Source organism: Capricornis sumatraensis, chromosome 9 (assembly GCF_032405125.1).
Source record: "Capricornis sumatraensis isolate serow.1 chromosome 9, serow.2, whole genome shotgun sequence".
NCBI classification, from domain to species: Eukaryota; Metazoa; Chordata; class Mammalia; order Artiodactyla; family Bovidae; genus Capricornis; species Capricornis sumatraensis.
In genome coordinates this window covers 43832352-43973252 of record NC_091077.1, presented here as the reverse complement: position 1 = coordinate 43973252, position 140901 = coordinate 43832352, and the positions used below count along the sequence as shown (strand labels likewise).

The following is a 140901-nucleotide window of genomic DNA, read 5'->3' as shown; positions in this document are numbered from 1 at the left end:
CCTAGGTCTCCCCAAGTGCAGCCTTGTTAAGAATATCAGAGTGCTTTCTCTCTGTTAGAGCATAAAGGGTTTTCTCACTGACATTTAATGTGAGGATCTGGTTGAGCTCCTCAGGGTAAACCCCATAATCTCGTGGGTGTCCCCCCCCATCATTAGGTCCTTCTGGAGTTTTTAACACAGGTTGTCTCCACTGAGGCTCTGGCAATTCATAAATTACAGTTAAGGCTTTCCTACCCCAGAACTGGCTCCTGGTAATTTCCACTTGTGTGTCTCCACTCCAGATGTTTCGTTCTCCCATGTGGGATTCAGGAGCGGAACAGAGGTGGATAGTTCCTGGCCCCGGGGCAACTAGGCAGTGAGGAAACCTGAGTAGGTTAGCCTCTGAAAAGTGGTTTCTCTTGAGGACAGGTCTGGCGAAGGCCTGGAGCATTGGGAAAAAATTGATACTCAAACATAAAAGTGTCATGAAGAAGTCCTTGGACCTTATAAGCAAAAGCAACGTTCCTTAGTGCCAATAAAAAGTGCACATTCGGTTTTGACTTGATTTACTGATCATCAATCCTTGAGTTGAGACGATCCCTTGGAAAAAGGAATGGCTACCCACTCCAGTATTCTTGCCTGGAGAATTCCATGGACAGAGGAGCCTGGGGGGCCAGAGTCCATGTGGTCACAAAGAGTCGGACACAACTGAAGTGACTGACACACTTTTGCTTCTTATCCAGTGACATGTTTTCAATGAAGTTTATATGATAACATTTAAAGCTTTGAAAATGCAGTTTTGTTAGTTTGACTTCATCTCTATACTCAGAAACTGGACATGGTAAGTACAAGCTGGGAGGACAGCTGTGCAAGTAATTCAGGGAAACTTGAGAACGTGACTGTGTCGGCAGGATGAGATGAACTCCGTGGCAGACCAGTGTGTGTGAGTGACTGGTTTTCTTGGAGATGAGATATTCAAGGCCACATAGGAAGACAGTTCAGACACTGTCTTGACCAAGGCCTTCCCAACAGCGTAATTCCTAAATGACAGACTCTGAAGAATAAGTAGTCTGTTCCTGGGAACCACGCGAATGTCTCCTCATCAGATATTTGTTTACATAACGAATCATTCTCCAAGATACTGAGCCACCCTGAATCCTTGACACGCTATTTTTGTGCAATATAGAAACTCACAAATGTTATCTTACGTGACTCTACAAACCACCTAAAATATTTTAGCAGATTCAAGGCCACGTCTGCTTTCACCTGCCTCATTCTTTTTAGAGAGAGAAATCTGTTTTTAAGGTAGGGTTCAAATGGTACATGAGACCAGAATCTCTTTTTCCCTTTTTTTTTTAAAAAAAATTATTGGAGTACAATTGCCTTATAGCATTCTGTTCATTTCTACTGTACAGCAGTAGAATCAGCTGTATGTATAACTATATAGTTATAGTAAAGTGAATCAGCTGTATGTATAACTATAGTTATAGTAAAGTGAATCAGCTGTATGTATAACTATAGTTATAGTAAAGTGAATCAGCTGTATGTATAACTATAGTTATAGTAAAGTGAATCAGCTGTATGTATAACTATAGTTATAGTAAAGTGAATCAGCTGTATGGATAACTATATCCCCTCTTCTTTTAGGTTTCCTCCTAATTTAGGTCACCAAGGGGGACAGAAGGGTTGGATGATTTGGGAGATTGGGATTGACATATAGACACTATTGATACTATAAATAAAATAGATAATTAATGAGAACCTACTGTATGGCACAGAATCTTCTTTAAAAATTTTATTTATTTGTTTATGGTTTTGCTGGGTCTTCATTGCTGGGCGGGTTTCTTTCTAGGTGTGGTGCGTGGTGGCTTCTCCTGTAGCTCCTGGACTCTAGCGCACAGGCTCAATAGCCATGGCACAGGCTTAGTTGCTCTGCAGCATGTGGGATCTTCCCATACCAGGGGTCGAACTCATGTCTCCTGCATTGGCAGCTGGATTCTTTACCACTGAGCCACCAGAGAAGCCCCCAGAATCTTTTTAGAATACTCTTCTCTCAGCCATTAACATACTCTGGCAATCAGATTGATACACTTTTTAAATAAGTGTAAGTTTCTTTTTCTTTGAGTAGGGCAAGTTAATAGTGCTTCAAATATTTTCTAAAGTTAGATTTTAAATTTCACATTTGCGTGTCCCAGGAGGTAGGCGGGACTTTCCAATATGACAGTAAGGGTCAATCGCACAAATTCCTCTTTAATCATAACATGCTTACCTTGTGGAAATGTGCATAAATTATTAATTACAGCTCATTAAATTTTTACAAATGGCAACTCACACCAGTATTCTTGCCTGGAGAATCCCATGGACAGATGAGCCTGGCAGGCTACATTCCATGGGGTTGCAAGGAGTCAAACATGACTGAGTGACGAACACTTTCACTTTCAACTTTTCTCAAGCCAAAAAAATCTAGGTATCTTTTGTCTGTACTCTCATAAATTAAGACTGTCTTGTTAAGATCTGTTGGAACTGTACCTTGGTCTTCATAGTCCGAATTTCTGCGGCTTCTTCTCAAAATGCCTTCAGTTGTCACCAGAGCTACTCCTGTTCTTTACTCAAAACTTGCCCCCCCCCCACCAATTTTTAGCAGGAGTGAGCATATGTCTTTAAGTTCAAGGGTCCAGAGATCTCAACCCAGGCTCCTCAAGAAGTTTATAGTCAGTTTTTCAGGGGCCGTAAACCTAATCCCAGAACACCGACCAAGATGACGCCTCATCCAGGAGACAGCTTCTCCAGAAGACCTGGGAAGCGAGCTCCCAATGTCAGAGGCGGGTGGTCCTCTTTCCATCTGCTCTCCTGTGTTCTCTGCTTGCGTCCTCAAGAATCTAGATTATTAACAGATACTCAAACCTCTTATCTACAATGTGTATATGTTTCCCATCTTTAATTTTTCTTTTCATGCTTTGAGTCACTCCTCATGTGTCTTTTCATTAAGATGCATGTTGAGTATAATTATTGTTTTTTACTTGTGTTCCTTTGAATGACAACCAGCTTCCTCTGATGCTAGTTCATTGCAATAAGAAAGGTTATTTTCTGTGTAATTGGAATCAACCAGTAAGTGCTTTGTAAATGACAAAACAATGGGTCAAGTGTCCAGAAAAATAAAACTCCCATCAAACCTAGACATGAAGATATCTGCCTGAACAATAACAACACTTGGCAACTTTGTAGCCCATGTTTCACAGAAATAGAGCTTGGACACCCTTAGCTCCCGCTGAATACAGAACTGCAAACCCTGAGACATGTCTTTCTTAGTACTATTCCATGTTGCTTTGCTCAAATGTGTCATCACCAAAATCCTAAATACTGAGAAATGGACTTTGTCCCTTCAAGTGGTCCAACAAGTGATCTTTGAGAAAAAAGAAATAGAAAATCTGACAGTAATAATTCTGAAAAACTGCCACCACAGCTTTATCGTATATCCACAGCTCACCAAAAAGCAGTGAAGATGGAAATCGCTTCTGTTTGCAGACAACCGTGTTATAATATCCATCTTGAGCTGACATGGATGTCAAGGGGGAGGGGCTGAGAGCTTAAACCCATGTGGTTTTGGTTTTCCCTGTAATTAGAAACTATACATCCCCAAGATACATTCCTGTCACTCCGTGAAGGCTGCGAAAAATTAAAGACAGGGTAAATCTGGCTCTGGGAAATAGCGCAGACTATCAACTATAAATCAGCAAAAACACCTGAATTATCAAGGTCAGTTCAGTTCAGTTCAGTTGCTCAGTCGTGTCCGACTCTTTGCAACCCCATGAATCGCAGCACGCCAGGCCTCCCTGTCCATCACCAACTCCCAAAGTTTATTCAAACTCATGTCCATCGAGTCGGTGATGCCATCCAGCCATCTCATCCTCTGTCATCCCCTTCTCCTCCTGCCCCCAATCCCTCCCAGCATCAGAGTCTTTTCCAATGAGTCAGCTCTTCACATGAGGTGGCCAAAGTACTGGAGTTTCAGCTTCTTCAGCATCAGACCTTCTAATGAATACCCAGGACTGATCTCTTTTAGGATGGACTGGTTGCATCTCCTTGCAGTCCAAGGGACTCTCAAGAGTCTTCTCCAACACCACAGTTCAAAAGCATCAATTCTTCAGCACTCAGCTTTCTTCACAGTCCAACTCTCACATCCATACATGACCACTGGAAAAACCATAGCCTTGACTAGACGGACCTTTGTTGGTAAAGTAATGTCTCTGCTTTTCAATATTCTATCTAGGTTGGTCATAACTTTCCTTTCAAGGAGTAAGTGTCTTTTAATTTCATGGCTGCAATCACCATCTGCAGTGATTTTGGAGCCCCCCAAAATAAAGTCTGACACTGTTTCCACTGTTTCCCCATCTATTTCCCATGAAGTGATGGGACCAGATGCCATGATCTTAGTTTTCTGAATGTTGAGCTTTTAAGCCAGCTTTTTCACTCTCCTCTTTCACTTTCATCAAGAGGCTTTTTAGTTCCTCTTCACTTGCTGCCATAAGGGTGGTGTCATCTGCATATCTGAGGTTATTGATATTTTATTGATATTTCTCCCAGCAATCTTGATTCCAGCTTGCACTTCTTCCAGCCCAGTGTTTCTCCTTAGGTGAGAGCAAAGCCAGGGAGTGGAGGTTGGCCCCATCTGAGCAACCAGTGCGCTTCCTCCTTCATCAGAGAAGGAGGGTTCATCTCCTCCAAGTGTGTCTCACTGGAAATAAAGCTGAGATGACCATCAGTCTACTTACTCCTGAGAAACAGTTATCAGAAACATTAGTCTAATTTTTATTGATGCAAACACACTGTTTTTCAAACCACTTTAGGCACTGGAATGTTTCTGTCATCCTCCATGCTTGAGGAGAACAAGTTTTCCTTTGTTTTGTATTAGATTAGTAGTCATGAGTAAACAAGTGTAATCTTTTTTTTTTCTTGACACACCTGGGTAAATAATTCAAATGTAACCTTTTCTTATAAGTCATAAGAAATTATAAATTGTCTAATATCTGCTCAACTGACTTTGTGCTTAAGAGCCAGACGTGACTGAACTGCTAAGCGCAGCACAGTGCATTATTGTTTATATGCCAATTACAGGCTCAGTGGGTAAAAAATACACCTGCAGTGCTGGAGCCACAGGAGACGCAGGCTTGATCCTGCGTGGGGAAGATCCCCTGGAGGAGAACATGGCAACCCACTCCAGAATTCTCCCCTGGAGAATTCCATGGACAGAGGAGCCTGTCCACGGGATCACAGAGAGTAGGACATGACTAAAGCAGGCAGCCAGGCATATGACAATGACACTTCAGTACATCAGTGAAACAGTTTAAGAAACAGTAACTACCTAGCAACAGTATCCAGTAATCTAGATATTTCCATTGTACTTCTATTAAAGTAACATGCAATATTTTTTTTAATTGGGTCTTACACTCGCTTTGTTGTTGTTCAGTTGCTAAGTTGTGTCCAGCTCTTTGCAATCCCAGGGACTGCAGCCTTTTCATACTGTTCATGGAGTCTTCCAGGCAAGAATATTGAAGTGGGTTGCCATTTTCTTCTCCAGTGGACCACATTTTGTCAGAACTCTTCACTATGACCTGTCTGTCTTGGGTGGCCCTACACGGCATGGCTCATAGCTTCACTGAGTTATGCAAGCCCCTTTGCCAGGGCAAGGCTGTGATGTATAAAATAGATAACTAATGAGAACCTACTATATAACTCAGGAAACTCTATTCAGTGCTCTGTGGTGACTGAAATGGGAAGGAAATCCGAAAAAGAGGAGATATGTGTATACATGTGGCTGATTCATTTTGTTGTACAGGAGAAATTAACACAACCATGTAAAGTAACTATATACTCCAATAAAATAAAAGTAAAGAAAACTAATAAGACTGTTACAATTCTGTTTAAAGGCATTAGAATGAGCACAGCTCAGCTAGAGATACATGAATCTTCTAAAGCCTTATGAAGTACTCAGAGCATAATTCGTGAGATAAGAAAATGATGAATGACAAGATGGATGTTAGCTGAGCCTACAGTAGTAATCATTTCTCAATACGTATCAGTCAAAACTGTCATGCTGTATGCCTTAAACTTATACAGTGATGTATGTCAATTATTTCTCAATAAAGCTGGAAAAGTCATAAAAATCCATTTTAAAATTAAAAAACAAAAATTTAGGTCTTATTGAGGCCATTTAGATCAGCCCCATGAGAAGACTTCTGTCTTCAGGGTGCCTTCCTTCAAACACCAAGATAAAAAATTTCCATGTTTCCTCAGTTCCTTTGTGAAAAATTGAAAGCCTCTGAAATGGTATACAGAAGTGCTCCTAACCTGAACCTTGTAAATTACCTACTCTTATACCCAAAGACTTCTTCGTCTTAGGTATGCAGAGTCATTTGTGATTACTTCTGTTCATCACCTCTGCACACGTTGGTCTTTCCTGACTGCCTGGAAAACTCCCAGGATCCCGTAAGAGGTAACCTGAGGGTTAAGTTCTCTAAACTGAATCCTATTCAGGGAGTGCACTTGAGCACCTCCCCAAAAGGCTTTCTTCTGTTTCCTGGACCTGCTTTCGCTGCCCCGGAGCCTGGCCCAGCCTGGCGACCCACTACGCTGAAGCCCCACGGTGAGCCCCACAGTGAGTACGTGCGGTGAATAATTTGTATCCTAACAAACGTGAGCCAATGAACAAGGACTCGCAAGCAAAACTTTTACCGTTGCTATTGCAGGGAATGCCACACGGTGGCAGGCTTTTCTCAAGACCAATTGTGATTACCTGGGAAATGAAAGCTTTTGAGAGTTTTGACTCATAAGAAAAGACCCTGATGCTGGAAAAGATTGAAGGCAGGAGGAGAAGGGGACGACAGAGGATGAGATGGCTGGATGGCATCACCGACTCAATGGACATGAGATTGAATAAACTCCGGGAGTTGGTGATGGACAGGGAGGCCTGGAGTGCTGTAGTCCATGGATGGGGTCGCAAAGAGTTGGACACGACTGAGCGACTGAACTGAACTGATTGAATTCAAGGCTGTAAATTAACGTGAAATGTACCTGAATGAACACCCAAAAGCTTTTGCTTTTTTCCTGAGTATTATTTTTAAAATTAACCTTTTCCCCATATTATAGTAACATTGATACATATGTTGTCAATGGTGGCAGGTGAACTGAATGTATTTTCTATTTTGCTGTTCTGTTATTTCTGCTTTCTCATCATTGTACCCTGATTAAATTCTAGAGACATAACTTATGTTTCTTTTTAATTTACCATCTAAGCCACTGGGGAAGCCCCTCATCTGCATTAGCAGAACAAAAATAATACCAATGTTCAGTCCATCAGTGTTAGAAATCTGATTATGAAATCAGTCAGTTCAGTTCAGTCCAGTCCCTCATTCGTGTCTGACTCTTTGCGACCCCATGAATCGCAGCACACCAGGCCTCCCTGTCCATCACCAACTCCCGGAGTTCACTCAAACTCAAGTCCATCGAGTCAGTGATGACATCCAGCCATCTCGTCCTCTGTCGTCCCCTTCTCCTCCTGCCCCCAATCCCTCCCAGCATCAGAGTCCTTTCTAATGAGTCAGCTCTTCACATGATGTGGCCAAAGTACTGGAGTTTCAGCTTTAGCATCATTCCTTCCAAAGAACACCCAGGCCTGATCTCCTTTAGAATGGACTGGTTGGATCTCCTTGCAGTCCAAGGGACTCTCAAGAGTCTTCTCCAACACCACAGTTCAAAAGCACCAATTCTTCGGTGCTCAGCTTTCTTCACAGTCCAACTCTCACATCCATACATGACCACAGGAAAAACCATAGCCTTGACTAGACGGACCTTTGTTGGTAAAGTAATGTCTCTGCTTTTCAATATTCTATCTAGGTTGGTCATAACTTTTCTTCCAAGGAGTAAACGTCTTTTAATTTCATGGCTGCAGTCACCATCTGCAGTGATTTTGGGGCCCAAAAAATAAAGTCAGCCACTGTTTCCACTGTTTCCCCATCTATTTCCCATGAAGTGATGGGACCAGATGCCATGATCTTCGTTTTCTGAATGTTGAGCTTTAAGCCAGCTTTTTCACTCTCCTCTTTCATTTTCATCAAGAGGCTCTTTAGTTCCTCTTCACTTGCTGCCATAAGGGTGGTGTCATCTGCATATCTGAGGTTATTGATATTTCTCCCAGCAATCTTGATTCCAGCTTGTGCTTCTTCCAGCCCAGCATTTCTCATGATGTACTCTGCATATGAGTTAAATAAGCAGGGTGACAATATACAGCCTTGACGTACTCCTTTTCCTATTTGAAACCAGTCTGTTGTTCCATGTCCAGTTCTAACTGTTGCTTCCTGACCTGCATATAGGTTTCTCAAGAGGCAGGTCAGATGGTCTGATATTCCCATCTCTTTCAGAATTTTCCACAGTTTATTGTGATCCGCACAGTCAAGGGCTTTGGCATAGTCAATAAAGCAGAAATAGATGTTTTTCTGGAACTCTCTTGCTTTTTCCATGATCCAGCAGATGTTGGCAATTCGATCTCTAGTTCCTCTGCCTTTTCTAAAACCAGATTGAACATCTGGAAGTTCACAGTTCACATACTAAACTAAAATGGACTGGAATGGGTGAATTTAAGTCAGATGACCATTATATCTACTACTGCAGGCAGGATCCCTTAGAAGAAATGGAGTAGCCATCATGGTCAACAAAAGAGTCTGAAATGCAGTACTTGGATGCAAATCTAAAAAATGACAGAATGATCTCTGTTCGTTTCCAAGGCAAACCGTTCAATATCACAGTAATCCAAGTCTATGCCCCATCCAGTAACGCTGAAGAAGCTGAAGTTGAACAGTTCTATGAAGACTTACAAGACCTTTTAGAACTAACACCCAAAAAAGATGTCCTTTTCATTATAGGGGACTGGAATGCAAAAGTAGGAAGTCAGGAAACACCTGGAGTAACAGGCAAATTTGGCCTTGGAATATGGAATGAAGCAGGGCAAAGGCTAATAGAATTTTGCTAAGAGAACGCACTGGTCATAGCAAACACCCTCTTCCAACAACACAAGAGAAGACTCTACACATGGACATCACCAGATGGTCAACACCGAAATCAGATTGATTATATTCTTTGCAGCCAAAGATGAAGAAGCTCTATACAGTCAGCAAAAACAAGACCAGGAGCTGACTGTGGCTCAGATCATGAACTGCCAAATTCAGACAGAAATTGAAGAAAGTAGGGAAAACCACTAGACCATTCAGGTATGACCTAAATCAAATCCCTTATGATTATACAGTGGAAGTGAGAAATTGATTTAAGGGACTAGATCTTGTAGATTGAATGCCTGATGAACTATGGACTGAGGTTCGTGACATTGTACAGGAGACAGGGATCAAGACCATCCCCATGGAAAACAAATGGAAAAGATTATGAAATAATATGTTCCAAATTATTTGGAAGTAGTTAGGTCTTTCTTTTTGAAAGGAATGGTTTTGAAATAACCCAAACTTTGGTCCATCTTGCATTTCTGTGTTAAAATAGCAGAGGTATTGGAAACATTCTTTCCATTTACTTTGAACTTTTCTCTGAGAAACTAAACCACACAGTGCTTTTGCCCATCAGGCTCAAGCAGTTTGATAAAAAAGAATGAAAAAAACAAGACACCTCAGATGTCTTAAGACAGTCTGGAAAGTGATTTGTCTCACAAGAAAATTTAAGGCTTGAGTTCACTGCTGCTGATGCATGATACACCTCATAAGCATGGAAGGGTCACTGATATACATACAGGTCATTGAGCATAATCTATCAACCAGAGACCAAGGGTTTCAGGAGCTGTGACAGGAAGCTCTCACTTCCCACTGACTCTGAATCTCTGTGACTTCCTGAACTCCTTGAAAGTGAAAGTCTCTCAGTCGTGTCCGGCTCTTTGCGACCTCATGGACTATACAGTCCATGGAATTCTCCAGGGCACAATACTGAAGTGGGTAGCTGTTCCCTTTTCCAGAGAATCTTCCTGACCCAGGAATCGAACTGGGGTCTCCTGTATTTACAGATTCTGAGCTCCTTACTTTAACGAATTATGTCCCCTTCCTCTCTGTTGACTGATGGGACAACAGCCCACAGAGCAGAAAGTCTGGTCCAATAACTGACAATGGGTGCTTCTCTTCCCTTTCCAGTCCTGCCTTTTCACCTCTTTCTCTTTTCTCTGCTCGTTGCTCACCTTTGCCATTATCATTGGGAGGTGGTGGACAGGCATTATTCTTCATCCAAAAAAGAACAAGTAAAAATGCATTGCTATCCCAGTAGAAACATTTTAATTTAGACATAAGAGCAGTTCACAATGAATACGGATTCGTACAGTTTTCCATAGGTTTGTTGTTGTTCAGTTGCTTGGTTGTGTCTGACTGTTTGCAGCAGCATGGACTGCAGTGCACCACGCTTCCCTATCCTTCATCATCTCCAGGAGTTTGCTGAAGTTCATGTCCATTGAGCTGGTGATGCAGTTCAACCATCTCACCTTTTGTCGCCCTCCTCACCTCCTGCCATCAGTCTTTCCCAGCATCAGGGTCTTTTCCAATGAGTTGGGTCTTCACATCAGGTGGCCAAAGTATCAGAGCTTCAGCTTCAACATCAGTCCTTCCAATGAATATTCAGGACTGATTTCCTTCAGGATGAACTGGTTGGATCTCCTTGCAGTCCAAGGGACTCTCAAAACTCTTCTCCAATACCACAGTTCAAAAACATCCATTCTTCGGCACCCAGCTGTCTTTATGGTCCCACTCTCACATCCATATATGACTACTGGAAAAACCATAGCTTTGACTAACAGACCTCTGTCGGCAAAGTAGTATCTCTGCTTTTTAATATGCTGTATAGGATGGTCATAGGTTTTCTTCCAAGGAGCAAGCATCTTTTAATTTCATGGCTACAGTCACCATCTGCAGTGATTTTGGAGTCCAAGAAAATAAAGTCTGTCACTGTTCCTATTATTTCTCCATCTATTTGCCATGAAGTGATGGGACTGGATGTCATAATCTTTATTTTTTGAATGCTGAGTTTTAATCCCGCTTTTTCACTCCCCTGTTTCACCCTTATCAAGAGGCTCTTTAGTTCCTCTTCAATTTCTGCCATTAGGGTGGTGTCATCTGCATATCTGAGGTTATTGATATTTCTCTCGGCAATCTTGATTCCAGCCTGTGCTTCCTCCAGCCCAGCATTTCGCTGATGTACTCTGCATATAAGTTAAATAAGCATGGTAATAGTATACAGCCTTGACGTACTCTTTTCCTGATATGGAACCGGTCGCTTCCCCTTGGGGCCTTTGTTGGCTGGGGGGAAGTGGCTGCCACATGAGCAGAGACACAGCAGCTCTGGAAAGGCACAGGTGACCCAGAAGTGGGGCCTTCCGCCTGCCCTCACCTGTGTGGCTGGACCACACAGAGGTGGATGCCTCAGCTCCGTCCGGCCAAGCCTTCCAATGCCAGCAGGGCCCATGACATTCTGCCTACATCCTCCAGACACCGAGCTCCCAGATAACCTGCCCCATTAAGAGAGGGAGTGAGAAAACTCTTTCCTAAGCTTATAAATTCTGTCAGGAAGCAGACGGTGATGATGGTAGCATCCTCACAACTGAGCTTCTATCCTCAGCCGCTCATCTCTGAAGTCTGGTCCGGCCACCTCCACCCCTGTGGCCTTCTCTTTACCCCACGTGTTTCCCGAAACTCCCACTCTCTTGGAACTTTTAAAAGCCCCCTCATGTGATACAAGGAAATCAGCTCTTTCAGAAATGTATTAACTCATACAGATTTCAAATGTATTATTCTTCCAAACAGCTGAAAACTTTCACCTTTTAAAATTATTTATTTATTTATTATTGTTTATTTGGCCACCTCAGATCTTAGCTGGTGCCCATGGAATCTTTGCTGTGTTACGCAGGATCTTTTGAGTCGCTGTGCAAACTCTAGTGGCTCTGCGGCCCAGTAGCCGCGGCGTGGAAGGTCAGTTGCCCCTTGGTATGTGGGATTTTAGTTCTCCGATCAGCAATCGAACCCAAGTCACCCCTCGTGAACTTGGGGCACAGAGTTTCTGGCCAGAAATGGGAACTTCTCCCTATTTTGGCCCAGGAACTTGGGATGCAGAGTATCCAGTCTGAAATAGGAACTTTTCCATATTTCAGGCAGGGAATTTGGGGCCCAGGGTTTCCAGAGTTCTGTCCAGAATCTTGGGATGCGGATAAAAATATGGGAAATACATCTTCAGAGTTAACACCTTTTGAATTGTTTTTGAAAACATCATCAAAATTTTTATGTATCTTATGATGGTGTTCATTATCAGAGTGTGGGCTTGGTAAAATGTGACTTTCCCATGGCTTTCTTGTCCTTAATTATCTTGCTGATAGATTCTTTGGCCTCTTTGACTAGTTAGTTCTTTTTGAAGCAAAGATTGAAATGGTCCTTCTAGTTTGTATGATTTTTAACAATCTCATCCAAAGTAATTTCTCAATTGTTTTTTCTGTTGTATAACATTTCCCATTTTCATTTTGTTCCTTTTTTCTTGTTTTCTTTTGTGTTTATAGCTATACATCCCATCCGTATTTTTTTGTGAGAAGTACAGTTGATTAACATAACTATTTTTGTGTTGTGATACAGCATAAGGATGCAATATTTTTATGGAATCCACTTAATTGGAATATTACCAAATTGTGAGTTTTTTGTTGGTTTTGGAGATGAATTGCTTGTGAGTATCTTGGTTTGCAAATATTTCTTTGCATTCTCGGTTGCCTTCTTCATTCTTGAAGGTTTTCTTTTTTGGGACACCTGCTTTGAAATTGAAATATGTCGCATTTTCCTGGTTTCGGTTTCATTGCTCTAGGGGATGGATTCCAAAAGAAGTCATCCGAACCCAAAAAAGATAGTTTACATCCTCATGTGTCCTGCCTATGTTTTCCTTAAGACTTTCATAGAATCCCTCCTGACCTTTAGATATTTATGATTTGGAGTTCATTTCGTGTATGAGGTTAGAGAGTGTTCTAACCTCATTCTTTTTTTCTTTCTTTTAATAAGCCTCGCACAATCCTTCATAGTGTCTCTTATCAACACATATTGCCAGCATCAGGGGAGGAATATTCCCTTTTCTCCACGCCTTCTCCATCAGTTAGTGTTTGTCAAGTTTCTGACTATGGCCAATCTGAGTCCTGTGAGGGGATTCCTTCCTGTGGTTTCGATTTGTATTTCTCATATTTAGTAAAATTGACCTCTTTTCATGTGATTTCTTTTCAAGGGTGAGTTCATGTTACCTCTAGATGTAGCTTCCTGTAACTCGGCCCTGTTTTAAATTCTTTTGTGATGATCACCCTTGGCCTATAGTTGAGATCAGCTGTTTTTGCCTTACCCTTTGACCCTGAGAATACTCAATGCCCATCAGCACAGCTTTTCAAGCTGTTGTTACAGAAAATGGCCACAAGTCAGCAGCATTACTCAGCCCCATGCATTTCCCACACCCCTGTCATTTGTGTGGTTTTATGTTGGAATAGAAGTGATTTCTGATTTTATGTGTGTTTCAGGTGTACAGGAACTTGATAAATTCATGGATGAACATTTATCTATTCTCTTTCAAGTTCTTGTTCCCAACTAGGTGATTACAGCGTGTTCAATAAACTTCCACCTGCTATTCAGTAGGTTGTTTTTGATCATCTACTGGATACATATATGAGTGTCTATGTTAATTCAAATCTCTTAATTTACTTCGCCTGTACCTAGAGATTGAGGGCTCCTGCTGAGGGCAAGAGGCACTCCAGGAACGTCGTGGGGTCACATTGCCTGCCACATCCTCCCAGGACCCTGAGCCCAAAAACAATCCAGTTTTGGGACCCAAGCCTGCCCGGTCTCTAGAGATATGATACCAGCCAATGTGACCATGGGATGAGGGAAATAGAGTCAGCATATGTTTCTATATTTATTGTGTTTATCCAGTTATTTGAACCTGCGTATATAGGTGAATTACAAGGCAGTGGGTGGGTGGTTTTTTTTTTTAATTCATACTCACTTGATTTACTCACACATTGATGTGTATATGCTATATTTCAGGGACTGTTCCTGTACAGATTATGACCAAAAGTGGAGTATCATTCCTAGTGTTACCCAGTAGGTCTTTGTGGCTTATTTTCTACATAGTAATGTGCACATATTAGTCAAGTAGCTTATTTCTATGTGCCCAACACCCTTCTTCTCTGCTAAGAGTAAGCGAGATGAGTTTTTTCTAATTCTTTGAACTTTTTGTCTTGACTCAAAAAGCTCCTATGTATCCATTTTTAGATTCCACCTGGAAGTGACATCATACTCTATCTGTCGCTCCCTGTCTCTCTTACTTCACTTGCTATGATCATCTCTACCTTCTTGCCTATGCCTGAACGTGGGGTTGTTTCATTCTTCCTTATGGTTGATTCATATACCATTGTATATATAGAACCCATTTTCTTTATTCATTTCTGTGTCCTTGTACACTTAGGCTGCAGCAGTGTCTTTCCTTTGGAAATCGGTCTGGCAGGGATGGCATGGGTACCCTTGTCTTCTAAAATGTTTCTTTTCCCTGACTGTATGCCCAGGCACGTGATTGCTGTTTCCTCAGGCATCTCCATGTTTCGTTTTCTAAAGATCCTCCATATTGTTCTTTCTAGTGGATGAACCAATGGAGATTTTTAGTAATCTCATCCAAATTAATTTCTTGATGGGAGTTTCTAGTCCTCAACTTTTCCCATTTTTGTTTTGCTAACCTTCATTCTTAATTATTTTTTCTTGTGTTTGTAGCCATCTATCCACTCTTTCTTTTTCAGTTGAGGTACAGTTGATTCACATTACTCTATTTGCTTTGGGATACAACAGAGTGATTCAGTATTCACATGGAATGAAGTGAAGTGACAGTTGCTCAGTCATGTCCGACTCTTTGTGACCCCATGGACTATACAGTCCATGGAATTCTCCAGGCCAGAATATTGGAGTGAGTAGCCTTTCCCTTCTCCAGGGGATCTTCCCAACCCAGGGATTGAACCCAGGTCTCCCGCATTGTGGGTGGATTCTTTACCAGCTGAGCTCATGGAATATATACCATTTAAAGATATTTGAAAATCATGGCTCTATTTCTCTGTGCTGCATAATATGTCCTATTATTTTTCTTACACTATACATAGTGATTTTTATTTCTTAATTTCTTCTTCAATCTGGCAACACCCACAACCAAATCCCCACAGGTATCCGTTAGTTTCTGGATTTGTGAGCCTCTTTCTGTTTCATAGATAAGTCCATTTGTGTCTTATCTGAGATGGAAATTAAATGTGATTTCCTATGGCAGTTTTCTCTGTATTTCTGACAACCTTACCTTAGATGAGAATATGTAAATAAATTCTCATGAAAGGAGTATAATTTTCAGGAATACTATAATGTCAAACGGACTTTTTCCACCTTTCAGCCCGCAGAGTTTCTGGCCTGAAATATGAACTTTTCCATATTTCAGCCTGGGAACTTGGGGCGCAGGGAGCTTAACCAAGGTATAGTTTACTTACAGTTACCTGCACAGATCCTAAGTATGATTTGAGGAGTTTAGGCAAATGTGAAAACCCATGTCACCTACACCCCATCAGGACCTGGACTATTTCAGGGACTTCGCTGGTGTTCCAAGGGCTAAGACTCCACACTCCCAACACAAGAGATCTGGGTTCAATCCCTGGTCAGGGAGCTAGAACCCACATGCTGCTAATAAGAGTTCATGCGTTGCAACAAAGATGGAAGATCCTGCGTGCCGCAACTAAGACCTGGCACAACCAAATAAATAAATACGTGTATTTTAAGAAGACCTAGAACATTCCAGCATCCTAAATAGTTCCCTCCACTCCCCAGACAACTGTTTTCCTGATTTCTAGCACTCTAGAAATCACACCTTTTCTGAAACTTCATTGAGTTGGTCATACATGAGGTGTCTTCAGGGTCTGGCTAAAGAGCTGTGACTTTACAGATGTACAGTGTAAGGTAAGAAAGTTTGTGTTCAGTGAAATTTAAAACTTTTTGTTTTAATTGAAACATTAACACCTTTATGGATAGATGTATTGGTCTCTTCCCTGGCAGACATGGAAGGGTGAGATGTTTAAAAACTAAAGATCTTGTACTTTATTTCTCAAAAGTAATTTGACCACCTTGACCACCTATGGGTCCTAAAAATGGTGATTTGAAATAGCATCACTGGGACTTATCTGGTGGTCCAGAGGTTAAGGCTTATGCCTCCACTGCAGGGAGTATGGGTTCCATTTGGGGAACTAAGATGCCACAGGCTGCATGAAAGTGTTAGTCACTCAGTCATGTCCAACTCTTTGCGACCCCATGGACTGTAGCCCACCAGGCTCCTCTGTCCATGGGATTCTCCAAGCAAGAATACTGAAGTGTGTTGCCATTTCCTCCTCCAGGGAATCTTCCTGACCCAGGGATTGAACCCACGTCTCTTATGTCTCCTGAATTGGCAGGCCCGTCTCTTACCACTGGCTCCACCTGGTCACATCTAGAGGCTTTTATAAAAGGATTTCAGCTTAAAATAAAATGAATAAGATATACTAAAACTGATATTTGTTTCTCACATTTCAGAATATTTTCTTATGTGTTGCTAAAAGAAATGTCTCAGGATTTTAGGTTTTGAGTCATCCTTTTAGCAACAGGGTATTTGTTACTAGATGCAACCTTGGGGACAAGCATCACCTATTTCACTTCCTACAAATACTTGTGTTTTCACATCCATGTTGAAATGGCTAAAGTTTTCTGAATTCTCTACATTTCCTTTAATAAAAACCCTACCGGTAGGTAAACTACTATTCTAAAAAATGTGAAATAAAATGTGACTATGGCTTTATACCAGAATTTGTTATGATCGAACATAGTGATATCTTTTGAAGCATCATTTGTGAAAACCTTTTTATTGTGAATTTTCTGTCTGGTTTCTTTCTCTCTCTTCCAGAATATTTATTTATTTAGCTGCACCAGGTCTTAGTTGCAACACTAGGGCTCTTCAGTCTTCTCACTGTGGTATGCAGGATCTAGTTCCATGGCCAAGGATCAGACCCTGGTGCCCTGTGCTGGGAGCACAGGGTCTTAGCCTCTGGACCACCAGGGAATACCATATGTTTGCTGAGTTTTGACAGATGCACACATCTGTAAAAGAGATCCGGAACATGCTTGCCGTGGCCCTGGTTCAGTCCCTGGTTGGGGAACTGGGATGCCTCAAGCCTCTGGGCAGCCAAGAAGCAAAACAAAACAAAATATTGTATCAGGTATTATAACTAATCTAGAAATAAAATATGTATCATTTGTGTATGTTATAGGCCATACTACAACTTGTAATACTATGCCATTTTATATAAGAGACTTGAGCATACTCGGATTTCAGTGTGTGCAAGGGTCCTTGAACCAGTCCCCTGCATTATAGGATGACCATGAAAAATCACAGCGTGTCAGGGATTATTAAAATAGGTGGAAGAACAAAGTCACATCCATGTCCCTCATTACTAACAGGTGGCCACCAGGGCCAATTGCACCAGTTACCCACCTGTAGCCATGGGTAACAGAGAAGATGACTCTGCTTGCTTAATTCCACAAACACATTTATTAGTTTACAGAACAAATAGCCGCAAGCTAGGACAGTCTCCAGGCTCACCCAGCAGACGTTTCCCCTCTTCTCCTTGGCCAGAACTAGTCATGTATGTGCCTGGTCCCTGAACCAATCAGTGGGCGAGTCACTCCCACTCATGCAGATAGCTTCTGTGATCTTGGATCTTAATTTCCAATTAGCAGTTATTTTATAAACTCTTGATCTTATTTTCATTCCCTGGATTTATAGTTTATGTTGACAGATAAAACAAGGCAGAAATTACATAAATTATAATAGGATCTTCAGAGACTTACGGTTCATCAAATGATGAGTAAAATTATACTTTAGGTAGGGCATTTACAAAGCAGGATTCTGCAAATATTTTCTGTAAAGGGCCAGAGAGTAAATATTTTTTGTCTTTGCTGCGCATAACATCACTGTAGCAACTACTCAAATCTGCCCTGGAAGCTGGATAGCAGCCATTTGCACCCTGCACCCTGTAATTGAGTGTGTGTAGCTGTGTACCAATAAAGCTTTATTTACAACCATGGGTGATGAGCAGGTTCTGGTCGGCAGGGAGGCTGAAGTTGCTGAGGACAGCCATTATGCAGTTGTGTTAGAACTAATTTAGAAATAACGACACAAACTCCCAATCTTTGAAATTTATTATTTCCACCTGACAACTGAAGTAGCCTTTAATGTTTTCCACCACAGATTTACGTGCAAATAGGGAAGAGTCTCAATATTGGCTCAGTGGTAAAGAAACTGACTGCCAACTAACCCAGGTTGGATCCCTGGGTTAGGAAAATCCCCTGGAGGAGGGCATGGTAACCCACTCCAGTATTCTTGCCTGGAGAATTCCATGGACAGAGGAGGCTGGTGGGCTACAGTCCATGGGATCGCAGAAGAGTTGGACATGACTGAGCAATTAAATAACAACAGCTTAATATCCAAATGCAGCCTTCAGACTTTTCCCCACCCTGAGGAATAAGGGCTCTTTGGAGACTAGCTGGTTTTATGTTTCAGGGCAGGGCAGGTACATTGTGGGCCTGGGCTATCTCATTGCCAGAAAGAAGGGGTGCTTCTCCAAGTTCTGGGGTGCTGAAGGCACACAGGAGCCCACTTACTGGTATTTCTCATCAATACTGATGAGTTAATGACCAATTTAACTACTCAAATCTGAATGCCATGAATTCATAATTATCCTCAAAGACAAGAATCAAGATTTTTGTTCTTTTTGAAAAAAAGAGATATTTATTTTATTAGGATTTTTGTTCTTTATGAAGCTGCTAGTTCAGTATTCACAGCCTGATTTTATTCTGATGAACCATTTTTAGCATCCCTACATAAAAAGGCTGACATCCCTGTACCATATGATCTATATTCATGATCCAGCTGTATCTAAAGATTTTCTCTATGAGCATGCTCAGTCGCTCAGTTATGTCTAACTCTCAGTTATGTGTGACTGCATGGACTGTAGCCCACCAGCCCCCTCTATCCATGGAATTTTCCAGGCAAGAATACTGGAGTTGGTTACCATTTCCTACTCCTGGGGATCTTGTTGAACCAGGAATCAAACCCATGTCTTCTGGGTCTCCTGCATTAGTAGCTGGATTCCTTACCACTGAGCCACCTGGGAAACTCATAAAAAGATTCTACTCTTTGTAAAAAACAAACACTAGAACAGATAGTAGATACAGTATTAATATTGGTTACTCTGGGATTTAATATAATGGATGAAGCACACATTCTTTTCTTGAAATTTTCTGGCATTTCCAAGTTCTCTCGTTTATTTATTTATATATTATGTTTAGAATAAAAAATAAATCTTTGCAAAAATCTTATCTACAGGTTCAAGATGCCTTTGTCTATGGTTATAACATTGTTTGCTTGACCTTCAGGAAATTTCTCACCCCAAAGAGCAGAGGATGGTACATCCTCTGAAAAGCCACTGGTAAAATCTGTAGTGCTGGGTCCTCAGCCCCTAAGGGTAGAGGTTGTCCTCAGGTAAGGGGGACTGACTTTCAATTGTGGGAAAGATATGGAGGGCTTTAATCGTTGCCTACCAGACACCTGGCTTAAGTTGGGAGGAGTCTATATTCTAAAAAGAGTAAGGAAGGTTAGGTGGTTGGGGCTGAGGGTAAGGGTTGTCTTGGAGGGGGCTGGGCAGTTTCAGGCCACCTTGGAGGAGGAGGGACTGGACTACAGTGCAAACTTGGGGCCCCTTGTTAAAAAATTATTATGAATTTTAAGATGGTGACAGCAAGTGCAGGGGCTGCCCATGAAGCTGGCCCCTGTGGAGACCCAGGGTTCAAAGTCTACTTTGGAGGTAAGAACTGGCTGAGATTCTGGCAGAGATTGGATGCTGAGGCGGAATTTCTTGCCTATGGCTTTCCTGGGTGTCCAAGGGCTATGACCCACAGGCAGAAGTCCCTTCTCCATGGGGGAGACCAGGCTCTAGACCCCCGGGGGTCTCCCAGTCACTTTTTAGATGCTAAATTGTCACAGCTGTTACTGAAGTCCTGTGTTCAGGTAGGGTCTGGCGAAAACACCCTTATGTCTCCCTCTCTACTCAGCCCCTGCCTTCTGGGATATTAAACAGGGTACCCACCCCCCACTCCCTGTTCATCTTCCTGACTCCTGAGTCACTGGTCAGCCTCCCTTCCTTTAGGAAGGCCTCCAGGCTGCCCCTGCACCCTTGAAGTCATACCTTCTGTTACATTCCTCAGGCTGCATCTCCAGGTTGTGACCCCCAGGTTACTCAAGAGACCCTGTTTTATGGTCTTCTAGCTGCCTGTGCCTCTTCTTCAAGGCATTAGGGGACTCTGACATTGTGGGTGCAGTTAGCTGTTTGTGGGTTGCAGCTCTGTGGACACCGGGCAACTGACACCTGGCTCAGAGGAGGGACCTGTATCTCTGTTGATTCTGGGATGCACAGCCCTCCCCTGCATTCAGCGCTCCCCCCACTGTGGGGTCCCCTCAGCTGACCACCTGGGGTTGGGGCTAAAGTCCAGGGTCCCAGCTATGGGGTTTGGACTCTGGAGTTGGGTCTGCATTTGTGTTTGGGGGTCATGGGTCAGAGATTGGGATCTGGGGTTTAGGGAATGGAGTTGGGGTCTTAGTTCTGGCGTCCCGGGTCTGGAATCTGAGGTCTGGAGTTGGGATCCAGAGCGTGGGTTCTGAGGCCCAGGATGTAGGAGTGGGATTATGGGGACTGAGGTCTGAGGCCTGCAGCCCCTGCGGTTGAGGGTCTATGATCTAGGCTGGTCATTCCAAATCTGAGGTCAGGGTTTTGAGGTTTGAGGTCTGGGCTCACAATTTCTGGATCTGGGACACAGAGTCTGAAGTAAGGGGTCTGGGTTTAGTACCCGGGTTCTGAGGTCCAGGATCTGGGATCTGGGGTCTGAGGTAGAGATTCTAGAATCCGGGGTCCGGGATCTGAGGTTAAGAACCTGGAATCTGGAGGTCCAGTGTCTAACAGATCTAGAACCCGGGGTTAGGGGTCTGAGGTGCAGGATTTAGAACCCGGGGTTGGGGATCTGAGATAACAGATCTAGAACCCGGGGTTGTGGGTCTGAGGTACAGGATTTAGAATCTGGGGTCGGGGTCCCAGGTCTGAAGTACGAGATCTAGCACGTGAGGGGTCCCATGTCTGAGGTCGGGGCTCTGGGGTCTAGGCCCGGGGTCTGAGGTACGGTCTCCATCGGCCTCTGCTTGCCCCCGCCCCTCCCTCTCCCCTCCCGCTCCCCTCCTCTCCCCTCCCGCTCCCCTCCTCTCCCCTCCCGCTCCCCTCCTCTCCCCTCCGTCCCCCGTCTCCTCGCTCCTCCCCTCTCCTCCCGCCCCTCCCCCGCCCGGCCCGCCCCGCCGGGCGCCGCACCGACAAGATGGCGGCGGGTGGGAGCGGCGGGCGCGCGTCGTGCCCGCCGGGGGTCGGCCCGGGCGCGGGGGGCGGCCCCGGGCCCAGCGCCAACGCCGCCCCGGCCCCCGGCAACGCGGCCGCCGCCGCCGCCGCCCCGGCCCCCGCTGTCCCCGGGCCGCCCCCGCCAGTGTCGGTGTCGGGGCCGGGCGCGCAGGCCGCGGCGGGCGGGGAGCGGGCGGCCGAGGAGCCGGGGGCGGCCGCGCTGCTCCGCGAGCCCGTCTACAACTGGCAGGCCACCAAGCCCACGGTGAAGGAGCGCTTCGCCTTCCTCTTCAACAACGAGGTGCTCTGCGACGTGCACTTCCTGGTGGGCAAGGGGCTCGGCGCGCAGCGCATCCCGGCGCACAGGTGGGCCGCCGTCCGGGACCGCCGCCCGACCTGGGACCGGGTTAGCACCGAGGCCCGCCCCCCGGGACTCCGTCATCCCCCAAGACGCTGCCGCTTCCCGGGACCCGGTCATCCCCGGGGACCGGACCCCTACCCCCACCCCCCTCCCCGGGATTCAGTCATTCCTGGGATCCCGCTCCCCGCCTCCCCTCAGGAAAACCGCCAGCCCCGGGGACCCAGCACCAGCCATTCCTGGGACCCCTGCTGTCCTGGGGACCTGCCCTCCCCCACCGCCCCCGGGTCCCAGCACCCTTAAGGGCCTGTGACCCTGCCAGGCCTCCGTCCAGCCGGGATTTCCAGATACCAGCCATGGTCCGCTCCTGCGACCCCTGCCCCTCCACCCTCATTGGAGTCTCCTGGCTCTATGATCCCTGACCCTGCGCTCATGCCCGAAATCTCCCAGGTCCGCTGACCTCTTTCACTCGCTGCGTCTCTGTGACCCTTCAACCCCTGCCAGGCTTTCCAGGCCTTGCAGACCCCAGCCTGGACAGCCGGAGGACCTGCAGAGACCCCATCTCCTTCCGCCTCCTCCACTGGGCCCTAGTGACCTCCTCTCCCGAGTGCCCCCTCCTGGGGCTGGGACCCCCCCAGAGCCCCGCTCAACTCCCACCTCGTGAACCCCAGACCCTGACACCATACATCCCAGGTCTTCTCTTGAATGGGGTTTTCCTTGGTGCAGGCCCACATCTCTGCCAGTCTCAGGGGTGCAGCCTCCAGACTCCTGGGTGGGACGGGGCTGGTATCAGAGACCACCCTGCCAACTGCTTGCTGGGGGATGCTGGGAGGGTTCTGTTGGGGGAGGGGGCTGGGGGTTCTTGCAACTCTGCCTGGAGAGTCCCCAACCAGCTGTGAGGGTTGTCTTCACCATGCTGGCGTGTGGCTTTTACTTGGCCTGTGTCTTCGAGATTCTTCTCTCTGGCCCTTTCTTGGTTATTTATGTGCAACTGGGACTAGATTCCTGTCCGAGGAAGGTTCCAGGCCTGTGAGGGCGTCCTCAGGACCTCCTGGGGCTTGTCCCTGCCCTAACCCTTTCCCCTCCCCTGCGAATTTTCCTGTAGGGGGCTGGTTGCCTTGTGACCCAGGAGCCCCAGCCTCCGTCATGCCTTTCTTGTTTGATATTCCTGCTGTGTGGATCCTTTTGATGGAAGGTTCTAGTTCCTTTTCTTTTCAGCCTTTGGGTTGTTATTTCATTTGCATTGTGAAATGTTACCTGCCGCGATCAGGTGCGTGAGTGACCCTGGGCTCTCCTGAGCCTCAGTTTCCCTCCACCTCTATGACCTGGGACCGACCATTAGACACTTCCTTCCTGGAGCCACTGGGAGGGTGGACCCTGTGACCAACCAACCCTGGGACTAACCAGGTCCTAATCACAGTGCCTGGGCTCATCCTCCACAGGCTGGCCCCACAGGCTGGTGGGGATGTAACCCGGTGCTCCAGGAAACACTCTGGAGCATTGCTGCTGGAGCAGACAGGAGTGGGGAGAATTCCTCACAGCATGCGGCCAGCTCCAGGCTGGACCTCACCCCCGCCTCCCTCCCGGATGGGCTGCATTAAGGGAGTGGCTTGTAAGGAGCAGATTGGAACCCCACCTTGGGGAAACCCGGCAGATGCCCCTTAACCAAGTGGCTAAGTTGATGGTCCTGGGGGTGTCAGCACCCCCAGCAGGAAAGACTCCTCCCCCCAGTGTGCTCCACCCCCAGCCCTGAGTCCCAGTGTCGTGGGTCGATGGTGGCCCCCAGGTTGTGTCCAAGTCCCAATGCCCAGAACCCATGAACGGGACCTTATTGGGAAAAGGGTCTTTGCAGATGTGATTAAGAGGTTCAAGAAGAGATCATCCTGGATAATCTGAACGGCACTAAATCCAACAAGTGTCAAGTGCCCATGTGAGAGACATGGAGAAGAGGGACCGGGCAGAGACTGGAGGGATGTGGCCACAAGCCACAGTCTGCCTGGGGCCCCCAGAAGCTGAGAAGAGCAGAGCCTTGCAGGGAGCATGTCCCTGATCTTGGACCTGCAGCCTCCAGAACGTGAGATTCTCTCAAGTCACCCAATTTGCGGTAATTTGTTAGAGGAGTCCCAGGAAACCAGTCCACCTGGAGAAAATAACCAGATAAACCCAGTGGGGCATGCCTCAGGGCCAAGACACCAGCGGGTCCCCAGGACGGTCCTGGGAGGAGCCCGAGGACACAAGTTAAACGCCACGTGGGATTCAGAAACAGGGCCTGGGGCGGGAAGGGCATTAGTGCAGAGCTGGTGACTGCTGAACTGGACCTGAGCTTACTTCACAAAGCAGACTGAGGGCAGGGCTCGTGCCAGCTTCCAGAAAGGCTGTTGGGTCTGCAGCCACCATTTCCCAGGATCCAGGCTTGTGGTGATCTGGGGCTGGGGTGCAGAATGGCGTGGACTCTGGGTGAAGGGCGACCTGGTGCATGGGGCGCAGGAGGGCCTGGCATACATAACGGCAGAGGGGCCGGCTCTGGTCAGGGCAAGCTCAGGCCTCGTTCAGAGTCTGCCTCCCACCCCCATCCCGTCTCCACTGTACTGCTTTTTCATAGCTCTTTTTCCTTCTAACTTCCTCTGTGATGGCTGTCCTTGGCTTGCTGTGAGCAACGTCTTGCTGCTCTCCCTCCTGCCAAGCCCAGGAAAATGCCTGGCACACTGGGTGCTCAGGAAATGCATCAGTCCAGTGTCTATACTCACAGGGCTCCCTCTGAGGAAGTGCTGAGCATCTTCGGGGTAGCACTGTACAGTTTGATGGCCCCACGTTGATATCTAAAATACCTTTATTCACATATCACTGGAGACTTAGCAACACAGAGATGTCCCCAAAGTACAGCAATCTCTGTGTGTGCTTAGCTAAATAGCATGTTTTTTGGTAACTGTGGCTTTATGGTGGATTTTGACAACTGCTGTGGCTGTTCTTCCCAGTTTTGTTCAAGACTTTTTGTGAAGGCTTTTTCAGCTCGTCTCACACATTTAGCTGTTTCAGGATCAGTTACCCATCTGTCCATTCCTTCCTCCTGTCCATCCCTTGCTCAATCCAGCAATCTCTGAAATGGTGCTAATAAAAGATATCTCTTTCCCCATGGAATTTACCTTCCAGGACAGTACCAGCAAATTTTTGTAAAGAGCCAGACAATAAGTAGTCAGTAGGCCACATGGTCTGTGTCCCAACTGCTTAATTCTTCTATAGCAGTGTGAACACAACAAGACAGAAATGAATGTGCATGGCTGTGTGCCAATAAAACTTTATTTACAAAAACAACTGGTGGTCTGGATTGGGCCCAAGGGCTGTATTTGACCAGTCCCTGGGTCAGTGGTTCCCTATAATCTTTAGAATCAGTTTGTCAAATGCTAAAGAAATAACTGGAGGGGTTTGTCTTGGCAAAGATACCAGGTTGGGAGAGCTGACAGTTTAGTATACAAAGTATGGGCACATGTTGTCCCCATTTATGCATGGTGCTTTTGTGTTTCCGTAGGGAAGTTTTGTAGTTTTCTGTTTTGTTTTGTTTTTTTTGGCCACGCTGCCGGATTTTGGGATTTAGTTTCCTCTCTGGGGATTGAACCCAGTCCCCCTCGACAGTGAGCGTATGGAGTCCTAACTAGTGGACCACCAGGGAACTCGCAGTTTTATAGTACCCCACTCCAGTACTCTTGCCTGGAAAATCCCATGGATGGAGGAGCCTGGTAGGCTGCAGTCCATGGGATCGCTAAGAGTCAGACACGACTGAGCGACTTTACTTTCACTATTCACTTTCATGCATTGGAGAAGGAAATGGCAACCCACTCCAGTGTTCTTGCCTGGAGAATCCCAGGGACAGGCGGGCCTGGTGGGCTGCCGTCTCTGGGGTCGCACAGAGTCGGACACGACTGAAGCGACTTAGCAGCATGTAGCTCATGCACATTTATTGCTAGGTGTTGGGTTTTTTGTTTTTTGTTTTTTTTAGTTTTTGTTATTTCTGTTGCAAATAGTTTCTCCATTACATATTTCTTAGCTGGTTCTTGCTGCGAAGCTGTGGGGCCTTGCACATTTACTTTTATCCACTGGAATGATTTCTTTCTGAATCCTTTATGGTGTTAATAGCTGTTCCACTGATTCCATGGTCCAGTGCTGTCCAGTAGACTTTTCTGTGACAATGGGAATGTTCTAGATCTGTCCTCTCCAGTCTTAGCCTCTAGTCACACATGGCTACTGAGCACTTGAAATGTGGCCCTCACAACTGAAGAACCAAATCTTGTTTTCTCAGCTACACCACATGGCTCAAAGCATCTTAGTTCCCTAACCAGTGATTGAACCTTCGACCTCAGCAGTGAAAGCGTAGAATCCTAACCACTGGACTGCCAGGGAATTCCCAAACTGAGTCTTTCTCTTTTTTTCAAATCTATTTCTTTTCGGCTGCCCTGGGTCTGCATTGCTGTGTGGGCTTTCCTCTAGTTGCATCGAGCGGGGTCCACACTCTAGTTGCAGTGTGCGGGCTTCTCATTGCAGTGGCTTCTCTTGTTGTGGAGCACAGGCTCTAGTTTTGCCATTTGTAGAAATCTCATATAATTAGAATGACAGAATGTGTAGGTTTTGATCTGGCTTCTTTCATTCAGTGTCTTATTTGTGAGATCCATCCACATCCTTGAATCGACAGCTCATTTCTTTTTATTGCCAAAGTAATTCATCTTACTGCTGAATCCCATTGCATGGATGGACCACACTTTGTCCATTCACCAGTCATATGGGTTATACGGGCATACAGGTTAAACAGGTTATTTCTAGCTTTTTATTATAAGGAATAATACTGCCATGAACATTCAACATCTGTGCAGAAATCTGCGTATGGAAGTACTGTTCCTTTTGGGTAAATACCTTGAGGGTCAAATGTTGGAACCACAAGGTAACACTTACATGTGACATATTAAGAAACCGCCAAACTGGTTTCCAAAGTGGCTTCCCCATTCCCCACCCCCCATGATGCCCGAGGACTCAGTAATGTCTTTGGCCTCATAGGTGAATTGGGAAATGTTCCCTCCTCCTCTGCTTTCTAGAAGAATATGCAGAGGGTTGGTGTTAATTTCTTCTGGGAATGGGCTTTTCCTTGTGGGGAGATTTTTTCTTTTTTCTTTTTTTTTTTGCTGCACTGTGGGGCTTATGGGATCTTAGTTCCCTAGCCAGGGATCGAACCTGTGCCCCCTACAGTGGAAGCTCAGTCTTAACCACTGGACCACCAGGGACTTCCCTGTAGGGAGATATTGTCTTTTAATTGGTTGTGCTGGGTCTTCGTTGCTGCACGAGGGCTTTCTCTAGTTGTGGTGAGCAGGGGCCGTTCTTCATTGCAGTATGTGGGCCTCTCATTACGTGGCTTCTCATTGCAGAGCACAGGCTCCAGGCACGTGGGCTCAGGAGTTGCAGTGTGTGGTCTTTCGTTGCCCCACGGCATGTGGGATCTTTCTAGATCAGAGATTGAACCCGTGTCCCCTGCACTGACAGGCAGATTCTTACCCGCTGTACTACCAAGGAAGTCCCAGAAGATTTTTAGTGACTAGTTCACTTGTTATTTGTTTGTTTAGATTTCTCTGTCTTCAGTGAGTGTTGGCAGTTTGTCTTTACAGGAAGTCATCCATTTCCTCTAAGTTGTCTTTGTTGACGTAAAGTTGTTTCAAAAATCTTTTACCATCGGTCATAGTGATATTCTGTTTTCATTTCTGATTTTGGTAACTTGTGTCTTATTTCTTGATCCAGTCTAGCTAAAGTTCTAGCAGAGATTTTCCCCCTCAAAGAGTGACCTTTTGGTTTCATTGATTTATCTCTATTTTCCAATTCCCAGTTTCATTACTTCCTGCTCCCACTTTTACTATCTTCTTTGTTCTTTGGGCTTGATTTGCTCTTTCTTTTCTAGATTCCTGAGATAGAAGATTACCTTGCTGATTTTATTTTTTATTAATTTTTGGTCACTCTGTGCATGTCTTGTGAGATCGTCATTCCCTGACCAGGGATAGAACCTGGACCCCAGCAGTGCAAGTGCCAAGTCCTAACCACTGGATCGCCAGTTAATTCCCAGAAGCTTAGGTTGCTGATTTTAGATCTTTATTTAATGGATACATAATGTTTACCCCAAGCAGTGTTTCAGCTGCATTTCTTACACTCTGATGTGCCGTGTGCATTTTTGACCCAGTCAAGATCTTTTCTAATTCCCCTTGTGTTCCTTCCCTGACCCATGGGTTACTTAGAAGTGTTGTTTCATTTCCAAATATTTGGGAATTTCTCAGAGATCTTTCTGTTATTGGTGTATAATTTAATTCCTCTGTTTGGAGAATAAGCTTTGACTTGTTTTAGTGCCTGTAAGTATATTTGTTTCACCTTGTACCTGGTCTGTCCTGGAGAATATTCCTGGAGTGTGCATTCTGCCATCACCGGGCTGAGGGTTCTGTTTGGGGAGCTTAAGGAATCTTTATTTATTTGGCTGTGGCAGGTCTTGTTTGCAGCACGCGGGACCTCTAGTTGTGGCGTGCAAGCTCTGCAGTTGTAACATGGGGGCTCAGTTTCCCCATGGCCCGTGGGATCCTAGTTCCCTGACCAGGGATCCAAGCTGAGTCCCCTACACTGGAAGGTGGATTCTTAACCCCTGGACCACTGGGGAAGCCCCTGGGCTGACGGTTCTGTAAAGGTATGTTGGTGGCATTGTTCAGTCTGGCTGTTGGTCAGTTGTGAAGAGTGAGGTGTTGAAACCTCCAGTGGAAACTGTTGGATTGTCTCTTCTGCCTCTTTATGCTTGGTTTCTCTTTGTGTGGTTTGGGACTCAGCGGTGTGTTTGCGCTGTTACCCATTCCTGTGTACTGACCCTCTGTTCGTAGGAAACGTCCACTTTCCAGTAACATTCCCTGTCTTCACATCTGTCTTGTCTGGTATCAGGGCAACCACTCCAGCTCACTGGTGCTTTCTGTCTGCAGGGTGTATCTTTCCTCATCTTTCTCCTCTCACCCCCTTCGTGTGTTTAATGTAAAACTTCCGAGCCTGTGCTGTCCATTTGTCCGGTGAGCCTTGGCCACAGGGCAGGTTTCTCCACTGGGGTGTCCCTGCCGTCCGCTCGTCATCACCCTTCCCTCCTGAGGGGTGCTCTGTGTAGACATCCCCTTTCCCCTCCTCCTTTGCCCGCTGTTGGAGTATCTGTGGATGGTGGTTCTAGCTGGAAAGAGTTGTTTACTCTGGCATCTGCCATATGGTGATTTCCTATTTCCATAACTCCTTCTCCATTTGTTAACTGGGATTCTGAAAGGAAAAGCTGTCCCTTCCCTGTTGCTCACACACCTCCTGCGTTACATATTTATTTCATCATGGACTCACAGTTGTTTATCCTGTGGGTCATTGTCTGGTATGAGCATTACTGTCCCAGATTTGGCCTTTGGAAGTCCTTACAGTTGGCTCAATTCCTTTTAACATTGACCTGTCATGTTGGGAGAATGACTTTACTTTTTGGCCCCACAGGATACCCCAACTTCATCTCATCCTTCTCCCTCAGCCCAGGAATCAACCATTTCTCCTTTTAGTGGAAAATGGTATTTAGAAACCAAGATACAGGTGCTAGGTGTGCTCACTGCTGCTGGGGTATTGTTGTTTAGAGACCTTCTTAGCAGATAGAGCGAGGAAATATACCAGCACACACACAACCTCTATTTCTGTGTCTCTGTCTCCATCCATCCATCCATTCACCCACCTAAAAGCCACGAGATCAACTTGAGTCCCTCTGGCTCTGGCTCAGCCTTGGAGAGTTCGTCCCAGCCTCCCTTCCCCTCACCTGTAACTCTCTTCTCCAGTTCTGAGAACCTGGCTCTCATTCTGCACATGTCTGCTTAGTGGCACCATATGTGTAGTTTCAGAGCTGCTTTCCCTCTCCTGTGAAAAATGCTTTTTCTGCATGAAGCACAGTATTTATATGCAGTTCTTTTGGCCTTTAACCTGTTTCCCAAAGCTGCTTAGCTGGTCTTTCTTCCCTGTCCCTTCAGGGTACTATGTCATTCTTTCTTTCTTTTTAATTTTTAAGTTGTAAAATACACATACCATAAAATTCACCCTTTTAACCATTTTTAAGTATACAGCTTGGTGGCACTAAGCATATCCATGTTGTTTGCAACCATCCCCACCAAAACTCTGTCCCCATGGAACACTGACTCCCCATCCCCATCCCCTTCCCCAGCCCCTGGCCCCACCATCTTCTCCCTGTCTCTGTGGATCTGACTCCTTTAGGGACCTGTGAGTTGAACCAAACTGTGTTATTCTGTGTCTGGCTTCTCTCACTGAGCATCACGTTCTCAACGTCTATTCGTGTTGTAACATGAGTCCAAATCTCCTTCTTAAGGTAACTAACACCCCTTGTATGGACGGACCACTTTGTATGGATGATGTGCTCGTTGCTCGTCTGTCATCTGTTGATGGATGTTGGGTCGCCTGCATCTTCAGGAGTCTGTGGATCATGACACGCTGAATACTCTTGCACAGGTTTTGTGCAGACGTGTGTGTTCACTTCTCTCAGGCACATAACCTGGGAGTGGCACTGCCGGGTCGACGGGAACTTCATGTTTCGCCCCCTGGTAACCCACTGGCCTATCCACCACAGCTACACACCTCATGACCCCTGCCCCTGTCATCCTGCTTGAGGACTCTGATTTCTCCACATCCTCAGCAGCTCTCGTCATTGTCTAGGTTTTTTATTCTAGCTGGTGGTCCAAGGGATAAGGTCATGTCTCATGGTGGGTTTTTTTTTAACTGATGCTTTTGCTTTGATACTGCATTTCCATCATACTTTCTCATTAATTTTTATCTTGCAGAGGCTTTTGACTCTTATCACTGTTAAGTGCGTGCGTGCTCAGTTGTGTCCGACTCTTTGCGACTCTGGACTGTAATGCACCAGGCTCCTCTGTCCATGGAATTTTCCAGGCAAGAATACTGGAGTGGCTCGTGGTGGTTTTTTTTCTTTTTTTTTTTTTAATTTATTTGGCTACATCATATCTTAGTTGCAGCACTCAGTATCTTCATTGCCTCATGTGGAATCTTTGCTTGTGTTGCATGGAATTCTCGTTATGGTGCATGGGCTCACTAGTTGTGGCGCGTGGGCTTAGTTGCCCTGAGGCGTGTCAGTTCAGTTCAGTTGCTCAGTCGGGTCTGACTCTTTGCCACCCCATGAACTGTACACACCAGGCTTCCCTGTCCATCACCAACTCCCCGAGCTTGCTCAGATTCGTGTCTATCGAGTCACTGATGCCATCCAACCATCTCATCCTTTGTTGTCCCCTTCTCCTGCCTTCAACCTTTCCCAGCATCAGGATCTTTTCAGATGAGTCCTTTCTTCGCATCAGGTGGCCAAAGTATTGGAGCTTCAGCTTCAGCATCAGTCCTTCCAATGAATATTCAAACTGATTTCCTTTAGAATTGACTGGTTTGATCACCTTGTTGTCCAAGGGACTCTCAAGAGTCTTCTCTACTACCACAGTTCAGAAGCATCAGTTCTTAAGCACTAAGCTTTCTTAATGGTGGAACTCTCACATCCATACATGACTGCTGGAAAAAAACCATAGTTTTGACTAGATGGACCTTTGTTGGCAAACTAATGTCTCTGCTTTTCAATATCCTATCTAGGTTTGTCATAGGTTTTCTTCCAGGGAGCTGCAGTCACCGTCATCTGCAGTGATTGTGGAGCCCCCCCAAAATAAAACGTGTCACTCTTTCTATTGTTTCCCCATCTATTTGCCATAAAGTGATGGGACTAGATGCCATGATCTTTGTTTTTTGACTATTGAGTTTTAAAGCCAGCTTTTTCACTGTGTTCTTTCACCTTTATCAAGAGGCTCTTTTTAGTTTCTCTTCACTTTCTGCCATAAGGGTGGTGTAATCTGCATATCCAAGGTTATTGTTGTTTCTTCTGGCAACCTTGGTTCCAGCTTGTGCTTCATCTAGCCTGGCATTTCACATGATGTACTCTGTGTATAAGTTAAATAAGCAAGGTGACAATATACAACCTTGACATACTCCTTTCAATTTGGAACCAGTCTGTTGTTCCATGTCCGGTTTGAAGTGTTGCTTCTTGGCCTGCATACAGATTTCTCAGGAGGCAGGTATGGTGGTCTGCTATTCCCATCTCTTTAAGAATTTTCCAGCTTGTTGTAATTCACACAGTCAAAGGCTTTAGTATAGTCAATGAAGCAGATGTTTTTCTGTAATTCTCTTGCTTTTTCTATGATCCAAAGGATGTTGGCAATTTGAGCCCTGGTTCCTCTGCCTTTTCTAAATCCAGCTTCAACATCTGGAAGTTCTTGGCTCACATAGTGTTGAAGCCTTGCTTGGAGAATTTGAGCATTACTTTGCTAGCGTGTGAGATGAGTGCAGTTGTGTGGTAAACATTCTTTGGCATTGCCTTTCTTTGGGATTGGAATGAAAACACATTTTACAGTCCTGTGGCCACTGCTGAGGTTTCCAAAGTTGCTCGCCCATTGAGTGCAGCACTTTCACAGTATCATTTAGGATTTGAAATAGCTCAGCTGGAATTCCATCACCTCCACTAGCTTTGTTCATAGTGATGCTTCCTAAGGCCCACTTGACTTCACACTCCAGGATGTCTGGCTCTAGGTGAGCGATCACACCATTGTGGTTATCCAGGTCATTAAGATCTTTTTTGTACAATTCTGTGTATTCTTGCCACCTCTTCTTAATATCTTCTGCTTCTGTTAGGTCCATACTGTTTCTGTCCATTTTTGTGCCCGTCTTTGCATGAAATGTTCCCTTGAGTTCAGTTCAGTCGCTCAGTCGTGTCTGACTCTTTGCGACCCCATGAATTGCAGCACGCCAGGCCTCCCTGTCCATCACCAACTCCCAGAGTTCACTCAGACTCGCGTTCGTTGAGTCAGTGATGCCATCCAGCCATCTCATCCTTGGTCGTCCCCTTCTTCTCCTCCCCCCAATCCCTCCCAGCATCAGAGTCTTTTCCAGTGAGTCAACTCTTCGCATGAGGTGGCCAAAGTACTGGAGTTTCAGCTTTAGCATCATTCCCTCCAGAGAACACCCAGGGCTGATCTCCTTCAGAATGGACTGGTTGGATCTCCTTGCAGTCCAAGGGACTCTCAAGAGTCTTCTCCAACACCACAGTTCAAAAGCATCATTCCCTTGGTATCTCTAATTTTCTTGAGGAGACCTCTGGCCTTTCCCATTCTGATGTTTTCCTCTATTTCTTCTCATTGATCACTGAGGAAGGGTTTCTTATCTCCTTGCTATTCTTTGGAACTCTGCATTCGGATGGATATATCTTTTCTTCTTTGTCTTTCATTTCTCTTCTTTTCTCAGCTATTTGTAAGGCCTCCTCAGGTAACCATTTTGCCTTTTTGCATTTCTTCTTCTTGGGGATGGTTTTGATCACCACCCTCCTGTACAATGTCATGAACCTCCATCCATAGTTCTTTAGACACTCTGTCAGATCTAATCCCTTGAATCTATTTGTCACTTCCACTGTATAATCGTAAGGGATTTGATTTAGGTTATACCTGAATGGTCTGTGGTTTTCCCTACTTTCTTCACTTTAAGTCTGAATTTTCCAGTAAGGAGTTCAGGATCTGAGCCACAGTCAGCTCCTGGCCTTGTTTTTGCTGACTGTATAGAGCTGTTCCATGTGGGATGAATCACACCTGCGTCCCCTGCATTGGTGGGTGGATCCTTAGCCACTGGCCTGCCAGGGAAGTCTCCTCATGGTGGTTTTGATTTGCCATATTCATCATCATGGTTTTGAGGGTGGACGGAGAAGTGGGGATAGGAGACTCCTGGCAGGAGGCCAGTGAGGGGCCTGGTGGGCAGGGCTGCAGGTGGAGATGATCAGACTCCCCTAGACCCAGTTGCTCTTCCAGGCCTGAAGTTTGTCACCTTGTCCACTGGGAACACTGAGGACATGTATAGCCCACCATCCTGGGCCCTGCACAGACACACCAGGCCCGGTTGGTCTGCCCCTTATGTCCTCCCAATGAATCGTCAGGGAAGGTTTTCCCTATAGGAGATCAAGATGCTCTGTTGTATCTAGGAGAAAGGAGGAGCAGGAAGGCATTGCAAATATGGATTGTGTGTGGGGCTGGAGACACAGATGTTGCGGCGAATGAGTGGGGCTCTGAGGACACAACACGGCTGGCAGCTGAACAGGGCATGGGCATCCTGGGGTGGCCAGATAGTGGAGCAAGCCGCATCAGTCATCCTCTCTTGGAACCCAGAGTCTACTATGGGGTATCCAAGGCTGTGCTCCCTCCAGAGGCTCCGCCAGCTTCCGGGGCCCCAGGCAGCCTGCTCTTATGGATGCTTCATCTCAGTCTCTGCCTCCCTCACCGTGCGGCCTCTCCTTGGTGTCTTATCATAAGCCATTGCGTCAGGGCCCAGCCTGGATGAGGGTAGCCTGGGCTTAGCAAGTGACATCTGCAAAGACCCTGTTTCCAGATGAGGTCCCATCCTGACGTTACAGGGGGATGTGACTTTGGGGACACTCCTTTCATCCACTACATTCGGCTTCTCACCTGGCCTCCATCTCTGGCCTGGCCTTTGGGGTGCTGTTAAGCCCTGTGCAGGACTAGGGGCCCGACCAGGGCCTGGCAGAGCTGGGAGCACACATCCACGATGGAGGAGTGGGTAGGAGCAGGGGTGGACGGGCTTCTTCTTTCAGGGAGTGAGGGATGCCTGGGTGGGGTCTGCTGGGAGTTGTGGGGAGGGTCACTGGGCAGAGAGAAGCCGGGGAGTGGGCTGTCACTGCTGAATCCAGAGATTTTGCATGGGTGTGGGTGCTCAGAGCCCTGCATGGGTCACGGTAGGACCCAGGGAGCAGGTGTGATGCAGGCATGGTGGCTTGCAATCCAGAGAAGAGGGCTTTGCAGGGGGCTGGTCTCTTTGGGAAGGCTGTCATGGGGCAGGCCTGGGGACCATGAGTACACAACTAACTGGTGGAACCCTGAGGCCCCCAAGGCCACTCACATCCTAACTCCCCCTTGGCCTCGACACCCTTCCCCACAGACTCAGCACGGTTCTAACGTTCCCTCCAGGCCTTCCCTGGCAGCCTGACCCCGGGAGATGTGTGTAGAGCAGTGGAGTGAGTGAGTGAATAAATGAGTGAGGGAGTGAATGAGTGGTTGAGCGATGGTTAAACAAGTGAATAAATGAATGAGTGAGCGAATGAGGGAGCAAGTGGTTGAATGAATCAGTGAGTGAATGAACGATGAGTGAGTGAATGAATGATGGGAGTGAACGAGTTGGAGGGTGCCTGAGCTGCCTGTGGCCTGTGGAACTGGCAGAAAGCTGTCGTCCGTGCAGCCCCGGGGAGATGATTTTGCATCTGTGCCCTCTCACTGTTGATCCACAGGAGCTAACTTCTCAGTCCTCAGGGCCTTCCTTCCGGAAGCATCTAGGGCAGGATGCTCTGGGCAGGGTGTTACTATTGCGGGGATGCTCGCCATCCACATCCCAGGGCCCCAAGAGACCCCAGGCTTGGGCAGTTGGGGACTGGTGGGCCTCGCAGAGGGTAACCAGGCCTTCTCTGACTCCCTAGGTTCGTGCTGGCTGTGGGCAGCGCTGTCTTTGACGCCATGTTCAATGGGGGAATGGCCACTACGTCCACCGAGATCGAGCTGCCCGATGTGGAGCCGGCTGCCTTCCTGGCGCTACTCAAGTAAGACCTTCCAAGTCCTTCCCACCAAGGGGTGGGACAGACATACCTGATGGTTAATAAATAGAACCCTGGGGATATTGCCTCCAGAGTCCCAGAAGCGACTCCCTCGAGATTTCTAGAACTCAACTCCTCAATGAGGGGTGGTCTACTGGACATCCCCCCATCTTCATATTTTGCATTTTTTGTGTCAAAATATATTTCACATACTGTTCAACTCACCCTTGAAAGTGTACAGTGTACTATTAGTGGCATTTAGTTTTTCCACAGAGCACCCAGCTGCCACCTCTTAATTCCAGAACAGTCCATCCCCAGAACCACACCCTCCCCAGCCCCTGACAACCAAGAGCCCACTCTCTGTGTCTGTGGATCAGCCTGTTCTGGACGTTTCCCGTCCATGGGATCACACCCTGCGTCTCTGCTTCTCTCACTGAGCATCATAGTTTCAGGTTCACCCGCGTATTGGTGAATCTCCCAGTTTTCATTCCTTGTACTCAGAATTTTTAAAGAAATAACCTAATGTAAGAATTTTTAATTCAACCTCTATTTTTTCTTCCTGAGTTTCAATTTTTTTTCCTCAAGGACTTTAAAACAAATCTAGTGATTTGGGGTAGGGGTGCTACACACAGACTGCAGGAAGCCGTGGGGGCAGCACCAAGGAGGCTGGCAAGCTCTGTGGACATATGTGTAGCTTGGAGGTTATCCTACACGGTCAAACAGCTTTTCAAACGTGGAGTTTACTTTTTTGCCTTTTTTGTTGTTGGCCTCAGGACATGGGGGACCTTAGTAGTTCCCTGACCAGGGATCAAACCTGGGCCCTCAGCAGTGGAAATGCAGAATCCTAACCTCTGGATGGCCAGGGAAGTTCTTTTCCCTTCTGATTATAAAAATGGCATTAATTCACAGAAAGAGAGAGGGAGGGAGAGAAAGAGAAATGAAAAAGTGGAAGAAAATGGAGTGAACCTGTCCCTGATCTGAGCACCACGGACAAGGCCTTGACTGGCTGGTCCCATTCATATCCAGTCCCATCTGTGTTGTGTGCTCCCAGCCCCCTGCCCCAACTGTGTCATCTTCTCCCCTCTGGTATCCACAGTTACCCTCGGATGTAAATCAGTTCCTGTTAGCTCCATCTAACCACGCTGAATTCTGCGGGCTGACCACAAACACTTGGTGGAGTAATCTTACTTCCCTGTCTTTAGGCGGCTTTTCAGACCAGGGTCAACAGGCTGCCTGCGAGAAAGGGCAGAAGGTGCCGCTTCCAGTGCTGCCTGCTGATCCTGCAGACGCGGCCTGGAAGAGTCTGTAAACTGTAGGCAGGGCTGAGTGCCAAGAAAAACTTACTTACAAACCAGGTGGTAAAGTCACAGTGAGCTGTCACTTCACACCCACCAGGATGGCTATTATCAATATTAAACAAACAAGTTGTCTCGAGGACATGGAGAAATGGGGGCCCTGATGCACTTCTGGGGGAATGTGAAGTGGGGCAGCCACTGTGGGGACAGTCTGGAGGATCCTCAGAGTCTAAACATAGAGTCACCACGTGCTCAGGCAGTCCTACTCTGGGCACAGATCCAAAAGCAGGGGATGCAGGGACCTGAAGAGAGATTTGCACACCCACGTTCACAGCAGCGGATTCCCAACAGCCAGAAGGCGGAAACACCCCAGCTGTCGTGAACAGATGAGGGATGGATAAGGTGTGACCCATCCATGTGCTGGAGTATTACTCGGCCTTCAAAAGGATTCTGACACTTGCTCCAACATAGATGGACCTTGAGGACATGATGCTCAGTGAAATAAGCCAGATGCAGAAGGACAGGTACCGTCTGGTTCCACTAACAGGAGGAACTAGAGGAGTCAGGCCCAGAGACAGAGAGTGGATGGTGGGGCCAGGGGCTGGCGGAGGGGACGGGGAGTCAGGGTTTCATGGGGACAGAATTTCAGTTTGGGAAGTTGAGAAAGTTCTGGAGATGGATGGTGGGGATGAATGCACAATGATAGGAATGTACCTAATGCTACTGATGGTCAAAATGGTAAATTTTATGTACATATTACCATAATTTTTAAAAATTAAAATAATGTCTATTTTTTAAAAAGACAAAAAAAGTGACAGATTGCAGTTAGCCAAACCCTCCCTTTAGTCTAAGCCTGGCGAGACATGGGGTGAACGGCTGTTCTGTCTCGTCTCCATCTCTCTGTCTGTCTCTCTCTCTGTATTTTTGCTGTTTCTCTTTCTGTCTCTGGGTTTTGACGACCGTGGCTGTTCCCCTGAGAGGGTGGACACTACCACCATTGGTATGTGAGGGGCTCTCCCATCTTCTCCCACATGTCCCGGTCTGTTCCCTTACAAGGTCCCGCTCAGCACTGCTGACACTGATGGTCATTCTGGCCCTGACCCCGCCAGATCCCCGCTGCTGCTGTGCAGGCTTCCAGTGCATTCTGGGGGTTCTGAGTGCCAGGAGAGGGGGCACCTTCCAGGAACTTGCTCTTTGGGCTCTTCCCGGTTGGGTTGGGCTTCCACCCTTGCCCTCTTGTACTCCCGCTCTGTGCCTGTGGATGACACTCAGGTGGTTTCCTGTGCATTGTCCTGCTGTGAACACACGTCATTTCTCCTGCATGCCCAGGGCCACCCTGAGGTGCTTCCACCAGATGGGCCAAAGGCTGCTTTCTCACTCTCTCCCCGTGGTTTTGTAGTCGACCCCACTTCTGACCCACACAAAGAGTTGGCCTGAGGACAGGTGGTCACCATGGCCACCATATCTGCAATTCCAGCTGGCACTTCTGGTCCCATCAGTGGTTGAGCTTGAGCTGGCTGTGGCTGGGCCAGAGGGTTGTTCAGAGGGTTTTGGCCCCAGGGCAAGTCCCATGCTGCCCACAGAGGAGTTGGACAGAGGCTGCCTGCTGTGTAGACACATTCCATGGGTAACGTGTGGGTAGTTTAGCTCTGTTCCTTTTTTCTGGTAACTGCCTTTCAGGAGTCAAGTCCACAGGTCAGAGGGCAACTGGTGATGGTTTGGATGGTTCCTTGGGCCAGTCTGGAGGGTGAGGGCAGGGAGGCTGTCCTCACCACCCCCCTCCGCCCCTAGGTTTCTTTACTCAGACGAAGTTCAGATCGGGCCCGAGACGGTCATGACCACGCTGTATACTGCCAAGAAGTACGCGGTGCCTGCTCTTGAGGCCCACTGTGTAGAGTTCCTGAAAAAGAACCTGCGGGCTGACAACGCATTCATGCTGCTGACGCAGGTGCAGGGCTGGGATGCAGGGGGCGAGGCTGTGGGGCAAGGCAAGGATGTGGGAGAGGGGAAGGCATGGGACCCACTGGGGCACAGGTGCGGAGTCTGGGCAGCGATATAGGTGGGTGAGGACGCCGCCGCCGGGGCTGGAGAGGTCGGGTTGGTGCATTTCTGAGTTTAGGTGTCTGCTAAATCTTGTGGAAGGATACATTCCTCCCTCACTGTACCCTGCACCCTGCGGGTGAGTTTCCCTGGTTACTCTTGTGCTCCTTTGGACGTTTTGGTGCCCTTGTGCAGGGCTCAGGTGTGGGGAGAAAGGTATTCCGTTACTAAGTTTTTTAGAGGGACACGTTTGAGGCTGTCTGGTCCCATTGACTGTGGCGGGGCTGGACCACTGAGAAGCCGGCCGGGATAGGGCAGCACCCAAGTGTAGTTGTGGCTCTGCGACCCCTCGCTGCTGTGGTATCTGGGCTCCAGCGCATCTGCTGAGTTGCTCTCGAGTGCTAGAGCCTGGGCTGTCATGTGGGGACTGTTCCCAACCATTTCCTGAGAGCTGCAGCCACGTGGGGCGTCCTGGCCTCCTAGCCCAGCCCTAGGCAGAGCATAATGCATAGGGGTGTGGGTTCGGGCTGCCCCACAGCTTCCCAGGCAGAAAGGAACCAGAATCTCCTCTGTCCCTGGGCCCCACCCTGTGCATGAGTTCTCGTATTAGGGGCACATCTCTGCAGTGTCCTATGGGTCCTTCTCGGCCCTTTCCCCAAGGCTCCTGCCTGACCTAGGGAGGACTGGGCCCACCTCCAGCCTGAACCTGTTAGTGTCCTGACTTTTGAGGTGCAAGCCTGCCCTCCCCCCGCCCCCACCCCCAGACAGTGGTTACTGTGAGTCTGGGACCCTGGAGGATGATCATCTCTGGGCTGCTGCTTGGCTCCCAGGACTTGAAATCCATGCCCAGTGTGGAGCCAGGGTTCATGCAGCTGGGTGTTGACATGCTCTTCTTTTACTGCCCTCCCACTCTCCAGGCAAGACTTTTTGATGAACCACAGCTTGCCAGCCTATGTCTGGAGAACATTGACAAGAACACGGCTGACGCCATCACAGCTGAGGGCTTCACAGACATCGACCTAGGTGAGGCACACTGGTCGCCGCCCAGGGGCCATTAGACCTCATCCCCGAGGTGGGGCCGCACCCGCTGACAGCCCCTCCCTGCAGACACACTGGTGGCGGTGCTGGAGCGGGACACACTGGGCATCCGAGAGGTGCGCCTGTTCACAGCCGTCGTCCGTTGGTCCGAGGCTGAATGTCAGCGGCAGCAGCTGCAGGTGACGCCCGAGAACAAACGGAAGGTTTTGGGCAAGGCGCTGGCCCTCATCCGCTTCCCACTGATGACCATTGAGGAGTTTGCTGCAGGTAACAGGGGCACCGAGAAGGAGTGTGACCCTGAGTGTGAGTCACATGACCCTCAGCCTGGCCACAGTGGGTCAGGCACCAGCCGTGTCCGTGTGAGAACAGGACTGGGCTCGAGACCCTGTTGTTGGAATGACCCCCAGAGGCCAACCATCCTGAGTCCCCACATCTCAGGTGTCCACACGCGTGTGTTTTGAGTGTTGCAGATCCCCAACGGGGGCTCACGTCTGGGGAATGGGCTGTGGCGTCCAGGTCTTCCATGAGCTGTGAAGGGCTGAGAGGTGTCCGGAGCCGTGCTGCAGGGCTCGGGTTGGCACTCAGGACCAGGCGGGGTTGGCCCTGGCCCTGCCTCCCACCCCGTGGGGACCCTCCAATCCTTTGGACCATGTGGCAGTAGCTGCCAACTTGGCACCCTCCCCCAGGAGGCTGGGCCTCCCCTTTGGGTCATTTTCGTGGCTGATGCCAACCTTGGTCCTGGAGCCACACTGGCCTGGGAGGTTCTGGATGGGGCTCTAGCCGACAGCAGGTGCACCACGTCCGGTCTTTCCCAGGTCCATGCTGCTCCTGTTCCTGCTCTGGTTCAGGGTTGCCAGATCGAACAGCGACAGCAAACAGATCGTTTTTCAGTGTGTCTGCCATGCAGTGGCGAGGAGACACTTCTTTTATGGGTCAGCTCTCTATGATCAGAATTTAACTTGACTCGTGTTTTATCTGGCAGTCCCTGGTGGCACGGCAGAACTTGGGTACAGCCTCAGAGGCTATCTCCGGTACTGTGGGGCTCACTTATTCATCAAATATTTAGCACTTCCTCATACCAGACCCTGGCAGCACCACAGTGATGGGGCCGTCCTGGGCACTGTGGGGTGTGGAGCAGCCTCCCTAGCCCCACTCCCTCGATCCCAAGAGCCCCGCTTGTCTTTTTTTAAATTTTAATTATTTGGCTGCGTTGTGTCTCAGTTGTGGGACGTAGGATCTTGCATTTTGGAGCATGGACTCTGGTTGTGGTGCATAGGCTTGGTTGCCCTGTGGCATGTGGGAAGTTAGTTCCCTGACCAGGGATTGAACCAGAGTCCCCTGCATTGCACGGCGGGTTCTTAACCACTGGGCTGCTAGGGAAGTCCCACCCTTATCTTGATGATCACGTATGTCACAAACATTGCCCAGTGTTCCCTGGGGAGCCGGGACCTCCAGGTGAGAGCCCTCAGCTGTAGTGTTGAGCTGTCCCAACCCAAGATGGCTATGTGAGCCTTGCAGGTTCCCTCTTTCTCCAACCCCGCTTGTCACCCTGAAATAGCTCTCCTCCTGGTCCCTCAGCCCACCTGGTTGCCAGAGCCCCCCAGGGTCTCAGGTCTCCTGGAAGTACCACCCTCCAGCCTTCCCTGGCCCCCTTGCCCCTCCTCCCATGAGGGTCTCCGGGCTGGAGCACTCTCCCCCCACATGCAAGCTCTTGAGGGTATGTGCCAGACCTGGGCCTTGTCCTTCTGCTATGGGTGGGACCTCTGGGGCTTTGGCTGTTTGTCACTCAACTGTGTTTTGGAGAATTTTCCTGCCCCTTCTATTCCCCTTGAAAATGAAAGTAGAAGGTTGGGAAAAAGTCCCCCAAAGACTACCTTGGCTGTGTGTGTCAGGACTGAGGTCAGAGGTGGTTTTCGTTCTGTTTTCTGTGCAGAGATTTAAAGAGTGATTCCTGTCTGTGTTCAGTCTTGTATCTTATTGATACAAGACATCTTACATACATTGATATAAGACATCTTATCATACACGGACATCTCTCCCCTGTTGCTGCAATCTGCGCACATGGGGCTACCGGGTCTGTGAGCCAGGCCATGGCTGACCTGCCCCAGAAACGAGCCCAAAGCTGGTGAATGAGTGATTCCTGTAAAGGAGGGCAGTGCCTTCTAGGCCTGTCGCAGGCACCTTGTCCTGCCACAGGTGGTGGGCAGGGGCGGGGGTAATCCTCCTGCCCTGGGGCTCAGGAGACCCCAGCAGGGTGATCTTCCCCACCAGAAGCTCCTCTGAGCTCTTGGGTTGCTGCATCTAGGCTCCCACCTCCAGAGTCTTCCCCAGCTCCAGGCCTGTCTTGGGGCCAGCACCCCCGCATCTGTAGGTGCCTGGGGTGGACAGGCAGGGGCCATGAGCTCTGTGGACCCATGGTGTTCCCCTAGGTGGTCCCTGAGGAAGTCAGGAGACCCGAGTAGCTGAAAGGGATTTTGCCCCATTAGCCAGCAAATTGGAGCATTGGCCCCATGTCAACCTGGGACCGCTCCCCAAACGCTCTTGGAAGGGCCATTTACCCCTCACTAACACCCACCCCCCACCCCCCCGCCCGGGGGCTGCTTGGACCCATGACAGTTTGCAGAGAAGAGAGGCTGGGTCTTATGTCTTGTCTTCTGGTGTCTTTGTGCGCTCACGGTTTGCCCCATCCTTCCCAACTCGCTCCTGTGCCCAACAGGGCCCGCGCAGTCGGGGATCCTGGTGGACCGTGAGGTGGTCAGCCTCTTCCTGCACTTCACCGTCAACCCCAAGCCGCGTGTGGACTTCATTGATCGGCCGCGCTGCTGCCTCCGCGGGAAGGAATGCAGCATCAACCGCTTCCAGCAGGTGGAGAGCCGCTGGGGCTACAGCGGCACGAGCGACCGCATCAGGTGGGCGGGGCAAGTCGCAGGGGCGGGGCCTGATAGGGGCCTCCCCATTGGGAGGGGCGGGGCCTTGTTGATCGAGGTCACTCTGCCTCTCTTTCCTCCGATCCCCTCAGGTTCTCGGTCAACAAACGCATCTTCGTGGTCGGCTTCGGGCTCTACGGCTCTATCCACGGGCCCACAGATTACCAAGTGAACATCCAGGTCCTGCCCCTACCTCCGGGCCCTGTCCCTCCAGATCACCCCTTCCTCTCCTCTCCCCTTCTTCACATCCCACCCCTCTCCCCTAGCCAAGGGGGACCCAGGACCATGCCTCTCTACCCCCACCATTGGCCTCCTCCTTTCAGGTTAGCTCAGTCCTTGGATCTAGGCTCTGTGGGGTCCTGTGGGTGGGCACCAGGTTGTGGGCACCGGGGTGAGCTGTGCCCGGCTCTGGCCCTTAGATCATCCACACGGACAGTAACACAGTCCTGGGCCAGAACGACACGGGCTTCAGCTGTGATGGCTCTGCCAGCACCTTCAGAGTCATGTTCAAGGAGCCGGTGGAGGTGCTGCCCAACGTCAACTACACGGCCTGCGCCACACTCAAGGTGTGCCTGACCCCACCCCACCCAGGCCCCTGACCCCAGAAACCTACCCAGGACTCCAATCCTGAACCTGACCCCCAGCCCAGACTCAGGGTCTTTGAGCCCCACCCAGGACCTCGCCTCCCAGTTTACTGCCCACCTCGAAGGATGTAAGGCTGGGAGGACACAACCTTGTGTCCTCTGGAGGCCTGCTACGCACCCTGGGCGGGCCCTGAGCTTTGTTCTCATGCGGCACATCGTTGCTGACCCGCTGGGTCCTCCCTGCAGGGCCCGGACTCCCACTATGGCACCAAGGGCCTGCGCAAGGTGACCCATGAGTCGCCCACAACAGGGGCCAAGACCTGCTTCACCTTCTGCTATGCAGCTGGGAACAACAATGGCACGTCGGTGGAGGACGGCCAGATTCCAGAAGTCATCTTCTACACCTAGGCCACTGGCCTGGCGCCCCCCAGCCCAGGCAGGCCACCTGGCCCCACTGCTGTGCCTGCTGCCCATGCCGCTGCCCCCTACAGGGCCAGAAGGGCTCCTGTCTGCGTGCGGTGAGCTGGCTGCCTATTCCAAGGTGATGGAGGGGTGGGCGGGGCGGCAGAGACAATCCCCCTCAGGACTTGGGGGGCAGGGTCAGCCTAACCCCGCCCTGAGCAGAGGGTCCGCCCGCCCACCACCCCTGCAGCCCCACTCAGGGTTGGTGCAGGGTGTTGGCTCCTGTTTGTTTCAGCTGCACATGGCAATGCATCCTGAATTCCCGGTTTCTCTGGTAGGAGAGCACTTGCGGGGCCCTAGCTGGGATGCGGGGCTTGTGTGCCTCTGCTCTGTTCACTGGGGAGGCTCAGGCCCCCCAGCCTGCCTGAGGATGAGGGCTCAAGACCTCCCAAGGTCCTGCAGGCTGGCTTCCTGCCAGGCCCAGGCCCTGCCCCTGGGCCCAGTAAAGGACCATCTGTGTCCAGCCTCCCTGGATGCCCCTCCCCGCCCCTGCAGCTGTGGACGCAGGCGGCAGACTGGGTCTGCCTGGGAGGGGCGATGTTGTGGGCCAGCCATGGTGGCCACGTCCCCGCTGGCCCACCTGCCCACCCTGTAGCCCCACTCCCAGCCCCCAGCAAGTACTCTGCCCAAGGTGCTGGAGGGTACAGCCCCCACCCCACCCCATGCTTCCGTCTGGAGCCTGTGTCCTCCCCGAAGCCATGGAAGGTGTGTCTGCACACCACACCCCAAATGTTTTTGTTTTTTTTTTTTAAATAAAGGAAAGAAACGTATAAGCCCTGAGACATGTGTTGCTTCGAGTGTAATGGGGTCCTGGCAGTGGAGCCAGAGACTTCTCACCTTCAGCGCATCCAGATCACATGGGGGCTTGCCCTGGGCTCCTCCTGGAGCAGCCAAGAGTGTCAGGAGCCCCGCCCCGCACCAAGAATCTTGTTGGCAGGGATGCAACCCAGAGTGGCCCTGCTGGCTCTGCCCTGGAGGGGGGGGTGTCCTCCTGCTTCCACAACCCATCCTGGGCCCTCCTGTCCAGTGAGGACTCTTAGGGATGACCCGGACCCAGGACCGGGCTGGCTGCAGAGACTCTGAGCCCCTGAGCTCCAGCCCTTGGGCTCCTCGTCACTTCCTGAGACCTGCCACACTGTAGGCAGACCCCAAGTGAGGGGTCCATGGGGCGGGGGACCAGGCCTCCCACTGTAGCCCCCAGAGCAGCCTGTCCTGGGGTCACTACAATTCAGGACAGAAGGACAGATGGTGTCAGCCTGGGGCACCCACAGGGTGTGGGCATGCCAGGAGTAAAGGCCAGGCAACAAGCCAGTGGGCTTATTAGAAGGGCTCCCAAGACGGCTGTACCCCACTCCCAGGGCCTGCGGCTATTCAGGGTCCCAGTGAGCTGCTATGACTGTCTCCTGCCAATGGAACATGTGACCTGCCCTCTGGAGGAGGACAGCAGTGCGAGCTTCCACCAGCATCATTACAGTGTCCTACAGCAGTGCACAGATTATGAAGCAAGAGAGAAAACGAAACAGACAGATCTACATTTACTTCAGAAGCTGGAGTTATCAACATTCCTTGACATAATAAAGGCCATATATGACAAGTCCATTTCCTCTAAGATCAGGAACAAGACAAGGATTCCCTTATTCAAGAAGGTTTTGGAAGTCCTAGCCACAGCAGTCAGAGAAGAAGAAATGAGAGGGATTCATATTGGAAAAGTGAAGTAAAACTGTCACTATTTACAGATAACATGACAGTATGCATACATTACCAGAAAACTACTAAAGCTCATCAATGAATTTGGTGAAGTTGCAGAATACAAAATTATGAAAGCTGTTGCATTTCTCTAACAATGAAATATCATAACTTAAGGAAACAATACCATTTACCATTGCACCAAAGACAAAATACCTAGGAATAAACCTACCTAAGGAAGCAAAGACCTGTAGGCCAAAAATAATGAGATCCTGATGAAAGAAAATGAACACAGAAACATGCAAAAATATAGCATGTTCTTGGACTGGAATAATTAATAGTTAAAATGTCCATACCACCCAAGGCAACCTACAAATTCAGTGCAATCTCTTATCAAATAACCAATTGCATTTTTCATAGAACCAGAACAAAAAATGTTTAAATTCATATGGAAACACAATCCTGAATAGCCAAAACAATCTTGACAAAAAAGAACAGTAGAAGTCCGAACACACTCATAACTTCACATCCTACTACAGAATACAGTCATCAAAACAGCGTAGTACTAACACAAAAAGACATGGAGCAATAGAACAAGCTAGAAAGACCAGAGAGAAACCCATGCACTGTCAATGAATCTATGAGGCAAATGGACTTCCTTGGCAGTCCAGTGGTTAAGATTACAATTCCACTGCAGAGGGTATGGATTCAATCCCTGGTTGGGGAACTAAGATCCTGGATGCCGTGCAGTGAGACTAAAAAATAAAATATGCTTCCCAGGTGGCTCTAGTGGTAAAGAACCTGCCTGCCAATGCAAGAGACTTAAAGAGACATGGGTTCAGTCCCCAGGTCAGGAAGATCCACTGGAGGAAGGCATGGCAACTCACTCTACTATTCTTGCCTGGAGAATCCCATGGACAGAGGAGCCTGGTGGGATAGAGTCCATAGAGTTGCAAAGAATCAGATGTGACTGAAGCTACTTAGCATGGATGCATATATATATATGTATACATATGTATGTAAGGCAAGGATATACAGTGGAGAAAAGACAGGCTCTTCACTAAGTAGTGATGCAAAGACCTGACAGCTAAATTTAAAAGAGTGAAATTAGAGCTTTCTCTAACATCATATACAAAATAAACTCAAAATGGATTAAAGACCTAAATGTAAGACTGGATACTATAAAATCCCTAGAGGAAAACATAGGAATAACACTGATATAAATTGCAGCAATAGCTCTTTTGGCTCCCCCTCTTAGAGTAATGGGAACAAAAGTAAAACAGATGGAAACTAAACTTAAAGGTTTAGAAAGAGAGTTAGTCACTCTGTCATGTCTGCCTCTTTGTGACCCCGTAGTCTGTCCGTCTAGTCAAGGCTGTGATTTTGCCAGTAGCCACGTATGGATGTGAGAGTTGGACTATAAAGAAAGCTGAGCGCTGAAGAATTGATGCTTTGGAACTGTGGTGTTGGAGACGACTCTTGAGAGTCCCTTGGACAGCAAGGAGATCCAACCAGTCCATCCTAAAGGAAATCAGTCCTGAATGTTCATTGGAAGGACTGATGCTGAAGCTGAAACTCCAATACTTTGGCCACCTGATGCAAAGAACTGACTCATTTGAAAAGACCCTGAAGGTGGGAAAGACTGAGGGCAGGAGGAGAAGGGGCTGACAGAGAATGAGATGGTTGGCTGGCATCACCAGCTCAATGGACATGAGTTTGAGTAAACTCCAGGAGTTGGTGATGGACAGGGAGGCCTGGCATGCTGCAATCCATTGAGTCATAAAGAGACACGACTGAGTGACTGAACTGAAGTCTGTAGCCCACCAGGATCTTTTATCCATGGAATTCTCCAGGCAAGAATGCTGGAGTGGGTTGCCATTTCATTCTCCAGGTTAAAAGGTTTAGTATAGCAGAAGAAACCTTGAACAAAATGAATAGGCTGTCCAGCCTATGGATTGAGAGAAAACATTTGCAAACAAGTGACATATAGGGATTAATTTCAAAAATATGCAAACAGCTCATACAACTCAGTATAAAAGAAAAAAAAAGGCCCAATCAAAAAATGGGCAGATTTAAATAGACATTTCTCCAAAGAAGACATACATATGGCAAAGGGCACATGAAAAGATGCTCAACATCACTAGTTATTAATACTAGGGAAATGAAGATCAAAACTATGAGGTATCACATCTCTGATCAGAATGGCCATCATCAAAAAGTCTACAAACAATAAATGCTGGAGGGTGTGGAGAGAAGGGAACCCTCCTACACTGTTGGTGGGAATGTAAACTGTTGCAGCCATTATGGAGAACAATATGGAGAGTCTTCAGAAAACTAAAAACAGACAATCCCACTCCTGGTCATCTATCCAGATAACACCATGCACCCCTCTGTTCATAGCAGCACTATTCACAATAGCCAGATGTCCATCAACAGGTGAGTGGTTAAAGAAAACGTGGTACATGTATACAATGGAACATCACTCAGCCATAAGAATGAAATAATGTCACTTGCAGCAACAAGGATGGACCTAGAGATTATCATACGAAGTGAAGTAAGAAAGAAAGTCAAATATCATTTCACTTATATGTGAAATCTAAAAAATAAGACAAATGAACATATTTACAAAACAGAAACAGACTCACAGATGTAGAGAACAAACTTATAGTTACCAAGGGTAAGGATGAGGGGTAGGGATAAATTGGGAGTATGGGATTACCTACTTAAAACACAGGAAACTATCTAGTATCTGTAATCTGTAATAAGAGAATAATCTGAAAAAGAACATAAATGTAACTGAATCACTTTGCTGTACATCTGAAACAATTACAACACTGTAAGTCAACTGTATGTCAAGAATAATTTATCTCCTGCAAAGCATGGTCTCTGGCTAAAGTGGAATCACACTGGAATCAATCACAGGATAGAAACAAGAAATCCCCAGATGTTTGTTAACCAACTCCTTGACATAAACATAGGCTGAAACAGAAACTATATGGATATAAGGAGCTATTTTGAACTGAATGATACTGTGATTATAACATACCACAATTTGATGACCCCACTAAAGCAGAATTGAGAGGGACACTTGTACTTTATGCATAGACTGGAAAAGAAGGCTTATTGTTACTATTGTTTGGTTGCACTGTGTTACCTGTAACGTCTCAGTTCCCTGACCAGGGACTGAAACCAGGCCCTGGTAGTGAGAGGGCTGAGTCCTGACCACTGAACCAACTGGGAACCCCCAAGAATAAAAGTTTAAAATTCACAGTCTAAGCTTTCATTTTAAGACACTAAAGAGTTAATAGCAAATTCAATTCAAAACAGGAGAAATAACAAAATAATGAGACCGAAAATGAAGCAGAAAATGAATGAAATACAAACCATCAGTTGGTTCTTTGACAAAAACACAACAAAATGTTTGTGTTTGTTCATTTGTTTAAAGAGAGACAACAAAAAATAAATAAAAAATTTAAAAAAACGAAGAGAGACAACACATGACTAATATCAAGTGAGAAAGGGCCACCATGACAGATCCTACAGACATTCAGTAGATAGTAGAAGGGGTTCAATTTCTGGACAGGATATAGACTGATGTGGCAGACCACAGCTTTAGCTGGTTATAAGGAAAGTAGAAAAAGAACAGATTCACTACAGGAATCATATATACGTACAGCCACGGCGGAAAAAAGCATAGAGGTTCCTCAAAAGATTTGAAACAGAATTACATACTTTGGCCACCTGATGCGAAGAGCTGATTCATTGGAAAAGACCCTGATGCTGGGGAAGACTGAAGGCAAGAGGAGAAGGAGGTGATAGAGGATGAGATGGTTGGATGGCACAACTGACTCAATGGACATGAATTTGAACAAACTCTGGGAGATAGTGAAGGATAGGGGAGCCTGGTGTGCTGCAGTCCATGGGGTTGCAAAGAGTTGGACATGACTAAAGTGACTAAATACCAACCAACAATCCCAATTCTGGGTATTTATCCAAAGGAAATAAAATCACTTGCATTAAAGAGACACTCGCACCCCATGTTCACTGCAGCACTATTTATAACAGCCAAGACATGGAAACAACCTCAGAAACAAAGAAAATATGATATATATGTTGTGAATACATTATAATCACAACATTAGTTAGAAATCATTCTTAATTTGCATAGAGTAGAAATACACACATACACATTTTTCAGCCTTAAAAAGAAGGAAGTCTTGCAATTTGCAACTTGGATGAACTTGGATGACACTGAGTGAAAACACAGAAAGATTAACTACCATCTGATCTCGCTTATGTGTGGGACATAATATTAAAGGTGAGATCACAGAGTTCAGTTCAGTTGCTCAGTTGTGTCCCACTCTGTGACCCCATGAACTGCAGCATGCCAGGCCTCCCTGTCCATCACCAACTCCCGGAGTTCACCCAAACCCATGTCCATCGAGTCAGTGATGCCATCCAGCCATCTCATCCTCTGTCAGCCCCTTCTCCTGCTCTCAATCTTTCAGGGTCTTTTCAAATGAGTCAGCTCTTCGCATGAGGTGGCCAAAGTACTGGAGTTTCAGCTTCAACATCAGTCCTTCCAATGAACACCCAGTCCTGATCTCCTTTAGAATGGACTGGTTAGATCTCCTTGCAGTCCAAGGGACTCTCAAGAGTCTTCTCCAACACCACAGTTCAAAAGCATCAATTATTTGGCACTCAGCTTTCTTCACAGTCCAACTCTCACATCCATACATGACCACAGGAAAAACCATAGCCTTGACTAGACAGACCTTTGTTGGCAAAGTAATGTCTCTGCTTTTGAATATGCTGTCTAGGTTGGTCATAACTTTCCTTCAAAGGAGTAAGCGTCTTTTAATTTCATGGCTGCAGTCACCATCTGCAGTGATTTTGGAGCCCAGAGAAACAGCCACTGTTTCCACTGTTTCCCCATCTATTTCCCATGAAGTGATGGGACTGGATGCCATGATCTTAGTTTTCTGAATGTTGAGCTTTAAGCCAACTTCTTCATTCCTCTTTCACTTTCACAGAGGCAGATTGTAAAACAGTGATTGCCAAGGGCTGGGTTATGGAAAAGGGAGATGCTGGTCAAATGACACAAACTTTCAGTCATAAAATGAGTAAGTTCCAGGGATCTAAACTACAGCATGACAACTGCCATTGATGATACTGTATTTTACACTTGAAACTGGCCCAGAAAGTAGATCTCTCATCACACACACAAAAGTAACCATGTGAACTGATGGATGTGGTAATTACCTTGACTGTATGCGTCTGTATATTAGATCATCGCATTGTCTACCCTATATTATAATAATTACATATAATTTAAAATATATTGATGAAACATGGAGCCTAAGAAATCAAGAAGGACTAGATTCCAGTGAGGAAAGAGCCCCTTCCAGGTGAGTAGCCCCCAGCAGCCTCGGAGGGACTGGGCACTGCTGGGGCCGCGTGGGCTGGCAGAACAGCCCGGACCCCAGAAGGGCTAGAAGCACCGCCCAGGTTGTCTCCTACGGGACCTTGCCTTGCGCTGGGTGGGGAGTGCGTGGGGGTGAAGAGGCAGAGTGAAAAAAATGTTTTCCTGCTATAATGCAGGCGTCGCAGGTCAAGACAGTGAACTGACATCAGGACGCCTGGACTAGAAACGGAGGCTAACGTGGGGAAATGCAGCCAGCCAGCCAGCTCGACTTCTGTAAGGGACCTGCCCCCTCCGCTGCTCTCTGGTGCAGATCTATCTGGCAGATCATTCTCTCACAGTGCGTGGGATGTGATAAAAATTTAGATACACATGAAGAAGGAAAATGTTATCTGAAATGAAGAAGGAACAACAGCTGGTAGGAACAGACCTACAGGGGACCCAGATGTTGAAGTCAGTTGTCAGGGATTTTAAAAAATTACTGTAATGAATCTGTTAAAGAATATAGAGGAAAACGGCAGGAGGTTGAAAAGATGGAGGATTTCAACAGAGAAATGGAAACTTAACAAAGAAAGAAACAAAAGGAAGTTCTGGGACTAGAAAATACTTAAACAAGATTTAGAGGATGTGGGCAGCATACAGGCAGGCACAACAGAAGGGGGATGGATGTCTCTGAAGACAGGTCGAAATTACCCAAATGGAAGCCCAGAGGGAAAAATCAGGGGAAACAGGCAGAGTGCAAGAGATCTGTGGGATCACATGAAAGTCCTACATACAGGCAACTGGATTACTGGGGGCGGGGGGGGGGGTGGGTGGAATAGAGAACATAAGCAAAACAAGTATCTGGCGAAATAATCACAGGAAATTTCCCCAAACTGATGAAAAATATCAATCCGCAGATCTAAGAAGCTCACCAAATGGTCAGAAGGATAAATAGAAAACTTGTCATACAGATCAATAAAAAGCACACAATCCAATAAAAAAATGGGCAGGAAAAAAAGACCTATGACATTTCTCCAAAGACAACATACAGATGGTCAACAAGCACATGAAAAGATGCTCAACATTCCTAAGTATTCAGTTCAGCTCAGTCGCTCAGTCATATCCAACTATGCGACCCCATGAATTGCAGCACACCAGGCCTCCCTGTCCATCACCAACTCCCAGAGTTCACTCAAACTCACGTCCATCGAGTTGGTGATGCCATCCAGCCATCTCATCCTCTGTCGTCCCCTTCTCCTCCTGCCCCCAATCCCTCCCAACATCAGAGTCTTTTCCAATGAGTCAGCTCTTCGAGTGAGGTGGCCAAAGTACTGGAGTTTCAGCTTCAGCATTAGACCTTCCATTGAACACCCAGGACTGATCTCCTTGCAGTCCAAGGGACTCTCAAGAGTCTTCTCCAACACCACAGTTCAAAAGCATCGATTCTTTGGCGCTCAGCTTTCTTCACAGTCCAACTCTCACATCCATACATGACCACAGGAAAAACCATAGCCTTGACTAGATGCACCTTTGTTGGCAAAGTAATGTCTCTGCTTTTGAATATGCTATCTAGGTTGGTCATAACTTTCCTTCCAAGGAGTAACTGTCTTTTAATTTCATGGCTGCACTCACCATCTGTAGTGATTTTGGAGCCCAGAAAAATAAACTCAGCCACTGTTTCCCCATCTATTTCCCATGAAGTGATGGGACCAGATGCCATGATCTTAGTTTTCTGAATGTTGAGCTTTAAGCCAACTTTTTTACTCCTTCACTTTCATCAAGAGGCTTTTTAGCTCCTCTTCACTTTCTGCCTTAAAGGTGGTGTCATCTGCATATCTGAGGTGATTGATATTTCTCCCGACAATCTTGATTCCAGCTTGTGCTTCCTCCAGCCCAGCGTTAATAAGCAGGGTGACAATATACAGCCTTGACGTACTCCTTTTCCTATTTGAACCAGTCTGCTGGTTCCATGTCCAGTTCTAACTGTTGCTTCCTGACCTGCATACAGGATTCTCAAGAGGCAGGTCAGGTGGTCCGGTATTCCCATCTCTTTCAGAATTTTCCACAGTTTATTATGATCCACATAGTCAAAGGCTTTGGCATAGTCAATAAAGCAGAAATAGATGTTTTTCTGGAACTCTCTTGCTTTTTTGATGATCTAGCAGATGTTGGCAATTTGATCTCTAGAGAAACCCAAATCAAAACTACAATGAGGTACCATCTCATACTAGTCAGAATAACTATCATGGAAATGTCTACAAATAACAAATGATGAAAAGGGTGTGGGAACCCTCCTACACTGTTTCTGGGAATGCACATTGGTGCAGCCACTGTGGAGAGCAGTACGGAAGTTTCTTAAAAAGAGAACTTCCCTGGCTGTCTAGTGGTTGGGAATCTACACACCAGTGCAGGGGACACTGGTTCGGTCCCTGGGAGGATCGAACATGCCAAGGGGCAGCTAAGCCCAAGCACCACAAGTACCGAGTTCAAGCTCGAGAGCCCACTCTCTACAACCAGAGAATCCACTGCACCACCACCAGAGAGCAGCTCCCACTCCCACGGCTAGAGACACATGCGCAGCCCCACACTCGACCAATTAGAAAAACTAAAACACGAGCTGCCATTAGATCCAGCAAGTCCACTGCTGGGCATACATCCAGACAAAACTCCAATTTGAAACGGTACATGTACCCCAGTGATCATAGCAGCACTATATAATAGCCAAGCCATGGAAGCAACCTAAACATCCACTGAGAGAGCAACGGATAAATAAGATGTGGTACAACTGGCTGTACCTGAATACAAAAAAGTTTTTGGTGTTAAAAAAAATAAAGAATAAAGATGCTATAAAAATAAAGATGTGTGGAGGGAGGTGGATGGGGGGTTCATGTTTGGGAACGCATGTACACCTGTGGTGGATTTATGTCAATGTATGGTAAAACCATTACAGTATTGTAAATTAAAATAAAGGAAAACAAAAAACAAAAAAAAAGTTACTGGTGAAAATGGGAAAATAAATAAATAAATAAATAAAGATGAGGTACATACATATAGTGGAATACTACTCAGCCAGAAAAAGGAATGAAATAATGCCATTTGCAGCAATATGGGTAGACCTAGAGATTATCATAATAATTGAAATAAGTCAGAGAAAGACAAATACCATAAGATATTACATATACGTGGAATCTAAAATATGACACTGATGAACTTATTTATAAAACAGAAATAGACTCAGAAAACAAACTATGGTCATCAAAGGGGATGGAGACTGATGGAGAAATAAATTAGGAATTTAGGATTAACAGATACACAGTGGTATATATGAAACAGATAACAAGGACCTACAGTATAACACAGGCAACTATATTCAGTGTCTTATAGTAAACTATAATGGAAAAGAATCTGAAAAAGAATACTTACGTTTATATATATATATACACACACACACATACATATAACTGAATCACTTTGCTGTACATCTGAAACTAACACTAAATCAACTATTCTTTAATAAAAAATAAAACAACAAACCTCACATCTGAATCAAATAAATTTAAAACTAAGATAAAATGCACAAAGGACAAGAAAGGACACATTCCTTTGAAGGAGACAGTGCCCACTCAACTCTCATTGGGAACGATGGAGCAGTATCTTCAAAACGCTGAGGCAACAAAGTCACACCCAAGCCACCTGCCGACCCAAAGTTCCATTCCCACCAAAAATACCTTCTGCTGATGCAGGTGAAATAAAGGTATTATCCGGCCACCAAAAGGTGGGAGAATTTGCTGCCAGTGAACTCACACCATGGGCATTTTATAGGAAGCTCTTCAGGATCTCAGAGAACCTCTGATAGATCTGCAGGAAGGCTGACCATGTGGGTAAACACACAAAACTCTTTAAAAAATGTGACTGAAAGACTTGACCATATAAAGCAAGTATGACAACAGGGGAATCATGGGCTTCTATGTCAGAAGTACAATAAATGGCAAACAGCACAAAGTGGGTGTAAGTGGGAATGGGCCAGCAGCATACAGGTGGTCCTCTGTTCTGCACTTGTTCCCTGTTTATAACAAAAACTGCCCTGTGAACCAACGCCTCTAGGGCTCCACCACCACAGGGCTGGGCTGGCCTCCTCTGCCTGCCCTCCCGACAGCACCATTTCCACTTCCCCATGACACAGATGGCCTCCATCACCCCACTCCCCCATGCCCGGTCGGGCAGAGCTGACCTTCTCAGGCCTCAGGGCTGAAGAGACACCTAGGACACATGTGGAAGCCTCGGCTCAGGGTTGTTTCACCAGCGTCCAAAAAGGCTGCAATGCCAGATCTTCCAGCCTGGACGATGCTACCACTTTGCCTTCAGGCATGACTAGTCGTCACCTTTAAAACCCAGCTGTCTTGCGAGGACATGTCTTGTGGGTGAGTGTCCTCTAACTCACGGTGGAGACTCTAGGCTCTACCTGGAAAAGTTTCCTTCAGCAGCAGTTTTTTAAATTCATTTTTATTTTCGGCGGTCCTGAGTCTTCACTGCCTTGCGAGGGCTTTCTATAGCTGCGGTGCGTGGGTGCTTTGCACCGCAGTGCCTTCTCTTTTGTTGCGGAGCGTGAGCTCCAGGGCGCATAGGCTTCAGCAGTCCCGGCTCCTGGGCTCTAGAGCGCAGGCTTAGTAAGCGTGCTTAGTTTGCAGCACACAGGCTTAGCTGCTCCAGGGCATGTGGGATCTTCCTGGAGCAGGTATGGAACCTGAGTCCCCTGCATTGGCAGGCAGTTTTCTAACCACTGGACAGCCAGGGAAATGCCAGCAGCAGCTTTAAGTTCCTGCTCTGACATTTTTCGCTGACTCTGGTCCAACACTGCCCCCACTGCCATCTCCTGTGTCCGTCTCTGGCTGCTCACCGCCAGCATTGCCTCTTCACGCCCTTGTTCTCCTCCCCAAGCCTTTTCTCTGATCTTCCTTGGAGCCTCACGCACCGTAACAGTTTACTCTTCGTTTCTAAATAAAAATTTCACTTATTTTTACCTTTGCTTCCCAAATCTGATTAGCTGGTTCTGGGTCCGGTTTTTGAGTCTGTCCTTCATGTTTGAATTTCTGATCCTAGGTGGTTTCACACCTTCCACTGCTGGGAGAGTCTCGTCCGTCTCAGGGCCCATGTTACATTCTGGGGAGCCTAGGCCTCCTGGCTGTGGGGGTGAGGGACCTCTACCCACCTTGGCTGGCTGCCCCCAAGGCCCAGCAGGGGTGGGCGGGAGGCCAGGATCCTGGAGGAGCTGCGCACATTATTTCATGGGCAGGACACTGCATGTCACAGGCCTTCCTCTTGCTGTCAGTGACTTGGGGTCCCTGTGAAGCTGCTCCAGGAGCCACTACGATCTTGGTCAGGCCAGAGTCAGAGGGCAGCATGGCCGGATCCTAGTGAGGGCCCACCTCCTGGCCTGCAGACGGCCGCCTTCCTGTTGTGTTCTCCAGAGCAGTGGTCACTCTTCCTCTCTGTATAGGGACCCTGGCCCCATCCTGGGGGCCCAATCTCCTAAGACCGACCCAACTGAGGGTTTGGCGCAAACTCTAGGCCCCCAAGAAAGCATTTCCTCAGCCATTCCAGGGCTCCTTGCTTTGCTGCGGGGTTCACTCGAGACCCAGCCATCCAGACACAGCTGAGGCCCTTCAGCTCCTGAAAGGGAATCCGTCTGAGTGGGGGTTTCAAGTGGACTTGCGTAAACTGGGGCAAAGTTCCCATCCTTTACGTTTGTATTTGCGGCTCCTCTGTTCTCACTGTGATGTAGTTAACTGATTTTCCACTTGCCCCCAATAAACCAACCCGGTTAGCTCACTGCAGTTCTCTTACCTTCTTTCCCACATCCATTTCTCCTGAGCAGGGGGTTGCTACTCCCTGGCTCCCTCCCCACGGCGTGCGCCTCCCTTCCAGACACCCAGTGTCCCTTCCCAGACACACCCCTTTGACAGACTGGACACCACGCTGGGAATTGGTTTCATTTTCCTTTATTTTTTTTAAAAAAAGCCCCTAAGTTCTATGGCTTCCAGGAAGCATCAGAGAAACGGAAGTGCCATTTCTGTACACTTTGTAAAGCCAGACCTAGACGCACGCACCGCGAAGACGCCCCAGCTGCTCTGCCGGCAGCTCGCAGCCCCAGGGGACCACTGGGACCGCACTGACAGGGCTGCCCGCTCCACACACACCTGCGGGGCTCGGACGGGCTTTAAGGCGCTTGTCTCCAGGCTCGGCCAGCAGCGCGGAGCGACACAAAAAGCCCGCACACGCGCCGCCCACGGGCCTCGAGGTGGCTGCCCCCAGCCCAAGTTGAGGCCGGCGGCTCCACCGACAGGTGCCAGGACCCCCGAGGGCCGCGCCTGCCGGCCCAGGCTTTGGTGCAGCATTTTGGTTGGGGGCCGCCCCCACCCCGCCTTCCCCTCCAGTCTGGGGAGGCCCAGGGTGGGCTCACCCCCGGCAGCAACGCCCCGCAGCGCCCCCTCGAGAAAACGGCCTTTGGATCGAGGGAGACAAGCTGGACTTTATGACACTAACGGGCGGGCGGTGGTGCCGGCGGCCGCTCTACTCACTCAGCAGACGCGGGCGGGGGCGCAGGGCAGGGCAGCCGCTGTGGTTTCTCTTTTCCTTGTTTTAAATAGTTAATGCTCTCGGAGGGGAGGACTAGACACAGGTGTAGAAATCTCGGCCCAAGTCTTATGTGAGGGTCGTGACCCCGCGCGGGGGGCGGCAGCGCTGCCGGCCTGCAGTCTGCGTCCGGCTGTGGCCAACGAGGCCGTGGACAAGCTGGCCCCGGGGGGCTGCAGCGGGAGGATTCGGGGGGTCACTGCCCTGGGGTCACTTGTGTCGCTGTAGCGATTTTCTCTTTCTCCTTTTGAAGAAACAGCAGCACCTGGAAGGGGGACGCAGGCTGAAAAGGGGCACAAGCTGCGGAAGGGGTGAGGGTGGAGGAGGAGGAGCAAGGGTGTGAGGGGGCAGACCCAGGACATCCCTGCTTCCCGACCCAGCTGCTGGCCTTACTTTGTGTCGTCAGCCACCTCCACCTCTGCAGGGGCTGTGATGGGGGCGTTGGAGTGCCCGGCGGTGGGGTCATCGGCATTCAGCTCCCCGTTGGTGGAGTTAAGTGCCTGCGGGGGGCGGGGGCCGGGAGTCAGGTGGGCCCCGCCTGACACCCCCCTCCCCCAAAACACACACTTTGGTGCGGTCCTTGGCCTGGCACTCACCTGGTTTTTGCTGTAGAGCAAGGCTTTCTCTCGAACCTGAGGCTGCGCGGGCAGGTCAGAGTGAGCCGTGCCGATGGGCGTGGGCTGCAAGGGAGCGAGAGGCAGCTGAGGCTCAGCTGGGGGCCCCTGCCAGCCACCCTCACCTGCCAGGGGCCCCTCCCGTGCCAGCCCCCTCCCTCCACGTACCAGGGGCTTCCCGGCCCAGTCGTACTCGTAGTCAAACACGAAGCCGCTGCGGTCAAAGAGATCGGTGAAGAGCTTGCGCAGGTAGTCGTAGTCCGGCTTCTCGAAGAAGTCTAGGCGCCGCACGTAGCGCAAATAGGTGGCCATCTCCTCTGCAGACACCAACAGGGCTAGTGGAGGCCCGGGGCGGGGGCACTGGGCAGGGGTATGCAGAGCAAGGGGGCGGGGGTACATGGGGAGATGACTCTCACCTGGGAAGCTCTCACAAAGCACCTCGATGGGCGTGGCCCGCTTGGTGTCCCCGATCTTCTGGTAGCGTTCCTTGAGCGTGTCGGCCTGCAGGGGAGTGCAGTCAGCACTTTGGCCGGCCTGCCCACCCGCGGGAGACCTCCGGCCTGCCCACTCGGCCTGGCCCACCCACCTTGAGCCCCTGCCAGGGCAGGCTGCCGCGCAGAAAGTACATGAACATGTGGCCCAGCGCCTCCAGGTCATCACGGCGACTCTGCTCTGCGGGGGACAGCAGGTCAGCGCGGCCCTCCCAACCACCATCCCCTGCCCGGCCCACACACCACTCACTCACCCTTGCCCAGGTGCGTGTTGATGCTCATGTAGCGTGCCGTGCCTGTCAGGCTCTTGTGCTCGCGGTACGGGATGTGCTTCTTGGTCTCGGGGTCGATGTACTCCTTGGCCAAGCCGAAGTCGATGATGTGGATGGCGTGCTGCCGCTTCGTGCCCGGCCGCCCCACTAGGAAGTTCTCCGGCTTCACATCGCGATAGATGAGGCTCTTGGTGTGCACATACTCCATGCGCGTGATCTGCCGGTGCGCGGGCGGTAGGTAGGCCTCAGCCCGCTCTCTGCGCCTCCCACTTCCGCCCCACCCTGCCCCTTCCGCCCCAGCCCGGCCCGCACCAGCTGGATGGCTATCATGAGCACCGTCTTTAGCGTGAACGTGCGGTCGCACAAGTCGAACAGGTCCTCTAGGCTAGGCCCGAGCAGCTCCAGCACCATGGCGTTGTACTTCCCACACGGGCCGAAGTAGTAGACCTGAGGGACGCCCTCTGCGGATGGAGGACACAGACTAGCGCGGCGCCCAGACGGGCTCCCCCAGCTCCCCCACGCCCGGCCCTGGGGTACCTGCGGCGCTGAGCTGCTTGTAGAAGCGGTACTCCAGGTGCAGCTGCGGCGCCCGGGACTTGATGGGCTCCTGGGAGGGACGAGAGGACGCGTGGGCGGCACGCAGGGTGCAGTCCTGCCCTCCTCCCGCCCCGACCCTGGCCAAGCCCATCGGGACAGCTGCCGCTTGGGGCTAGGGGCAGGTTTTGGACTCACCAATTTGATAGCTACGTATTCATTTGTATAGAGATTCTTTCCTGTGGGAGAAGCAGCACATCAGGCCCGCGGGACTTCCAGCCCATGAGACCGCGCATCTCCTGTTCCCCTCACAGCCCCCCTTGCGCTGGTCCCCTCCTTCCCAGTCTGGGAGGGAAAAGGATGCCCGCAAGGGGCTCCCCCCGGCTGTGAGCACCCTCACCCATCCCCATGGCCAACCCTGCCTCCGCCCACTGGGGGCTGCTCCCCTGTCCTCAGCGGGATCCTTCCCGCCAGCACGCCCATGCACTCCAATTTCTCCCACCTAGAAGAGTGAACACAGAACAGAGTCCTGGTGACCCCAAGGCCCTTCTTCAGCTCCGGAGACCTGGAGGAGACATCCACACCACCCTACACCCCGTCTCTGTCCCCAGATGCTCTCTGAGCCCCCATCCATTAAGCCATTTGACCACCACTCTCCCCTCTCAGTTCTAGGGACCCTCGAGGGAGTCCCCCAACCCGCCCTGCCCGTAAGTCCAGACAGTTAAGTTGTGAACATCTGCTGGACAAGGCCCACGCCCCACCCCAACCCCAACCCCCCCATCCCCCGCTGTGGAGCAAGGGCCCCAGGCCAAGAGCCCCTTCCCCAGCCTGAGGCTTCCTGCACAAAGCCCATCGGGAGGAAAGTAAACCTGCATCCTAGGCTTAGAAACTGACATGCCTGGGTTAAGAGGTCTCCCCTAGCTCCTCACCAGCCACCTGGACCTCCAGGTGTGCATTGAAAACCAGCTATAGTGCTCAACCTCATAAAACTGCAAACACAAAAGCTCCAGAACCCCTGCCCAGGCCAGCTTTTCACCTGCTAGTTCCCACCCTTGGCTGAACCCCAGACAGCACCCAGGGATGGTGGCCTGTGTGCATACCCAGCAAGCTGCTGCACCCTCTCTGCCCCTCCCAGCACCAGCTGGCCACCCTCTGGGGCCTGAGTGCCAGCAGGCCCCATGGTGTGCTGTGCTCCCAGGAGACCTCATGCTGAATCACCCCGCTGCTCCATCTTGCTTCTGAGAGGGTCCAGCATGGGAAGAGGCCTCAGCTAACCCTCCATCCCCCTGCAGTGGGACAGTATGAATGCCCAAGGTGCTGGGCCCACCTGTCCCACCCATGGGGTGGCGGAGACACCAGTGTGTAGAACCACACAGGCAGAGGCCAGGGCCCACATGCCTGTCAGTCAGCTCCCTCCTCCCCCAATCCTGGGTTTCTCATCACTGTGGCCCCCGCCTGGGGTCTTCAGCTCAGCCCCTGCTCTTCCAGGGCCTCGGTTTCCACTGTGGTGCACAGTCAGCTGGTCAATTTCCCCAGAGACCTGACAACATGGCCCCCAGTTCTGCAGAGGAATCGCGTCTTGGGAATTAACTTCACAATTAACTTCACAAACGCAGGACTCTGTTCTGCGTTTAGTGCTCAGCGTAGTGCACATACCACCTTCCTTAGGTTTATCCTGGAGGCACCTGGAGGGTAGATTTTTAAATGTTTCTTTTCCAACTGTTGCTCCAACGGAGAAGTACAGCTGATTCATGCTGGTACACCCAGCAGCCTTACTAAACTCACTCCGTCCTGTTTACTGAGCAGCTACTCTGGCCTCCGCACATGGACAGTCAGGCTGTCTGGACGGGTCACGGCGTGTTTCTTCCTGTCCCATCTTTCCACATTTGGTCCGTTCACTGCCGCTGTCAGGAAAGGGTACCCTCTGGGACCCCTCCTGCAGCCTCTATTCTTCCATTCTGATAAGTAAAAGACACCCGTGGGCAAGGAGAGAAAGCCTCCATCTAGTCCTGGTTGTTAGGTTTTGAGTAAAAAACAGGCATGCCTCATGTCCCCCAACATTTTATTATGAAAGCTTCAGATACAGCAAACGGGAGAGCTGGGTGCACAAACCCTGCGCCCTCCACGCCAGGCGCGACAGCTCACGGTCTGCTCCGCTCTGCCGCCCAGATGCACGGTTGTCACCTGTTCTCTCAGATTCGTCTCAAAGTTGTAGACCTCAGTCCCCTGTTCCCTAAGTACTCCAGCCTGCAGACCACCTTTAGTCTGTACTTAGTCCCTGTCTTTCCCTTGGGAAGCGATTTATCATTGAAGAGCCCTGCATCTGATGAGCTCTGTGCCACCCCACCCCGTGAGGACAGAGCGCATCCCACTCACCTCCCAGAAGAGGCCTTCCTTCAGCAGCGCATCACTTCCTGGCCAGGTCTGCTGGCTTGCCCTGCCCTCCACACCCCCAGTCGCCTGGCCGCTGGCTCCTGCGAGGTGTGTGTTTGGATCTCTCGCCCGGTTTTAATCGTACCGCCTGTCTTCTCACTGAGCTATACCCTTTTCCTGTGCTGCGGACACTGGCATCTTGTCCAGGGGTGCTCTGCAAACAGTACCTCCCAGTATGCAGCTCACCTGCTCCTGCTCTTAATAACACTTCTGGATGTTTAAACTTCGATGATGTCTAACTGGTCCCTTCCAGTAAATGGTGATCTTACTCTATGTTTTGTGGTAGAAACCTCATGTTTTGCCATTTGCGAGTTCTGGGGTTCAGCTGAGTTGAAGGTGAATGTGTGGTCTGTGCACACGCACACGTGCATGCGGGCATCTGAAGTCTGTGGTTAGAGTCTCCTCGTGGACCTCAGGTGTTCTGGGCTCAGCAGAGGGTGTGAAGAGCAACAGTCTGCGAGGCATGGTGAAGAACAACTCAGGGGGGACACTGTGAGCAGAAGGGAGATGCCAGGGGCTGCCCAGGGCAGGAATGGTGCAGGCACTGCATCCAGGGCATGGAGACTCCCAGAGCTCCCCTGCATTCAGCGGGAAACCCAGAGCGCCCATATATTGGGAGGGGGTGACTCCAGCCCCTAAATAATGTCTGCTCTTGGGCCAGCCTATCAAAGTTGCAAGGCAGCCCCTCATGGGTTCAAGATGAGTCCACATTGTCCAACACATGATCAAACATCAGTACACATGTGAAAAACGGAACAGAACCGTAAGAAGGAAAAACAGAATCAAAGGGACCATAGACCCTGGCGTTTAAAATAGACACTGCAGACGGGAACCTCCTACACTGCTGGTGGAAATGGAAGGTCGCGCGGCTACTGTGGAGAGCAGTATGCAGGTTCTTCAGAAATCTAAAAACAGAGCTGCCATATGATCCTCCAATTGGGCATATGTCTGGTGAAAACTCTAAATTCAAAAAGACACATGCACCCCAATGTTCACAGTGGCACTGTTCACAGTAGCAGTGACAGGACATGGAAGCAACCTAAATGTCCAGATAGATGAGTGGGTACAGGTGTGGCACATGGATATAGTGGAATACTATTCAGCCACAGAAAATAATGGAATAATGCCATTTCCTGGCGGTACAGTCAATAAAAATCCACCTGCCAATGCAGGGAACACAAGTTCCATCCCTGAGCCACAGCTACTGAAACCATCCACAACGAGACGCCACCACAATGAGAAGCCAGTGCACCGCAAAGAAGAGCCCCTGCTAGCCTCAACCAGAGAAAGCCTGAGCACAGCAAGAAGACCCCACAGAGCCAAAAATAAATTTTTAAAAAAGATGAAAAAAAAAAAAGTCTATATATGTGTAACTAAATCACTCTGCTGTATGGTAGAAATTAAAATAACATTATAAATCAACTATACACCAATTTAAAAATGGCTACTTTAAGTATATTCAAGAATTAAAGGAAAAAATGGGCAAAATTAACAAACAGATGGAAAAATCTCAACAGAAAAAATAAGAGGAATCAAATGGAAGTGAAAAATACCATTGTATGAAATGAAAATTTCAGTGGATGTGCCTATTATAGATGCTGCAGAAGAGAAAAAAAAAGGGTCACCATACAATAAAGAAATGCAAGCTCTCCAGATTGAAGAAAGAAAACAGGCTGGGAAAAAACTCGAACTTGAGGGACCTGTGGGCTAGCTTCAAACACTCCTGACAGGCTTCTCAGGTGGCTCAGTGGTAAAGAATCTGCCTGCCAATGCAGACCCCTGGTCCAGGAGGGTCCCACATGCCACAGAGCAACTGAGCGCATGGGCCCCAACTGCTGAAAAGCGCGCACCCTGGAGCCCGTGCTCTGCAATAGGAGAAGCCGCTCAAAGAGAAGCTCACACACCACAACCAGAGTGTAGTCCCAACTCACGACAGATACAGAAAAGCCCACACCGCAAGAAGACCCAACACAACCAAAAAGAAACAATTAAACACCACCACCACCACCACCCTCCTGACCATGTGTGACTGGAGTATGAGAACGAGAAGAGACTAAACAAAGGTAGAAAAAATATTTGGGGAAATAATGGCAATCCTTTCTCAAATTTAATGAAGAAGTGTGCAGATCCTACAAACTCAATGAACCCCAAGCAGGATAACAGAAAACCATACCCAAACAAGGCAGAATCAAAACCGGAAGCCAAAGATGAAAAGAAATCTCTGGGGGCTTCCCTGGTGGTCCCTGGGGACTCCACTCTGCAATGCCGGGGATACCAGTTGATCCCTGGTCAGGGAAGATCCCACATGCCATGGGGTGACTAAACCTATGTGCCACAACCACTGAACCCACGATCTCAAGCCTGAGAGTTGCAAATTCTGAACCCTGCACACCCTAGAGCTTGTGCTGTGCAACAATAAGTCACTGCAACGAGATGCCCATGCACTGCAACTAGAGTAGCCCCTGGTGCAGGAAGAGAGGGCCTGTGCCCAGCTTTCTGAAGACCCAGCGCAGCACCCCCCAAAAAAGAAAAGAAATCTTTGAAAACAACCAGAAAACAAGACAAACGATACACAGAACAAGGCTCGACATTAGTCATTGCGGAAAAGCAAATGAATTCCACATTAGGCACCATTTCACACCCACCGACACGCTAGGCAACCCGAAGTGCAGAGGCGGCTGCAGGACAGCCAGCGCCCTCCCCGCGCAGCCGGCAGGGTTTAAACAGGTTCCCCCGCTCCGGAAACCAGTCTGGTGGTCCCTCATAAGCACTTACACTCTAGAAGAGCGCCCCGGGGCGGTTTTATTCACAATAGGACGAAAGAAGAGAGGAACCCAGAGTCAATTAGGCAGGCGCAGGCAACCACGTGACTGAGCAGCAGGGGCGGGCGGGGGTGGGCCCGGGAGCAGCGTCGACAGGGCTGGTGCTCCAGTCCCGACCAAGCTTTACACACGAATGGCGCAGCAGCCAACACAGCGGTGTTCTGTATCTGGGTTTCGGAGCAACAACCGAACCTGGATTCTTAAAAGGCATTTTCTGCTGAAATTACCCAGACCTGTGAGATTCAGGCTGCCGCCCCAAATGCCAAGGGCAGGAGCCGGGGGTGCGAGTGCGTGCGCGTGTCGGTGAGAGCAGGAGCAGACGCTTAACTGGGCAGCAGGGCTGGGTTTCAGCCTCTGACGGGCAGTGGGCAGTGCAGGCCAGGCTGGAGGGAACCCAAAGGAAGGGAGGGTCTGTGTCTCCCGCCCACACCCCTGCCATCAGCAGCCTGGCCCCGCCCTTGAACCTGGAGCCCTAGAGCCTGGCGGCGAGGTGCCGGCCCCACTCCAGCGCCTCGCAATCTGCCAAGGTGCAGACTCTGGCCGGGCCTCTCCACCCAGTCCCATGGGCCGCCGGACACATTTGACACTGGCAACAGCAACCATGAGCTGGGCAATGACCACCAGACAGGGACTCGGGATCGCCCAGAGCTCAACCACCAAGGGGTGTGTAGGACATGCCCCTTGTCCTCTGCTCTGCCCCGTCGGGTACCATGGGCCAGGAGCCCCCAGCACAACTGCTCCTTCCCGGGGTCGGGGGGCAGAAGCCCCACGCACTTACCTGTGTCCCGTCCCCACGACTCCCACCGCCCCCGGGGCCCCAGACGTGATCGCGCGGGGCTCACCTAGCCGGAGCTCCCCGAAGTTGCCACAGCCTATCTTCTTCCCGACCCGGAAGTTGGGGCCCACCATCAGGACCCCCGAGCTGGTCCCCGAGCTGCGGACGCTGTGGCTGGCCCGACCGGCGGCCTTGGACATTCTCCGGCCCTCCTCCGACTCCCCTTTCCCTCCTTTCTTGTCAAAATCCATAAGTTTGTGGTACCCTGGCCTCTCCACGGTGACTCAGCTGCCGTGCAAATCCGGCTCCACGGAGACCTGCGGTCGCGGCGGCTCTTCGGGGCTAACACCCCATGGCGCCCACCGCGCTCCGGCTAGTGGGACACGGGCGCGCGCGAGGGCCCGGCCGCAGCGCTCATCTTGGTGGCCTCCGGGTCACACACGGGGGGAGGACTCATGCTGCTGACGGGTCCCGGGGGCTCAAATCTCGTGGCTCTCGGCTGGAGGAGAAACAGAGGCCCGGGTTAGGAGGACATGCGCCTCCCCGCCACACATCCCGAGGTCCAGAGCACAGCCTGGCCGGACCTGGGACTGGGCGTTCACTGCTGGTGGAACCTCCTTCTGGAAAGATCTCTGACGCACTGGTGCAACCTGGAGCCTTCTGGGGGCTGAGGTTCAGGCCTCTTGAGAATCCCCCGTGTTGCCTGCTGCCTGCCCCCGCCCCGCCAAGGGCTGCAGGATGGCTATACCGGCAGGGGAGATGCCCAATCGAGTGACAAAGGCGCCCCCCCCCCCCCACGGCACTGAGCCCTAAGAGGACAGACGCAGAGCAGTACATGCAGAGGCCTTGGAGACAGGCCCCACCACTGACATGGGGTCTCCAGAGTCGCCCCTTCCTTCCCCACCCAATGTCCAGGGGACATCGAGGTCCCTGGGTCTCGTTCCAGGAGCTCGTGACCCTGTGGTTAGGTGGGTGACCCACTGCTCTGGGACAGAAACCAGGCAAGGAGGGGCTACAGAAGCCAACACCAGCCTGGCTTCATTTGGCCCAGCAGCCCCCTGCCTTGACAGGGCTGGCTGGGCAGTTGTAGCTGGGGTGAGTCCGGCCTGGCCTCGCCAGTACAAAGCTGGGGTTGTGGGTGGGATGGCAGGCACCCCCAAAGTCCCCCAGGTTGCAGGAGAAGCAGCCCAAGCCAGGGGGTGCGGACACACAGGGCAGGTGCCCTGAAGCAACCCAGGCTGTGTCTGTGGTGTGGGCTCCTCCCTCCCCCACCCCTCCCTACACCCTGTGCAGACCAGTCACCCTGTGTCTCAAGAGGAGGGTCTCCCCTGCCAGCCATCCTCTTTTCTCAGCCACAGTAACTGCACCCTCCAATAGGCCCTCACCGCCTCCTGTTCTCTCACACAGAAGTCAAAAGAATCTCTCCAGAAAGAAAACACTAGCATCCTCTTCTAACACCTCCCTAGCCCACCTCGGCCCAGACTGGCCACTGTGAGGCTCACACCTGTGCCCCTCCCTACCAGGCACTCAAGGGCTGGCACCTGGTGAAGGCCACACCCGCTTAACAGCCAAGGGGAGGGGAGGCGAGGCCAGAGCATACCAACACCAGGGCCCTAAGACTTCAGCAGGATCAGCTCTGTAGAGCCTGGTGCCCCAGCCCCTAAATGGGTGTTCACACAGCCTCCAGCACTGATGGACGGAAGGGCCAGGCAGCCCCACTGTGTCACTGATGGCACAGGTGCCAAGAACAGGCCCCAAAGAGGGGACCCCCTGGCCACGTGCCCAAAGGCAGGACCACAAGCTGGTAGGACTGAAGCTGCGGTGCTCACACACACGTGTACACACCAGTCCCCACTCGGACAAAGCCCAGGAGAGTCCCAGACAGGCAGGAGCCTGGGCTTCAGGCCAAACCTCACTGCTTACAGACGGCAGCGCCCACGCTTCCCAAACACATGAACAGCGTGTACAGACAATCCGACCCCAGCCAAGACCCGCGCACCCAGCTCCACCGCTGCTGGGGTTCCTGGCGGCCACATCCACCCCCGTGCTAGGGCCCAGCCTGGGGCCGTGTGAATGCGGCTCTTACCAGCAGCAGCAAGTGCCCCCACCTGAGACCAGCGCCCTGGCACCTGTGGACAACACACCCATCACTGGGCTCAGGGGTGCTGGCCTGGCCAAACAGCTGCTGCTCCGCCTTGACCTCCCATCTCCATTGGTTGCCCTTGTGGGAGACTGGCCGGAACCACTGCGAGGCCAAGGGGGCACCAGACAGCCCGGCAGGAGTGACCGGAGGGAGAGAGGAGCCTGACCGAGGAGTTGGGGGCTCAGGACAGAGCAGGCTGCCCACCCCCCTGCTCCATGGGCTGGCCTCCACCTCCAGGGGCCATGCTGAGCCCCATCTGCCCACAGTTCTCTGTGGGGGAGGCTGTTCAACCTCAAGGATTTGGGAGTTAACTGTGAACAGCTGCTACAAATTTACAAGGAAATAACTATATTAAAAACATTAATATGTAGTAGAGAGCAAATGACTAATAGGGACCTACAGTAGAGCACAGAGAACTCTACTCAATACTCTTCAATGACCTATATGGGAAAAGAATCTAAAGAAGAGTGGATATGTGTAAACCTATAAGCAGTTCACTTTACTATATACCTAAAACTAACACAACATTGTCGATCAACTCTACTCCAATAAAATTTAAAAGCAGACAAAACGGCCAGCAAGCCTACTGGGGTGGAAACTGCATGCTTGGTTCTGAGCCCCTGGGACATCTTTATTCACATCTGGAGAGATGACCACAGGGCTTACAACCCCTTCCAGAGAGGAAGATCAAAGGCTCCTACTAGACCTTGGTTTATGCTTGCAAAGTTGTGCTACAATCACCTCTGGTTCCAGAATGTTCCATCCCCCAAAAGCAAAGCCTGTTCCCATCAGCAGTCACCTGCCTCAGCCCCTGACAACCAGGAACCCACTCTCTGTGTCCGTGGATCAGCCTGTTCTGGACGTTTCCCACCAGTGGAATCACACCCCGCGTGTCCTGTGTCTGCTTCTCTCCTGAGCATCGTGTTCTCAGGGTCTGGCCCCATGGTAGCGAGTGTCAGGGATTCTCTTCTCTCCATGGCTGAGGGATGCTCCTGGGTGTGGAGGGACACACTCACCCACGGAAGGACACCCAGCTGTGTCCACTCTTGGGCCCCGGTGAACAAAGTGGCTACAGTGCTTCTGCACTGTCCCCCTCCCGGGCACTACCCACGGCTAGAATGGCAGGGCTGAGGGAGGCTCTAGCTTAACTGCTGGAGGAACTGGAGGCTGCCTCCTGTCAACTGGCCCGCTCCTGGAGCCCTCCGCTGCCTCGGGGTGGTTCTGATCTGCATTTCCCCAATGGTCTCGCTCCACCTCCAGACACAAGCCTTCCCTAGCACTCCCTCCCTGCACCCAGCACCAGACACACTCCTGTGAAACACTCACTGCCTGTGGGAACAGCACCCACAGGGGAATGCGTTGAAGGGCTGAGGGTCTTCACAGGGAGCCAGGACAAGGGCCTTCCCACCTTGGGAGGAGGTGAGCCCGGAGCCAGAGTGCAGCCTGGCTCAGAGCAGCTGGACACCTGACTTCATGGGAGTTTGTGCCCATGACTCAGTAACACGCCAGTGTGGGATTCCTGCAGAGCGAGCCCATGCCCTGCAAACACCTGGGTACCTCCTGCTCCCAGACAACACACCTGCACAGGTGACCCTGACCCTCCTTTCTCTGAAATCCTGCCAGATTCCACAAGTGGATACCGAAAACCCCTTACCCCCGGATGGACACTCATGGTTTCCTGCCAGATTTTCTTTCCTGTCAGAAATTAACTAAAACACAGGTCCGTGCATGCAGCCCCACCCACAAAGGTGTACCAGAGGGGGCCGTAGAGCCCACGGGAAGCTCAGAGACAGCAAGGAGACGCCGGCATTCTCGTCTCCTTGCCCGAGGGCACTGTGGGCACTGCCATCAGGTGCCCCTGCCCACAAGCGGCAGAGGGGAGCATACGGCCGGGGCAGGACACTGCAGGACCCTCACCCAGGGGACGGAGGAGCCATGCGTGGAGGCCTGGAGGGACAGCGGCCCAACCAGGAAGACCAAACATGGGAACAAAGTAGGGGAAGGGACGGCTGGAGACTGGGCTCGACTTCCTGGCCAACAAGATGTGGGTGCGTCCACGTCGATGGAGGAATGGTGGGCAGGGGCCTTGCAGCTCCCCATGCCGCTGCTATGACCTACTCATCCCACACAGGCAGGGACTGAGGTCTGGGTCCCACTTTGTGCAAACAGCTTTTAGGGGGCAGCATCACCAAAAATCACTCTGCCCCAACAATACACACAAGGAACCCTCCAGGAGACCTCACTTCCCTGTACTCCAACCCCCAACTCTCCCGGAGGCCCTCCCCAGTCAGCAGCACAGGGCGCCCACCCCCGGGGTCCTGCCCTGACTCCATTCTGAGCCATGACCCCTGCTCTCAGCCCCATCCCGAGATCCACAGCAGCCTCGTCACCTCTGTCTGGCCTCCAGCTGCAAACCTTTCTGAGCCCGCAGAGCTGCCTTCTGAAAGCCACAAAGCCAGGAGACTTGCGCCCTCCGGCTGGCTGGGAGGTCACCAGGTGCAGGACGTGAGGCCCAGGGTGGGAACTCTGCCCCCGCAGCCCCTCCTCCAGCGCTGCCTCTGGGTAATGCCCAGTGCCTACTCTAAGTGAGCCTTTGCGCCAGGAGCGCCGTGCTGGCCCCCATGCTGTGTCCCTGGGGTCCTGGTGTGCAGCACAGGGACAGCAACCAGGCCTGAAACTAGACGCTGTGGCGGGTGTGCTGCCCCTGCCCGGCCCCCCAGCCCACGTGGCCCTGACGAGACACCAGAGGCCCGCCTCATCCGTCAGCCCCTGGACAAGGCAAGCGTGTGGCCACCATGAGGTCACCGCCTGCAGGGGACAGTGGACACCAGGAGATGGGTGAGGAGTCCAGACCCTGACCCTCCAGCGATAGGACGTCAGTGCCCACTCACCCCATGAACAGCAGCTACCACCCGCCATGCCACAGGGGTCTTCCTGGGTCCTCTCTTGGGACCTCAGAGGGGGGCGGCCAGAGCGAGTCACCCACTGGCCTGTGGGGCGCAGGAACGAGACAGCGGACACAGGACTAAAAGCAGACCAAATGCTGCCAGAAGCTGGAAGCTGGCAGGTGCCCCGGCCCACCTGGTGAACCAGGGAGCGGGTATGTGTGATGTCAGCACAGGCGCTAAAACTCATGGGGGATGGAGGGACCCAGCCCTACACCCGAACCGAAAGCAAGCCAGTCTCACCCCACCAGCATGGTCCCCAGTTCCTCCCAAGGGCACCCGGACTCACTCCTCACTCAGGGAAGGCCCCCCAGGGACACCTGACTCTGCTCAGGCCCTCGTGGTCAACTTAAGCCCCAGGCAGGCAGGGCTCCCAGCCCACCCCCAAGCCCCCCAGTGACCCCTGGCCTGCCTTCCAGCTCAGGGGGCTTACCTGCTGCGTTCTCCTGGGGGTCCTCCATCTTGTCAGGGCCAGGGCCAGGCCCCCTGCCAGGGGCCCCAGGAACCCACTTCTCTGACCCTCTCCACCCAGTGATGTCACAGTCCCCGCTGACATCACGGGCACAGCCCTGGGCCACAGTCAGGATGCATCTGGAGGGGTGGCAGCAGCTTCCCTCCTGAGGGTGGCCCCACCACACACTGCAGGCTCTGCCGGGGAAGCCACCTGGGAAGCGCAGGGCTCCAGGGCGATTCTGGCCACAGCCCTCCTCAGGCACCTCCAGACACACATGTCTCCCTCTTCAGGCTGAGCCTACTGACTTGTGTAGGCAGGGCCTCCCTCCAGGAGTCACCCAGGTCCTGGGCCCCAGCAGCCACGGGCACCCCACGTGCCAGGTCGTGGCATCTACGCACCACTCCCTGAAAGGGACCCAGGCTCTGGAGATGCGGCAGCCCAGGGGCCGCAGCCTGGAAGCCTGAGGTCACCAACAGGTAGTGTTACAGCAGAGAGAAAGGGAGTGGGCCAAGAACGGGGACCAGACCCCAGGACGAGGCCAGCGTCCAAATGATATCAAGCAGAAACAGCTCACGATACAGGGATTTACAGACAGCGGAACACAACCCTGGATGAATGGGAAAGGAGGGGGCATCGCTGGGCAGGAGCTGCAGCAACCCTGAGGGAAAGGCCCTGTTCGAGGACATGCAGGGTTCATTGAGAAAGGCAAGGAAGACGGTCAGAGCTCACACTCGGGGTCATGAAGAGCAGGTGTGGGCAGGTGCGCAGGTTCAGCCAAGTTACAGATGAGCCCAGAAGGATGTGGGACTCAGCACTTTCCCTGCAGCTTTCCACGGACTTAAACACATGCATGACAAACCCCTCGGCCCCAGCCTAGCATGCAGCAGGTGCTTCCATGGGGTGGGGGGGTTTGCTGGATATCAGGAATGGGTGGGGCCAGGCCATGGGCTTGCTGGAGTGACCACCAGCTCACTCCCTGGGCACACTTGAAAACCCCCACGACTGAGAGCTAAGAGAGAGATGCAGAGAAGAGGGATCAGGGAGGGACACAAAAGGTGCTCAAACCCCACATAACGCCTGGTGAGAAGGGACAGCTGAAGGCACGGAGCCGGGGCTAGGCGGCCACACTGGCCACAGGTGAGAAGACAGGTACACATACAGAAATGGCTGTACCCCCACAGGAGAGCCGGGACTGGCAGAGCCCGGGGGCCTGGGGCAGAGAGGATGGGGGAAGCACCGGCCCTGGCTGAGGACGATGCACCAGCACCAGCCCATCAGCTGCGACATGAGCGACACTCAACTGAGGTGTGACCCACAGGGACCCCAAACTGATCCACAGACTCGCTATAAACCTAACACTGCTCTGAAACAAGAGTCTATTTAAAAAAACAACCCCCACCACCTCTGGCAGCACCCCCTCAGACCCCCTCTCCCTCTACATGGTGCCAGGTGGGCACACTCCTGCCCAGGACCTTTGCACCTGCAGCCCAGCACCCGCCCAGCCCCTCGGCCTCCACCATAGCACTCGCCATGCCGCCAGTCCAGCAAGCACCCGTCCCAGGGACACAGTGGGCGCCAGGCAGAAGCACGGCTGCTCCTTGGGGTCCACAATCCCCAGAGCAGAGCAGGGAGGCCAGGCGAGGCCCTGGCCAGTCAGAGAGAAAGATGGAGCCCCAGCTGAGCACGGGGCAGGGGCACGAGCCCTGAAAATGATGGAAACATGGGCTCTGGGGCCAGATGAGGGGGAGAAGCCTGATGACCTGCATGCAGGGCAGCCTCCACGGTGCCCTGTGCCTGCCCCATGCCCACTGGAATCCTGGCTGGCCTCTGCTAGCAGGTGCCAACTCTCCTGAGCTCAGAACAGTGCGGAGGGGGACGGGAGAGCTGGGCCGCACCACCCTCCAGGGTGTGTGGCCTCAGCCCAGGGCAAGGGGCTGTGCGGGCAGACACGTGAAAGACATTAATGGGGCAGAGCACCTGCGGACCCACCAGAAAACCACATGCCCTGCCTCCCTGTCTTACTGGAGCTGGCCGAGCATCACTCACCCACCAACTCCCCTGCTGGGGGAGATGGCTGCTTTAGTCTGGACGGGTCCTCAGAGATTGGCACATCCTAGACAAGGACCCAGCCCTCTGTTCGGGACTGGCGGTGGGGGGAGGACTAGCACCCGCCCACCACGTGGGATCCCGTGTCCCAACTGGAGCCTCCCCAGACCTGGTGCAGCAGCGGGAGGGCCAGGCCAAGGCACAGGAGCACATGCCCCCAGGAGGATGGCTTCACTCCTGTGGGCGCAGCTGGAATGGTCTCTCTCCCCAAGAAAGAGACCCACGGCCATTTCCAAGGGGGAGTGGAGCAGAGCACAGCGAGCAGCCAGACCTGCGTGTAACACACCCATGGTGTGTGGGGGTTTGGAAGTACGTCACTGACGCGTGAACAGTGCCCACCGCCTAGATTCTGAGTGAGTTCTCAGAACTTTCCCACGCTTGGCCAAAACACCCATTTTCCTCAATGTGTGCGTGTCTTTTGCCCCTGAAAAACACTGACGACAGGATGGGATCTACGGCAACACGCGGCCAAGGCACCTGGCCTGTGGGGCTGCAGTCCCTCCCGGCACCCAACACACCTGCTCAGAGAGGCACCAGGATGGAAGACCACGGGCCAGGCTGAGGGTCCGAGACATCAAGGGGCAGGGCCACCCTGGCCCATGTCCTCTGAAGGGCTGGCGCTCCAGAAAGTGCAGGGCAGCGGGAAGACGGTCTTCCAGAAAATGGCCAGGGTTCCCAGGCTCGGAGGAGGCAGAGACACCACGACCCAGGGTCAGACCCTAACCCAGGACAGGACACAGAACCTGGAGAGGGAGCCTGCGAGGACAGAGATCAACAGGACCCTCCTCCACAGGGCACAGAAGATGAAGCAACCACCATGGAAAACGGCAATTCCTCACAAGAGTCACCACTTGATCTACTCAGTATACACCCGGGAGAACCGAGAACACATCCACACAGACCCGTGTGCCCAGCACACAGGCATCCACAGCTGCTAGACTCATGATGGTTATTACGAGGCCCACACAACCCAGGGAACACACGTGTCCCTCCACACGGGAGTGTCCTTCAACCAAGAAAAGGGGTGAAGCCCTGACACTCATTACCACGTGGAGGGACCCTGAGAACACGATGCTCAGTGAGAGCGGCAGACACAGAAGGACCCACAGGGTGTGATTCCGCAGACGGGAAACGTCCAGAACAGGCCGAGGGGCTGCGGTTCTTGAATTGATTTTGGTGATAGTCGCACAATTTGTGAATATACTAAAACCACTAAGGTCTCCTCTCCAATGAACTTTATGGTCGGTGAAGTGTATCTTAATTAAAGCCAGTGTAGTGTGTGGCATCACAATAAAGCTGTCAGGAAGGGCGTGGGGCTGGGCGGGCGGCCCAAAGGAGGGCTCCTCTGTCCAGTGTGGGTCAAAGTCCGACCCCCAGGCCAGAGCCACACCTCCCACTCCTGTGACAGATGCGGTAACCATTTCAGACAGGAATCAAGAGGTGTGCACCCACAGGAAGAGAAGCCAGGGAGAAGGCGGGGAGGGGAGGAAAGAGAGCTTGGTCTTCCCCAGCACCGCTGGCCCAGGCTGAGGGGACACAGAACTCACCCACTGCTTGCCCCGCGCTCTTCAAACCAGCCAGGGCGGCCGCCCAGTTCATGCTTACCCGCACCACCCTGGGCTGCCCTCCCCACCTGAGCCACCCCGCTGGCCTCTGGCCTGTCTCTATCCATGAGCTGGCAGCACTCCAACCTTGGTCCCCCAGATTGGCCATGAGCTGGGGAAAAACCCCTGGTCGAGAGGCTGCATCACCATCACCAGGTGCCCCACCTGCCCCCAGATGCTGGCTGGAAGGACCACCACCTGATCGCAGAGGTTCCACTCCAACCCGCCAGCACCAGTGCGGCCCTGAGCCCCAGACGGACGGGAAGAGGACGCCAGCCCGGGGTGGCCAGACGCAGATTAAACACCAGACGCCCAGCAGACAACAGAAGGTCAGATAAGCAACGAGTTAACCTTTACTGCAAGTGTGTCCCACATACCACCCGAGGTACGTTTATGCCAGGCAACTTTCGACCGTTTGTAGGAACTACAATTGCGCCTGGCGCCCCACGCTTTATCAGCAATATCTGGCTACGCCTGACAGCAGCACCAACCTCCCGGCAGGACTCAGTCCCCAGGGCCCTGATGTTTTTCTACTCAAGCTCTGTATTTGTTAAAATAGACTGTTTCCAATGAAAACTTAAGCTTCCAAATGGTGATAAGCCACACATCCCCAAATGTGAAGGATGTAAACTATCTCAACAGTAACCTCTCACACCAACTATGTGTTTGGCTGTTATCTCAGATACCCCAAACTAAAGGAGATAAACCTGTTTTTTTCTGCTCTCTAACCAGAACACTGTCCACCATCCATGTAGCTCTCATCCTGTCCGTATCGGGGGCAGGGGCTGTGGGTCTTGACAGATATGTGTGCCTCCAAAACACTTGCCCCCAGGGCACCAGCATGACCATTTCTGACTGGGAAGTCGAGGCCAGGGCGTGAGGCGCCAGGCATGCCCTACAGCCTGCCTGGGTTGGGGGCACAAGTCGGGAGCACAAGCCAGGGGCATGTGGGGACTAGCCAGGCTGGAGCTTTTGGGCCAAGGGTCTCATCATAGACTCTCCCTGGGCTGGCCACACAGGAAGCCCCAAAAGCCCAGCCACAGCCTGGAGACCAGAAATAAACCAGGAGGGATCCTGCGGGTCACCCTTGGACCAGCCGGAGAGCGGCCCGAGGCAAGAGCGGGGGACACTGCCCTGTGAGGGGACCTCAGCCAGCCACCACATCCGGTCCACAGGAGCAGTATCCCTTCTGACCTGCTTCCACAGACTTCCTGCTCCCGAGGGCAAAGGCAGGGGGCTTGTGGAAGCCCAGAGACAGGCTCAGGGAGGCCCTGAAATGGGTACCTGCAAGCCCCTCAGCTGCAGCTCACTGTGCACAGCAGGCTGGTGGGAAACCCCGAGGTGGGCACTCAGTGGACCCGACTGCCTTGACCCTGGGCAATGCCTGGACATTGTCCTGATGTGGCGGCCCTAAAGAATGACCCGCTCCAGCGCCCACAGGGCGGAGGAGACAGACCCGGCCTAGAGAGCATGTCCCTGCCTATAGCTTCAGAGGAAACAAGCCCATGTCCCGGGGCCAGCAGGTGGAGGGAGGACTAGGCCTGGGCAAAGAGCCCCACAACTGCTCCCTGCTGGTGTGAGAGCAGAGGCCGAGGCAGCGCACTGATGGAGGGCACAAGGGGTCCTGGAATCTGCCAGTGCTGCAGGTGAAGCCAAACAAGCAAAGGGCTGCCAGGCCAGTGGGTCTCTGTGGGCGACTCCTGGGAAGGTGCAGCCTAGTACACGGTGTGATCTGGTTCCTATAAGATGCCAGGCTCCCAGTGTGGGCCCTGGAATAACCCCCAAGCCAATTCTAGAACCCACAAGGAAGGGAGCCCTCAGGGCTCTGCACTCTAGGCACCAACCCCATCCCTCTGCTGCACCCTTCTTCTCTCTCAAAGCCCTTGGTCTTCCCAGCATTATCTCCCTTGGATTCTTCATCTCAGCCTACTCCCCATCCAGCTGCCCTGCACGCAGCCCCGCTGGGTCACCCACCAGGCTCCCAGAGAGCCCTGCCACGTGCCCATCAGCTGGGCCCTGGGACTGCAGTGAGCACGAGGGTTACTGCAAACACTCATCAAGGTCCCATGGAAGCTGCAGGTCCCACAGTGAGCGATGCTGCCCTGCAACCTGGGGTGGGGACAGCCGGACCTCCAAAATGGGGATCATGCTGGAGCACGCCGGGGGTGATGTTTAAGCACAACTTTTTAATACTCTGAGGTGTGTCATGAACCAACATGAAGTCGTGACGCATGAGGTGTATCTGTCCTTTGAACAGTGATGCCGTGACCCAGGATGACACAGGACACGGTCTGCACCCGGGCACCCCTGGCCGCCACCTGCATGAGAGACTTCTATTGCCTTTCTGCTCCTGCAGAGGCACTGCGGGCGGGGGCGCTGGCGAGAGCAGCCCTGCCTGTGGCTCAGGCGCAGGGACACCTGGCTGGCGCCCCGACGCATGCACTCACACACACACATGCGCATGTGTTCTGCAGGCTGGATCTGTGCAGCGAGGGGAAGGGCTCGCCCTCCTTAAACTACCTGGCTTCTGCCACTCACTGAAAGGGACTTACAGGAAAGCTCCAGACAGCTGGGCAAGCCAGATCAGTGGACCATCCTGAGTGCTGAGGAGACACGTAGGGTTCTGAGAAGGAAACGCCACCATTACCCCCTGCCTGAGAGTCCCACCGGCCATCTGTATGGACCCCCGTATCACAAGGGGATGTAGGTCCTGCCAGGAGCTTGGCGGAAAATGGGCAGGACTGAGGGGCCGAGGCCAGAGGAGCCGGTCTTCCCACCCCCGGCCTCCTGCTCAGGCTGCATCCAGTGGGCAGAGATGGTCCTGAGGAGCACCTTAGCAGAGTGAAGGTCCTCCTCCTGGAGGTCACTTGGGCCTCGCTTACTCATATGTAGAAAGGGAGCTTGGGGACTTGCACAACAAGCCCCCGAAGTGCCCAAATAGGGTGGGGCAGGTGCAGAACTGCTCAAGGTTGGACTTTCTGCACCACCAGGCCTCATTCCCTAACCAGGCAACAGAAAGAATCCTGACTCGTGGCTAGAGCGCACCTGCTGCCTAGATCACAACAGCAAGGGCCCCATTCAGGTATGACAACCCCAGAAAACACCAGACACTGACGATGACCACGACCCAACCCACGTACATCTCCTTTACAAAAGCCCTTTCCAGGGAAACCAAAAGGGCCCCCCACCACACTGACCTGCCCAACGCCCCCCAGCCCTGCTGCCAGCTCCCTCCCCAGACTAAAGCCTTGTAAAGCCTCCCTGTAAGGCCTCTGTGGTCCTGGGGGGTGAAGAAATTTTTCAAGGTTTAGAAATTTTTCAAGACAGAGACCAAGCCCCACAACAGCCCTGAAGAGAAACACTGCACCTCTGAGGCAGCCATGCCAAGTCCATCCGACAAGGCTTTCCTGGTGTCCCAGGCTGTCCAGGGGACATGCCCTGTCCCCAGGCACTGCCTTGTGGGGGCTGGGCCCTCCCTGAGCGCTACCCACCAGTAAATCCCCAAGGCTCAGGTGGCCCCGCGGCTGTCCGGAACACCTCTCAGCTGGCTGGCTTCCCCGGAGCTGGGATGAGCAGATAGGACGCTTTCGGTTTATTAAAAAAAAAAAACACCTCACCTACTTCCTCTTGCAACCCAGAGGTAATTACTAGGTAGTCAGAAGGAGGAGGAGGTTCAGATGGAATCAGAAGCCACAGTTCAGAGAAGTCTGTGCTCATAGGACCTGCTGTCACAGTTCAGAGCCAGGTGATTAGATGTCTGTCCCCAACCCGCCTCAGAAAAATGAGAGGGACCCAGAATCAGATGAGAAGGCCTGACAGCAGTGGGGTAAAAAACCAGAGGCTTGCAACACCCGCTGCAGACCTTGGGGTCTTGCCTATAGCTGGGGTGGAGGTCCAGCCAGCTCCTTCCAGATCTCCTTTCCTCTCTCCACTGCCAGATGCAGCAGACACAACTGGCCCCCAAATCTGGGAGCTGCCCCCACCAGCTAGATTCCCGGCCCACACTCACCACCCCCATTCCCTTCATCAGAGGCTGGGCCCCAGATACCACCGCAGGGGTTGAACTAAACATCTGGGGCTCCAGAGACAATAAGATGGGCCAGTAAAGTCTTGTCTAGCCCTGTGTGTGCTGCTGAGGGTGCTACAGTCAGCCTGCCCTCGCACCCCCACCCCAACCTCTGCCTGCAGAGCCCAGAGCAGGCCACAATTCGGTTGAAACACAGCAGACAAAAACAAACTCCTGGTAACAACCACAAACTTCCCCCAGCAGCTCAGTCTGTTCCCTTCGGGGGGCCACATCCAGCCCCCCAGCGGCTACCCCCTTCCCTATCAGAGCCATCCTCCCCTTCAGATTCGTGTTTCCCCACTCATCCCTCACACCCTGAGCCAAAGGAGCCCCTGGGGGGTCAGGAAACGCCTATGTCCCTCAGGGCAGGGACAAAGGTGCCCAGAAACCCCTCAGGATGGACATGTGGACACCCCGGGAGCTCCAGACACTGGCCCAGCCTGGGGCTCCCTATGGAGGGGGCTGGGGAGAGAATGCTGGACTCCACCTACGTGCACGGAACCCTCCAGGCCGTTTCCTGCAAACAATGCCATCCGGAGGCCAAGGGAATAACCCAGCTGCCCAAAGCCGGCCCAGGACGACGCCCCGGACGTCAGGGCAGGGCTTTCTCTCAGGCCCCCAGCCCGGTCCTGAACGCCTCCCCTGAGAAAACAGGGGCAGAGGGAGCAGGGGAAGCGCAGGACAGGGAGGGGGTGGTGTGGCTGCCGGGCACGCAGACGTCGGCCCCCCTCCTTCATCTGAAGTGTTTCCGGAAAACAAAGCCGGTGGCGACGGCGGAAGGGGGAGGCGCAGCCCGGCGAGCGCCGGGAGTTCCTGAGCGCCCCACAACAGGTCCCCCAGCCCAGACCCCTCCTGCTGTTCCCCTTTCCTGACCCCAGCTCCCCCGACAAATCTGCAGGGCTACAAAGGGGCGAGTGTGCGCGCCAGCGTGGGGAGGAGCGACGGGCCTAGCGGAGAGGGCTGGAGGGGTGGGAGGCCAGGGGGAGTGGGCAGTGGGCTTGAGCACTGGGGGCGGGGGGGGGGCAGTGAAGGAGGGAGGTGGGGTGGGGTTGAGGGACGGACAGGCCAGCAGTCAGGAGTGACGAATCCGTGGAGAACACTGAGGTCTGGAGTGAGGGAACAGTAGGGTCTGGAGCGAGAAATGGAGGAGGAGGGGAATAGTGAGGTCAGTAGTGTGAGGATCTGTAGGGAGTGAGAACTGGCAGGACCTGAGTTTGGGAGTCACTGGCAACGACAAGGTCTGGAGTGCAAGGGGGTGGGAATGAGGAGTTGGGTTGACAGTGTGGGGGTCACTGGGTTGTAGGGGCAGTTGGGGTCGCCGTGGGGGGTGCAGTCGGGAGTGCAGGACTTCACAGGAGCAGGTCCACATTGTGGGCGTCTGCGAGGTCCAGGGATCCGAACTGCGGGGTGTAGGAGGTGCGGGGTCTGAGGAGTCTTCGAGACATATGAGTAGAGGGTCTGGGGGTTCGTGGGGGTGGGGCAGCAGGGCCAGGACGCGTGTCCGCCGCCGCGAGCGAGGGCGCGCGCGTCGTTACCTGACAGCCTCCGCCGCGGCCGTGGCCCCGCGGCCGGACTGGGCGGCTAGGGCTCCCTCAGCAGCGCTGCGCGGACCCCCGCTCCGGACCCTGTTCGCGCTCCGGCTGTGACTCCGGCGCCCGCTTGGGTCCCCGCTCCCGCTCCCGCGCCGCCGCCGGCCTCCGCATGTTGGGCGCGGGCCGTCCCCGCCGCGCGGGCGCCCGGCTCGCCCCGGTCTCGCAGCGTCGCCCGCGGCCCGCGCTTACGCCGCCAGCGTCGCGGGGGAGGGCCCGGCGCCCACTGCGCAGCCGCGGGCGGCCTTGGGGCGCGCACGAGACGTCACCGAAGGCGGGGCCGGGGCGGAGCGCCCGCCGCTTTGCGGCAGCGGGTGACGCCGCGCGACAACCGCCGCGCTTTGCGGCCGCTCTAGGGTGGCCGGGCCACAGCCCGCGGGACTACCGGAGGCCCGCGGCCGTGAGGACACCCAGGGGCTGGGAATGAACCGGGCCCGAGAAAGACCCGAACCGAGTCCACCCTCCCGGGGGGCGGGGCTCCCGCCGCCGACCCTGGCCCGCCCCGCCGTTGCCATGGCGACGCGTGGCCGGTCGCCCCGACACCGCCCCCACCGCGCTTCTGTGACGTCAAGGTCTCGCCACTTGACGTCACGGCCGGGCGGCTCCGCAGGGCGTGGTCAGCGCGTGGACCCGCCGACTTCCGGCGCGGGAGGCTGGAGTCGGGTTGGGTGGGGCTGGGAGCGGCGAGGGCTGTAGGTGATGGGCGGGCGGCGGGGCGGCGCTTCTCTGCGTCGTAAGAAGCGGTGACGTCAATGAGGAGCCAAGGAGGGGGTCACCCAAGGTACTGGTCCAGCTGGGCCTTCCGGCCGAGCTAGGGCCCTGGCACGCAAGCTGGCACTCAACAAGTGTGGTCTGCAGAGTGCTGGCTCATGCACCATGGCAGTCGGGGGTGACTGGCAAGGGGCCCGCAGTGACACCCTGCTCCACCTGGAGCCTCTTCCTGCGGGGCATTTTTACTGAGGAGGGAGACTCATCCACTCTCCTCTTTATTAAGTGCCTGCTAGCGGCTCTGAGAATAGAATGGTGAACTAGACTGTTGCCTTGGCTTCCCAGCGAGAACTCAGTCCTGAGCCCGGGGGATAGACAGGACAGAGACTAAATAGACAGGACAGTTTCAGGTGGTGTTATAAGGTGGCTTGGAGCAGAAAGACCGAAGGGCAGACCCTAAAGCCAAAAGCTAGATGTGGCACATGGAAGGAAGATTTCCGTGGTCTCTGATTACCGTCCTGCTGTCCAGCAGCCAAAAACGGGGAAGAAGTAAACCTGAGGGGAAAGGCGGAATGGCAGAGCTTTAGAGCTGGTTCTGCCGCACTTCTCTTCAGCCCCCTTGTAATGTCGACACCTCCAGGAAGCCCAAGGCACGTGCCCGTGTTGTCCTTTCTCAATTGCTTCTCACCCTCTCCAACCTGACCCTTACCTTCGTTTCAAATCCACCTCCTCTACCAGCCATGCCAGACCAGGGACCAGATTTCTTGCTCACTGCTGTGCCCACACACAGTATAAACTCAGTCTGTGTGGTCACCATGTGTGGTTCATTTGTTATGAACGAAACAACCGACGACTCTAAGGTCCTTCCAGATTCTGGAGAGCTGGGAATTGTATTTCCTCAGACTTCCTGGCCCCATCTGTCCTCTTCACACTTGACGTTCAAAAAAAAAAAAAAAAAAAATCTGCTCTCCAGTGCTCAACTCCCAGAAGAGTAGGGGGCATGGTAGCCTCTCCTCCAGAGGTGTTTGAGCCTTAAACTTGAGCGCCATCCTTGCCTCTGTAAAATACAGGGTGGCTGGTGCAGATGAAAGACTGCAGAAAAAGCCACGACTGGGGTTGGGCCAGCCAGAGGCTGTCTGACTATGGGTAGGTAACTGACCCCTTCTGGCCCTCTGCATCTTCCTTTGTAAATTATAACTAATGATACCCCATGCCGGTACATCATGGGAATCCATGGGTTAGTGAATAAAGAATTCCCAGCATAGGACCTTCTGCCTCACATGGACATATTTCTAATCACCTAGGATCTGTGAAAAAGCAAACAGGTTTCAAAGCTTCCTCTTTTTTTAACCTGCTTCAAATGCAGCCCACATGTTCCTGCTTCGTTTCAGCTTTGATCATGGACACCATTTGGGAAAGTTGGGATAGGGAAAAAATAATACCCTTAGGGGCTCTGACAAAATATTAACATTGTAAAGAGGATGAGCTTGTCTCCCCATTGCCCCCATCCCTCAAGGGTAAGTCAAACAACATCCCAGCTTTCTAATAAATCCCGAACAGCTGCTGATTTCAGCAAGAAACAAACAGGAAGTGCTCTCTTCTGTTCCTTTTACCCATGAAAGAGGCAGGTCCATGGAAACATCCCAGGACAGGTTCAGGGCTGCATCCTGGTTGTCCAGCTCCAGCACACAAACACAAGTTGGGGGGCCATGTGCTTTTGTTGAACTGAATGGAAATACCTCTCCCTATGGCCAGGTTTTTCCCCCAATGGGGCAGGGACTTGGACACAGATATTCTCATTGTTGAAATGTGGAAAGTGAGGCTTACGGAGCCCAAGTAAAGTGCCCAGTGTCTCCCAGAACTGACCTCCAATTCAGCTGCCCCCCAATCCCAGTGGCTGCAGGCGCGGTCTGGCAACATAAGCTAACCAGTGATTGGTATTATGAGCTAGGTAGCATAAAGCAAGGTCAGAAGACAAGAGGCTGTGTGGAGCAGCCATGAAAACTCTGCACTTCCACTGCAGGGGGCACTGTTCTGCCCCTGGTCAGGGAATGCTGCATGGTGCAGCCAGAAAAAAAAAAAAAGAAAAACCAAGGCCTCAAGGATATAGGAGCTCCTGGGGCACTTCACTCCAGGGGTCTACCCATCATCCTCTGAGAACAGCCCCAAGCAATCAGGTCTGTACCATGTGACTGCCCCACCATATCTGATTGGCTCATGAGCCAATCAGCGTCTCCTCTAGGAACTGGTCAGGAAATTGAGGCCAACGGATCTGATTTGTGTGAAATATGTCCCAGACAATGGCCTTTTGCCACTGCAGGGTCGCCATTGTTGAGATACAGTGTAGGCTGACCAAGCATCTCAACTTCCCTGGGTCTCCTGGGACCCTGACTTCTCATTGCTAAGACCTGAAATCCCACCAAACTAGAACTGTTTAGTCCCCTGAGCACAGGATATACAGTGTCCTACTTGTCCCCAAGGGGTCCCCATGAGGAACTCCTTTGCCTCACTCTTAGGAGCTGAGGTCTGGGCAGATAAAGGCTTGGATTTATTGTTTAGTTGCTAAGTCATGCCCGACCCATTTTAGCACCCCCAAAATTCATATTCCACCTGAAACCTCAGAAGGTGACTTTGCTTGGAAATAGTGTTTGCTGATGTCATCAATTAAGATGAGGTCATGTTGCATCATGCCTCTTGATGAGGGTCAAAGAGAAAAGTGAAAAAGCTGACTTAAAACTCATTCAAAAAACTAAGATCATGGCATCCAATCCCATCACTTAATGGCAAATAGATGAAGAAAAGGTGGAAACAGTCACAGATTTTATTTTCTTGGGCTCCAAAATCACTCCAGATGGTGACTGCAGCCATGAAATTAAAAGATGCTTGCTCCCTGGAAGAAAAGCTATGACAAACCTAGATAGCATATTAAAAAGCAAAGACGTTACTTTGCTAACAAAGGTCGGTCTAATAAAAACTACGGTTTTTCCAGTAGTCCTGTACGGATATGAGTTGAACCACAAAGAAGGCTGAGCCCCAAAGAACTGATGCTTTCAAATTGTGGTGCTGGAGAAGGCTGTTGAGAGTCCCTTGGACAGCAAGATGAAATAGTCAGTCCTAAAGGAAATCAACCCTGAATATTCATTGGAAGAACTCATGCTGAAGCTTCAATACTTTGGCCACCTGATGTGAAGAACTGACTCACTGGAAAAGACTGATGTTGGGAAAGATTGAGGGCAGGAGAAGGGGGCGGCAGAGGATAGCATCATTAACTCAATGGACAGGAGTTTGAGCAAACTCAGAGATCGTGAAGGACAGAGAAGCCTGGCATGCTGCAGTCCATGGGGTCACAAAGACACCTGAGGCCAGTGCACTCCAGGGGCCAGGCTGTGGTCTTGCCCTCTCACCACGCAGGATGCTTCAGAAGATGGTGTCCTGTTGGCATCTCTTGGTCCTTACAGCAACCTTCACTCACACCTGAACAGGGTCTGACTCATGGTCCCCAGTCACCCACCAATGCCACGGGCGTCAGCCAAGTTTCCGTAAATGAATTTACTCTGAAGAATCAACTCCAGTGACCTCCTGGCTGCCTCAAGAGAGGCGCCCAGCTGACCCACTGGGTGAGCAGAAGCCATGAGGCAGCGGGGAAGACATTTTGGGTCTGGTTGGCGATAGCTTAGGTTATAGGAACAGAGATGAAGACTGACCAGGCGAGCAGGCGTGTCTAGGGGTGGCCAGAACAAAGCACCCTGAATGGATGGCTTCAACGACAGAGATTTACTCTCCCCTTTTTCTGGAAGCCAGAAGTTCAAGGTTGAGGCGTCTCAGTGGTGTTCCCTCTGAAGGCGGGAATGAAGGCCCTTTGAGCATCTGGTAGTTCTCTGACCCTGGCTGCATCACCCCCTCTCCAGCGCCGTTCTCCCAGCCTCGGTGTCTGGGTTCACATTTCCCCTTGGATAAGAACACCAGCCATCCATCCTGTGTTGGGGCCATCCCACCCCAGTCCCATCTGAACTAACCCCATGTGCACTCAAAGTGACCTGTCCACATCCTGGTCAAGGGCAGCCCCTCCCCTCAGGGGTCCTGCTGACGATGCTCTTAGTACAGCCTCCCCTGTGGGAAGCCCTTCCTCCCCAATGGTGTCCACCACCATCATGAACATGGCTCTCATCCACCCAGGGCCCTGTCCCCCATGGCCAGACCCCTCACTGCAGCCTCAGCTCTTCCTGCTCTGAAAGTCGGGGTTTTCCTGGACAGGCTGAGCAGTGGCCCCACATCCTAAAACCTGGGACCTTCCCTGGAATCAGGGTCTTTTCAGACATATTAAAGCTGATGCAGCTGAGGTCGTGCTGCTGTGGGGTGCACCCCAAATCCAAGGATGGTTATAAGGTAAATAAAAACCACTTTTATTTTTTTTTTTTTGGGCCATGCTAATCTTATTTCCCTAACTACAGATCAAACCTGCGTTCCCTGTACCCCTGCAATGGACGTGTGAAGTCTTAAACCACTGGACCACCAGGGAAGTCCCCAGGAATAGTGTCCTTGTAAGAGACAGAAGTTTGTGAGGACAGGCAAAGCCTGGAGCCACTGGGGGCTGGGAAAGGCTGGAAGGCTGCTGCCCTGGGGCCCGAAATGCAGTCTGGCCACACCTAGATCCAGTACCAGGAGGGATCAATCCTTCATTTAGGCCCCAGGTCAGTAGTCCCACCCCAGCAGACAAGCTACCTTCTCGACCTGGCCTCCATCCCTTCACCTCCACGACATCCTGTGGCTCCTATATCACCTCTGAGTCCAGGTTGCAGATCCCCTTCCCCGGGCCCACCTGGACCACCCATCCTATCTCCAGCAGACACTGTTCATCCTCCAGGTGCTCCTGCCCACCAACCTGTGTCCCCCACAGCCTCCTTGTCTCACTTGTGGATACTCAGGGCAGCTGTGACGGAGCATGGTGGACTACACCCACCCGTGTATCCCCTCCAGTTTGGGAGGGCAGAGGCCGCGATCTTGTGTCCCAGGCTGGCTCTTGCCAAGGGACCACCTGCCGACCCCCAGCTTTTGGAGATCGCAGCCAACCTGGGCTTATAGAGGCCTCACCCCAACTCTTCCTCCACTTTCACGCAGCCCCTTCCCACATGTCTGTGTCCAAACATCCCCCCTTGTGAGGCCCAGTCCTGCTGCGTCAGGATCACCTGCTCCCCCACGATGCTCCCTTAACTAACCAGGCAAGTCCTGCTCTGACATGTAGGGTCAGAACCTCACATGAAATTGGGGTTTCAGGATGCAAAAGCCCCTATCACTTACTTTGGGTCCTGTCTCTCTCTGGGTGTCCACTGCCCTCCCCCAGTGTTTGTGGAGTGACAGATGCACTGCCTCCATCTCGCATCTACATGGGGTGTCCACTCTGCCACCAGGGCCCCCTGAGAGTCAGGTGAGGGCCCCTGCAGACCAAGCTGCTCCTACTCCAGCCGCTTCTGTCACTGTGTCTTCTTCACAGCAAGTGGTGCTGGTATTTCATTTTCTGCAAATTTCCTTTTTCAAGTGAAAGCTGTTGACTGTGAAGAGAACATGACTGAAAGCAAACAAGGGAATGACCCCAAGGTGCAAGGATATGGCCGCCGGCTCCTCTGTGGTGGGTCAGGGCAGGGTCCCCAGGCAGGGCGGCTGGCAGCGTGGATGGGACTCGGCCCAGGTGCACAGCATGGTCCTGGTTTATCCCTCTCGAAGCCACAGGCACCAGGATCCATGGGAGGAAGGCCCTCAGAAAGCTCTCTTGGAGGCTCACCTGATGCACAAAGCATGTCTTTATTTCCCGGATATTTTCACGTAACAAAAACCACAATGCACAATGAGGAGCGGGGGTGGGGTGGGTGATGTGGGCGCAACCTACTACCTGCTCAGCGCCCATCAAGAGCAGCGCCCCAGACACGGGAGGCTTGGCCCCACCGGGAGCGCGACGCTTGCCTCATCACAGGAAGTGGCCTTGGGGACGTGAGGGGACTTGGTTTCCCATCTGGGCCCCAGACCCTGGTGCTCTCGCAGCCGTGGCCACTTTCAGGCACTACAGGGCATTCAGCAGGAGTAGCCAAGCAAGCAGGCATAGAGGGCGGCCTCAGGGAGAGAGCCGGTGGCCAGTGGGACAGGAAGTACAGCTTGTCCTGAGAGGCCGGGCGGCTGGGAGCCAAGGGGCAGTGTCAGGGCACCTGAGGCCTAGCCCACAAGGGCCGAGAGGACACTGGGAGGCGTTTCTGCCCCTTCCCCTCACAGAAGTGCTGGCTGCTTATGTGGGAAGGAGGGCAGGGATTCAGATTCCTAATAAGGCACAGACTTATTGAGTCTCCCTCGTTCTTGTCCTTCAGGTTGGCGACTCCAGCTCCTACCCCGCAGCAGGGGAAGGGCTCCACTCTCAAGATGCACCTGTGTGCCATCTGTTTCCAGCGAGGCGGGCTGCCGGCTCCCTCCCCCTCCACTGCAGGCTCTAATGAGGCTCTGCCTGAAGGTCCCAGTTCTGAGACCCCACCATGGGACAAGCGTGGCCCCAGACAGGGAGGCTGGAGGCAAGCTGCCAATGGACAACAGACAGACAGAAGGGGAGCAGTAGTTCCTATCATGAGACAGAGGAGGTGAATCAGCCTCTGGGCCTCCCCGTAGGCTTGCCCACTAGAGGAACAGCCACCACCCAGGCCCTCAGCCTCCCACCAGACACAGAACCCTGGTGCCTGAACAGCTTCCCTCTTCAAGTCACTGAGCCAGGAGCGACTGCCTGGAAGGAGGCTGTGGGGGTGGACCTGGGCTGGGCCCTTCTCCATGTCATTAGTTCTGAGAAGGGCAGCCCGGTCAGCCCTCCACAACCCCGAGGGAGAGGGTGCGGCTGCAGCACAGTGGACATCACCATGACAAACGGCGCTCCAGACTATGGGGGGCGTCCTGCTGGATGGCAGTGGCCAGACAGCTTCCGGGCAGAGCTGCCGAGGAGCCCTGCCTCAAGAGTGAGATGAATGTGGGCTCAGGCCGCCAAGAGCCCCTGAGCTGCCCTCTCAGCTGCGGGGGGGCCTCACCAAACCCAAGGTGGTGGGAGTGGACGGTGAGGGCCAGGTGGGCCAGCAGCCAGTTGGCAGCAGGGCTGCTGGCTCCCTCTAAGGCCACTGGCCACCACTGGCCGGGTAACTGGGCACGGTAGGGTACTCGGGCAGGCTGTTCCCTGAGAAGTTGTTGAACTGGGCCTCCCTGGACGGTGGGTTCCTCCAGGTGCCCGTGCTCCACTCCGTCTGCGCCTTCTGGAAGCTCCCACCAGCCCCTCGGTAGATGCTGTGCACCTGCAGGGGTGAGGATGATGGTGGGGAGGACACTCAGCTTGCGTGCTAGGAGGGGCTTTTCTTAACCGACTGTGACTAACATGACAACACTTGCAAGAACTTTAGAAAACGTGCAGAAGCTGAGGCGGTGGGGCTCTGAGGGCCATGCCTACACTGTGACTCCTGGCGGCTTGTCCCCAAGGGTCTCCACTGTCCCAGCCAAGCCCAAAACTCGGCACAAGTGCTGCTTCCAGGGGAGGGGCTCTTCTGGGGCAGGTCTGAGGCCTGGCCACCGCCTGGTGACTCCTCCCTCAGCCACGTCAGACATCATTCTCTTCAATGATGTCCTCAGTAGAGGCCTAGGTGGATAGGCCACTGCCCCTGCACCATCCAGGAAGGCCAGGCTCCTCAGATGTGGGGCTGGGCTGTTTCTGGAAGTCTGGCAAATCCCATAACTGAATTCATTTAACTTGAGGCTCCTGACCAGCAAAGCTGACGGTACTGTCCTTTCCCACCAGAATGTCTTTCTTTCTTCCCAGTGAACTCCCAAACCTGGAGTGGTGCAGGGGACCCTAATGGGGTGGCCCTACTCTGGGGGGCTTGCTTGGCTCGGAAGCCCCTCCCTTCTGCCGTGACACGTCCCTGCCAGAACCACAGCCACCCTATGTGGTCTTCATCCTGGCCTCTGGCCAAGTCTTTCAGGGTCTGTTCTGCACTGGTTATCCCCCAACCCCCTTCACATCGTCCACACAGTCAGGGGGCTTTGGAGGCAAACATAGGGGGAGCAAGTACCCCTCTGTCCTCCCAGACAGTCCCAGGACCAGCTGAACAGCCCAGGCCTGGAAACCTGAGAAACAGCTGGGACCCTGCAACAAGGAGGCTGGACGGACCCAAAACCCAGGCTTCAGGAGTTGCTGGCCAGGCTGCAGCACAGGGCAGGTCCAGCCTCCCCAAGCAGGCTACCGGGCACATGGCCAAGAAGGTCACCCCAGGAAGGCCGGGCAGGTGCACTGTCAGCCATCAGTCTGCATGTGGTCCCAGGACAACCCTCGTGTAGCCAATGCCCCAGACTACCGTGCACACGTTCCCACTGGTGCCTCAAGGCACCTGGAGCAGGGCCAGGGAGTGGCCATGATGGTGGAGACAGTCGGGGCCAGCCTTTCAAAGCCTGAGCACTCAGTATGAGGGCAGTGCAATGGATGTGAATTTTCAGTTTTAGGTAATTTCACTTAATTTGGGTTTAACTGTTAACTAGCAGCACATGGCCGGTGGTGGCTGAATCAGCAGTGTGAACAACCCTCCGGGACACACATGCCAGGGACTCCAGCAGACACCCAACCGCCCCAGTGTGGAAGTGGTCACCCTTGGCCACACGGCGCTGTCTGCCCTCCTCCCTGGAAGGCTACGTGGGCAGGAAGGAAGGCAGTCAAAGGCCCAGATCGCAGAGAGTCTGCCCTGCTGTCAGCACTCACTTCACTTGCCAGCGCTTGGCCTCTTGCTTCTAAAACGAGCCAGGACAAGTCCCAGGGCTGGGAGATCAGAGAACAGGATATGAGGGAGGAAATGGAACATCCTGGGAGCTGGAGGACTCACCTTCATGATCATGATGGCCATCATGGCAGCCGACATGGAGAACATGATGGCCGGGAGCAGCATGACCACAGCGGCCCCGACGCTGGTCTGGAAGAAGCCAATGGCTGCCAGCCAACCACTGCAGAAGGCGAGAACATGTGTGGGAGCCAGCAGGACCGTCAGACGGGCCCACTACCTCTCATATGTAAACAGCTCCGGCAAATCAACAAGAAAAAGGTAACCCGCCAGCAGAGACATGGGATTTCCATGAGGACTACCACGGGGCCAGTATACTTAGGGAGTGATGCTCAACCCCACCCATGAAGATGTGCAAGTCAGACAGAGTTGTCGTTCTCACACCACTTTTCTGACACATATTGTGCAGAGGACAGAGAAACAAACCCTACTCCGTCAGTTTGGGCTGTGCCTTTTCTGGAGCACAATGGGGTCCGACCCATAACAAGGCTTAAACATTCATTTCCTTCTCGCCCAACTGTTTCACTCATCCAGTGTCTGTAATGAGGACAATCTGAGGATGATCTAAACATCCATTGGTTGGGCAAAGCATGAACGTCAGTTACACTAAGCAGATGTGAAAACAAGAAAAAGTTGAAGATCTGGGATAGATCCTGAGCCTGCACGTGGAAGAACATGAATCTGGTGTCCAGGCAGACCAGGGGTGGGGTGGGGGGGAGGCAGGAAATAGGGTACTTTTGAGAACGTTTTTTCTTAGTGAGTAACAAAACCACACAGTTCAGGAAGGTTAGAAAAACACATAATAGACGCCTCTCTCCTGTCAATGCCACTCCCCAGCCCAGAGGGAACTGGCATCCCTCATCTGCTAGCTCACTTCCAGAGAGAGTTTACAGAAACGTGTGCAAGGGATTCCCTGGGATCGAGGGGTTAGGACTCTGTGCTCTCACTACCAGGACCCAGGTTCAATCCCCTGTTGAGGAACTAAGATCACACAAGTCACACAGCAAAAAAAAGATAAAGTGTGTGTGTGTGTGTGTGTGTGTGTGCACGCACACATGTGCACAGGCATACAACCTGCTGGACACGCACACACACATACACGTGGACAGGCCTCACCCCTCTGTGAAGCCAGGAGGGACATCCTCGCGTACAAATGCACACTGCTCTGCACTTTGAAGGAGTGTAAGCCCACCTGGGGGTCTGGGAAGATGACAGACCTGGAGATAAGGGGGATGGGATGAGGGTATAAGGTGTTCCCCCAGGGCCACTCAGCCAGGAGCTCAAGGGACCAGAGCCAGGGAGATGGGGATGCAGCCTGCAAAGGCCAGGGGAGGGTCTGGCAGCTCTGATGAAGGTTCAAGAGTTACCATGTGGCCCAGAAATTCCACAGCCAGGCATCCACCAGAGAGAACTGAGAACACTTGTCTGTTTGGACATGTGTACACAATGCACAGAAGAACTACCAGCAACAGCAGAAGAGCAGAGAGCCCAAGAGTCCACCAACGACAAATGACACACACACCGCATCCCACCAACTCGGCCACCAGAAGGGGCAAAGCCCTGACACTCACTACCATGTGGACAGACCCTGACAATCCACTTGCTCAGTGAGAGAAGCAGACACAGGACACATAGGGTGTGATTCCACTGATGGCAAACGTCCAGAACAGGCCGATCCACACACACAGAGAGTGGGTTCCTGGTTGTTAGTGGATGAGCAAGGGACTGCTCACGGGGATGGGGCTTCACTTTGGGGTGGTGGAATGTTCTGAAACTGGAGAGAGTGATGAACCTCCACCCTTGTAAACACACAGAACCACTGAGTCGTGCACCTAAGTGGCTGCCTTTCTGGGCTGGGACGGCACCTCAAGGAAGCCCCAACTGTGGAAAGGACAGGCGGTGGGGGCCCCAGTCACGGAGGGTGCACACCCCACCCCACCTAGAGTCCAATGTGGACCAACCACAAAGGCCAACTGTTAACAAGCCGCAGGGACCCCAAGGGGAAGGCCTGACATGGTAGTGCTGTGGGTGAGGGCATTGTGCCCACCACATCCGGTGGAGGCGAGGGCGTCAGACGGTTGGGGAGGCAGCTCAGGGTGGACGCTCTACCCCAGATCCACAAACCGCGAAGACGACCCATGTGAAAAGGTCACAAGCCAGCAGGGCGGACAGGTCTGAGCCTCTGTGGTCACTGTTGCTTCCTCGTGTGAAGCAGCACTGTGGTCTTTTACACATAAGACGTCTCACAGGTTTTAAAAGGCCTTCTGAATGGACTGACAGGGAAGTGTTCATCCAGCGGATGGTGAAAGTCTGGGGCCAGCAGGGAGGGATGGATACCCAGGGCCCAGGACTGGCCAGGTGTCCCTGTAGCTCCACAGCAACCGTGGACCCCCCATGCTGTCCATTGCCCCCTGGAGGGGACTTCCGGGACTGTGGCCAGCCAGACTGGAGCAGGTGGCTCTCTGGAAGGACCAGCCCTGCCAACCTGTGGGTTACATGAATTCTGACCCCCGGGACTTAAAATGAAAAGTTTGTTTCAAATCACTGAACATTAATAATTCACTATAGCAGCGGCAGACACCTCATGTGTTAACGAGTGCTAAGTCACTTCAGTCGTGTCTCTTTGTGACGCTATGGACTGCAGCCACCAGGCTCCCCTGTCCATGGTATTCTCCAGGCAAGGATACTGGAGTGGGTTTCCATGTCTTCCTCCAGGGGATCTTCCCAACCCGGGGTTCAAATCCACCTCTTTTATGTCTCCTGCATGGGCAGACAGGTTCTTTACCACTAGCTCCACCTGGGAAGCAATGGAAAATGTCTCTCCCAGATGGTGGGGCATGGCCCTCCCAGTTGCTCTCTGACCCTGGGGACACACAGCTGGACATGCCTGCTAGGTTCTCTGGGGGGCCAGGTGACTGGCAGGAGAACCACTGTGCACAGGCTGCCAACCCGGCACCTCCCAGGGTAGGGGGTTTACAAGAGCGAGGAGCAGACTTCACTCTATAGTCCAGCCATTGGCATTTTGGTGTCCTGGCCAGTGTTCAGCCTGAGCTCATGTCTGTCCTGCACGTGACACATGTCCCCATGGCTGACCCTGCAAGCTTACCACGCACCCCATCCCGAGAACCCGACGGCCTGGATGACAGTCAAGATGAACTGGGCTCCGAAGATGAAGAAAAACGCCATGAAGTTGAAGGAGCTGTCGGATCTGGAGGGAAGCCAACAGCTTTGTTACCAATGCTGGAAGGAGAGGGCGGGGTGGAGGCAGTGAAGAGGCGGGGCCGAGGAAGGGCCTGGGCCAACTGGGCAGGATAGCCCTGACCCACCTCACCTCCAGTTCCCGCCCCAGGAGGAGGACAACCCTGACATGCTCCTCACTGGAAGGGGATTTAGGAGGCCCCACTACACCCAAGGACCTGCCGGTACCCTAAGGTCAATTTGATAGGTTCCTGGTGGGTTTACAATGCCCTGCTGCCCTGGATAAAAGAGGCTGCAAGGGGATCACATAGGGCAAGCAAGGAGAGACCCGGAATGGAGGAGGGGCAGGGACCTTGCAGCACAGGGCTGCTCCCAGGCTGCTCCTGAAGCTCTTAGGGGAGAGGGTCCCCATTCTTGCACACAGTTGCTGGAATCAGCTTGGGACCTGAAGCCACAGCGCCCCTTTTGCTTCAGCACAAGTGGACAGGTTTCTGGTTCTTGTCTCCAAAGGGCCCCGGGGGCCCCACCTGACTCCCACTGAGGGTCTGGGATTAGGGGCCACATGGAGCAGACATAGCACCCGCCTGAGTGCAGAGGGCAGGTTTGGGGTGAAAGCCACAGAGCAAGATTCACAGTAGCCACAAGGGGGCAGCAACACCAACGCCATCCATAGATGGAGAAATACCACTTGGTTCCTGCACACATGGGAGCATCACTCAGACACCCAAAGGGATGAAGCCCTGACACTCGCTACCACGTGGGTAGGCCCTGAGAACATGATGCTCAGTGTCAGAAGCAGACACAGAAGGACACGTAGGGTGTGATCCCACTGATAGGAAACGTCCAGAACAGGCAGATCCACAGACACAGAGAGTGGGTTCCTGGTTGTCAGGGGCTGAGGGGGCAGGATGGTGTTAATGGGGATGGGGTTTCCTGTTGGTTTGTTCTGAACTAGACATGCTGGCTGTCCAGCCTTGTATAAACACTAGAAACACAGAGCTGTTAAGCAGGTGAGCTGAGTGGTATGTACAGTATATCAACAAAGTCATTAACAAAACAGGGAGAGATGGATGTGGCTTATGGACCCCAGTACACAGTGTCATCCAAACACGAGAGAGAGGCAGGCTCACACCTGGGCCAGGCGGCAGCTGCAGATCAGGGTGCACCCCTCTCAGGACTTGGCCCGGAAGGGGGCGTGCACCTGCTCTTGTTTCTGAGCCGACTGTCAACCCCAGACACTTCCCAAGGGGCCCTGGAGGGTGGGGGCCACCCCAACTCACCGGAAAGCCTTGTAGGCGGGCCGGAACCAGCACACGTAGCTGCAGGGCGAGAAGAGGAGCAGCCAGAGCAGGGCCAGGCCAAAGTTAGCGCCTGAGCCACCCGCGATCCACCAGGCCAGGCAGGCAATGAGGTTGATGCCCAGGGTGGCACAGTAAACTAGGGGAGGGGAGAAGAAAGAGGGCGCTGAGTGGGACATCCCCTACTGCTGGGGTGTGGCTCCCATGAGCACAGGGACCTTGGGGCCAGAGAAGGGCCTGGGGGGCCCGGCTCTGTGCGGCTGCCCACCTGCTCCTTCCACTCCGGACAGGAGCTCATCAGTGTGTGTACTCAGTTATGTCTGACTCTTTGCAACTCTATGGACTATAGTCCGCCAGGCTCCTCTGTCCATGGGATTCTCCAGGTAAGGACACTGGAGTGGGTTGACATGCCCTCCTCCAGGGGCTCTTCCCAGCCCAGGGCTGAACCCACATCTCCTGTGGCTTCCGCACTGGCAGGCGGATTCTCTACCACTGAGCCATGAGAGAAGTTTGTCGGAAAGCTTTATTATATTACTAAACCCTCAGGCTCCCACCCACCAAGCTCAAGACAAGTCCTGGGCCGGGCCTGGGTGGTGCACCCCTCCCCCTGACTCACACAGCCACAGGCGGTAGATCCTCTTCACCAGGACCTGGTGCTCAATAGGGATTTCGTCAGAGAAGTTCTGGTAGAAGCAGGGCTTCAGGGGGATGAACTTGGGCAACGGGGGGAAGTTGTTCTCCTTTCCTGCAGGCACGGGGGTGCGGAAAAAGACTCACATTGCAGTCAGCTTGTAGTGGCCCTAGGGCTGTGCCCATCTGCTCCTGGGACCTGCGGATACATCACCTCATGGGGCAGAGGGGACTGTGCCAGAGGGATTAAGCTAAGGCCCCTGAGACGGGATGATCCTGGATTCCCTAGGGAGCCCAGTGCCATCACAGGGTCCTTATGAAAGGGAAGGGGGAGGGTCAGAGGCAGAGAGACGGGAGACGCTGAGCCGTTGGCTGCGAGGAGGGAGGGGCCGCGAGTCAGGGATGCGGCTCCTCTAGAAGCTGGAAAAGGGGGAGCCGGTGCTCCCTGGGAGCCTCCAGAGGGACCAGCCCTGCCCACACCTGGATTTAGCCCTGTGGTACCCATGTGGGACTCCTGACCTCAGGACTGTCAAAGAACAAATTCTATTTACCTACTTATTTATGGACTTAGTTTCTGACCACGCCACACAGCATGCAGGATCTTAGTTCCTCCACCTGGGATTGAACTCACACCCTCAGCACTGAAAGCATGGAGTCCTAACCACTGGACCTCCAGGGAAGCCCCAGAACAAATTTCATTCAAGTATCGGAGTCTGTGGCGATTTCTTACGACAGTCACAGGGATACGTGAAGATTCAACAGCAGGGTCCACACATATCCACACTGTTGACTTCAGGGCAGGTTGTGGCACTTGGGACGTGGGAGTACCCTGGGGTTGCCATTACAAAGGACCACAGGCTGGGTGGCCTGACTGGACAGACGTCTGTCCCAGCTCCATTCCAGAGGCTGGACAATCAGGTCCAGTGTCACAGGGCCATGCTTCCCCCAGATGCTCTGGGCACCCCAGGGTTGTGAACCCGTCCCTCCAGCCTCTGCCCCATCCTCCCTGCTTCCCTGTGTCTGTGCCCATGTCTCCTCCATCTTAGGATGTCAGTCCCACTGTTATCTCAGGCCCACCCTGCTCCAACATGACTTCATCTCATAGCCACACCTGCCATTTGGTCCTCTTCCTGGAGTCTGGACTCCATGGGGTTTTTGTTTTTGTTTTCTTGGCCTCACTGTGAGGCTTGTAAGATCTTAGTTCCTGACCAGGGATGAACCCAGGCCCCCAGCAGTGAAAGCTCAGAGTCTTAACCACTGGACAACCGGGAAGTCCTGGGACTTCCTGTTTTCCAACATGGAACACTTTTGTCTTACATGTCTCCAAGGCCCAGGGGCCGAACTCATCTCTGTATGGTCCCTCTTTAGCACCTGTGCCACCTTGGTGGGCGGTGGACAGACCTCATAGCACAGTAACAAAGTGCCGGGAGCTGCCCACTTCAGCTCCACGTCCGAGCAACTCCATGGGTGCCCCCTGGGCTCTGCTGGCTGGGCCAGATGCTCACTGCGCAGACTCATCACCCTGTTGTCCAGCCCAGTGGCCAGAGCAACCCCGACTCCCATTCTGGGAGGAGAGCGAGGCTGTGCCCCTCCTGGGGTCACAATGTGCCCAGCCACCTGGGGAACTTTCTAGACGGCCAGAGAAGCCAGGACCCCCCACTGCGGGGCGCGGGTGGGACTCACCTGACATTTCCGCTGTGAAGACAGGGTGGGAGTGGAAGGCTGCAGCCACCTGGAGAGGAGACAGGCACAGTCAGGGGGTCCCTACGACTGCAGGGCGACCCCAACACCACCTGTGGATCCAGGGGCCACTGCAGTTACTGCCCTAACCACCAGAGCATCCACAGGGGTCTCTGGGCTCTTGGCTCAAGGCCAACCCAGCCCCACGTGTGACCCCAGTCACCACCTCATGTCAGAGCCCCCCCCCACCCCCACCCTGGGCAGCTTGCTACTGATGTGCAGGAGGCATCTGGGAGGAAGGTCCCAGTGACCCACCACTACTGCCCTCCTGCCTCATCCTCCCCCAACTCCCCCACAAAAGTGAAAGTGTTAGTCACCCAGCCCCCAAACTTTCCCTTTATCCATGGATGGCTCTGCACACTTCCTATGGCCACAAAGTCTCTGAGTCACTGAAAACTGAGTCCACGCTCGTTGCTGTGTGACCTCAGGCAAGTTACACAACCTCTCTGGTCCATGGTTTTTGCCCCTGTGAGCTTTGCAAGGCCAAGGATCCCACTGCAACCCAACTGAAATGCCTGGGGACAGGCCAGGCACCCAGAGGCCCTGCCCAGGAGAAGCCCAGAAGCCTGTCATGGAGCAGCCCCTCAGAGGAGGCACCACAGAGGCACCAACTGCACAAGGACCTAGGAGACAGACATTACCTTCTCCAGGAAGTGGGCCAGGCAACATGGCCACACCTGGTACCCAACCAGCACAGCTGAGACTGAACGGCCCCCAGCACTGGGCACTGGAGCAGGTGCAGAGCCCCACATGGAGGGGGTCCAAGGGAAGGATCCAATGACCGAGAGTCCCCGCGTCCACCCCCGGCCCCTAGCTCAGAGAGGGCCTCCTCTGGAACCCGGAGCCTGGCCCAGCCCAGCCCTCCTGTCACAGGCCCCACCGGCCATCCACTGCTCTGGCTCCAGCAGACCCTCCACCTGCCCAGCCCCCATGGGCAAGGAGTAGCCCTGGGACAGGGGCTCAAGGCATGTCTCAGGGGCCTGCAGCACATACGTTTGCTGCTCAGAGTCCTGCACACATGGGTTCCAGGGCTAACATTCCAGGGCAGGCAGACCCCCACCGGCCCCTGGGAAGGATGGGAAACTGACGCAGTCAGCAACATCCAGGCTAGCGGGCCCTCTCCTTCGGCTCTAGCCATACCCATCCAGACTCTGAGGCCCCTCCCTGCCTACACTCCACTCAGGAGCTCATCTCCCGGTGCAAATCCAGGTGTCAGAGAAAATGGCCACCCTGACCCAGGGACTCTCGGCTACCAGGGCCTCACGCCGTTGTTAACAGACACCAACCTGGTTTAAGTTGTTTATTTTCACGTCAAAGCTGTTCCCTGACACCTGAGAAAAGGGGACACAACGCTGGTGACCCCAGGGGCCCACCTGGGTCTGAAGGTGCCCAGCCACTCGGCCAGCTGGACCCCCACTCCACCCAACTCTGAGGAAGACCTTCTCCAGAAAGGGACGCCCCTCATGTGCCAACAGAAACAGCATGAGTGTCCATGAGCTGAGACAAGGCAAAAGCCCCTGGCGATGTGAGGAAAGCCAAGGAGGGTCTAGGCCAGCGCCTATGCCTCAGCGTCTAGCCCGTCGGGGTCCAGTCGGCGACACTGGGCCTCCAGGACACCGCGGAAGGCCTGGAAGCGGTGATTGAGGTCAGGCCGGGCATGCAGGCGGAAGCGGGTGCCTAGCGCGCCGTCAGGCGAGGGCGCCCCATAAAAGACACGCCGCACTCGAGAGTGGACCAGGGCCATGGCGCACATGGCGCAGGGCTCACGGGTGATGTACAGGTCGTAGCCGGTGCACACATAGGGCAGCCCGTCCTCGTCCTCATCCAGCTTGCGCACAGAGCCGGCGCGGACAGCCGGCGCGAAGGAGCAGGCAGGGTGGGGCGCCAGGTTGTAGGCACCGCAGCCCTGGCCTCGTGCCACCAGGTCAATGCACACCATGGCAGCATGCAGCAGGGGGCTGGCGGCAGTGCTGCAGTCGTGGCCCGTGGCCAGCACGCGGCCTGAGGCCGGATCCACCACCACCGCGCCCACGGCCCTCAAGCCCCTAGAGGCTGCCTGCTGCGCGGCCCACACAGCCCGCTCCATGTGGGCCTGCATTGCAGCCCGCTCCTGTGCCGAGAAGAGGCATCCAGCCAGGGCTCGGGTCACCTGCCTGTCCTCGTGAAAAGTCGTGGGCCAGTGAGTGCGCGCCTCCTCGAACTGGCTCCTGGTCAGGGGCGGCCGCACGGGCACAGGCACCAGGAAGGGCTGCCCCAAGCCACGGGTGTCCACATCCGGCCGCGGGAGCAGCTCGGCCAGCGATCCCGAGTCCCGGGCCGGCCCCGCCAGGCACAGCAGTATTTCCAGCGAGTGCGGGCGGCTGGGGTCAGGGCTGGGCCGCACCCTCTTGAGGTGAGGCTGCGCAGGCAGTGGGTGGACTGCTGACACCTCCTTAAGGAGGCGTGAGGTCTGGCTCTTGTCCAGGATGGGCGCAGCATAGGCCAGCACCAGCTCCACAGCCCCAGACTGCTGCTCTGACAGAACCGGGAGGGCTTGCCACGGCGGTTCTTGCTCAGGACTCCCGGCCTTTGCATCTCTGCGCAGCTCCATGACGCTCGGGGCGGGGTCCATCCTCAGTGGGGCTCTGACTGTGGGAGACAGAGACCGGAGCAGGGCATCATCCTGGGCTGTGGGGGGGCCTGGAGAGCTGGAGGGGTCGTGCCAGGAGCGTGCCAAGTCTGCAGGCTCGTCCCACCGAGCAAAAGGCACCAGCAGTCGTGCTCTCACTCACATCTTACTAACGCCGTGTCTGCACAGAGTTTAAATCGCCCTTGTCTGGGTGTCTTTTCTCTCCCCCCTTTTTTTACTGAGAAGTGCCATGAGCAAAAATGCACACTGGGTCCCAGAGACTTAATACAAAAGAGAAAACGTAACTGTCTCATTAAGTCTCTTTCTGTATTCCACGGACACAGAAGACCGACTCACTACACCACTTTATTCAAAGGCCTTGAGATCCTTGGATCGTCTTATCCTTGGTGGCCCTGGACCCAGTTCCCCATGGATGCCGAGGGATGGCTGTGTTGACTACATGGTTGAAGCGGGAATACTCTACGTGTCTCAGGTTAAATAAACGTATGATTCAGGTTAAGTTCAATCGTTTCTTTGTAGTTTCCCAAAACGTGGCTTCTACACATTTCATGTCATGTACACGTCTCGCGTTATATTCCTACTGGTCAGGGCTGCCCTAGATGAGAGCAGAAATGGGCCACAGGTGACCTTCACGTGGCTCCAGGGGAGCTCTGTGCCATGGCTGCAGAGCCCGGTGCCCTGGCAGTATCTGGGTTTGGACCAACCCCTCCCACCTCTTTCCCATGGACAAGGTGTGCTGAGACCGTGTCACAGCCTGGCCCTTACTGCTTCAACGCAGCCTACTCATCACTCCTCAGCCCATAGGCCCTGCAGCGGGCACGGGAGGTCCTCACCAACCACTCCAGCAAACACACAGCGTGGCTGGGGGCCCCTGGGGTACCCAGGATGCCAGGGCCAGGTCAGGCCCTGAGGAGGGTCTTGGGCATGCTGGCTGTAAATCTGCTCCCAGCACACACCATGCCCAATGCAAAACGGCCCCCACAGCCTGCTCCAGGCCACAAAAGGCCCCACTGTGTCCTGGGCAAGACAGACACAGTCCTGTTTGTCCCTCCAAGACTGCAACCTCTGTCTGACAGAAACAAAACAAGTAACAGAGACAGGAGGCTGGCCTCGGACTGCTGCTGCTGGGGCTGCCATCCTCCAGGGAGGAAATAAAAACCACCAGGAGGCCACCATCTGGCCCAGTGACCCCACTCCCAGGTGCAGGCCCAGGAGAACTGAAACACATGTCCACACAGCCATCTACACACACGTGTTCACAGCAGCACAACTCACAACAGCAAAAGGTGGCTGCCAGCCCATGTGTTCACTGAAAGATAAACACATAGACACCAGGTGGTTCCTTCGCACATGGGAGCGTCCCTCAGCCATGGAGGAGAGAAGCCCTGACACTCACTGCCACATGAACAGATCCCAAGAACACGATGCTCAGTGAGAGAAGACACAGGACAGACAGGGTGTGATTCCACTGGTAGGAAACATCCAGAATAGGCCGACCCACAGACACAGAGAGTGGGTTCCTGGTTGTCAGAGGCTGGGAGGTGGGGAGATGGGGGGTCTGCTCCTGGGGACAGGCTTCCTATTGGAAGACAGAATGTTCTGGAACTAGACAAAGGTAATGGTCATATAATAAACTAAATACACTAAAACACACTAAAAGTATGCTTTATGTGGGTGATCCCAACACTACGTGAACCGTATCTCAGTAAACCTGCTGCTCTTTGTGGCGGCGGTGGGGAAATCTGGTGGTCACCAGGGCGTGCATGCTTGCTTAGTTAATCAGTCATGTTGGACTTTTTGTGACCCCAAGGAATGTAGCCCACCAGACTCCTCTGTCCAGGGGATTTCCCAGACAAGAATACTAGAGTGGGTTGCCATGTCCTTCTCCAGGGGATTTTCCCAACCCAGGGATCGAATGGGCATCTCCTGCATTGGCAGGTGGATTCTTTACCAGAGCCACCAGGGTGACAGCACACCTCGAACAAGGCCTGGACCTCGTAACTGCTGCCAGTGCTGAAACTGCTGCCTGTCTCCACTCCTGCAAATCGGCTCCCCAACTCCCCTCATGACCGGGACGGAGGCTGCGGGGCTGGTCCCTTTCCAGAGGTGAAGGGACTTGCCCAGCGACATGTGCCTGGGAGGGCAGAGCTGCGGCCGGGTGGCCAACAGCTCCCAACTCTTGCCTTCTGAGCCCCGTGGTAGGGGAGGGGCTTTACAGATGGGTCACAGGTTCCTCCAGGGTGACACACCCAGACTGGGAGCTGCAGCCCACCTAGGAATGGCCCTCATGCCCAGAGATTTGCTTAAATGAACCCCGGGGACCTCAGCATGCTGGGTGGCTGATCTGTTCCTCTTTTCCTCCTCAAAACCACATGTCTACCCCAGCTGTGGGCGCCCCCTCATCCACCCCAGCTCTGGGCACCCCACTGCCCCACCCTGGCCAAGTGCCCTGCATGCGCACCCCTACACACACACTGCTCCACACCCTCCCTGCTGTGCACTTGGCTGCTCCACCCAGCTCAGGCCCTTCCCTGGCTGTGTCTACCTCCCACTGTCCACAGCTAGGGTACCTCCTAAAGGTTTCTGTGCTCCAGTGGGGTGGAGGCCAACCCCCTCCACAATTGTTTATATTTATGGTTAGAGCCTCTGTGGCTGGCACCCACTGTCAGGGCCGTGGAAGGTTCAGTGGTGTGGGGAAGGTCCAGGAGGGTTCGGGAGACCAGGGAGCTGGGATCCCCCCAACAGCCAGTCCCCTTACTGGGTGCCGGGACCTGAAGCCCAGAAGGCATCAAAAACATGGGGCTTATTCAGTGAGCTGAGGCGGCCTCTGCAACCAGAGGTAGGGGCCTTATCTCACCCCTGGGTGTGTCCGGGCCCTCCCCCCGATCTCCTGGCAGAGACCAGGCCTTAGGTCCAGGACAAGCTTCCCCCTCAGTAAAATGGGATCCACCACCATGCTGGCTGGGACAGAAAGTGAGAAAATCCATGAGGCTGGGCCTGCCCCAGGGCACAGCTCTTCTCAGGAGCCAGTGCCCTGCGAAGGGCAGATTCCAGGAAGGCTCCTCCGAGGCCGTGACCCACAGCTGGACCTGGAAAGCAGGTGAAGCAGGGTGGGGAGCCCTGAGCAGAAGGAATACCCAGTGTTGGAGTCTTGGACTCTTGTTGAACAGTCAAGGTGGCGATGGCTCCAAATATGGTATCCAGAATTTGGCCCCGTGGAAGGGGGAAGGTGCATTAATGTCCACATCCGACAAGCTCCCCAACAAAGCAGGGTCCCTAGATAACATGTAGCACACCCCGCTAAGTGTGAACCCACATGAGCAGATGATTTAACATAAATGTGTCCAATGGAACCTTTGCAATACTCTTATACTAATACATATATATGTGCATATATCTGTTGCTGACACACAATTCTAATTTAATGGGGCAACCTGCCTGGTTATTTGCAAAACCTAGCCACCCTACAAGCAGGCCTTTGTGCATGAAAAATCGAGAACCATGCGCATGTGGGGTGTGGCAGACCAAAGGCCAAAATTTTAAAAGGCCTTAAAAACTCACACTTCCCTTAAGTATCAGCTGCTGCTGCTGCTAAGTCGCTTCAGTCGTGTCTGACTCTGTGCGATCCCAGAGACGGCAGCCCACCAGGCTCCCCCGTCCCTGGGACTGGAGTGGGTTGCCATTTCCTTCTCCAACGCATGAAAGTGAAAAGTAAAAGTGAAGTTGCTCAGTCGTGTCCGACTCTTAGCGATCCCATGGACTGCAGCCTACCAGGCTCCTCCGTCCATGGGATTTTCCAGACAAGAGTACTGGAGTGGGGTGCCATTGCCTTCTCCGAAGTATCAGCAAAGAATATCAATTTTTAGGGCTTCCCAAGTGGTTCAGTGGTAAACAATCCGCCTATCAACGCAGGAGATGCGGGTTTGATCCCTGCGTCGGGAAACTCTCTTAGAGAAGGAAATGGCAACCCATTCAAGTATCCTAGCCTGGGAAATCCCATGGAGAAAGGAACCTGAGGGCCACAATCCATGGGGTCGAAGAGTGGGACACAACTGAGACACTGAGCGCGCGCACAAACAAGACGTACAGAAAGACTGGGCGTTTTCCCCCAAAGCGGGCGGAAAGCTTGTAAACCGACAGCACGGAGCTTGAAGGCTGACCAAGACGACCCGAGGCCTGAGCACAGCAGAAGCAGTTAGGGCACGGGGTCTCCACACCGGACGGCAGGGGCGAGCGCACGCGCAGAAGGACGACGGGCGCCGAAAGAGGGGTCCCGAAACCTGGCCGCCCCGCGCGCACGCGCACATGCGCCCCTCCCCCCGTTCACCCGATGCGCGCGCACGAGCCCGGGCCAGTTGGCCCCCCTCGCTCCCTGCGCGGCCGGCGCCCCTCCGCAGGCGCGCCCCCTGCCCTCGCCCTCCTCGCCTTCCGCGAGAGCCTGGGTCATAAAAGCCCGAGACCCCAGGGCCGTGTGCTTACCTGAGGAGAAGGGCGGAAGCGCTGCGCTTCACCAAGTCTTAGCAACCAGCCCGCCTGCTCCGCCTCCGCCACCGCCTGGAACCTCGGGGCACGACGGGAGCGTAGTTCCAGGGGCGGAGTCGGCGCGAGGCGGAGGCGAGGGCGGGACTACAATCCCCACAAGGCCGCGCGCACCACCGACTCATTCCGCTCCTTTCTTCAGCGCGTCTGCTGTGACCCGCAGGAGAGTGAGGCGAGCTCTGAGTTAAGGGTTCGAGACCCAGCAGGGCAGCAGAAAAAGCTGGACCCTGGGAGTCTTTTGGGAAATCAGCAGAATGAAGAAACAGGCAGAGGGGTTCAGGCCACGTGCTTCAGTCACTCCCAGAGTGCAGTTTGCTGCTGCCACGTGGCTCCAGAGATCCTGACCCCACAGACCTGGTTAAGGTCGGCTTCCAGTTCTGGTCTGAGGTCCCAGCTGACCCTGGCCTTATTTTCTCGTCTCTGCGGTAGACGAAGAGGATCTGTTGACGCTCCCAGGCAAAACTTGCTAATTTTATGAGCAAATCCAGTTATTCATTCTAATTAGAGATTAAAACGAGAGCGTCTCAACCAGGGGCAGTTTGTCCCTCCACTCCCAGGGGTGGTTACCTGGTGGCTACGCCGGGAGTGAGGGTGGGGGTCTTCCTCGCATCAAAACCTAGGATGTCGGTGAACAAGTGAAAGTGGCTCAGTCGTGTCCTACTCTTTGTGACCCCATAGACAGCAGCCCACCAGGCTCCCCCGTCTCTGGGATTCTCCAGGCAAGAATACTGGAGTGGGTTGCCATTTCCTTCTCCAGGATGCCCCCAAATCAGCTTCCCCAATTGTCCACAATGCAGGCTTTGGAAGACCTTGGTTTAGCCCCACTGCTAAACAAGGAGAAAGATTTGGGTCTTAAAAAAAGGATCCTGAAAAGGGGAATTTTCAATCTTTCCATTTTTTTCCCCTGCTCCCCTCCTTCAAAATCCAAGGAATCAAAAAACAAACAAGGAATCCTCTGGCAAGATACGTCCAATGTCTGGAAGCTGGTGGCTGGAGGAGAGAACCCTCCTCCTGGAGTCTCCACCGCACCCCAGCTCCGAAACCCTACAGGGCCCTGAGAGTCCATCCTCTGTGTTTCTCCTCTTAATTTGCAAGTGAAACAGCATCGGGGGAAACCATTCTACTTGAAGCTAGTCACTCTCTCTTTTTCTTTTCTCAATTAAAACTTAGATTGATGTGTGCTTTTAACTTAAAAACAAACGAACAAAAAAAGACGTCATTCCATTCCTGGATGGCCCACTCAAGCTAGCCAAAAGTTCCTGTCTAGCTTTTTTTTTTTTTTTTTTGGCCACAACAGGCAGCTTGTGGGATCTCTTAGTTCCCCAACCAGGGATTGAACCTGGACCATTGGCAGTAAAAGTGGGAGTCCTAACCAGTGAATCTAGGGAATTCCTTGCTGATTTTTTAAAATTGCTCTTTAATTAGTATTTCGGTAAAAGCAATGCCTAGAGTTTTTGCATCTAAAAAGTGAATCTCTTCAACCTATTTTTCTGGTTGTTTTAAATTTCTCAAAATGCAAAAACACACAAATAGGGATGTAAAATTGTGCAGCTGCTATGCAAAACATTGTGACAGCTCTTGAAAAAGTTAAACATGGACTTACCCCAATATACAGCAATTCTATGTCTGTGTATAGACAGAAAAGAGTGGAAAGCAGGGACTTGAATGGGTACTTGCACCGCCATGTTCATAGTAGCATTATCCACAATAGACCAAGGATGGAAACAGCTCAATTGTCCATCATCAGATGAATAGAGAAACGCAAAGTGGTCCATCTAATGGAATATTATTCAGCCACAAAAAGGATGGAGATTCTGACACCTGCTACAACATGACTGAACCTTGAGGACATGAGGCTCAGTGAGAGAAGCAGACACAGAAGGACACGCACTGTCTAATTCCACTCACGGGAAGTCCCTGGAGGAGTCAAATGCACAGAGACAGGAAGTAGATGGTGGGGCCAGGGTCTGGGAGAGGGGATGAGAAGTGCCTGCTAATGGGTATGGGGTTTCCTTTTGGGGTGATAAAGATGTTCCATAATTAGAGACTTCCCTGGTGGTCCAGTGGTTAAGACGCTGCACTTGCAGTGCCAAGGGCCAGCAGTTTGATTCCTGGTTGGGGAATTGGGTGGTATGACCAAGAAAGTTTTTTAAAATAAAGATGTTCCACAATTGGATAGAGTTGACAGTTATACACATTGTGGGTGTACCTTCTCTACCACCAAACTGTACCAAATTGGTGAATTTTTTGTTGTGTGAAATTCTCCTAAAAACAAGAACAACATAAAAGAGAGGAAAAGAAATGGTCCTTGACTTCCTACCTCCTCCTGCCTTCTTTTCCTTGCAGGACAAAGACAGGCAAGATTTCTGCAGTCCTCTCTCCACAGCCTGACAGCTGCTGGTCGGCCCCCACCTACTTGTTTGCCTGCAGGGTCCCCCTGTCCACAGTGATTGGTTTGGGGAATGATCTTATGACTCAAGTTGGACCAATGAGAGTCAGCCTGGAGACTGTCAGAAGTATTAATATAAGCAGAGTCACTCATGGTTCCTTAGGGTGAAAGCTTGGAGCTGCCAGGAGCTATCTTTTGCCACCCCACAGTTGATCTTGTCTAGGATGAAGCCACAACAGAGGAGGGCAGATCCTGGAAAGAGAAGTCCATGCCTTAACAACATTGTTTAAGCACCTTGATCCAGCCATACCTAATCAGGACACCCTTGGTCTTTCCTGTGGATCTGGTTTGGGTTTGTGTGCGAGGCACTTTTTAATTTATTTTTATTAATTCTTATTGGAATATAGTTGCTTTACAATGTTGTGCTAATTTCTACCGTACAGCAAAGTGAATCAACTGTACACATATACCCCCTCTTTTTTATATTTCCTTCCCTTTTAGGTCACCATAGAGCATTCAGAAAACGAAGATCATGGCATCCGGCCCCATCATTTCATGGGAAATAGATGGGGAAACAGTGGAAACAGTGTCAGACTTTAATTTTGGGGGCTCCAAAATCACTGCAGATGGTGACTGCAGCCATGAAATTAAAAGACACTTACTCCTTGGAAGAAAAGTTATGATCAACCTAGATAGCATATTCAAAAGCAGAGACGTTACTTTGCCAACAAAGATCTGTCTAGTCAAGGCTATGGTTTTTCCAGTGGTCATGTATGGATGTGAGAGTTGGACTGTGAAGAAGACTGAGTGCCGAACAACTGATGCTTTTGAACTGTGGTGTTGGAGAAGACTCTTGAGAGTCCCTTGGACTGCAAGGAGATCCAACCAGTCCATTCTGAAGGAGATCAGCCCTGGGATTTCTTTGGAAGGAATGATGCTAAAGCTGAAACTCCAGTACTTTGGCCACCTCATGCGAAGAGTTGACTCATTGGAAAAGACTTTGATGCTGGGAGGGATTGGGGGCAGGAGGAGAAGGGGACAACAGAGGATGAGATGGCTGAATGGCATCACTGACTCAATGGACGTGAGTCTGAGTGAACTCTGGGAGTTGGTGATGGACAGGGAGGCCTGGCGTGCTGCGATTCGTGGGGTTGCAAAGAGTCGGACACGACTGAGCGACTGAACTGTGCTGAACTGAGAGCATCAAGTTGCTTGTGCTGTACAATAGGTTCTCGTTAGTTATGTATTTTATACATAGTATCGATAATGTATATATGTCATTAGTTATATATTTTATACATAGTATCGATAATGTATATATGTCAATCTCAACCTCCCAATTCATCCCACTCCCCACTTCCCCTTTGGTATCCATACATTTCCTTTCTTTCTCTTTTTGTTTTTGAGTTTGTTTCAGGCTTTTGAAAATCAAGAGTTTCAGCTCCTAGTGTTCCTTTGGTTCTGACATGGTCCTTCATCCAGCACATCCGACAAGTAATGTGACCCTCAAAACACAATAGATTAGTGTCCAGCACTGAAAGGTAGTAAAACCATGGAATCGGTTCCCAAACTGTAAGCTTAACAGCAGCGGATTGCACCCTGGAGTTAGTCAGAAGCCTGGGTCAGCTGCCAGTCATTAGCCTTTCTCCTCTGCAGAGCAGGCAGTTGACAAATGTGTCCTGGGGGAAGAGAGGCTTCCCTCCAAGCCACCCTATCTCTGTGGGGCTGGGGCCAAAGTCAACATTTCTTTTGCCAAGTTGTGTGGCTTGTGTGTATCTGGCTCTTCATCCTGTTGACTTTCTGAGGTTGCTATGGGGATCCGTATGGGACCCAGGTGCTTCCCGCCTCTGTGGGGATCTTCCTGGAGATGGGTTGAGGGGGCTGCCTTCAGCTCCCCAGGGAAGGCAGATTAAAACTGCGAGAGCCTGGAAGGAAAGTTGCCAGCCCCTGCTTCCCAGGGGTTACAGGACACTCAGCAAGTGAATCCTTACCTCATTACCCAGGTTCTAAGAGGGCTCCGTGACTCTATCACACACACACAAGATCAGCCACCAGCCATCTGTTGTTGTTTAATAGCTAAGTCATGTCCAGCTCTTTGTGACCCCCATGAACTGCAGCACACCAGGTTTCCCTCTCCTTCACTATCTCCCAGAGTTTGCTCAAACTCACGTCCATTGGATCAGTGATGCCCTCCAACCATCTCATCCTCTGTCGCCCCCTTCTCCTCCTGCCCTCAATCTTTCCCAGCATCAGGTTCTTTTCCAATGAGTTGGCTCTTCACATCAGGTGGCCAAAGTATTGCAGCTTCAGCTTCAGCAACAGTCCTTCCAATGAATATTCAGGGTTGATTTCCCTTAGGATTGATTGATTTGATCTCCTTGCGGTCCAAGGGACTTTCAAGAGGCTTCTCCAGCACCACAACTCAAAAGCATCAGTTCTTCACCATGTCTCCTTTATGGTCCAACTCTCACAGCTGTACATGACTACCAGAAAAACCATAGCTTTGATGCCAGCCATCTGTCATCTGGCAATTTCCCAAGCCCGGAAAACATTAGTTTCCTTTGCAAACTCAAGTATTGCAAAATTCTGAAATGCAACCTCTTTTCTCACAGCCCTTTAACCCTTAGTTTACACACAATGATAACCTACCTTGTTCTCTAAATTGCCAGGTCTCAGATGCTGAAATTAATGATGATAATTAACAGTGATTAATATTTACTAAGTGCTTGTTTGTTACAAGACACCATTCTAAACACTTTACATCATCTCATTTAGTCTTTTCAACAACTCTGGAAGACAGTGCCGCTAGCTGTTTTAAAGATGAGCAAGCTGATGCAATCTCCTAACAGCTCTCTTTCACTGCATCTGTGTCCTGATTATTTTATATTTATCCTTAGGTTTCTGTGTGCACGCCCGACCCACCTCCCCCACCCCCCGCCACTAACATCCCGAGGTCTGCCTAGCTTAGCCAAAAACAGGCCCTGGCACAGCTAGGAAGACCACAAACCTTTGTTCCTGAGTTGCAGCCATAGAATGACCTCTTCTTTTGTCAGGGGGACTGGGAACACACCCCCCCAGGCACACATTCCAACTGATCCTCCCCAAATCCCTGGCCACCTGGGAGTGGAGCGTCAAAAAGGAAACCCATCTCCAGGTCTTCCTGTTCTTTCCTGGCCCATTCTTTATTTTATTGTCTTTCCAGCATTTATATTAGCTGGCCATTTCTTTCTCTTTTTTTTTTCTTTCATTTATTTGGCTGCACCAGGTCTTAGTTGCAGCACCCATCATCTTTAGTTACGACATATGGGATCTTAGTTTCCCAGTCAGGGATGGAACATAGACCCCCTGCACTGGAAGCATGGAGTCTTAGCCACTGGACAATCAAGAAAGTCCCTAGCTGGTGATTATCTTGTTTACCCAGAATGTCTGCTCCAAGATGGCTGGAAATTTTGTCTATTGCGGTATACCCAATGCCCAGAGAGCACATGCATGTGAACAGGGGACGTTTTTCTTGTTGTGTAAGCAAGTCCTTCCCTCAGGCATCTCCCCCCCGCCCCTAGCCTGCACCTGTACTCCGACCCGCCAGGATCAAGCGGGCACTTTCGCCACCTACCGGCCAAAGGCAGCATGACCCGAATCCTGGGCTTCATCTTCAGGGTCTGGGAATGCAGTTATTGGATCATTTCTCCAAAACCCTCCACGCCCACCGCCCCTGGCGCCTCCCAGCCAGAAAGCAGCAGCATCTGACTCAAGGTTGCTGTCACCAAGGCAGGGGCTGCATGGCAGACCTGGATCTCAGGGCGCGGTCCCCATCACCACCACTACAGGAGGTCCTTTAGAAATGCAGGCACTTGGGGCTTCCCTGGTTGTCCAGTGGTTAAGACTCCGAGCTTCCAACTCAAGGGGCCCCAGTACAATCCCAGGTATCGGAACTAAGGCCTGCCGTTTCTGAGCCAAAAAAAAAAAAAAAAAGGAAGAAATAAAGATTCTTGGGGTCATCCTCGGACCTGCAGAATCAGAAACTTGGGGCGAGGCCGGGCCTTCTGTGTTTCAGTGTTTCAGTGAGCCCCCATGGGGGCAACCCTCTAGGCCCTGAACAGTAATCCTCAGCCGCCTTTGCTCCCCAGCATTTGTCACAATTGGAGAGTGCACCTGGCCCGGTGCAGCTGGGGACCAGGGACGCTTCTTACTACCCTGCAGTGCCCAGGAGGGCCCCAACTCAGGACTGTTTGGCCCCAGTAGCAGCAGTGCCCAGGTTAAAAAGCCCCTACTATTTGGGAGGAAAAATGGAATCTGATTCAACTGAGCCCATGCTCACACTACACACCAAGGTAAATGCCAAATGGTCAGACAGCATTAATCAGGATGGCCCCCAGTGTCTGCTTCTCCTTCTCTTCCTCCCAGTTTCATGTGTATTTAGATGTAGGCAGCATCCCAAAATCACTGCAGACACTGACTGGAGCCATGAAAGTAGAAGACACTTGCTCCTTGGAAGGAAAGCATTGACAAACCTAGACTGCGTATTAAAAAGCAGACATCACTTTGCTGACAAAGGTCTGTACAGTCAAAGCCATGGCTTATCCAGTAGTCATGATGGATGTGAGACTTGGACCAAAAAGAAGGCTGAGTGCCAAAGAATTGATTCTTTGGAACTGTGGTACCGGAGAAGACACTTGAGAGTCCTTTGGACAGCAAGGAGATCAAAGCAGTCAATCCTAAAGGAAATCAACCCTGATTATTCACTGGACGGACTGATGCTGAAACTGAAGCTCCAATACTTTGGCCACCTTATGCAAAGAAGTGACTCATTGGAAAAGACCCTGATGCTAGAAAAGATTGAGGGCAGGAGGAGAAGGGGATGACAGAGGATGAGATGGTTAGATGGTTATTTTCACTGACTCAGTGAAAATAAATTTGAGCAAACTCTGGGAGATAGTGAAGGAGAGGGAAACCTGGTGTGCTGCAGTCCGTGGAATTGCAGAGAGTGGGACGCAACTGAGTGACTGAACAACAACAAAAACAATTTGTTAATCCCAAACCCCTAATTTATCCTTCCCCGCACCGTTTTCCGCTTGGTAACCATAAGTTTGTTTTCTGCATTAATTTTGACTTTTGTAATGTTTCTTGTTGCTCGACTACATTGCTAACCATGGTACTTTTTTTTTTTGGCCATGCCACAAGACATGCAGGATCTTAGTTCCCCAACCAAAAACTGAACCCTTGGCCCTTGCATTGGAAGCTCAGAGTCTTAACCACTGGACCACCATGGGAGTCCCTTATTTTGATTTTTAAATATATTGAAATAAAATTGTATTTACCTCTACAATGGAGTTTTTGTGATGTGACTCAAGTCCACCTCTGCAGAGAAGGATCCAGGCAAGTGAGCCCAGGGGATGTGCTGTGGTTCTTGGGCCTCCACCTGCTGGGGTCATGACTGGTCGGACAGGGAAGGGCCCTGGCTCCTCTGGACTTACAGTTAAAAAACTGAAAAATTACTTAGGTACAATGATTAAGTTTTGTAACATGTGTATTGAGATATAATCTCAGGGCCAATACTTCATTCATTTAAATTGTACAGATCGCTGGTTTTCACAAGCTTGTGCAACTGGCATCACAATCTATTTCAGAGATTTTTATCTCCCAGAAAGGAAACTCGCCCCTCTTCATTAGTCATCATTCTTTCCTGGACCCTGGACATACAGCATGGAGTGGACCACAGACTAGGTCCCTGCTCCAGGAGCGTTCATGAGCAGTGGAAGGAGACAAGTAATAACCAAGTCAGATAAAATAAAGATGAGATTGGGACTTACCTGCTGGCCCAGCATTAAGGGGAATCTGGATTTGATCCCTGGTCAGAGAACTAGATCCCACGTGCTGCAACTCAGTATCTGGCATGCCACAACAGAGAGGCCAAGTGCCACAATGAACACTCAGGGCAGCTAAATACGTAAATAAGTTCAGTCATTTCCAAGACTCACAGGAAGTGCTCTACAGAAAACAGAAGGTAGGTGCTGCTTTTACCAAAGGCTCAGCCTCTGTACACCGGTGCCCAGTCAAACCCTGGAGACAGAGCCTGGGTGGAGTAGAGCTGCTCCATCAGTGTCTGACTCTGCAATGCCACGGACTGAAGCCCGCCAGACTCCTCTAGCCATGGGATTCTCCAGGCCAGAATACTGGCAGCGGTTGCCATGCCTTCCTCCAAGGGATCTTCTCGACACAGAGATGGAATCCACACCTCCTCCATCGGCAGGCGGGTTCTTTACCAGTAGCTCCACCTGAGTCAGGAGATCCCCTGGAAAAGGAAACAAATGGCATTCCACTCTAGTGTCCTTGCTTGGGAAATCCCGTGAACAGAGGAGACTGGCAGACTACAGTCCAGTCAGACATGACTTAGTGACTGAGCACTTGGCTCTGCACATTGAAACCTGGAAGATTCCCTGGGGTTTGAGTTTGGGGAAAATCGGGGCAGGGGGAGGAGATAAGTCAGGGAGCCTGACAGCTTAGCTACTTTGGACAACCATTTGGCAGTGTGGATCAGATCTATACTCATGGGCCTTCCTCAGTGGCTCAGTTGGTAAAGAATCCGCAATCCCTGGTCTGGGAAGATTCCATGTGCCATGGAGCAACTAAGTCCGTCCATCACAACTACTGAGACCACATGCTATGACTGCTGAAGCCCACTTGCCCTGGAACCTGGGCTCCACAACCAGAGGAGCCACTACAGTGAGACGCCCGCACACCGCAACTAGAGTAGCTCCCGCTCACTGCAGCTAGAGAAAGCCCAAACAGAGCAACGAAGACCCAGCACAGCCAAAAATTAGTTAACTAATTAATTTAATTAAATTAAAGAATACGAGTGCTTATATACAGGAAAAGACTCATAGGAACTGTGCTCATAATAGCTCCAAAGTGGAAACAACCCAAGTGTCCATTTTTGAGAGCTGGGTCAAGAAATGTTGGTATGTGGGACTTCCCTGGTGGTCCAGCGCTTAAGGCTCTTCACACGAAATTCAGGGACCTAGGTTCAATCCCTGGTTAAGGAACTACGATCCTGGATGCTCCAACTAAAAAAGATTCTGCATGCCACAGCAAAGACGCTGAGAGCCACAATTAAGACCTGGTCAGCAAAAAAAAAAAAGAAGTGGTAATGTAATAAACAAGGTCCTACTGTATAGCACAGAGAACTATATTCAATATCCTATGATAAACTACAATGAAAAGAATATATATATACATGTATATTAAAAAGAGTGTAGGGATGTTCAAGGAGGTCCAGTGGTTAAGACTGTATGCTTCCACTGCAGGGGGCACAGGTCTGATCCCTGCTGGGAAAACTAAGATTCCACATGCCACACAGTGACCAAAAAAAGAAAAAGGGAAAAATGTATATGTAGGCATAACTGAATCACTTTGCTGTACAGCAGTAATTAATACAACATTGCAAATCAAGTATATTTCAAACAATCACAATTCTCAGGTCATTGTATCAGAAGAACAAGAATGCATGTGAATTCTTGTAACCTGTATTTTGACTTAGGCTCATACAGTGCATTGAGAAAGACTTCTTTAGATAATTTGTGAACTTAATACACGTAAATTAGTAAAACTGAATGGTTTTTAACATGTTAAAAAAAAAACAAACAGTGATATGTTTACACAATGGAATATTATGCAGCAAGGAAAAAGGTATCTGCCTGCTGCATGCAACCTGTTCTGCATCCCAGGGACACAGCATGGAATGGATGAATCTGGCTGGGAGAGAACAAACTGTAGGACTTCACTTAGGGAGAGTACAAAATTGTACCAAACTAATCAGTGGTGATGAAAGTCAACCACTGGTGACCTCTGGGAGGGGAGAAACTGGGACAGGGCAAGAGGGAGCTCCTGGGGAGAGGAGGGCCGAGGATGAGGCTGGCAGTGGGTCACAGGGAGCTTGTATATATTTGTGTGCTATTTTTAAGGACTATTTCTTTCTTTCCTTTTTTTTTTTTCTTTTTTTTTGGCCATGTAGCGTGCTGGTTAGTTCCCCAACCAGGGATCAAACCTGTGTCCTCTGCAGTGGAATCTTGGAGTCCTAACCACTGGACCTCCAGAGAATTCCCAGTATATCTTTTTTAAAAAAAAACATGATTTCTGGGTGTGTCCATGCAGGGGTTCCCCGATGAGGCAGTCCTTTGAATTGACGGGCTCCCTAAAGCAGATGGCCTTAAGTGGGCATCAACCCACATGTTGTTGACCTGAATGCAAAGCTAAGGAAAGTGGAATCTGTCCCCTCTGCCGGATGGCTGGCAGGACCACCCATCACTTCCTGTCCTTTGTCTTACAGCATCAGCTCCCCTGGGTGTCCAGTTCGCAGATCCAGATGGAGGGAATTCTCAGTATCCATCATCCTGATTATACATCTCTTTCTGGGCAGCAGTGTATCTACATTTATATCCTCATCTATCCTATTGGCTCTGTTTCTCTGGAGAACCCCCATCCCAGCTCCCAGGCTGGTTCTCCTGCACCGTTTTGCTCTGAAACCCAACTATTGAGACGGGATAGCCAAGCAGTGGGTGCTGGGTCTGGCTGTGTCCAAGGAGAGAGTGGGGCTGGGTTCCTGGGAGGGGTCTTCCTCAGAAAAGTCCCATGCATGCTCCCCACCCCGCTCCCCAACCACAATCAGCTGGGTAAGCAGCGCTATTTTCAGATGTCCCCCCCCCCACTTCCTTCCTTGACTCTTAGAAGCCCACTTCCTGACTGGGTCTCATTCTCTCCCACTTGGGGTGGTGCACCAAAAAATGTGTCCATGAGGGTGTTTCTCCACCAACTCCTAGACCCTGACCATGTGTGGGTCTTCCCCAAACCACGATGGGGCACACAACATAGAGATCCCAGCACAGAATGTAAGTGCAGATGCCCTTGGTCAAATCCTAAGAATTTCAAGACACAAGCAAATCCCTCCTGAGCTGGGGACACCAGATGACTGCAGGAGTCTCAGGCCAGGATGCTGGCACTGACCTAACCACCTGCAGACCTCTCCCTACCTCTTGGTTTCATCATGTTATATTTAATTGTGGTAAAATACACATTCATAAATTTGCCATCTTAACCATATTTTAAGTGCATAGCTCAATGGCGCTAAGTACATTCATATTGTCCTGCAACCATCTCCAGAACTTTCTTATCTTCCCAAACTGAAGCTCTGCCCACATGAAACACTGACTCCCCCTCCCCTCCCCCAGCCTCTGGCCCCACCATCCACTTCCTGCCTCTGTGGATCTGACTCCTCTAGGGACCTCCTGTGAGTGGAATCAGACAGTGTGTGTCCTTCCGTGTCTGGCTTCTCTCACTGAGCATCACGTCCTCAGAGTTCAGCCAAGGTGTAAATGTCAGAGTCTCCTACCACATTCCACTGTGTGGATGGACCACATTTTTTCATCCATCAAGCCACTCATGCAGCTCCTATCTTTGGCTGTTAAAAATCATGCTGCTGTGAACACTCTTCTACAGTATCTGAGTCCTGGCTTTCAATTCTTTCAGGTCTGAACTTGAGAAACACAAGCATGAATTATTTTTTGGCCTCACTGCATGTCATGTAGGATCTTAGTTTCCCAACCAGGGATTGAATCCGTGTTCACTGCATTAGGCATATAGTTTTTATTTTAGCTTCTCACCAATCCTAACAGTGAAACACTCCCTTGGCCGAGCAAAACCAATGCAAACTCAGAAGACACATCAAAGCATGAGGAAGAGAAACAAAAAAAATCTCCCGCAACCTCCTCTGCCAGCATCCTCCCCGTTCCCAGGGTGGCGTGTTTTTCTCCAAGTGGCACCTGGGGTTGCGTTGTTTCTTGGAGGAAGCAGCGTGAATCTTCTCCTTAGAATCCTCTGCTTCCAGAAAACCTCCCTGCAATCCCCACCTACAAGTGGAAAATGCCCCAGGTACTGTTTTAGTCCTGCCCATAGAGGACAATCCTAAAGGGTTGATATCCTTCCGACTCTGAAAATTCATTGGAAGGACTGATGCTGAAGCTGAAGCTCCAATACTTTGGCCACCTGATGTGAGGTGCCAACTCGTTGGAAAAGACCCTGATGCTGGGAAAGATTGAAGGCAGGAGGAGAAGGGGGCGACAGAGGATGAGATGGTTGGATGGCGTTATCGGCTCAATGGACATGAGTTTGAGCAAACTCTGGGAGATAGTGAAAGACAGGGGAGACTGGCATGCTGCAGTCCATGGGGTTTCGGACATGACTTAGCAACTGAATAACAACACATCGGAAACAACCTACTTGTCCAGCAGGAGGGGACTGAATACACAGCAAGGGGGCCAGCCCTGGGGTTGCATGATAGGATTGCAAGATGGGCCGAGGGGGAAGAAGTGACCATCTGGGCAGTATTGCTAAAAGCTGCTGTGTGTATCACTAATAATAATAGGGAATAATGACTTAAAAAAAAATAGGGACTTCCTTGGGGGGTCCAGTGGTTAGGACTCTACGCTTGCACTGCAGGGGAGAGGTGGGTTTGATTTCTGGTTGAGGAACTAAGATCCTGCACGCTGAGGGAAGCAGCCAAAACATAAAAAAATAAAATAATAAAAGGGACAGTCTCTTTACACCTGCTCATAGGTGGACGCAGATGCCAGGTTTCTTAACCCTGAATCAGTTGCAGCTTAGAATAGTGGCCGCCTTGAGAGATGGGGTCGTGTTTCCTGGGGAACGAGATGGGGGCAGAGACGTTTTCTGCACAACCGTATTTATTGACCCTTTGAATTTTGAACCATATAAATATTATTTCCCATAAAAATATAAATCAAAGTAAAGCTGTTAAAAAAAAAAAAAAAAGACCAGTGACTTTGCAATGGTTGGCATACCTCAATGTGCTTAGTTGTTCCATAGTGTCTGACTCTTTGTCACCTTATGGACTGTAGCCCTCCAGGCTCCTTGGTCCATGGGGATTCTCCACGCAAGAAAACTTTTTTTCATCAAGCATCGACTGTAATCATTTTTTTAAGAAAATCTTTTGGCTGAACCACATAGCATGTAGGATCTTAGTTCCCAGACCTGGATTTGAACCTGTGTCCCCTGCATTGGAAGCATAGAGTCTTAACCACTGGATGACCAGGGAAGTCCCCAAACATAATCTTTTTATTTAATTTCCTCTCTTCTCTTTGAGGATATTTTTCTGTTTTCACTATTGTAAATAATGCAAGGATGAAGATCTATGGACAGAACTTGCAGTGTTCATCGGATGATTAACTTTGCTTCTTAAAAGAACTCCTTTCCTCCCTCCCACCTCCCCTCTCTAAGCATTTACTGAGCACCAACTGAATGCTGAGCCACAAACTGGGCACAAGAGATACACAAGAGACCAAAAAGACACCAGCGCAGATGCTTTTTGTCTTGGAGTTCAGTGGCTAGACTGAAACTTCTAGAACTTTCCAAGTGACAGACTTGTTCTCCACCTGTGCCTTCCACAGTGGGAGCCCCCAGGGCCACATGGCTCTTGAGCACTTGAAAGGAGCCCATTGCAACTGAAGAAGTCCAATTTAAATTGTATTTACTTTTCATCCATTTATTTAAGTTTAAATAGCAGCTCAGAGCTGATGGCCTCCATACTGGATAGTGTGTGTGCTGTTGCTTCCGTCATGTCTGACTCCTTGCGACCCTAAAGACTATAGACCTCCAGGCTCTTCTGTCCATGGGATTCTCCAGGCAAGAATACTGGAGTGGGTTGCCATTTCCTTCTTCAGTGGATCTTTCCAACCCAGGGATTGAACCTGTGGTTCTTATGTCTCCTGCATTGGCAGGAGGATTCTTTACCACTATCGCCACCTGGGAAGCTCCTATTGAATAGCACCTGACTGGACCATGGATCGATCGCAGAGACAGACATCAGTGAGCCCTGGCTTGAAGCATGGTCTTAGTTCCCTGCCCAGGAACTGAATCTGGGTAGCCTGGATGAAAATCAGAAATCCTGGCCACTACTAGTCCACCAGGGGCCTCAGGCTTAAAGCAGAGTTCCTCCTGGCTGTTTATCCCATTGAAAAATGCATTTCTCAAGGAGGCCAAAATCTGTAGAAACACTACAAAGCTAATTATTATAGACACAACACAATAAGCTGGAGAGCACACAGAGAAACAATCTGTTTAGGTGAAGGACTTCCCTGTAGTTCAGGGGCTAAGCCTCTGGGCTCCCAATGCAAGGGGCCTGGGTGCAATCCCTGGTTAGGGAACTAGATCCCACATGCTGCAACTATGATTCTGGCACAGCCAAATAAATGAATAAATATTTTTAAAGAGCTTCCAAACATTAAAAAAAAAAAGACTGAAGCAAGGTAGAGATCCCCCTACACCCGGAAAAGGGTACGAGCATCTTCCCTAGTAAGGCAGAGTGCAGTGAAGAGACGACTAAATCATTTACATACGGTAGTTCTTCAGGGTCTTTGTTTACCTTTGACCAATTACCTGGTTTATTTTTCCACACCTCACCCACCCTAGGACCCTCCCCAACAAGGCACAATTTTTTTCCAAGATGGATTCCAGCCTAGAGGCCTACGGGGAGGCTTGAGATCCCCTATTATGGGGTGGCAGCCCTTCCTCTTTAACACCCAAGGAGCTTTTCTGTACATGTGCAGTGTCTCCTTTGTCCCCAGGATGGAAAACATGTAACCTCTTGATCTTTTACTCAAACAGGATTGCTTTTAAGACGATTGATTCCTGAGACTTCCCTGGTGGTCCAATGGTTAAGATTCTACACTCCCAATGCAGGGGGCCTGGGTTCAATCCCTGGTCCAGGAACTTGATCCAACATGCCACAACTAAGAGATCCCACATGCTGCAACTAAGACCCGGAGTAACCAAATAAATAAATAAATATTTAAGAGATAAAAAAAGCCAACACTGGACAGCCACATCTAAGATAATGAAATAAGGTTACTCTTTAATTCCATACACAAAAATAAGCTCAAAATAGATTGAAGACCTACATGTGAGACCAGACATTTCAAAACTCCTAGAGGAAAACAGGCAGAACACTTTCTGACATAAACCACAGCAACATCTTTTTTGATCCATCTCTCAGAACAATGGAAAGAAAACCAAAAATAAACAAATGGGACCTACGTAAACTCAAAAGCTTTTGCACAGCCAAGGAAACAATAAACAAAATGAAAAGGCAACCCACAGATTGGGAGAAAATATTTGCAAATGATGTGACCAATAAGGAATTAGTCTCCAAAATTTACAAACAGCTTATGACACTTAACAGCATCAAAACAAACAACCCACTCAAAAAATGGGCAGAGGACCTGAATACACATTTCTCCAAAGAGAATATAAAGATGGCCAACAGGCACATGAAAAGATGTTCAACATTGCTAATTATTAGAGATAGCAAATCAAAACTCCAATGGGATATCATTTTACACTGGTTAGAATGGCTAGCATAGCAGGTGTGGCTCCCCTCCCTTCCTCCCAGTCCCACGGTTTTCATTTCAGGATCTCAGGGACAACCTTGGAGCCTCTTGTTCTGAATCACTAGGAAATTCATGCAGAGTCTGTAGGGAGTTCATAAATAAGCGCCCCCCCCCAAAAAAAAAAGAATGGCTAGCATAAAAAAAAAACACACACAAACACAAATACTGGAGAGGATGTGGAGAGAAAGGAGCCCCCCTACACTGTTGGTGGGAATGTAATCTGATAGAGCCACTATGGAGAACAGTGTGGATGTTCCTTAAAAAGCTAAAAATAGAGCTATCACATGACCCTGAAATCCCATTCCTGGCCTATACCTGGACAAAAACATGATCTGAAAGGATACAGGTACCCCTATGTTCACTGCAACACTGTTTAAAATAGCCAGGACATAGGAGCAACCTAAATGTCCATCAACAGAGGAATGGATAAAGATGTGGTACATATATACAATGGAATATTACTCAACCATTAAAAAGAATGAAATAATGTCATTTGCAGCAACAAAGATGGACTTAGAGAGTGTCATATGAGTGAAGTAAGACAGAAGGAGAAACATTGTATGACATCCCTTATATGCGGGATCTCAAAAGCAATGGTACAAATGAACTCACAAAACAGAAACAGACTCCCAGACTTAGAAAAGGCACTTATGGTTGCCTGGTGGAGGGGGGTGCATACGTGCTCAGTTGTGTCTGGCTCTTTGCGACACTATGGACTATAGCCTACCAGGCTCCTTGCCTGGGATTGGAATGGTTTGCCATGCCCTTCTCCAGTGGATCTTCCTGACCCAGGGATTGAACCCACATCTCTTAGGTCTCCTGCATTGACAGATGGGTTCTTTACCACTGGTACCACCTGGGGGAGAATGGATATATAACTGTGTATGGCTGAGTCTCTTCACTGTTCACCTGAAACTAACATGACATTGTTAACTGACTACACTCCAATACAAAATAATATTTTAAAGTTTTGGGGAAAAAAAGACAAGATCATTAATTCCTGTGGTCACATTATTTTCCCAACAGGCTGAGGTCTGTGCCAGTGGCAACCAAAAGTTTCCAGAGCCTCCCTCCATCCTCCTGAAAGCCTTCCTCTTGGCTGGGAGTTATCCTCCTCCCATGTATCTATTGACTCCTCAGAAAGCATGGGGGACAACTGGGGACATAGTGGACAAGAGTCCGGCTCCCTGCCCTGGGGGGAGCTTGGAGCTCATGGAATATGGGGAGGATAGATGACAAACAAACAAACAACTCAGTAAAATGATGGCAAGTTTTATATTAGAAAAATAAATAGGGTGTGGTAGGGACTTTGGCCCAGGGAGGTCAGCGAGGGCTTCCTAAGGAGGTGATATTTGTGCAGGTGCCTGAGGAGGAGGAGGAGCCAGTCGTGTGTCTATCTGGAGGCATTCTAGGCAGGAGACATTGCTTGTCCAACAGCCCTGAGGTAGGGACAAATTTGGATCATAGAAAAAGCAAGATAATTCCAGAAAAAATTTACTTCTGCTTCATTGACTATGCTATAGCTTTTGACTGTGTGGATCAAAAAAACTGTGGAAAATTCTTAAAGAGATGGGACTAGCAGATCACCTTACCTGCCTCCTGAGAAACTTGTATGCCAGTCACGAAGCAACAGTTAGAATTGGACATGGAACAATGGACTTGTTCCAAATTAGGAAAGGACTACATCAAGGCTGTATATTGTCATCCTGCTTATTTAACTTATATGCAGAGTACATCATTCAAGATGCTGGGCTGGATGAAGCACAGCTGGAATCAAGGGACAGCACCCTAGAGCACACAGCTGAGGGAGGGGGCAGCTAGGTCCCAGGCAGGGGATCAGAGAGAACCAGCTGGAACCCACCTTTGGACAGTGTCCAGTCCTGATCCTGAGTTCTCCCAGTAGCTGACCCCGGGGAATGGGGCCTTGGGGGAGGACTCTCCTCTTTTACCTTCATTAAGAGGCTCTTTAGATCCTCTTCACTTTCTGCCATAAGGGTGGTATTATCTGCATATTTGAGGTTATCGATATTTCTCCTGGCAATCTTGATTCCAGCTTGTGCTTCATCCAGTTTTAAGAAAAGACTGACTTAAAACCAATTTTCAAAAAACTGAGATCATGGCATCCGGTCCCATCATTTCATGGCAAATAGATGGGGGAAATCATGGAAACAGTGACAGATTTTATTTTCTTGGGCTCCAAAATCACTGTGGACAGTGACTGCAGCCATGAAATTAAAAGACGCTTGTTTCTTGGAAGAAAAGCTATGACAAACCTAGACAGCATATTAAAAAGCAGAGACATTATTTTGCCAAAAAAGGTCTGTGTAGTGAAAGCTATGGTTTTTCCAGTAGTTGTGTATGGATGTGAGAGCTGGCCATAAAGAAGGCTGAGCACCGAAGAACTGACGCTTTCAAACTGCGGTGTTGGAGAAGACTCTTCAGTGTCCCTTGGACTGAAAGAAGATCAAACCAGTCAATCCTAAAGGAAATCAATCCTAGATATTCACTGGAAGGAGTGATGCTGAAGCTGAAGCTCCAATACTTTGGTCACCTAATGCAAAGAAGTGACTTATTGGAAAAGACCCTGATGCTGGGAAAGATTGAAGGCAAGAGGAGAAGGGGATGACAGAGGACGGGATGGTTGTATGGCATCACTGACTCGATGGACATGAGTTTGAGCAAGCTCCGGGAGATGGTGAAGGACAGGGAAGACTGGAGTGCTGCAGTCCATGGGGTCGCAAAAAGTTGGACACAATGGAGTGACTGAACAACCAGGGACAAACTTCTCAAGGGTAGCTTGGCTGGGGCAGAGAGAGCAAGGGCAAAGAGGTGGGGAAAATGGGCCAGTAGGTGCTGGGCAACACCAAGCAGGTGCTTTGGGAAGGGAAGGTATTGGGACTGACCTTCCAAATTTGTCCCTACCTCAGAGACCTTGGGGAATTTACAGCAGTGCCTTCATCTTTTCTGGGTGCCTTCTGGTGGGTGGGGGAACTCCGCAGGGGTGGGGCAGGCCCCATTTGGGTCGGGACTAAGCCTATCCCCTCCTCCTGGCCACCCCCTCACACACACAGATGTTCCCTTTGGGGCATTTCAGTCCTGGAGAAGCTGGGCTTTCAGGTGTTGCAGCAGCTCTGGCCCTTTCTAGCCCAGGGGAGGAGGGGAAGATGGGGCCAGAGGGTGGGGGAGTGTGGAGGAAGGCTGTGGACAGGCCTCTTCCTGTTCTGGCACAAGGAAATGGAAGGAGCCTGGCTTAGGTGTGACATTTGGAGCTCAGGAGGACAGCTGATGCCGGGAGCCTTGAGGGGACAGCTGAGGCAGGGGCGTCTCCAGGCACCCAGGGACAGCCCCCTGGAGCAAACAACTGAGGGAGAGTCAGCTAGGGCCTGGGCAGGGGGTCAGAGGGAACCAGCTGGAAACCACCTCTGGAGAGTGTCCAATCCTGAGCCTGAGTCCTCTCCGGGCAGCTGACCCCAGGGAATGGGGCCTTGGGGAAGGACTGGCCAGGGAGGCTTATCTCTGCATATGAAGCTGAAAGTTAGATTCTCTGGGGGAGGAGAGGGAGCTGGGGCTGCCTGCAGTGGGTGGGGCGGATGTTGAGCTGCGATAGGCTGGCCTGCCCAAGGCCGAGGCTGTCCCACTAACTCACTGTGCCACTTTGGCTAGGCACTGTCAGCCTCTGCAGTTTTTCTGTCTTCCTCCCAATCACTCCTCAGAAAGGCCTGCCCTGACCGCCCGGGTCACCTTTAGCCACACTGCCACTTTGTTTCCAAGCCTCATTCTTGTCCATCTGCTTTGCCTTCAGCTGTGTCACCAGCCGCCGCCTCCCTGCCCGCAGGGTGAGATGAGTGGGAGAGAATCGGAAACCCTAATATTTTAATACTCAATGAAAACGCCTAACGTGCTTGTGTGCTCAGTCGCCTAGGACTCTGCCACCGCATGGACTGTAGCGCCAGGCTCTTCCATCCATGGGATTCTCTAGGCCAGAATACTGCAGCGGGTTGCTATTTCCTCCTCTAAGGGAATCTTCCCGACTCAGGGATCAAACCTACATTGCAGGCGGATTCTTTACCACTGAGCCACCAAGGAACCGGTGGTGGGGGTGGGGGTGGTTGGTTGGGGGTTGGGGGCCGTGGGGAGGGGAGCCTAAAGTGATGCAAAAGGACCCATGATGAACAACACATAAAGATTTGAAATAAAGGCTGAATCATCCCAGCCAGGGGCCTGCTGCTGCTGCTGCTGCTGCTAAGTCACTTCAGTCGTGTCCGACTCTGTGCGATCCCATAGACAGCAGCCCACCAGGCTTCCCCGTTCCTGGGATTCTCCAGGCAAGAGTACTGGAGTGGGGTGCCATTGCTTTCTCCAATGCATGAAGGTGAAAAGTGAAAGTGAACTCACTTGGTCCCAAAACTTTGTTTTTTTAGTGGTGCATTAAAATAGTTCTTATGTTGACCACCGAGGTTTTTGTTCTGTGCTAAATCGCTTCAGTCGTGTCCGACTCTGTGCGACCCTATGGACTGCAGCACGCCAGACTCCTCCGTCCATGGGTCCTCCGGGTAAGAATACTGGAGTGGGTTGCCATGCCTTCCTCCAGGGGATCTTTCAGACCCCAGAGATCGAACTCTAGTCTCTTACATCTCCTGCATTGGCAGGCAGGTTCTTCACCACTAGCTCCACCTGGGAAGCCCTACTGAGTTTTTTGGCACCCTGTAAATTTTGATGCCAGAAGAGTTCCTCACTAGAGTCCTAGCCCTGGAATGAGAGAAAGATTAAGCGAACGGTTATGAGGCTCCACTCCCAGAAACCTTGATTGGAACCTGAAGCTCGGCCCCTGCCCACCAATCGCCCCGCCCACCACGAATTCCCCGCCCACCACGAAAGTTAACCCCGCCCCCGGACGCTAGCCGCGCCCGCTCCCGGTCCTTGCCCCCGGCCCCTTCGGCTCCCCACGCACACCTGCACGTCACTTCCGGGGCGGCCGCGGGAGTGAGGCTCACTTCCGCCCGCGGGGGAGCGGCGGCGGTGGCGGCGCAGGAGACCAGTCCGGGGCGCCGAGGGATTGACGGGCGGGCGGCCGGGAGCCATGGAGCGCGGCCCCGGGGCCGGGGGGCGTAGGCCGCGGCGGTGAGTGTGAAGCAGGTGCTGGCGTGGCGGCTCTGAGTGCCTCCCGCTGTCTCTGCCTCCCGCGGCCGTTTGGAGAGCCGGGCCGGGCCGCGAGGCTGGGGCAATCCGGCCGGACGTCCCTGAGACCCCGCACTCCCGGGGCGGCCGCGGTCCCGGGTGGAGGACCACTGATCAGGGCCCGGGACCGCGGAACAGCGTCTCCGACTCTGGCAGAGCTCCGTCCGCAGTCCATTCAGTCCTCCGACGTGGGATATGCGCTCACCCTCCCGGGGACGCGGCCCCGCCTTCGTGGAGTGCGCTGTCCGAGCAGCGGACTCTGACCCCCGGCCCCGAACAGATGCCCCAGCCTGACACCCTCTCCCGCCACAGCAGCCGGAGCCGAGCCTTGCTTCCTAAACGTTTCCAAGACACCTTTGCCCTTTCGCAGGCGTCCTGCGTCCGGCGTCCGGCTTGGACACCTGGGCAGGCTTCCCAGCCTCTGTTCCAGTCCCATCTGCAGGCTGCTATCAGGGCACCATCCACAGGCCCTAACCCATGGGCTCCACCCCAGACCCCCACTCCTTAAGCTCCCCGTTTCCCCCAGGATGAATTTCCCTCAAATTCTACAGCAGGATTCATGGGCAAGGCCTGACCCAGCTCTCTCCAGGACCCCTCTGCTCACTGTTGCTCCCAGTGTCTGTCTAGTCCAGGACCCCTAGTTCCTGGAACCCTCTATCACCTCTGGGGTTTGACTATCCTCTCCCCACTGTCCTGGTCGCTGTCACCAGGCACTTTGCAGGCGCCTTTCAGACTGACTGGGAGAGGTGCGGTCACAGTTGTCCATATTTAGGTCGTCTTGGAGAATTGTAACTGCCTGGCTCCTTGTTGATCCTCATGATACCAGCAGCCCACACTGGCCCTGGCAGCGGGGTGCCGGATATGTGCTTGTGGACAGAATCACTGGGCTCTGAGTGCTGGGAGTGCCTGCCCAGTGACTGAGGCATCTAGGTGTGCTCTGCAGTTTGAGAGCCGGCACTCTCATTGATATCTGGCACCCTCATTGATATCCGTGTAAGACTGTGGGAGGTCCCAGGTCTGGGAGGGCTGAGAAGAGACTGTACCCGCTCTCTGTCAGGCATGGCAGACTGCAGAGACCCCCTTTCCCCCGGGTCCTTTGTCTGTTCATTCAGCCATTGTTGATTGAGTGAGAACTGGTGGTGGTCCTGCCCTCATGGAGTTTCTCTTTGGTTGGAGGTGGGGGGGGGCGGGTCGGTGAAAGCTGAATTTATACATACAAGCTGTGGAGTCAGATCTGGAGCCTAGAGCCTCTGGGGAAGGGACTAATCTGTTTGGAAGGGCGCTGGGAGATGTGAAGGGTGGATGGGACAAGGAGCCCAGGCTGTGCGATTAGGGGAACTGATGGGGCTGCAACTCTGAGGCAGGAGAGGACAGTATGGTTCATCTGGGGAAAGTGGGTTAGTGATGAGCAAGGGAGGCTGGAGAGGTCGGCCACAGCAGACAGTGGTGAGGGATTTGATCTCCATCATAAAAATAGTGGGACCCCTGGAACACCCCAGTGGCTGGTAGATTTGTGTTGTGAAAATATCTTTTGGCTGGAGAGGGTAGAACGGCGTGGAACAGGGTGGCGGTGGTCAACGGTAGCGGGGAACCAGCGAAGAAGACTGTGTGTGCCCCAGGTGGTGGTGGGAGGGAGAGAGGCAGTCAGCAAGCCCTGTGATGGGCCGGTCTTGAGGGTGCAGGGAGGTGTCAAGGATGGCATCCTTGTTTCTGGCTTGGTCAGCGGGCCCTTGTCCATCTTGGGGTGCCTGTTCATCCTCAGGTCTCCAGGGGCCTCCTACCTGCCCACTGGCTCTCAGCCAGGCCTCCCTCTCAAAACCAGCCTCGCCTTGCTGCCCAAACTCCAGACCTGCCATGCCATCAAAGCACCAATGGAATGTCAACCTGTTGGGGCCTGGAATCTCTGAGAATATGTTGGAGCAGCCTCAGTTTGATTGACACTCTAGGGGGTGTGTCCTGGGCATGGTGGGGTGTTGAGCAGCATCCCTGGGTTCCACCCACTCAGTTCCAATAGTAACCCCCCCAAGTCATGACAACCATAGATGTCTCTCCAGTGGTTGGCCCATGTCCCCAGAGGATAAATTTGCCTTTGTCTGAGAACCAATGTGATAGACTCTCCCTTCTGAACATACTTGCATGTAACACAAGTATCCCACCTGGGAGTCTGGGGGGGTCCTGGAGGCCGTCTGTGTCCCTGCCTCCCTCTCCCACACCCCTCCATGTGCCCCTGATCCAAGTGACTGTGAGATGTAGCTTTCTGCGGCCCCTAGTCTCAGATCACAGGTCTGTAGGGGGCAGGTGTGTTTCTGGGCCTTGGACTGCACCAACCTGCTCTGCATCCATGTGGCCCGGGCCCAGCGATTTTCAAATGCTGTGGCCGGGAAACGGAATAGGCTCAGGTGCTCTGCTGCCAACAGTGAGCTGTGAACATGTGTCCCTTCCTCGTTCCAGGCTGTAAGGACAACGTAGTAAGTGAGTAGGTTTTTCTCAGACCTCTGTATTTTCTTCCAGCCTCTCTGTTGGCAGCTCTGTGCATATTGAGTGTAGCTGCTTTAGCAGCTCAGCTGTAGTCTGCTCGAGATCGTGTTCAGGACATTCTGTGCCTGTCCTGAGTCCTGCCTGTCCCATCTCTTTCCCCTCATTTCGTTTACTCTCTTTGTGACCTGTGTGGTGTCTGTACTGATGGAAGTGTAAACTGAGGCCCAGAGAGGCTAAGTGACTTCCCCGAGGCCACAGACCCCTAAGTTGGCGGAGCAGGTGAAGGTGCCCCAGGCTCCTGTGGACCCCAACCCCCACTGGGGCCTGGCCCCAAGCACAGGAGAGAGCCATTGTCCCGGCTCCTTGGGCCTTCCCAGCCTGGAGATGTATCCTGCTTTTGTTCCCAGAGCCTTTGTTTGTTGTATTTCCTCTGCCTGGACTCCTGTCTCCGGACATCGCAGGCCCTGGGAGCATGCTCGCGGGTCCCTGTGGTCAGCAGTCGGTCCTTCCTCGGCTGAGCTGTGTCACCTGGGGGTGGCAGATGGGAGGGGGTGGAGAGTCTGGGCCAGCTATGTGGACAGAGGTCTGGGGGTACTGGTCTCCCTGGACCTGGGGCAGGGGCAGTATTGGGGAGAGTTGGGTAGCCAGGGTGTTGATCACCCAGCACAGCCTGCAGGCGGAGGCTGGACTGATGAATGGGGTTAAATGGCAAGAGTCACCTGCAGGCTGAGGAAGTGTGGTAGCAGGCAGGGGGCTGGTTGCGTCCCACTAGGGTCACTTGGGAGGCCTTGGTGCCCCAGGGAGGGCAGGCCAGGCCAATGGGCAGTGAGTGGAGCTGTGGAGATTGGGCGGAGGGGAAAGCCCAGGGCTTGGGACCCGTGGGAGCCCCAGGAGAACCCCACATCATGCTGTCCCCCTACAGGCTTTCCCTCTGTGCCACACGGACACGCGAGGCTGCGAGGCTCCTGAGGGCTCAGCTTGGACCGCGATGGGGCTGTGCCACGGCCTCCTAACGGGGCTTTTGTCTGGGGCAGTGGCCGGGGGTCGCCCTGTCCCCTGCCTGTGTCTCCGAGCACCCCCAGCCCTCCCCTGCCGGGTGAGGCCCGCCCCGGCACCCGGCCCCCGCCATGAACGGCCTGTCAGTGACCGAGCTTTGCTGCCTCTTCTGTTGCCCGCCCTGCCCCGGCCGCATTGCCGCTAAGCTCGCCTTCCTGCCTCCGGAGCCCACCTACTCGCTGGTGCCTGAGCCTGAGCCCGGGCCTGGTGGGGCCGGGGCTGCCCCCTCAGGGAACCTGCGGGCCTTGGCTGGCACCCCTGGGCGCTGGAAACTCCATCTGATGGAGCGCGCCGACTTCCAGTACAGCCAGCGCGAGCTGGACACCATCGAGGTCTTCTTGACCAAGAGCAGTCGGGGCAACCGCATCTCCTGCATGTACGTGCGCTGTGTGCCTGGTGCCAGGTGAGCCGCGCAGACACGACCCCTGTGGTGGAGGGGCCAGCTGGGATGGGGGCCCCAGATATGCTCTGTTCTCAGCCTCTCATTGTGGCGCATGGAGACCACCAGAGGGCCAGAGCCAGTGAAAGCCCATTTGGGTGGGCGGGTGTCCCGGAGATTCTTCTTGCCAAGGAGCAGCAGATGAGATCTGCCCACGGCCACCGAGAAACTGCTTGGGGTCCTTCCACGTGCAGCCTTTTGGGGGCCCTCTCTGGGAGCCTCCTGCCTTTGGGTCTCAGTGTTCACATGCCCTGGGTCAGTTTCCTGGGCCCTGAGTGCCCAGTGAGGCCTCGGCACCTGCTTTCGGGTGGTCGCCCTGAGACCAGGCTGGCAATTGGGGCCAGGTCTGACTCCCTGAGCCCCAGGGTGGCACAGAGGTGGGGCCTTCCAACTGCTTCTGCCTGCAGAGGAGGCCAGGTCCAAAGGGCAGGCTTTTACCTCTTGGCTGGGCTGAGCCAGGGCCCAGTGGTGCTGGAGGAAGAAGATTCTAGGAGCCTGTCAACCAGGATCCAGACTGGTCAGACTGCCTGGAAGGGCCGCGTGGGACCCTGGGCAGAGATTAGGGCCCTGGTCCTTTCCCGTGGAGAGGGAAGAGCCGCCCCGCAGTGAACAGGATGTGGCCCTCCTCCCTGTGGTCGGAGCCCCGCAGTCTCATCCTCCAGGAAGGTTCAGAGCATCAGGGAGATGAACCACCGTCTTTAAGCTCTCAGAGTCTCTCCATCAAGAATGATTCCGGGGGGAGGCAGCTGCCACCCAGGGCCATCGATGTGAAGGTCACTGTGGCTTCTCGGGCTCACACTGGGTGGTCCCTTGGATGATGGGAGCCTGAGGCTTCACTGTCTATTCTGGCCTAAGTCCCAGTGAGTAGAACCAATCCTCTGTTCCTTTTGTAAGGGCGCCAGCCCCCTCCTTCCATCACCCTCTAACTTGTGCTTCCTCGCCTCACCAGGTACACAGTTCTCTTCTCACACGGCAACGCAGTGGACCTGGGCCAGATGAGCAGCTTCTACATCGGCTTAGGCACACGCATCAACTGCAACATCTTCTCCTACGACTACTCTGGTTACGGCGTGAGCTCCGGCAAACCCTCCGAGAAGAACCTGTATGCTGACATTGACGCTGCCTGGCAGGCCCTGCGCACCAGGTGAGCCCAGGCTGCAAAGGGGGGCAGGGGTGCGCGTCTCCTCCCAGGTGACTGGACCCTGTGGGAAGAAGCCCAGGTGGGGGGCTGCAGGGTGAAGCCTGACCCGAGTTCTGTCTCCTTGGTGTGCAGGGAGGCTGGATGGGGCCCCTCCGCCCTCCTTGGAGTGATCTCCTGGGAGCCACAGTCTGGGAGGGGCAGGGACAGGGCCTGAGGTTCTCTCCATGGGAACTGAGGCTCTGCCTGGAGGGAGGAGTCAGGCAGAGGACTCAGGCCTCTCCTGGGCCTGGTACGTGGTGTGTGAGGGTGGTGTGAAAGAACTCGGAGATCCCCATGCCTAAGGGAGCACTTGAAAGGTGGGGAGGGGCCAGACCTCTTGTTGTGAAGCTTGGCTTCATTCTGGGGAGGGTCTCTGGGCCTGGAGGTGTTGTCAGACAGCTTAGTTCCCAAAACAGCCCCTGTGGGAGGTCAGCTAGCAGAGGCTGGGCCTCCCCAGGCACAGTACCCAGCACAGTTGCTGGCTTGACTCAGACAGGGTCTCTGTGGTCTTGTCTATGCCTCTGCCCCTGGAGCCCACTGCCCTTGTCATCCAGGTCCTGGCAGCCTCCTTTCACCCCATGGTTGCTCACTGAAGCCAGGTGGCTCAGTCTCAGAGCCAGCACACACAACCTGTGGCCTGGTGCCCCATGCTGCCCTGGAGGGAGCACCTGACCCCCAGCCTCCCAGAGGCGGTGCCCTCTGCCTGCCCAGGGCAGCCTGACCTCAGCCCTGCCTAGCCAACTGGTGCGACCAGCTCCTGCAGGGCCCATAGCCAGCTTGCCCTGGGGAGGTGGGGCCCTGGTTGCTGTAGTGATGCACCAGGAGTCTTTGATGCAGGCCCTGGGAGCAGGGTCCCCTGGCACCTCTGTGGTACTGGGGACTCATGCTGGGTGACCTGGTGCAATGTTCCACACATAGCTGCCTCAGCCTGTCCCCGCTGGCTGGGGGTTGCTAGCAGAATCATGCCCTGCTGCAGGGTGAGGGTTCTGAGCTCTGTCATCCATCCATCTGTCCTGCTGCCAGCATTGACCTCCAGCAACCTTGTCCCTCAGCCCCAACAATTGAGGATCATTAGGAGGGCGGGAGGCATGGGCCCAAGCAGTGGTGCAGGGCGGGGAAGGGGGCTGGAAAAGCTATGGAATCCAGCACCTGCTGCGTTTGTCTAGGTAGAGACAGCCAGGTGCAGCTGGGAGTCCTGCACGGATCTGGGTGATAGGACCGGGCTGGTGCTCAGCACAGCGGTGCTCCTGGCAAACCAGGGAGCAGACTGGGGTGGAGTGGCCAAGAGGGGTTGGCACAAGGTTGGGTGGCATCCCCAAGGCCTGGTGTTGGGGCAGAGGGCAGGGACAGGTGCTGATGACCCCTGGGTGCCCAGGGGCCCAAGTGCCCTGGCCACTTGGAAGAGGGGCACCCCCTTTGAGATCACAGCTGGGGATGTGTGGAGGGAGGGCCATGGAGACCTCCTATACTGGGAGGGTGGTGAGTGGGTCCTTGAGTGGTCAGGAAAGAACTGCACTGAGGTGGTGCTCCGGGAGGTCTGTGTGGAGTAGGGGGGAAAGGGGCATAGGACCTGACCACTGTGTAGGAAAGATGCCCAAGGAAGGAGGTAGTGACCACTCATTCCCCTCAGGGCCACTGTCCTGCACACCCACATTTTACTAAGCACCTGAGGGGCTGCATACTGGCTGAGATAACTGGGCAGGACTGTCTTCATTCCCCAAGGCCAAGGGAGTGGGTGAGGGTGACTGGAAGACACACCCCCTTGCAATGGGACCAGGAAGGGTTGTCAAATTCGAACTGCATCAGCAGGAAGGCCCCAAGCAGGTTCTGCATGTGGCCCTGGTCTAGTGTGTGTATGGGTCGGGAAGGTCGGGTGACCAGAGAAGCAGAAGAAGCGCCAGGGACCTCCCTTAGGGAACCACAGCGCTGGTAGGGCCTTCACAGGTGTACTGCCCAGGTGTGACCAAATAGATACTATCGAAACTGAGGGTCTGGGCTGTGGGCAATCAGTTCTCCTCACACCTGGGGATCCTGCCTCCCCTGCTGAGCCAGCCCCCTCGGTGCTGGCAGGTAGGGGAGGGTCCCAGGTCCCTATCATATTTCCTGGAGCCTGCGCTGAGAATGGAGGGCAGGCAGTGGGAGGGGTGTGTGAGTTGCTTCGCTGCTGATCCTGCCCCTACCGCTGCCAGGTACGGCATCAGCCCGGACAGCATAGTTCTGTACGGGCAGAGCATCGGCACGGTGCCCACGGTGGACCTGGCCTCGCGCTACGAGTGCGCCGCTGTGGTGCTGCACTCGCCGCTCACCTCGGGCATGCGCGTCGCCTTCCCCGACACCAAGAAGACCTACTGCTTTGACGCGTTCCCCAAGTGAGCGCGGGGCGGGGCGGGGCGGGGCCTGGGGGCGGGGCGGGACCTTGGAGGGGCGGGGCGCGGAGGCCTAATATGCCCCGCCCCACAGCATCGAGAAGGTGTCCAAGATCACGTCGCCGGTGCTCATCATCCACGGCACGGAGGACGAGGTGATCGACTTCTCTCACGGGCTGGCCCTCTACGAGCGCTGCCCCAAGGCCGTGGAGCCTCTGTGGGTGGAGGGCGCCGGGCACAACGACATCGAGCTCTACAGCCAGTATCTGGAGCGCCTGCGCCGCTTCATCTCCCAGGAGCTGCCCAGCCAGCGCGCCTAGCCTAGTGGCCGGCCCGAGCCGCGCCGGGACCTCAGCAATAAGGCGGCGCCCGGACCCTGCCCCGGCCCCGGGGGCTGCATGTGAACCCCCGGGCGCCCCACGCCCTAGAGGCAGCCGGCCGGCAGGGGTCGGGACCTGCCCCGGCCCCTGAGCCGTGGACAATGTACGGGTGACGGAGCTATGCGCACCTTTCCTTTTGGAAGCAAAACGAAGGAAAACCGTGAAAACAAAGATTTAAAATTTTAAGGTTCCTTTTCCTTTCTTGGCTTGTGCGTGCTCTCCATGGGGCTCAGCGAGCCCAAGACGGGGGGACCAGGCTTTGTCCCCAACCCTCCAGGGGAGTTCACAACTGCAGATGCCAGGTCAGAGTTCCGGTCCTTGAGGCTGTCGGTTGCCTAGGTGGTGATGGAGGGGCGACAGCATTCGAATCTAGGACCCTGCGTGCTCTGAGGGCATGCCTGGGGAGAGTGGTTGGCTCCCTATCCGCAAGACAACCCTGGGGGTGGAAGTGGCCGCCGCGGGTTTAGGCTCGGACGGCTTTGGACCCTCAGCGAGACCAGGTACCCTTCCGTACCCATGTGGTAGACATCGCAGGGTTAGGGTTAGCTCCCCCTGCGCAGAGGACCAAGAAGAGTCTTGCACGCTTGCGTCCAGTGGAGGGCAGTGGTAGGTCCGAGGCTCCGTGCGGCCTCCCCAGGAATGGGGTCACGAGGAGCACTCCTGCAGCACACCTCCGGACCTTGGTCTGAGCTCAGTACTCCGCGGGGGATGCCCTTAAAGACAGGGACGGCCTAGGTCTTCCGGGACCCTGGCAGAACGCCCGGCTCACCACCGCCCCCCGGAGTACCCCCTGCGACCTCTAAGGGCGGCGCTCTAGAACTCGGAAGGCTTCAGAGACGGCCGACCTGTTGTCCACGCCGAAGTCGGGCCGCAGCTTCTTGTGCCCGACACCAGGCAGTGGCGAGGCCGGGAGCCACCGCTGCTTCCGTCTCGTCCCCTCGGGGTCCTTGGGCCCTTTAAAGGGGGCGGTGTCTCCGCCTGGGGGGGTGGGTGACGCCGAAGGGGGCGGCCGAGCGGAAGCGGAAGTGGGGTGGCGTGCGCTTGACTGCGGTGGCAGGCGTGAAGGCCACGGCCTGGCCGGTAAGTGGCGGCGGCCCGGCAGCCGGCCCTGCCCTTGCCGCCGTCCCGGCCGTGGGGATGCGCCTAGCGGGCTGGGCGACGCCGGCCGGTGTGTGTCAGCGCTTTCTGTGGGTCTCAACAGGGCTTCGGGCCTGGGGTGCTGGGAGAGCCGAGAGTGGCCCCGGGCACGCGAGATCGGCCCGGCGGGAGCCCTGGTCCTGCGGTCGCCCTGGTCCTGCGGTCCCCGACCGAGGACGGTGCCCAGGCTTGTCCCTCCCGAGTCTCCGAGCCCTCCTGCTGGGAATCTAGGTTCCCGTTTGATAATCCAGGATGTCTGGGAGCAAAACTGAGCGTGGCTGTGTACTCCCGGGAGCAGAGAGCCTCCTTTGTACTGGCTGGTCCTGGTGACCGAAGTAGCCCGGTCTTTACCAATCCCTCCCAGCACGTCCGATTCTTCGGCCGTCAGCTGCAGTATTCCTTCCGCAAGCCCCTTCCCTGATCCTCCTGTCTTGTGCTGCCACTGACCGCCGCTGCTACCCCTGTCAGAGCCTGCCTGCTTTCCACCCCATCAGAAAGCAAGTTCCCCGAGGGCTGGGGCTCCGCGGTGCAGCAAGTCCAAAGCGATGGCTTAGGATTGAACAGAAATGTTTTCAGGCACAGAGTAAAAACTTCAGAGTATGAGAGTGTTGGGTGATAACTCACTGCTCTTCCCACCCCTGGCTTCCAGTGTTGCCGTCCACGCCGGCACAGACAAGCAGTTTCTTAGGTGTCAACAGAGAAAGTGCATGTGTAGCCAAAGAGTTTATACAGTAGTGTAATCCTGTTATCATCGTGGCTTGGAGAATGTTCAGTTACCCCTACACAGATTGGATTCAGTCCTTCTAATGGCTGCACTATATTTTATTAGCACTGTAATTTGTTATTCCTGTTACTTTTTGGTTGAATTTTTTTTTTCCCCCAAGTCTGTAACAGGCATTGCTAAGTCCAGTATCCTCATACACTTCTCTTCCTAAGTACGGGTATTCCTGGAAACTGAATTCCTTACTGCAGAAGGGCTTTCCACAGATCTGTTAATGGGCATGTGATCTCTTAAAATAGTATTTCATTGTAGCTTCATTTGTGTTTCCTAGAAGTATAATCAAACATCTCAGTGCTTCTGTCAGACTTACATTTTTTATGTTGATCATTCCTATCACTAATATGGTCTTTTGGAAACTGGAAACTATTTTAAACAGTAGCTATTTAAAAGCCATTTGTATTCCACATTCTTTGTCCATTTTTCTATTGGGTTCTTGGCGTTACTGTTTTCTAGGAACAAATTTAAGAAAATTATCCCACCGTGGAGAAAAAAAAAGTATTTTTTCCAACTTGTTATTGGGCTTGACTTGGATTGTGTGTAGATTTTTTTGTGTTTATTAATTTTATTTTTGCCAGGCATTTAAAATCATTATCAGTCATTAATTTATCAATTATGGCTTCTGCATTTCAAATTATGCTGAGATATCTTCCCTACTCCAAGATTATAAAACATTTTGACGTTTTCTTCTGTAATTTGTTTTTTAAATATGTGTTTAAATTTTTTATCTAATTCTACAACCGAATTCTAGGAAGCAGATAGAAATCCAAACTGCTTTTCCCCAAATCGTTTGTCCCCAATTCCATTTCCCCAAAAAGCCATTCTTTGCCGACTAAAGCCCACCTTTTAGCCTTGACCACAGGAAAACTCTCTGTGCCTGGGGGTCTGTTTCTAGACCCTGTCATCCCAGCTAGCCTGAAGCCTGCTGACTTCTCTACTGGGGGTCCAGAGGCCCCGTCTCCCCTCAGGAAAGTCAAGAGAAAACTGTCTTAAGAAGTAGTTGATGGCTTGCACGCCTTTTGTGTAATGCTAGTTCTGTTAGAAAGGGTTCTGAAAACTTAAGACTTTAGGGACTCCCCTGCACCCCAGTGCTGACCGTGCTTGAGGCAGCAGTTTTTGTCAGGAGCCCCACACCCCTGCTTTTACCACCATCCCCCTCCCCTACATGCCTGCCCAGTGAACAGAAGGGATAAGCTAAGGCCAAGGGCTCCTCAGGCTGGCCTGGCCTCTGGGCTCTGCCCTTCTGCAGTGGGTGCCTCTCAGGGGCTCAGTTTGTGGCCTCTGGGGAATGATAAAGGGGCTTCGATGGGAGGGATGCCAGTGGTACTTTCCGGGATGCTCCCCTCTTCCTTTCAGTTGGTACAGCCCATGGGCCAGGCCGCCTGGGACAGGGGCCAACTTTCAGTTCTCCATTTTGTGGATTTCCCAGGACACATGTTTTCACAAGTGGCAGCGTTCTCCCCCTGCTTAGCAGGCGCCACAGCTCCCCAGAACCTCAGGTCCTCCCCTCAACACCTGGCCTGCCACACCTCACCTGACACCTGGCCTCTGAGTCCCAGAAGCAGGTTTCTGGCTGTTAGCTCCTGGGTATGCCCTGACACCCAGAGACCCCAGGGGATACAGCCTGCCTGGAGGCTGTGGGGTTCTCGAGGGTGGGATCTGGGTTGTGCACAGGCCCCTCTCCCTGAGGAGCCCCTACTGGACTTCCAATGGGCCTTGGAGTCCCAGCCCCCAAGGGCCAACCATCCATCTTCTCCTCCCTTCCTCTGGTGACCCTGCTTCACTGACCACCCGTCAGTCAGACTGAGCTGGTGGGACCCACCCTTCTGGTTCTCCATGTGAACTGAGGGCCTCAGAAGTTTCAGAAGAGTTGGAGGGAGTTAAGTGTCCTTGGCCCCTGGTAGCTATGGTTGATAAGCAGAGGCCTCGGGGAGGGTGCCACCTCTCAAGGCCCCCTGCACCCCCATCTCAGGCCTGAGTGTTCCCCCAGGCAGGCACTTGTCTGTTTGATTCATGGTCAGGGTGCAGGGCCAGCCTGTTAACCGTGGAATTCCGTGAGGTGGGGGTGCCAGACTAACGTTGGGGTCCCCCTTAAGTTTTGAAGCTCCTGCCGTGTGACAAGGGGATATTCATGTCAACAATACTGGGCTGCTGTCCCCACCTTGGGGGAGATGGCTCAGGCCAAGCTGCCCAGAGAAGCAGCCCCAGGGCTCAGGCCTAGACTCTGCTGCTCAGACGGTCTCGAGCTACGTCTGTGTCCACAGCACTTGCTGGCGAGGTGGACAGACCTGGCTGCTGTCATGGTCACAGCTGGGAGGAGCTGGGCTGGGTGTTCTCCAAAGCCTAGCAGAGTGCCACCCGACCTGCCGCGTTATAGAAGAGGGCTTGTCACCTCCAGCAGAAGGTCACGGGGAGGCCAGACCCACAGGTGACCCCCATTGCAACTGCACATCTGAAAGGCACTCTGGGAGTGGATGCTTTTCAGGGAGGGTCCTGGGCCAGCAAAGAGTGGGGGATGAGAAGGAGCCCTGATCCTGCAGGCCAGATCCTATTCCCTCCCGCCTCCTAGAGAAGGTATATGGGGGCCCTCGGTCTCTCCCTGCAGCCTCCCATGGGGGAAGACAGCCACATGCCCAGTGCCTGCCTAGGCCTGGCCAGGGGCCCACTGCACCTCCTCCTTTGTGTGACGACCCCCTGGACTGCAGTGAATAATCTGACATGTTAGAAATAAACACGGATGGGTTACAGGCAAGGGAAAATGGGCATGAATCCTAAAAACACTCATCAAAGTACAGCAACCTCATCTCCAGGAGGAATGGGGGCTTTGGTCCTTTGAGAGCCACAAGAAGAACCCACACAGAGAGGCTGAAGTTCACACCCACACACACCTGGTGCCAGGCAGGTGGCAGAAATGGGTGCATCTGCCTGCCCAGCGTGCCGCTCTGAGAAGATGGACCCCCCACCCCCACTCCCTGCCATGTCCCCTTGCTTTTCTTGTGTCTCCTGGCCCCTGCAGAGGTGACCACTGTGGACAGGCTGGCAGAGGCCACTGCACCAACAGGCTGCTGAGACAGGTGGAAACACCAAGAGTTCACAGCGTGAGGGGGCACGTGACTTCCAGTGAGCTGGAGCTCATGGCTGACCCTGTCCCCCTGTCCGTGTCCTGGGCCCCCATGGCCACATGCTCCGTGATGCAGTGACCAACACTCAAAAGTTCATCTGTCCATTCTCCTTTTCTCCCATTACAACAGTGCAGCCATACACAGACATACTTGTTTCCTTAAGAATATTTCTTGGGGGACTCTCTTGCTGGTCCAGTGTTAGGCATGGGTTTGATCCCTGGTTGATGAATTAAGATCCCACATGCTGTGGGGTACAGCCAAAAATCAAAACAAAAACAAAATGGAAGTAATAGATACACATGGATTATAAAAAAGTTGAACTATAGAGAAAGTACTATTAAAAAGGCTTGGGTGGGAGGAAGACCCAAGAGGGAGGGGATATGTGTATACATATGGCTGATTCACTTCCTTATACAGCGGAAACTAACACAACATTGTAAAGCAACTGTACCCTAATTAAAAAAAAAAAAGTAAAGACCTCACCGTTTTAAAAAAAGAAACTATGGCCCTTCCAGCATGTCTATACATGCAGACACACACACATACACATCTGTACAACAGCCTTGATTCTGACCCAGACCTGTCAGGGACCCCCTGTATGTTGCCTTCTTCTCCGCTTCTGTAACTTCCTCTGTCTGCCACCTGTCAGCATGGTTCTGTGAGCCCCCTGGTCTGGTGAGAGACCCCTGTGAACCCCTTGGTCCCAGAAGGGAAGGCTGGAGATGGACCCCATTTATAGATCAGTAAACTGAGGTCTGGAGAAAGAGGGAATGAGCACTCTGTGTCTGCCCAGACAGGACAGACGCTCTGCTCCCTCTTAGCTGTGCGCGGGCAGCTGCTCCAGGCCACTTCTGGATCCTCTCCCAGCCTTCACTTCATCTATGAAATGGGGCTGACAACTCTTGATGGGTAGTAGTGAGGACAGAGTGACAGAACTTAAGGTGGAAGTGAGCACACGGTCAGGAGGGGCATCAGGCTCCACGGGTCACTCACATTCCCCTGGGGCCAGGATGTGAATAGAAACACTGCAAGTTGAGAGTGGGCCCCGCTGGGGTCTCCTGCCCACAGAGTGGCTGGTAGACGAAAACCACAGCTCCAAGACCCTGATTCTCCCTGGGAGTGGGTGCACAGTTGAGACTTGTCCAGGGCCACGGGTCTGCCAGGATGGCAGTGCTGACCACTGCTCTGACATGGTCCACCCCCGCCTTGCCCATGGGGAGAAGGCCCCCCTCAGTTACTGCCCCACCTTCCTCTGGGTGCCCCCTTGAGCAGCAGGCCCCAGTGGAGCCAGCTCTGGGATATTCCCCCAGCCCCTCCACGCATCAGGTTTATGTCCCAGTTGCCTTGCTCTAGACTCTGGGCCTCTGGAGGGCAAGGCCATAGGGGGTGATGTTGCTCTGGGCCCAGTAAACACCACTGAAAGGAACTGACAAAGGGTCCCTGCCGCCTCCTTGTCCTGCTTCTTCCCCCTGTGCTGGGGTGAGCCAGGGCCCATGGGGCAGCCTGCAGAGCACTTCCTGCCTTACCTGGACCTAGGAGAGGCTGGGCTCAGGGCCTGGGGACCACCTGTGGGCTGGGGTGCTGAGGCCCTGGAGGGCTGTGGAGATGGGGGAGGGTGAATGCCTACCCAGGTGGTCCACCCTGTTTGAATTTCAAAGACATGGGAGGCGCAGGCCAGCAGGAATGGTGACGGCCAGCAGGTGCTCACCTGTTCAGTGGTTGTCCTGAGTGGGCTTCTCTGCTAGAGGAAGGGGCTGAGTGTCTCTGCAGCCTGAAGTCAAAGCTCCAGCAGGCCTCTCTTTCCCTCCCAGAGAGGGAGGCGCCATCAAGGATGGTCAGGCTTAAACCAGATGGACCCAAGGGACAGCGACAGGCCTGGGGACAAGGGTCTGAGCCAGGCTATATAAGCCACGGTGCGAGGGAGAGGGGGTACTGCAGATGGAGAGGGTGTGAGAATACTGCCCTGGGATGGGGGTCGGGCCCGAGTCCTCGGCTGCTGTCCAAACCCAGACCTGGGTGGGTCACTGAGAAGACTGGAACCCGTGGCGGAAGGCCCCCTGGAGGTCGCTTCGGCCACTGCATCGTCCCTTGGCCAGCCTAGGAAGGGGCGGGGGCGTGGCTGCAATGGAGGGGACCACCCCCATCGCCCCACTTCCGCCGCCCGCTGCTTCAGACCTGCGGGTTAGGCGGACCCCGGGAGTCTGCTTTCCCGCGTTACCGACGAAGTTAAACAATTTGGCCTGGACGTCCTCGGGAGCGAGGCCCCACTTTCCCTGTTCGCGCCCCAAAGCCAGGGCCAGGGAGCGAAGTTCCCGACCCCCGTATTCTGACAAGGCTGGGCCACTCCTCCCCAAAGCACCCCGAACCCTGCCCGCCCTTTGTGACCCCGGTCCACCTAACTCCCAAATGGGGCTCAAAAAGAGAAACGAGCGCAAGCTCGCTCGACACAGCCAGGAGAGGAGTTCCTCCCTCCCCTGTCTAGCTGCGGGTCTACGAGAAAGGCGATGCGGTCCCCATAAGAAAGAACGAGGAAACGCAAGGGCGCGCGGTCCAGCAGGGCCACAAGCTGGGGAAGAAGAGAGGGGGAAGGGTCGCGCACGTGGCCGGGGGGCGGGGCTGGCCGCTTCCGCACCCCCACCGGGCCACGTGGGGAGCGGACCCCTCCCCCATCCCGACCTGGGGCGCGCCCTGGACCGGGTGGAAGCGTCCGGGGAAGGGGCGGGCCCCCGCCGGCCGCGCGCCTTAGCGCGCGGTGGGCGAGCCCGCGAGGAGGCGGGGCGCGCGCCGAGCAGGGAAGGGCTCGCCCTAGGGGGCGGGCCCACCCAAGGAAGGAGGGGCGTGCCGGGATGGGGCGGGACTCGCTCCGGAGGCGGGACC

The 140901-nt window shown here is 52.5% G+C and overlaps 5 protein-coding genes across 6 annotated transcripts; 2 read left to right on the top strand and 3 right to left on the bottom strand.

The window, feature by feature from the left end:
- The first annotated feature begins 21479 nt into the window (after nt 1-21479).
- BTBD2 (BTB domain containing 2) lies at nt 21480-44673 on the top strand. Its single transcript, XM_068980345.1, has 9 exons — nt 21480-21871; nt 35455-35574; nt 38655-38811; nt 39821-39926; nt 40011-40208; nt 42658-42850; nt 42961-43048; nt 43288-43434; nt 43699-44673. The coding sequence occupies exons 1-9, from the start codon at nt 21489-21491 to the stop codon at nt 43858-43860; spliced, it is 1554 nt and encodes a 517-aa protein (XP_068836446.1). The 5' UTR covers nt 21480-21488; the 3' UTR covers nt 43861-44673.
- A 12420-nt stretch (nt 44674-57093) lies between these two features.
- Nucleotides 57094-80555, bottom strand: CSNK1G2 (casein kinase 1 gamma 2). 2 transcript variants are annotated; one of them, XM_068980961.1, is made up of 12 exons: nt 80432-80555; nt 65646-66077; nt 59747-59787; nt 59552-59621; nt 59327-59475; nt 58997-59231; nt 58838-58923; nt 58668-58752; nt 58420-58568; nt 58234-58317; nt 58031-58137; nt 57094-57902 (listed from the first exon to the last, which is right to left on the bottom strand). In XM_068980961.1, exons 2-12 carry the CDS (start codon nt 65827-65829, stop codon nt 57848-57850), a joined length of 1245 nt encoding a protein of 414 aa, XP_068837062.1. In that variant the 5' UTR covers nt 65830-66077; nt 80432-80555; the 3' UTR covers nt 57094-57847. The 2 variants fall into 2 exon arrangements, with proteins under 2 accessions (XP_068837062.1, XP_068837064.1); XM_068980963.1 differs by lacking the exon at nt 65646-66077 and having other exon boundaries at nt 80432-80447.
- A 6460-nt stretch (nt 80556-87015) lies between these two features.
- On the bottom strand, nt 87016-104075 carry SCAMP4 (secretory carrier membrane protein 4). Its single transcript, XM_068980469.1, has 7 exons — nt 104005-104075; nt 96840-96888; nt 95143-95271; nt 94509-94665; nt 93137-93238; nt 90076-90193; nt 87016-88503 (listed from the first exon to the last, which is right to left on the bottom strand). Exons 2-7 carry the CDS (start codon nt 96844-96846, stop codon nt 88324-88326), a joined length of 693 nt encoding a protein of 230 aa, XP_068836570.1. The 5' UTR covers nt 96847-96888; nt 104005-104075; the 3' UTR covers nt 87016-88323.
- Nucleotides 98455-99557, bottom strand: ADAT3 (adenosine deaminase tRNA specific 3). The gene has a single exon (XM_068981081.1). It carries the CDS (start codon nt 99505-99507, stop codon nt 98455-98457), a length of 1053 nt encoding a protein of 350 aa, XP_068837182.1. The 5' UTR covers nt 99508-99557.
- A 20847-nt stretch (nt 104076-124922) lies between the features above and the next one.
- On the top strand, nt 124923-133135 carry ABHD17A (abhydrolase domain containing 17A, depalmitoylase). The gene is made up of 5 exons (XM_068980226.1): nt 124923-125031; nt 128489-129025; nt 130011-130205; nt 132431-132610; nt 132702-133135. Exons 2-5 carry the CDS (start codon nt 128694-128696, stop codon nt 132925-132927), a joined length of 933 nt encoding a protein of 310 aa, XP_068836327.1. The 5' UTR covers nt 124923-125031; nt 128489-128693; the 3' UTR covers nt 132928-133135.
- The last annotated feature ends 7766 nt before the right edge of the window (nt 133136-140901 follow it).

What these genes read in the sequence shown, in the direction of transcription:
- SCAMP4 (XM_068980469.1), bottom strand. An exon ending in CCCGCCTACAAGGCTTTCCG is followed by an intron (nt 93,239 to 94,508) that starts GTGAGTTGGGGT and finishes GCTTCCCTCCAG; the next exon opens with ATCCGACAGCTCCTTCAACT. An exon ending in TGGCCATCATGATCATGAAG is followed by an intron (nt 88,504 to 90,075) that starts GTGAGTCCTCCA and finishes TCACCCCTGCAG; the next exon opens with GTGCACAGCATCTACCGAGG.
- BTBD2 (XM_068980345.1), top strand. Translation starts at nt 21,489, where the DNA reads ATGGCGGCGGGTGGGAGCGGCGGGCGCGCGTCGTGCCCGCCGGGGGTC. An exon ending in GGCACGAGCGACCGCATCAG is followed by an intron (nt 42,851 to 42,960) that starts GTGGGCGGGGCA and finishes CGATCCCCTCAG; the next exon opens with GTTCTCGGTCAACAAACGCA. An exon ending in ATTACCAAGTGAACATCCAG is followed by an intron (nt 43,049 to 43,287) that starts GTCCTGCCCCTA and finishes TCTGGCCCTTAG; the next exon opens with ATCATCCACACGGACAGTAA.
- ADAT3 (XM_068981081.1), bottom strand. Translation starts at nt 99,507, where the DNA reads ATGGACCCCGCCCCGAGCGTCATGGAGCTGCGCAGAGATGCAAAGGCC.
- ABHD17A (XM_068980226.1), top strand. Translation starts at nt 128,694, where the DNA reads ATGAACGGCCTGTCAGTGACCGAGCTTTGCTGCCTCTTCTGTTGCCCG. An exon ending in CGCTGTGTGCCTGGTGCCAG is followed by an intron (nt 129,026 to 130,010) that starts GTGAGCCGCGCA and finishes TCGCCTCACCAG; the next exon opens with GTACACAGTTCTCTTCTCAC. An exon ending in TGGCAGGCCCTGCGCACCAG is followed by an intron (nt 130,206 to 132,430) that starts GTGAGCCCAGGC and finishes TACCGCTGCCAG; the next exon opens with GTACGGCATCAGCCCGGACA.
- CSNK1G2 (XM_068980961.1), bottom strand. Translation starts at nt 65,829, where the DNA reads ATGGATTTTGACAAGAAAGGAGGGAAAGGGGAGTCGGAGGAGGGCCGG. An exon ending in TGCCCTGGCAGGGGCTCAAG is followed by an intron (nt 58,753 to 58,837) that starts GTGGGTGGGCCA and finishes ACTCCCCTGCAG; the next exon opens with GCCGACACGCTCAAGGAACG. An exon ending in GAGGTGGCTGACGACACAAA is followed by an intron (nt 57,903 to 58,030) that starts GTAAGGCCAGCA and finishes TCCCCCTTCCAG; the next exon opens with GTGCTGCTGTTTCTTCAAAA.